This window comes from Myxocyprinus asiaticus, chromosome 1 (genome assembly GCF_019703515.2).
Source record: "Myxocyprinus asiaticus isolate MX2 ecotype Aquarium Trade chromosome 1, UBuf_Myxa_2, whole genome shotgun sequence".
Lineage (NCBI taxonomy): Eukaryota > Metazoa > Chordata > Actinopteri > Cypriniformes > Catostomidae > Myxocyprinus > Myxocyprinus asiaticus.
In genome coordinates this window covers 54,509,135-54,614,944 of record NC_059344.1, presented here as the reverse complement: position 1 = coordinate 54,614,944, position 105,810 = coordinate 54,509,135, and the positions used below count along the sequence as shown (strand labels likewise).

At 37.7% G+C, this 105,810-nt stretch overlaps 6 protein-coding genes and 1 pseudogene across 10 annotated transcripts; 2 read left to right on the top strand and 5 right to left on the bottom strand.

Annotated features, from left to right (window-relative positions):
• Positions 1–2,485: 2,485 nt before the first annotated feature.
• LOC127442967 (uncharacterized) lies at positions 2,486–18,009 on the bottom strand. 2 transcript variants are annotated; one of them, XM_051701438.1, is made up of 10 exons: positions 17,987–18,009; positions 17,774–17,868; positions 15,694–16,593; positions 7,197–7,448; positions 6,705–6,950; positions 6,268–6,567; positions 5,413–5,658; positions 5,012–5,284; positions 4,636–4,733; positions 2,486–4,286 (listed from the first exon to the last, which is right to left on the bottom strand). In XM_051701438.1, exons 2-10 carry the CDS (start codon positions 17,799–17,801, stop codon positions 4,212–4,214), a joined length of 2,418 nt encoding a protein of 805 aa, XP_051557398.1. In that variant the 5' UTR covers positions 17,802–17,868; positions 17,987–18,009; the 3' UTR covers positions 2,486–4,211. The 2 variants fall into 2 exon arrangements, with proteins under 2 accessions (XP_051557398.1, XP_051557389.1); XM_051701429.1 differs by having other exon boundaries at positions 17,774–18,000.
• Positions 18,010–19,384: 1,375 nt separating this feature from the next.
• LOC127440123 (cellular tumor antigen p53-like) lies at positions 19,385–33,642 on the bottom strand (annotated as a pseudogene).
• Positions 33,643–38,255: 4,613 nt separating this feature from the next.
• On the top strand, positions 38,256–55,042 carry LOC127446667 (solute carrier family 2, facilitated glucose transporter member 4-like). Its single transcript, XM_051707795.1, has 11 exons — positions 38,256–38,492; positions 40,794–40,889; positions 41,798–41,958; positions 44,417–44,541; positions 47,172–47,287; positions 47,507–47,669; positions 49,501–49,688; positions 50,173–50,277; positions 50,786–50,887; positions 52,444–52,647; positions 52,805–55,042. The coding sequence occupies exons 1-11, from the start codon at positions 38,460–38,462 to the stop codon at positions 53,027–53,029; spliced, it is 1,518 nt and encodes a 505-aa protein (XP_051563755.1). The 5' UTR covers positions 38,256–38,459; the 3' UTR covers positions 53,030–55,042.
• Positions 55,043–55,205: 163 nt separating this feature from the next.
• LOC127443162 (Y-box-binding protein 2-A-like) lies at positions 55,206–65,078 on the bottom strand. 3 transcript variants are annotated; one of them, XM_051701736.1, is made up of 10 exons: positions 64,980–65,078; positions 61,942–62,005; positions 61,509–61,542; positions 60,509–60,598; positions 60,177–60,413; positions 59,459–59,541; positions 57,936–58,116; positions 57,294–57,401; positions 56,276–56,351; positions 55,206–55,760 (listed from the first exon to the last, which is right to left on the bottom strand). In XM_051701736.1, exons 1-9 carry the CDS (start codon positions 65,044–65,046, stop codon positions 56,316–56,318), a joined length of 900 nt encoding a protein of 299 aa, XP_051557696.1. In that variant the 5' UTR covers positions 65,047–65,078; the 3' UTR covers positions 55,206–55,760; positions 56,276–56,315. The 3 variants fall into 3 exon arrangements, with proteins under 3 accessions (XP_051557696.1, XP_051557705.1, XP_051557686.1); XM_051701745.1 differs by having other exon boundaries at positions 56,283–56,351; XM_051701726.1 differs by having other exon boundaries at positions 55,206–56,351.
• Positions 65,079–67,302: 2,224 nt separating this feature from the next.
• On the top strand, positions 67,303–78,652 carry LOC127443124 (eukaryotic translation initiation factor 5A-1). 2 transcript variants are annotated; one of them, XM_051701653.1, is made up of 6 exons: positions 67,303–67,668; positions 69,774–69,947; positions 73,185–73,289; positions 73,382–73,513; positions 73,591–73,661; positions 77,414–78,652. In XM_051701653.1, the coding sequence occupies exons 2-5, from the start codon at positions 69,780–69,782 to the stop codon at positions 73,651–73,653; spliced, it is 468 nt and encodes a 155-aa protein (XP_051557613.1). In that variant the 5' UTR covers positions 67,303–67,668; positions 69,774–69,779; the 3' UTR covers positions 73,654–73,661; positions 77,414–78,652. The 2 variants fall into 2 exon arrangements, with proteins under 2 accessions (XP_051557613.1, XP_051557622.1); XM_051701662.1 differs by lacking the exon at positions 67,303–67,668 and having other exon boundaries at positions 69,752–69,947.
• Positions 78,536–91,090, bottom strand: LOC127443118 (G protein pathway suppressor 2-like). Its single transcript, XM_051701643.1, has 11 exons — positions 90,914–91,090; positions 90,670–90,787; positions 90,334–90,443; positions 87,702–87,814; positions 86,715–86,794; positions 86,525–86,604; positions 85,988–86,162; positions 83,626–83,709; positions 83,332–83,408; positions 82,838–82,933; positions 78,536–79,557 (listed from the first exon to the last, which is right to left on the bottom strand). The coding sequence occupies exons 2-11, from the start codon at positions 90,761–90,763 to the stop codon at positions 79,471–79,473; spliced, it is 996 nt and encodes a 331-aa protein (XP_051557603.1). The 5' UTR covers positions 90,764–90,787; positions 90,914–91,090; the 3' UTR covers positions 78,536–79,470.
• Positions 91,091–103,768: 12,678 nt separating this feature from the next.
• On the bottom strand, positions 103,769–105,210 carry LOC127436424 (histone H2A.Z). The gene is made up of 5 exons (XM_051690593.1): positions 105,110–105,210; positions 104,739–104,816; positions 104,412–104,525; positions 104,203–104,332; positions 103,769–104,107 (listed from the first exon to the last, which is right to left on the bottom strand). Exons 1-5 carry the CDS (start codon positions 105,110–105,112, stop codon positions 104,046–104,048), a joined length of 387 nt encoding a protein of 128 aa, XP_051546553.1. The 5' UTR covers positions 105,113–105,210; the 3' UTR covers positions 103,769–104,045.
• Between the last annotated feature and the right edge of the window lie 600 nt (positions 105,211–105,810).

The following is a 105,810-nucleotide window of genomic DNA, read 5'->3' as shown; positions in this document are numbered from 1 at the left end:
TTTTTTGTATTTTTTTTTTTTTTGTTTGTTTTTTTTTAGACTGCGTCTATATCCTCACAGCCTCGTTTTCATTCCCGTCAAAATTGTCATGTCTGAAGATATTCTCAGATCATGATGTAAAACTTAAATAAATGTAAAAAAAAAAAAATTTTTTTTTTTTTGCAAACTTTGTTATAAAAATACAAAATGTACACATAAATACAAAAAAATAAAAAAATAAAATAAAAAAAATTAAAAAGTGTTGTTGTTTTTTTTTTTTTAAACTCATAGGGGACAGAAAAGTTCCCCTATAATTGAAGAATCACCCAAAGATAGAATTTACATATATTGTACAACATCAAGCATGAATGAAAATATGAGGCGACACAAAGCTGTGATATTTTTAATTTGTGTGTGTGTGTGTGTGTGCGTGTGCGTGCGCATCCCATTTCGTTTTTGTTTTTCTTATCTCATAGCTCGTCAAAAAAAAAAAAAAAACATATAGGCCCTGTTTGCTTATTTGAATGTCTTGTCACCCAAAAAGGTGGCTTGGGCTATTGCAGGACCTAATAGCCTAGTATAGAGGCGCTATGCCTACTTAGTAGCCTATCAGCAACATTGCAAGGCATTTTGCATGACACATTTAAATTAAAATGAATTAATTTGTCAATTTTTGAGGGAAATTCAACAGACGGTGTAAATATATGTGGCGGGTTAGACAATACAGAAGCTGGAAGTTTGCTTTGGTGATATATTGGTGTGGAAGATGCAACATTGCCCACTTCGATGTCTGCTACAACTTGTCTCTTCCACTTGTTCCTGCAGTTCTGGAACCAAATCTTCACCTGTTTCTCTGTGAGGCTGAGTGAGGCCACCAGACTCGCCCATTCAGGGGTACGTTTCCCATTCAACGACGTAGCTCACTGCTTATCCACAGTAGTACGATGCGTCGTTGGAGAAACTAACAAGCTAGTCATGACTGTTTCCAGCAACAGTGGTACCCATGTCGCAGATCCATCGTTCGAACTACGTTGGTTCAACAATGTAGAGCTGTCGTGAATGACGTTACTCAGGGGGTAGAGTAATAACTTCTGCAGAGATCTAATGGATATAAAATTATAACAGCTCATTCACATGGACAGAAAGCCGTTTCTTGTGAAAAAACTGCTTAAGACTGCAGATTCACCTTGGAGCAGTTTGACGTGGAGCAAATTATTTACGGGCCAGATTTTTAAGAAGGTCGGATTCCGGTGGGGTCTGTGTAGTTCAGCAAGTATTGACACTGACTACCACCCCTGGAGTCGTGAGTTCGAATCCAGGGTATGCTGAGTGACTCCAGCCAGTCTCCTATGCAACCAAATTGGCCCAGTTGCTAGGGAGGGTAGAGTCACATGAGGTAACCTCCTCGCGGTCACGATTAGTGGTTCTCGCTCTCAATGGGGCGCGTGGTAAGTTGTGCCTGGATCGCGGAGAACAGCATGAACCTCCACATGCTGAGAGTCTCCGCTGTCATGCACAGCTAGCCACGAGATAAGATGTGTGGATTGAATCAGAGGCAACTGAGACTTGTCCTACACCACCCAGATTGAGGTGAGTAACTGCGCCACCACGAGGACCTAGTAAGTAGTGGGAATTGGGCATGCCAAATTGGGGAGAAAAGGGGATAAATATATATATATATATATATATATATATATATATATATATATATATAAGAAGGTCGGATTCCACCTCCTAATTGCTTTTTCTGTCCTTGCAGGCTTGCAAACGTAGCAATAATCCATTCACCAACATGCATGTAGGCCTAGGCTATTTAGGAGCAGATAAGGGTTGAGTATTAGAAATATCAGAAATATTTATTCAGAAAAAAAAAAAAAAAATGATGCTCAACTTCATATTAGAGATGAATTAAACTGCTGAAAGATAAATGCAGTGGTTTTGCACTCGACGTGGATCATCTGGGCTCTTTGTTAGCTGTCGTACAAATTCATACGAGTGCAGTCATAGGATATCACACAGAGTGTGTTGATTTAATAGTTCAGCACCTTGCCCTGACCAAGCATTTTAAAGGCTATACCAATATTTTGATCATTTTCAGATAGTGTAGCCTATACAATTGCTTTATATCAAAATGCAATAATGTCATTTATTGATTGTCCAGTTGTCTCTTATAAACTGTTTCTGCTTATCCGCTGAAATAGGATTAATAACCATTAGCCTATAACACCAACAATAAAGATCAAAACTATGCAGGTAGCCAATAAATGGGATAGTAGAATTATAGGCTACACTTAGCCTACTTTTAAAAAACAATCACTATTATTATCGCTTTTATTATATAGCTATAGCCTAATTAAATCCATGAATCAGAAAATGATTACGCTATTGTACAATAGCCAATGGTAATCTGTATAGCCTACTTTTGCAAACTGTCTTATCGTTATAAATTGTGTCTCTTATCCCTTTGTGTGGTATTCATTAAATGAGAGTAATATATGTGGTCAGATAAAGATTTTATTTCAAGAATTCAGTAGTAATTGATAAAGATTTTCCCATGAATTCAAATTAACTTTTTTAAATCAAGCGTAAAATTCACATGAAGCAATACTCAAAGCAAACTAAATTTGAAAACTAACAATAAACCATGGAGCATACCAAACAACAAGCAATATAGGCTAAACAATGCCATTTCATAGAAAACCATAAGAGAACATTAATAATTTCACTAATGCATATACACAATAAATGACAAAGGAAAATTGGAACACAATGGTATGCACTGTAAAAAAAAAAAAAAAAACTGTTAAATTTATGGTAAAATAGCAGAAGCTGTGAAAATACAGTGACTGTGTTTCAGGGATTACAGGATGTCTTTTCTTCCCATTACATGATATAAACTTAATATACCAACCTCCTGTAGCTACAAAAATCTAAACTACAAAGATATCTATCTATCTATCTATCTATCTATCTATATATATATATATATATATATATATATATATATATATATATATATATATATATATATATAATGTGATGGGTCATACAAGGACTTCTGAAAACACTTGATAATTATTTTTTTCAATAGTAAAAGCACATGTATTCTCTTGTTAAACATAATATAATTTTTTCCCCATTAATTTTAAGGTAAAATCATACATCTAAAAACATCATTGTTATTACTGTATTTATATTTTACAGTAAAATTACACGTATTGTCTTGTTGAATATATAATCATCTTTTACCATATACATGTTAACCAATTAACATTATTTTACTGCAGCATTTTTACTTAATGTCATCATCAAAAGACAAAATACCTTAAGAATAAGTGGACATGACAAACGTGATGAAAAATAAGATAGGCCTACAGCAAGGCTATTTGGTCCTTGATGCAAACATAAGCTTACTATGCCATTTATATGCTAACATTTCATTTCAGAATGGGAACACAGCCTTACAGCACTGCAAAAAAGTCTATACCAACAGTAACTAAATCAGTGTTTGCAATTCATATAATTTGAATAGATAAAATATATAATATCAAATATATACAAAAAACAGTCTGATAATATCACTCGGTTTGGTGTGCTTTGCAAGACATCACACATTATAATTGAAATTTGTTGACATTTTTTTTCAATACATTATGCAAAAATCTTTAAACCCAGCTACACTTTAAAATGTGTCAGGGTTATTACAGGGTTGAAAATCAGTGCCAAAATGTCTACTTCCTAAACCAACAAAGATCATGACACCACACCGCATTATTCAAAGTAAATATGTTTGTATTTGTTCTCTAAAACAGAGTGTATATTGAACTTACTGTATGTTTGAACTGTGGTCAAAAAGACAAAATGAAATGGACTCTCTCAAAAGTTACATCTAAAAAGGTTAAACCATTATTTTTAAAGGGTGGAATATGTCTCTGTGTAACAGAGCCGAAAAGAAGTGAGGGACAAAGACAAATTCTGCATTCTCCCAGACAATGCATAAAGCCTTTTCTTTTTTTTTAAATGAAAGAAACAAACTACTTAGTTTTGTATGAGAATGAATGGACCGAATAAATTCAAAACTAAGATTAGAGTCAGAGTTAAATATAACTTGTGATTATTTGCTAGCTTGTTAAGCAATACAAGTAAAAACAACAAGGGAGATTTATGAAGGTTTTTTCATCTGTCAGCTTGTTTTTTACAAACCAAGTTTTGCTGTAGGCATTGTGACATCATCATTTCCTGTCTATCCATGTAAGGTTCCAGTGTATATATTTTTGATCAAATGTGTGGTTAATATATGTTTTCAGCTGAAAGAAATATTAGAGTTAATTATTTAACTTCAGCTATATGCAGTCACGTATTATATTTATTATTTGGGTGAATGAGCCTTCAAGCTAAAACGTTATGATATTGTACTTCATTTTAATAACAATTGTTCATAATCAATATACTGTAATTGTGCAAGAGTATTTCTATAATATCAATATAAATCTAACTTTGTGAGCGGAAATCAAGTTTATCATTCTAATATTTTAATTGTCATCTTTAGAGCTTCACAAATAAACAATTTCCTGATCATGTGCATTTAATTTCATAGAAATGCTGTAGAAGTTGCTTTAAAAAAATGCTTTAAAATTTGATTTGATAATTCCTTACCTCATTTATTGTGTCACTCTGAGCTTGTTCGGTACCACAGTAAAGCGGAGTTTCAGTGGTACACAACACTGTGAATGTCAGTGTCTTCTTTATAGGCTCTGAAAATAAACATGGAGATCAAACATCATCACCAAGCATACCAAACATCTGTCTAAAAAAAAAAAAAGAAAAAAAAAGTACTGTTGGAAAAATATATATACTGGTCACAACAAAGCATTTTAATAACATTTTAGTATACCATATTAATTATAAAAAGCAATTGGTTAAAAAATTAAAACACTGGGCAGATCACAAATGCAAATGTGTCTTTCATAAACAAGCATCATAATTACAGAGATTAAGATATGAGGATAAAGTTAAAATGCACTTCATTTACCTGTCATCTGAAAAGTACTGACAGGTTTACTCCTCAATTGATCAGCCACAACACAGACATTGAAGTCATACCTTGTTCCTGATGTCAGATTAATCATAATGATGTATTCGCTTGTTACATTTATTGTTTTCTTGTTTCCCCAAAAGACAGATGAATATGTCACCTCATACGTAATGTTAGAGGCTCCCACTGACTCCTCTGGAGCTTCCCAAGTTAGATTTATGGCATTACTGCTTAAAGTGAAGGCTCTTGCCAGCCTGGGGCTAGTAGGGACTGTGAATAGATTTAAAGTTTGTGAGATTTTATATAGCTGAAATGACAATCAGTGGGACAGAATGAATGTACAAGGCAGATGAATAGCTAGTCTGATAAACAGTAACGACAACGTCAATGTTACTCACGAGTAAAAATTGATTGAGTAGCAGCAGAACTTTTCAATCCATTCTCTACAAAAGTGACAACTGTGACGGTGTACTTCACTCCTGCCTTTAGCTTAGTGAAAGTGTAACTCAAATCCGTAATGTTTACAGGCTTGGCATCAGGTGGTTCAATCGTCACTTCAAATTTAGCATGATTCCCTTGTAATTTCCAGTTGGCTTCTATGGTTTGGTTAGATGAGCTCAAATAAAGTGTCACAGTACTTGGAACTATATTCAAGGAGATAAATTCAAGGAGTAAAAAAAAAAAAAATATATATATATATATATATATATATATATATATTAAATATACAGTATAAAATATACAGTATAAAATCCAACAGCCAGCCTATGATTTTTCAAAGTTTAAATACTGACATTAAGACAAAAAAGACACTAGGACAAGGTACAAGATTAATAAACATTTGAACTAATTCTGGGCAGTCATTTCTCATTAATAAAAACTCTCCTTCAATGGAGTGGGGCCCTGAGAATGTGTATGTAAATCAGTATGTTAACTCACATTCACATTTATCAAATTCTGTAATTGAATTTCAAGATAACAACTTTATAGTGGAAATTCCTAATTTGCTAATATATAAATGCAATGTTTTATAATTCAATATATTTTGTTCTTATTTACATCATGCATAATCCAAAACATGAAAAATCATTAATTAGGCCTGATATTTTAACCAAATAATATTGTTCCTTTTACATCTGAAACTTTGAAGACAGATTTGCTCAAGACAGTGGCAGGCAGAAAAGCAGGCATTTAATGTCAATATCAGTGTATAAACCAATGAGAGTATTTTAGTGACCAAGTACCAGACTCACATGTATATGCATCGATTTGAACCATTTCTCCTGATATTGTGTTATCGTCTGTTAGTGCCACCACAGAGAGAAAATGTTTGGTGCCAGGTATTTTACCTGTCACTTGTATGAACTTGTCTGTTGTAATGTTGCAGTTAGTGCAATTATTGTTGTTAATAGACTCATTGCAGTTAATATACGTAGTGGCTTCTTTAATACAATAATAATAACCCGAAGCATCACCGACAGGTAGTTTCCAAGATGCTGTAATGACTGTACTGTCATTGTCTTCTGATTTTAGGTCTGAGACACGTGAAGGCTCTGAAAAATAAATACCAACAAGAGCTGTTAGCTTCTTTAAAAAATGCATTTACAGCTCTGGTCACACAAAGATGCTAATTACTTGACATTTATCTCTAAAAATATATTTTTTTAATGATATGGTCAGCTGCACTTACTGGTGTAAGTAGAAATGTTGCTTGGTATACCTTCAGTAGTCTTATTCACTATGGCAGTAACTTTGAAATTGTACTTATTGCCTGGTATAAGACCCGTAATGACATCAGTTTCAGACGTTTTGGTTCCTGATTTGCCTGACACTTGAACTGAGTAGAAGTCATAGCTTCCTTCTGGTTTTGTCCAGTTAAGTTTGACGCTATCATTCGTCACCCACACTACTGTCAGGTTATGAACACCAGAAGGCTCTAAAACAGGGATCATTGCTCTCATTAGTTGATCAGATCACTCAGTGGAAGTTTTCACCGTATTGATTAAAATGATCAACTACATACAGCACTGCATTTAGAAATGAGAAAATTACATTGTTTAATACTAACAGTAAGCATACAGATGTTTATAATGCTTCACAATAACACATCAAGTAATACACTTTGGAAACTTCCAATAAAAGACACAGTGTGTGCAATGATATTAAGTCCAAATCTACTTACTGGTGTAAAAGGAGACATTCTGAGGGTTGAGATCCCTGCCACACTTCACTGGGAATACTTGAACATTGTATCGAGTTCCTGGTGTGAGATTCAGTATTTGTTTGGACAGGCCAGTCTCATTAAATGTCTGGTTGTGGTCCCCTGTGACTTCCACTCTGTAGTGGCTGATGTTCTCACCGGGTCCCTCACTCCAGTATAGATAGCCTTCATGTGTGGTCTCATTGGCAACGTTTATTTCCCCAAAGAAACGCTCTACACACAGATAGGTGTGTTATAAGGTAAATTGGCAAAAAAAAAAAAAAAAAATTAAACTTGCAGCGGGGCAATGTGCGGCTTTGATGACATTATGTAGATAAGAGAGAATGATGTGTTGGTCAATTGTGAAGAAGTAAAATCAGGAGAAGAAATATTAATGGTAAGTGTACTGAGGGACCATGTTAGCTGCTGTAGACTGATGTCACTAGATGTGTCCCAGTTCGCATACTTCTGTACTACTCAACACCATTTTGTATTGTAAGTAGTAGAGGTCGACCGATAGTTGGTGGTCAGTACATGCCGATAACCGATTAATCAACCGATAGTAAATAGTGCTGAACTTTATTACGAAAATAAACAGTACTGAATGAACCATTAAAATGTATTGTACTTTTTTAAATGAAATAAATATATAAATATATATTAACTAATATTCAAATTTTATTAGTCCGCAAGAGGGCACAATAAATACATAAACAGTACAGCACTATTATATTATTGCATAGAGCAGGGATGAGTAACTGGCGGCCCAATACAGCCCATCTTACAAGACTGAGGATTGTTTTTATTTCTTTGAAAAAGAGATTATGTAAAGATTTCATTCAGTTTATGATGTTATTACAACTATTGACCAGAAGAGGTTGCTTGTTCTTAGCAGACCTGCTGATCATTCTAGGATTCTAGCATGCAACATCTTACACTTGCTCATCATTTCTAAGGTAAATTGAGCAAAATTTTACCTCAGCTTGTCAGCGACATAGTGCGCGCTATTGTTAATGTACGCAGGTGAAACCCATGTCTTTTGTTTGCCTGGATCGAAATCTGTCATTAAAGATTTCAATTTGATTCGCAAATACACCATTGATCAAGTGATCAAAGAGGTGTACAGTATGAGAGATACATACACCAGAGCTGCTCTCCTCACATATGTAAAGGGTAAATAAAATACAAGGGTAAAAGACATCAAATGTTTTTTACGAAATCCATGACAGTGCGGGAATCACCAATGACATCTAATGCTGCTTTGCCCATGCTTGTGAAAAACGAAAAAGTTGTTATAAGAGGGAGAAACTTTGAAGAAATGCGCAATTGAGATGCCTGACTGATTGTTGAAAAGTCTTGCGAATAGAGAGAATGTTCTCTGACGCACAGGACTGTTCGGTCAGTGTGTGTATATTGTGGTGCTGAAATGTTTTGTATTAATGCACTGAAATGTTATGTCCTTGTATCCAGTATTGTTATTGATGTTAATATTTAGATTTTAACTAATACCTATAATCTTTTTTTATGCTAGACGAACGTCTTTGTTTCCCTTTACTTTTGTTTATTCAGCATCTCACGCAGGAGCGCTGTTTTTTAGATGATGTGTCTAATTAAAAATAACTAAAAGCATATTGTGACACCAGCTTTCTTTTAAACTGTGCTGTGTCTAGCCTTTTTTAGCACAAGAATGTGATCAATTTGAAGTCATCATATTACAGTGAGGATAAAATAATTAATTGAAATCAGGTGCGTTTCTGATTTGTTTCTCTCGGCTGCATGAAGATATTAATTTGCTTCCTCACATCACTAGCTTTAAATATGCAACTTAGCTGGCTAACGAATGCATAAACGTGACCAGCTGTATATAAACTAATGCAAATAGATGGTGTGGTGGTGGGGGCGTGGTTGAGTGCCAGCTTGTGAATGAAGAGGGAGATCAGGACATGAGAATGGTAAGGATCATCACCTGGCAATGACTGTCTCTAACAGCTGTTTGTCATTGCAGTGAGAGTGGAGACGGGCTTTAAGAGTGAGCCGGATGTCAACGAGGGGGAGAGAGTTACCACACACACCCAGAAACTGTGCTGAAAAGTGTGATTTTTGAGTGTGCTGCTGCAAAGTGCGATTTGAGTTTAAAATAAACAAACCATTTGAGTTGAATTCGCCGTCTCCCGCTTCCTCCTTTTCCCCTAACTGTGAACTTTGTTACTCTGGTGACGAAACCCAGGATTTAAGGGAGGAAGAACGCTGCCATGTATCCCTCACCTCTGGAGGATGTTGTCAAGACCCTCGCCAGCATCCACCAGACACAACATCAGGCCCTCCTAGAGCTGCGCATCGAACAGGAGCAGTGATTTATTGCACTTCTCCAGGCCCAAGCGGAGGACCGGCAGATGTTCCAGTGCTTGCTGCCTCGACCCTGGACCCAGGGACTGCCCCACCCCAGGGTCCGCTAGTCAAGATGGGCCCTCAAGACGATCCGGAGGCCTTCCTGAAGCTCTTTGAGTGGATGGCGAGGGCGTGTGGATGGGGAGGCGGAGTGTCAGGATGATGTAAAGGATGGGGAAGTCTCGGCTTCCCCTGCCCTTAGAGGATTTCCCGCCTGGGATTTCCCACTGGAGCAGATGTGAAACGAGATTCTTAGGCACACCTTCGACCAAGTGAGAGTGATTGATGGTCACTGCCTTCAGCCAGACATTGCACTCGCCTATCTGTACTTTTCTATTATAAATGACCAGTTGTATCAAGTGACGCAGGACATTCAGACAAAGGAAGATACCCAGTTATTGATACTGAAGAGCCGTCAGGAAATGTTATTCCAGACAGCTCATTATAATCCAATGGCAGGTCGCTTAGGGCAGGAAAAGACACTGAACCATCTAATGGCCCATTTCTATTGGCCGAGCATTTGCAGGGATGTTCGCAGATGGTGTGCGGCATGCCGTGAATGTCAGCTGGTGAATCCGCCGGCCACCCCAAGAGCGCCTTTGCGTCCGTTTCCTTTGATCGAGGTCCCCTTCGAAATAATTGATTATGAGGTTAAACGAATGGATAGGGGTTAGAGCACGGCAAATTTTTACCACCTCAACCTCTTAAAACCGTGGAGGGAGGTGGTCCCCAAGGCTTAGCGATGTTGGTACTGAAGAGGGAGGAGCTCGGACCGGAGGTGAACTTAAAAGCCAGTGGTGGTACCCTTGTGGAGACCACCTCTCACCATCGCAAATCACGAATGTGGCCCGGTTGCAGAGAGAATTCTCGGACATGTTCTCGCCCCTTCCCGGTCGTACGAACCTCATAAAACACCATATCGAAACAACCCCAGGGTTAGTGGTGCGCAGTCGTCCCTACAGATTACCCGAGCACAAAAAAAGGGGTTTGAGAAGAATTAAAAGCCATGCTTGATATGGGGTTGACTGGGCCAGCCCAGTGGTGCTGGTTCAGAAGAGCGATGGCTTGGTCCGGTTCTGTGTGGATTATAGAAAGGCTATAGAAATGCTGCTTATCTGGATGACATCATTATATACAGTAATGATTGGCAGTTGTCCAACATGTCGGTGATGTTGATAATGGTTCTTGCTGACTTTGAGGATCTCGCTGTAATACGCCGATCGATTACGGCAATGGAAATAAAATTCTCTGAGTTAGTTACAAGAGTGACTGATATTGAGAGACGAATCGATTGTCTGGGGTCTTCGGAGAGGGAATTAACCGCTAATCCACCCGCGACCAAAGCTGATTTGGAACATCTCCTTGAAAAGCTTGAAGATCTTGAGAATATAAGCCGCAGGAATAACATTCGAATTGTTGGAATTCCTGAGCATGAGGAGGGCAGAGATATGGTGAAATTCCTAGACAAGCTTTTCCCGAGTCTGCTCGACATATCAGGCCATAAACTGGAACTCGAGCGAGCTCACAGAGTCCCAGCTCACAGATTTGTTGAGGGAGATAGGCCCCGATCAATCCTGGCCAGATTTCTGAGATCATCCAATAAAGATCTTGTGTTGCGCCAGGCGAGGAGCAAAGGGAAGCTTTCTTGGAAGAACCATAATATTTTCTTGTTCCCGGACTTTGCGAGTTCGACAAGAGAGAGATGCGATAGGTTCAAGGAATGTAAGAAACTCTTACATCAGCGAAAGATCACTTTTGCTCTGATGTTTCCGGCCAAACTGAGAATAGAAATGAAGGATGGTCGCAAAGTATTTACATGTCCCAATCAGGCAATGTCTTTTATTAAATCAGTGGGTGAGTAAACTATTGGGTGTTTCTCATGTGAGTGGGTCAACTCGCTGTACTTAATCTGGCTTTTGAGGAACCTGGGTGTCATTTTGGTTTCTTTTTGCTTTTTGCGTTGGCTTTGCCGAGCGGCTAGAGTTTGTTTTGTGAATAACACTTTTCCTTAAAGAAACGTTTGCATTGACGAAAGATTACTTTTACATTGAAGTTCCCGGCCAGTTTGAGAGTGGACACTATGGATGACCACAAAATATCTACATGCTCACACAAAGGATGTCTTTTATAAAGTTGACGGATTGTGTAAGTCATGGTATATACTTTTATGCGGCCTCCGAGTGAATTGACAGGATGCCGGTTTTGTTTCTTTTTGTATTGGTTCCTCCTAGCGGCTGGAGCTTGTTCTATTGAATAACACTCCTTTGGAACAGCTGTGGATTAATCTGTTGGTTCTTCATGCTTATTCCTCCTGCTGGCTGGAGATTGTTTTGTTGAGTATTTTTACGGGACATTGGAATGATTACATCATCCGCTGAACTCATAACAGCCGGCTCACTGTTCATTCGTTTGTCTGTCCGAGGAATCTGAACGGTTTTATATCAGCTGGAATTTGTTTTGTGGAAGATCACACCTTTGAGACAGTTCTGTGAATTAATCTACATGTTCTTTGTGTTAATTCTTCCTATTGGCTGGGGTTTATTTTACAAAGCATTTTCTGTTATGTAATTTTGTCTCACAAGTTTGTGAGGCAAAATTGAGCAATCCGATGGCAAAATTGTCGTGGGGGCTCGTGGGCGTTCATGGACCTTTTGAGTTTAAAGGGATTGACGCCGGTAGGCGCTTTCGTGTGCAGGGTTAATGCGCACATTTGTCTTTTTTCTGTTTGTTTTGTTTGGGGGGAAGTTCAGGGTTTGATTGTTTCACTAATGGGGAATGTGGTCTGTATAATTTTGTTTTTGACACACAATTTATTTTTTCTACTATATCAAAATGTCAAATGTTAATAAGAGTGTACTATCTCTCTCCATATGGAATGTAAATGGGTTGGGGCACCCCATAAAAAGGAAGGTTATTACTTTTCTTAAATGTAAGAAATATAATATAGTGTTTCTTCAAGAAACACATCTCTCCCCGCAGGAAGCTGAAAAATTTGGGAAGATATGGGGTGGACATGTTTTTTTTTAGTGCTGGCTCAAGTAAGAGCAAGGGAGTCATTATATTGATTAATAAGCATCTACAATTCAAGCCTCCGTCTGCTGCTTCACCGTCGAGAACTGCTGGGCAAAGTCCTCGTCGGTGTCACCGAATAAGCCCGCCTGGGAAATGGGGGCAGCAAGGAACCGTGTCTTGTCGGCCTCGCCCATCTCGACCAGGTTGAGCCAAAGGTGGCGCTCCTGGACCACTAGTGTGGCCATCGTCCGCCCAAGAGACTGCGCCATGACCTTCGTTGCCCAGAGGGCGAGGTCGGTTGCCAAGCGCAGTTCCTGCAACAAATCTGGGGCGGAACTACCCTTGTGCAGTTCTTTCAACGCCTTGGCTTGGTGGACCTGCAGGAGAGCCATGGCGTGCAGGGCAGAGGCGGCTTGTCCAGCAGCACTGTAGGCTTTAGCCGTCAGGGACGACGTGAGCCTACAGGGCTTGGATGGGAGCTTAGGGCGTCCACGCCAGGTGGTGGCGCTCTGCAGGCATAGGTGCACGCGAGCGCCTTATCCACCAGGGGAATCGCCGTATAGCCCTTGGCTGCCCCGTCATTGAGGGTAGTGAGAGCGGGGGAACTGCGGAGTCGGGGCCGGGCAGTGAAAGGTGCCTCCCACGACTTCGTCAGCTCCTCATGCACTTCCGGGAAGAATGGCACTGGAGCGGGGCACGGCTGCTTTGAGCGGCGCCGCGAACCCAGAAACCAATCATCAAGCTGCGAGGGTTCAGGGGAGAGCGGAGGGTTCCACTCTAACCCGACGCTCACGGCCGCCCGGGAAAGCATGTCCATCATTTCGGCATCGGCCTGTGACTGGGCGATCATCCCCGTAGGGGGAAGCCCAGCTGAGGCTTCTGCGTCTGACTGGACAAGCCCGCTCTCCGATGCTGCGCTCGAGAGCTCATCATCTTTGTGAGCTCCAAACAAGAAGCCAGACTCGCCGTGAGACGAGCCGGCGAACTCATCCAGAAGCCCTATTGGGGCAGACGAGTGTGCTGGGGAATGGGAGGTCCGCGGGGGGATACCCAGCGGAGACGATCCCATTGGGGTCCCCAAATCGCCCCCAGTGCTAGCCACGCTGGCCTCATACCCGTAGGTAGAAGGACCTAGGTGGGAAGCAAGCCGCGACCGCAACGTTGCCATGGTCATGTTCTCGCAGTGAGAACATGAACCATTCACAAACACTGCTTCCGTGTGGGTCACGCCCAGACACGAAAGACAGCGATCATGGCCATCCGAAGCTGAGAGATAACGACCGCAACCAGGAATAACACACAATCGGAAAGGCATCTTTGAAAAGACACGTCTTTAAAAAGACGTTCCGTGTGTGCGCACTTTTAGAGAAATATATACTTTTTTAGAGGGGAAAAATGCTCTTTCAGAAAATATACTCTCTAGTTTTTCTGCTGAAGCGCCCAGGGGCATTCTCTGCAGTGCACCAGTGCAGAGGAAGGAGAAGCCGCTGAAATGCACCGTCAGATCCAGCAGAAGTGAATGAACAGTAATATTCAGCTCAATGAGCATGACCGTTCGGCTCCGAAGAGAAAATCTGAATGAGTGGTTGCATACCAGCTCCTTTTATACCCGTATGTCCGGGGGAGTGGCATGCAAATACCACTCACCAATTTTCACTGGCCTTTTATCAAAGACCAGAGGTGTCTCGGGCTCCAAAGAGTGATCCCTAGTGTCACTACATCGACACAACGTCGAGTGAGAGACAGATAGGGAACATTGATCAAAAATGTATTCAGCACAGCAGCACACTTGCTTGTGAGATATTGTTTAAACATTATTATTATAACAATTATTAGGTGCTTCACATTGAATAAGTGTTTGATGCTCTCAGTGTGGTGATTTTACCATTTGAGCGGTTTCACACATTCACTGTACAGCACGCAACACGCGTAGACAGTATATTTATTGAATTAAATTGCCTCTTTTTCTGTTTAATAGTCACACCAGGACCTATCACAATTTTAATTCGATTCATTGTGCATTTATTCTTTCCCAAATTTGTCAAATTCATGTGAGAATTTGAAAGCAGTCTTGTGTCAGTCAGACAGCACACAGGTATCAAATTAAGTGCTTGTTACAACTAGAACTGCATAAACACTGTTATCGTGACATCTTATTTATTTTAGTATCAACTTGGTACTGAAGTAGGTACTTTTGACATCCCAACAAAAATAAACTTAGTGTTCTATTTGGGACTTTGGGAAAATTCATACATTAGATGGCTGAGTGCATGCTATAAATGTATAGTTCATCATTTGAGACACAGCTACTGTGAATTTGGCAACAGTAGGCCAAAAGTTCTTCAGCTAAAATCAGTTTGTGATTACCAAAATTCAAACCACTGCCCCACAGTGGCTGAAGCGGGAAGTGATTTTAAACATATGGGCACTTGTGAACTCCAGTGAAATGTCCACAGAAAGGTGCCTAAAGCAAGGTGTTTTTAGTTATGAAACATTACTTTTGCAAATAGAAAAGATTAAAATAGAAGAACAGGGCGCTCTGCAAGAGATGGCATTGTCCCCACAAAGGCCCCCACTGAACATCGTGTCAGTCTGAGATTACATAAAGAGACAGAAGCAATTGAGACAGCCTAAATAGATAGAAGAACTATGGCGAATTCTCCAAGAAGCTTGGTACATCCTATCTGCCAACAACCAAGAAAAACTGTGTCCAGGTGTACCTAGGAGAATTGGGGCTGTTTTAAAGGCAAATGTTGATTTATCTTTTTTATGTTTACTGGACTTTGTATGATGTCAACTGATAAATGAAAACTATTTATGGCATTATTTTTGAAGACATCCTCACTATGCAACATTTTTCACAAGTGCCTAAAACTTTTGCACAGTATTGTGTGTGTGTATATATATATATATATATATATATATATATATATATATATATATATATATATATATATTATATTATATTATATTATATTATATTATATTATACATATAACAATTCACATTGTTGAATTGTCGATGTCACAGTGTCGATGAGCCTAATAACGTGATTTTGTGCTATAAAACAAACTCTTACCATCATAACAGATGAAAGGGAGAAATTCGTAGCACTGTTTTTCCTTCCACATACCAAAGCTGAGAAGGGCCACACAAGCATCCTTAATATACTCATCGGGATCTTGATCGGGTTCTGTGCTGCAAGGGCTGCCTGTGGTGCTATATGCTGTGGTGCTATATGCTGTGGTGCTATATGATGTGGTATCAGGGGTGCCGGTAGTGGTCACACTATGTGTGGAACTAGGTGTGGTACTAGTGGTGGAACTAGGGGTGACACTCTGTGGATTAACGGGTGCACTCTGAGGAGGAGTGGGTATATTGTATTGAGCATCCAATTCATCTAATGTCATATTTAAGCAAAAAAGTATTTTTGTCAGTAGAGGACAGTGGTCCTCTGTTTTGTTACTTGTAGTAGCCACTGAAAAGGTTCCTGAAGTCATTGGAGAGGTCTCTGGAAAAGTCATTGTAGAGGTCATTGGTGAAGTCACTGGAGTTGTCCCTGGAGAAGTCACTGGAGTAGTCACTGGAGTTGTATCTGGAGAAGTCATTGGGGTATTCACTGGTGTAGACAGAGGAGTTTGTGTAGTTGAGGAACATTTAGGAATAACTTTCTTTGGCACAGGACGACCAGGGTACCAGTTCTGATATGTAACAGGATCCCCATTGGACCATCTGGACCATGGTATGGAGCCATTGAAACTCTTGCGAAGTCCAATCCAGTAGTCTGAAGAAAGGTTCTGCATGATGAGGTGGACATTTCTACTAGTGATGGTGGCCAGTTCTTTGTAACAGACCTGACAATAGAGCCTTGCATCATTCCATGTGGTGCCACTGGTGCCATTGGTTCCATTGGTGCCAGTGGTGCCATTGGTGCCACTGTACAGAAGAAAATACTGCTCCTCTGCCCGTATAACCAAAACTGAAAGCAATAAATTCATAGGAGAGTAATAATTTTTGCAACTTTGCATATATCTTAATGTATAATGTTTTGTCTACATTCGGTGAGGTCTCTATTAGAGTTGCAACAGGATATATCTGGAACTTCCAAAACTGTTAATGGTTAACTGTTCATGCATGCTACTGTAAAACTGGTTATGCAAACGTTAGGTGAGAAAGTAATGCCAAGTTTTTGAGCATTTCAATGAAAACTGAATGAATGGTTGAATGAAAAACATTTTAAGTCCACAAACAATTGTAATTAAATGAATACATTTACTTGGATCCTTCAAATCTTATGAAATACAATGGGCATCCAGCATATGTTTAATATTCCTCAAATATTGCTAATGTACAGTATATCCTTTAAAATATGTTATGTACTCTCAGCAAACATTTAACGGAACATTCAGGGATCAATACAAGTTAAGCTCAATCAGCAGCATTTGTGGCATAATATTTATCACCACAAAGAAATTATTCCGACTTGTCGGAAATCTGGGTTACAGCGAGGCATTTAAAATGGAAGTGAATGGGGCCAATCTGTAAATGTACAAATACTCACTGTTTTAAAAGTACAGCCACAAGAAGTAAACAATATGTGATAACATGATTTTAGTGTGATGAAACCGCATCCTAACCTTTTCTGTGAAAGTTATATCCAATTTTAAAACATTGCCATAACAACGTCACAACTTATAGGAATATTCCTTTATAATATAAATAATATAAAGGAGGGGCAAGTCAAAATAATTTTTTGTGGTGATCAGTATTATGCCACAAATTCTGTTGATTGAGCTTAACTTGTATTGAACCTGGGATATTCCTTTAAACCCTAAAACGACCATAAAAGTGACAATTTAAACAACTACATCTCAAGTAGTACATGAGTTTTAACAAAAAATTAATGCAAGTGATAAACTTCACATTTCTGCCTTTCAACACTCCATAAATTGGCCCCATTCACTTGCATTCTAAGTGTTTCATGTAACCTCAATTTTTTTTTTTTAAGAAAATAAGGGATGAATCAAACATTATTTTTTGTGGTGATTAACATTATACCACAAATGCTGTTGATTGAGCTTAACTTTTATTGAACCCAGAATATTCCTTTTAAGAGTAAGTTACAAATCCTGTTTGTATAATAAAGTTCGCAAACTCACCCAAAAATGGCAGCCACAGCATATGCATGTTATATCTGCCTGTTGACTGACTTGAAGTGAACTAACCTCAGATCAGGACAGGTAATGTATGAAACCTACAAAAATGTACCACTTCATCAGAACCAGGATAGAATCCAAACAAGACTCTTTTGATGTTTCAATTTTAGTCTTTAGCCTGGTTAACTTAACAAAATTAAACAACACTTGACCTACTGTGTAGACTCTTGTCCTTTGATATTCCTTATTCTGAACACAGTACAGTACTGTGTTCTCTAAATGTACACAGAATTTGCATTTGATTTTGCATGTATCCTTCCCCCAAACACTATAAACACTAAGAAACATTTCAGACAGTGTATTACTATGGAGCAATTGCTTGTTTCCCAAACCTGTATGCACATCGCTTATGACGTAGTAATTACCATCTTTGTTATAGCATACACTGGCTTTGCAATAATCAAAATACATCACTGTCATTTATTTAGTTTCCACTTGACTCTAAACCTGGTAAGAAAGGAGAAAGTTCCATTGCACAAAATAGATTTATACAGGGCCATGAGATTATTTAAGTTGGTGCTGTATTGGGAGGTGCATTTTTGCATGTGCATGGGTTTTTTAGGGCCACACATAGCACTGGCAGACAAATAGACTTTACTTAATGGGATAGTTCACCCAAAAATGAAAATTATCTTATCATTTACTCACCCTCATGTCATCCCAGATGTGTATGACTTACTTACTTCTGCAGAACAGGAATGAAAATCTTTAGAAGAAAATTTCAGCTCTGTAGGTCCATACGATGCAAGTGAATGGTGAACAGAACTCAGAAGGTCCAAAAAGCAGCATAAAAGTAATCCATAAGACTCCAGTGGTTAAATCCTTGAAGAGATATAATAGATGTGGGTGAGAAACAGATCAATAGTTTAGTCCTTTTTTACTATAAATCTCCACCTTTGACCAGCCCCGTTCAGTAGGTGGCGATATGCACAAAGAATGCAAATTCTTAAAAAAAAAGAAGAATGTGGAAGTGCAAGTGAAGATTTATGTTTAAAAAGGACTTAAATATTGATTTGTTTCTCACCACATCTATCATAACACTTCTGAAGACATGGATTTAACCACTGGAGTTGTATGGGTTACTTTTACGCTGCCTTAATGTGCTTATGGAGAATGACATTTCTGGCCACCATTCACTTGCATTGTATGGACCTACAGAGATGAAATATTCTTCTTAAAATATCTGTTTGTGTTCTACAGAAGTCATACATATCTTGGATGGAATACTTTAGTACACTGTGTAGTGGGTGTCCACAAAATCGATTTTTTACGAGTTTTCTGCTACAAACATTCTGCTTAGTGCTTCGGCAAACACGGCCAATGTCTGGTTGTCATGTTTATGGTTTTATATTACAATTTAAAACCCAATAAATTTATTTTTGTGAAAAGTTTTGTCTGAAAAGTGTCTGGCCACTTCAATTTTTAGACTGTGGCAGTGAAATACAAAAAAATGCAGAATCTTACAGGTTCAACACAACTTTGGTAAACCAAATTAGAATACAGTTGGATTTATATGCAACTAAATGTAATAGCATGACATTTTCAAGACATGTTTTACTCAGAATCACTTCTCCCTTTCAAAAGCAGTTTTTTGCCACTCTTCGGTTGAATGCAAGGTTGCTTGTTCTTGGAGGCATTTCTGTTGGATCTACAGGGAAGGAAAAACCCAACTTATTTTGCAAGTAAAAACAAGAGGGAGATATGAGGAAATGTTAATCAGCATTACCACAACGAACACAAACAGTGCCTTTAATGGCAACCTTTGTACATTAGTTCTAATTCAGGTATCCAATACACACATCATGGCTAACTGAGTTGTACTGTTTTTGCCTGTACTTTTCCTGTTCTGTCACAGGCATCACATCCATCAATTCTAAGCTACTATTGATCTTCTTCAACATTTCAAACCTGTCCTTTCCACGGACCTGGAAAAAAATTTAAGGAATGTAAGAGGATAGCGATAATGCATTTGATAAATACTGAATACATATAGTATTTAAGAAATCCTTTTAATAAAAATACAAATCTATTATTGGTTCCATGTTACGCACAGGTAGAATGTTTCGTCATCAGTACTGGAGTCAGCCTTCCTCTTCTTACTCTATTCAGGATCAGGTATAGGATGCGGCTCTTTCAACTGATCCTGAATCTGACATTCTGTTTTGTAGAAAAAGGGTAAAACTGCGATTACAATGTAAATAACGCATAATTACTGTATAATGAGGCCAATAAAATAATTTGTACTGAATAATTATTGTGCATATTATTTAAAATAACAGCCTCAAAATCAATGTCTAACCCATGAATGCCTGCTGAAACAACCAGCTTAAAAGCATCCTAAACTGGTTTGCTTATCTTATTCAGTTTAAGCTGATCTCCTAGTCAGAACAGCTAAAAAGTGCCCAGACCCCTCTAAACCTAGCTTACTGACTGGAGGACCAGCTAACCAGCTTAGGCTAGTTTGTCTTTTTTTTTTTTTTTTTTTTTTTTTTCCAGCAGGGTTCTTATTTCCAGCCACCTCATTTCCTTTCTCTTACTTCTCTTTTTCCCAGTAGACTTCTCCCCAGTAATCTTCTTTAGATTCTCTTCCTCAGTTTTGCAGTCACGGCCTGGGCAGGCACAAACCCGGACCTCAAAACACTGCCGACCAAGAACCCACATTGTAACTACATTACATTTGTGTGTGTGTGTGTGTGTGTGTGTGTGTGTGTATGTATATGTGTGTGTGTGTGTGTATATATATATATATATATATATATATATATATATATATATATATATATATATATATACACACACACACACACACAGTATTATATACACCTGCCTAATATTGTGTAGGTCCCCCTCGTGCCGCCAAAACAGCGCCAACCTGCATCTCAGAATAGCATGAGATGATATTCTCACCACAATTGTACTGAGCAGTTATCGGAGTTACCGTAGACTTTGTCAGTTCGAACCAGTCTGGCCATTCTCTGTTGACCTCTCTCATCAACAAGGCATTTCCGTCTGGATGTTTTTTGTTTTTGGCACCATTCAGAGTAAATTTTAGAGACTGTTGTATGTGACAATCCCAGGAGATCAGCAGTTACAGAAATACTCAAACCAGCCCATCTGGCACCAATCAGTATGGTGGTTCCCACTGAACCCAGCTAGAGAGACAGAGTTAAACAAACACAAACATTTGCAATTACAGAAATCCATTTCACTGTAAGCAGGACGTGACACGCCCAGGGTTCCCACACTTTTTGACCAATATATTTCCATGACTTTTCCAGCTGTTAATAACTATTGAATAATATATATATATATATATATATATATATATATATATATATATATATATATATATATATATATATATATATATATATATATATTTTTTTTTTTTATAGAGATTGCTCTATAGAGATTTCCAATCGTATATACCAGGTAACAATCTTCCTGAATTAATAGATGTAAATCATTAATACATTAATAAATAAACTTTTATAACTAATAAATGTAATCTATATATATGTAATCGAACCTCAATAGATAGATTGATATTTAACGCTGGCTTGCACAAAGGTTTCTCTATACAACCACTCACAAATAGCAATATTCTAGCCAAAGCTAGAAATAAATATATATTTTCTAAAGAAATTTCCAAGACTTTTCCATGTTTTTACAGATTTCACTTATTTCCATGACTTTTTCAGGCCTGGAAATAACTATTTAAAAATTTCCTTATATTTATTAGATTTTTGTGATATTTTTGCTCAATTCTGGTGTACCTGTGGAGACTTATAGGGCAGCGTTACACTATGCCTCCTGGTGTGCAGGTCCACATGATACTGCGCTCTCTGACTGCCCTCCACATGCATGAGATGACTGTGATGAGAAACACCTGAGAAAATAGAAGAGGCCAATCAATATAGACACTACACAGACAAAAGAATCTGAACAGTGACCGAACAGTGAATGTACATCAACCCCAAAACTAAGCTTTTTCCTATTCAACACCTACTTCAACTTGGAATGTAATATATAAAACGTTTACAGACATTATTACATATTGGTGACTATCAAACTTTGTAAATGAACAAATCGAATTATATTTATAACACCTTCTCAGACAAAGTAAGTTCTGGTCTTAAGTTCTGTAGTTCTGGTGTTAAATATGTCAAAACACATTAATTATAAAGCACAAAATCAGTACATAGTCTGAAATCTTGGTTCATTAAGAAATTGCAACAAACAAACTGACATTGAGTGCTAGGCATACCAATGTGCAGAGCCATAAACATGACACTGACAGGCATTAATAGATTTAAATGATCAAGATGATAATTTTTCTCAAACTCTCTAGAAGTATTATTAAACCTAATTGAAATCTAGAAGTATCTGGATAACTATATGTTTACAATGAAGTAAACACAAGTGCTTATCATTTTATTATAACATGCAGTTTCATAGGTCAGTCTATCATCTACCTCATTTGTTTAACTCATTTGCATTACATAATACACATCCCCATTCAATATCCTGTAAAATGACACAGTCTGACATTTCACTTTTATTTTTTTTTAATTATAAGAAAAACTAAGCTACAAACACACACACAAACACACTGTGTGTGTGTGTGTGTGTATATATATATATATATATATATATATATATATATATATATATATATATATACAGGTGCATCTCAATAAATTAGAATGTCGTGGAAAAGTTCATTTATTTCAGTAATTCAACTCAAATTGTGAAACTCGTGTATTAAATAAATTCAATGCACACAGACTGAAGTAGTTTAAGTCGTTGGTTCTTTTAATTGTGATGATTTTGGCTCACATTTAACAAAAACCCACCAATTCACTATCTCAAAAAATTTGAATATGGTGACATGCCAATCAGCTAATCAACTCAAAACAACTGCAAAGGTTTCCTGAGCCTTCAAAATGGTCTATCAGTTTTGTTCACTAGGCTACACAATCATGGGGAAGACTGCTGATCTGACAGTTGTCCAGAAGACAATCATTGACACCCTTCACAAGGAGGGTAAGCCACAAACATTCATTGCCAAAGAAGCTGGCTGTTCACAGAGTGCTGTATCCAAGCATGTTAACAGAAAGTTGAGTGGAAGGAAAAAGTGTGGAAGAAAAAGATGCACAACCAACCGAGAGAACCGCAGCCTTATGAGGATTGTCAAGCAAAATCGATTTAAGAATTTGGGTGAACTTCACAAGGAATGGACTGAGGCTGGGGTCAAGGCATCAAGAGCCACCACACACAGACATGTCAAGGAATTTGGCTACAGTTGTCGTATTCCTCTTGTTAAGCCACTCCTGAACCACAGACAATGTCAGAGGCGTCTTACCTGGGCTAAGGAGAAGAAGAACTGGACTGTTGCCCAGTGGTCCAAAGTCCTCTTTTAAGATAAGAGCAAGTTTTGTATTTCATTTGGAAACCAAGGTCCTAGAGTCTGGAGGAAGGGTGGAGAAGCTCATAGCCCAAGTTGCTTGAAATCCAGTGTTAAGTTTCCACAGTCTGTGATGATTTGGGGTGCAATGTCATCTGCTGGTGTTGGTCCATTGTGTTTTTTGAAAACCAAAGTCACTGCACCCGTTTACCAAGAAATTTTGGAGCACTTCAGGCTTCCTTCTGCTGACCAGCTTTTTAAAGATGCTGATTTCATTTTCCAGCAGGATTTGGCACCTGCCCACACTGCCAAAAGCACCAAAAGTTGGTTAAATGACCATGGTGTTGGTGTGCTTGACTGGCCAGCAAACTCACCAGACCTGAACCCCATAGAGAATCTATGGGGTATTGTCAAGAGGAAAATGAGAAACAAGAGACCAAAAAATGCAGATGAGCTGAAGGCCACTGTCAAAGAAACCTGGCCTTCCATACCACCTCAGCAGTGCCACAAACTGATCACCTCCATGCCACGCCGAATTGAGGCAGTAATTAAAGCAAAAGGAGCCCCTACCAAGTATTGAGTACATATATAGTAAATGAACATACTTTCCAGAAGGCCAACAATTCACTAAAAATTTTTTTTTATTGGTCTTATGATGTATTCTAATTTTTTGAGATAGTGAATTGGTGGGTTTTTGTTAAATGTGAGCCAAAATCATCACAATTAAAAGAACCAAAGACTTAAACTACTTCAGTCTGTGTGTATTGAATTTATTTAATACACGAGTTTCACAATTTGAGTTGAATTACTGAAATAAATGAACTTTTCCACGACATTCTAATTTATTGAGATGCACCTGTATATATATATATATATATACACACACACACACACAGTACTTATATACATACATATATCTACTGTATATTAGGGATGGGCATGAGTACTTGGGTACTCAGACGTGGCAGCAATGATCGCTGTGATTTTGAGGGGTACATTGATTGTCATTGATGTCTCATTGCAACCAAACTGATATACGATGCTGCAATGCTATCGTTATGATCATCAAAAGACTGTAATTAACCGTGTTTTGAACCCCTGTCTCTGCAAAACATTTGCTAAATACATTTTATCTTTCAGATGTAAGAACTTTTGACTCGTTAATGGATATTATTTAATAATATGTTTGTCACGGACTGTAAACCTCCCTGCCCTGGGTGCCAGCATATTTGCGTGACGTAACACACACCTGCATCTTGACGAAATGGAAGTTTGAAGTCCGATAAAGTGTCATTCTGTTGCACTTTCTCCAGTTGAAAGGTGGAAATTCCGACTCTCCGAGTTGAATGGAATGCTTCACGAATTATCACAGCAACAACAATAAGGAGCATCGCGGTTTTCCCCACAGGAGCAAACACTTGGGGAGACACACACACACCAGGCATGTGGCAGTGGACTCAACACGCTGCGAGTGTTTCAAACCAGTGGTGCCTGCAGCTGTACGGCCATATGCACTGTGCGTACCTTGAGAGCTCCGACTGACCTGCAGAAAAATTTTCTCTGAAAATATTTCAGCAAATATGATGTGTGTCCCGTACTAATGTTGTCTGTTTAAAAGAACCAGGGATGCCCAATTTGCAAATTAATCATTCTTTTGAGTTGGTTCCTTTCTGTGAATTGGCTAAACAGGCTTGCAATTGTGATTCATCCAGTTCTCTCTAATGGAATAATTTGGAGCGGTTTCTCACTCATTAAAACAGTATCATGATATTTAAGGACAGAGAGAGCAAACAGCATTGGATAAAGTTAGTATATACCTTCAATCAACTGAAACAAAACACTGCCTATTTGAGAGGTAACTTCGAGAAACTTTAGCTAGTTCAGTGTCCTGTGATTAAGGGGCTGTTCAAGCCAAATGTGTTTTTGTCCCCGCTAGTGCTGCCCTGACCAAAGATTTTCCTAGTCGACTAGTAGTGGTTAGTTTAAGCCATTAGTCAACAAAGATTTTCGTTGTCGACAAGTAGTGGTTAGTTTAAGCCATTTGTCGACTAGTTGTCACATGTTTATGATATTAATTTAATTACTTAAATATATGTATCTGGGGGGGAATCAGAAAATGGTTTGAGTTCCAGGGCTGAGAAAGAATGTTTTAAGTAACATTGCTAACACTGTTCTACATTACAGAGAAATACTAAACCGTAATAATGACGCACCAAGCGAGCCGCAGCGACACCGACAAAAGTGGTAATGATTCTGAATATGTCAGAAAAACAAGCAAGGAGACTGTCTGAACATTCCCGTGTTAATTTATAGAGAGAAATATACATTAGGGTTGTGCTGACAGACGATGATATCGGGGATCGACGATGGTCAGAGTGATCGCCAATAGCTGATGCCTTTGACGATGTCAAGACGACAGTTGGCTCGTTTTCCCATTAATGTATTCAATTATTATTATTATTATTATTATTATTATTATTATTATTAGGCTATTATAATTATCAATTTAATATTACAAATAATTTGCCCGTAGACACACAGACACTCGCTTGAAGAAACACATGACAGAAAAGCCGTTTATGCGCATATATGACACGCTGTTTGTACGGAGGCGTGCAGTCTCGTGGAACATGCACATGTAAAAGGCTCTCACTCTTTCTTTGTTTTTGTCTTCTGAATTTATTTGTTTTTTTGCAAGAACAATATCGTCTATGAGTGCTGCAAATGACCTCAGACATCTCAACTCAGGAGGTGTTTTGAGTTCAGTTCACTTTATTTCCACAGAGCAGTTCATTGTGACCACAACTCTGCAGCCTATACATCTGTGATTAAAACATAAAATAATGGGGGCCTGGGTAGTTTAGCAAGTAAAGACGCTGACTACCACACCTGGAGTTGCAAGTTCAAATCCAGGGCGTGCTGAGTGACTCCAGTGAGGCTTCCTAAGCAACCAGTTGGCCCGGTTGCTAGGGTGGGTAGAGTCATGTTGGGTTAACCTCCTCGTGGTCGCTATAATGTGGTTCTCGCTCTCGGTGGGGCACGTGGTGTGTTGTGCGTGGATGCCACGGAGAATAGCATGGGCCTCCACACCTGCTAGGTCTCCGCGGTAACGCACTCAACAAGCCATGTGATAAGATACGTGGATTGACGGTCTCAGACGCGGAGGCAACTGAGATTCGTCCTCCGCAACCAGGATTAAGGTGAGTCACAACGCCACCAAGAGGACTTAGAGCACATTGGGAATTGGGCATTCCAAATTGGGGAGACAAGGGGAGAAAAAAAAATAAAAATAAACAATGATTTATATTTCAGTGATTATTATCATTATAATTATTACTTTTGTCTCACTTGTTTAAGTAAAAAAAGTAATTTTGTTTAGACGAATACATGCCTGATGGTAAATGGAAAGGTGGTTACTTATATTATATATATTATAATATATAATTTTTTTGATCACTTCGTTATTTTAATTGTCTTTTCATTTCGTTTGGAGTGCAATTTGAATTTAGAAATTTTTTTTTTCTTTTCTTTTTCTTTTTTAAATAAATTAATTTAATTTTCAATGCAAAAATCACTAAAGCAAGAATATTCACCGATCCCTCAGCCTGGGGGTTGCCATGTAATTGGATATTGCAATATATATATATATATATATATATATATATATATATATATATATATATATATATATATATATATATATATATATATACTACCGGTCAAAAGTTTTGAAACACGACTGAAATATTTCTCATGATCTTAAAAATCTTTTGATCTGAAGGTGTATGCTTAAATGTTTGAAATTAGTTCTCTAGACAAAAATATAATTGTGCCACCATATTAATTTATTTCATTATAAAACTAAAATTTAATAAAATAAAAAAAAAAAGTTTTTGAAATTGATGACTTGGACCAAATAATAAAGAAAAGCAGCCAATAAGTACCCAACATAGATGGGAACTCCTTCAATGCTGTTTAAAAAGCATCCCAGGGTGATACCTCAAGAAGTTGGTTGAGAAAATGTCAAGAGTACATGTCTGCAAATTCTAGGCAAAGGGTGACTACTTTGAAGATGCTCAAATATAACACAGTTTTGATTTATTTTGGATTTTGTTTAGTCACAACATAATTCCCATAGTTCCATTTATGTTATTCCATAGTTTTGATGACTTTACTATTATTCTAAAATGTGAAAAAAATTATAATAAAGAACGAGTAAGTGTTTCAAAACTCTTGACCGGTAGTATATATATATATATATATATATATATATATATATATATATATATATATATATATATATATCGTGAAGGAGGGAACAAAACAAATTTATTCACACACATGATGTATTTCCCGGACAACTAAATACCCGACCAGTACAGAATGCACAGATGAAGTAGGTTCTTTGCCAGAGAGATGTTGCCCTTCACAACTGTTGTAAAGCCATCTTTCAAAAGTTGAACGCACATTTTAATTGCACAATTTTTCCAGTTTCATTTTAATTTTAGTTAAAATAAATAAAAAATAAAGTTCAAAGTTTGAAATTAAGGTGTCTTGCTTTATTGTGTAGGCTTAACCCTAACCCTGCTTAATGAAAAGTACCCCATAATACCACCATAGCATCCAACCAGCAGTAATACCGGTGTTCGTCTGTTTTTTTTTTCTGCGACCAACCAACCAAAACTTGGTCGACCAAGACTATTCTCATCGACTAACTTTGGTCGACTATTAGGGGGCAGCCTTAGTGTCCGTTCATGCTTTTTCAATCGTTTACCATATAAACATTCATAGATGTGTGTCTTTTGACAACTGTGTCACATTTCACAGTGTTTTTAGCATCTCTCACAGAAGCGCAGCATTTTTAGATGCCATATTAAAAAGTTAAAAAGAACTTCAAATGTACATGTTTCAAGACACCTGTGTTTTGCTCTATTCATTGTGGTGTTCACAACAAACGAGAACGTGTTTGTTGTGAACGGTTACTGGAAGAAATGCTTTAGCCCAGTGGTTCTCAACTCTGTTCCTGGAGGCCTCCCAACAACTGCACATTTTGTATATCTCCCTTTTCTGACCCACCCAATTCAGGTCTTGGAGTCTCCACTAAAGAGTTGATGAGTTGAATCAGGTGTGTATGATAAGGAAGATATCCAAAATGTGTAGTGTTGGGGGGCCTCCAGGAACAGGGTTGGGAACCACTGCTAGCCAGTAGTTACATGAATGCTACACATACTCGAGAGAAAAAGAAAAAAAAAAAAAAAAATATATATATATATATATATATATATATATATATATATATATATATATATATATATATTCTCTTAAAGTCACCAGAACTTAATGTTTTGGTGTTTTTGCAAAAAAAAAAAAAAAAAAAAAATGTATTTTTAGTATGATCACTACAGTAACCTGAAGGAAGAAGAGACAGACGCACGTTGTGCACATTCTTTCATTGAGTTGGGCAGCGAATCTTCACAAGACAAATTATGATGCATTATATTTTGATTATGCAATCTTTTGTACATTTTGTAACAGATTATTTTATAACAGCCTATAATAATGAATAGACGATACACTGGAACAACAAGACGCAATGCAGCAGCCAGAAATGTTTGTCAGACATGTTATTATATAAACAGTTATGTACATGTCATTGCCCCTAGAGTATTCGAGTAGACATAATGACCAAAATGCCCATCCCTACTGTATATACATACATGTACATACATATACATATTTACAGTATACATATATACATGTATATACAGTATGTGATTTATACATATAATATATACATGTACAGTATATACAGTAGATTAATGAAATCTTGTTTTATTACGTATGGTAGGTCTTGCCTTAAGAACAGGTGGTGCAACCAAATTAAGCACTGACTTAGTTACAAACTAACTAGTAGTTACAAAGCCCTTAGTGTGAAATTTATGTCCCAACTTAAGTGAGACCTTACGCACAGCTGGTGCAACCCTACCCTGGACATCTTGTTCGGATGCATGGCATCACAGGCTTCATTAAATACCAACAGATAAAAAATCAAAACCTGGCTGCCTCTGCCAGAAAGCTTACAATGGGCCCTGGTTGGATCTTTCAGCAGGACAATGATCCAAAACAAACATCAAAATCAACACAAAAATGGTTCACTGACCACAAAATCAAGGTTCTGCCATGGCCATCCCAGTCCTCTGACCTGAACCCCATAGAAAATTTGTGGGGTGAACTGAAGAACAGAGTCCACCAACATGGACCTCTGAATTTGAAGGATCTGTAGAGATTCTGTATGGAGGAATGGTCTCAGATCCCTTGCCAGGTGTTCTCCAACCTCATTAGGCATTATAGGAGAAAATTCAGAGCTGTTATCTTGGTAAAGGGAGGTTGCAAAAAGCATTGAATAAAAGGGTGCCAATAATTATGGCCAATGCGTTTTGGATAAAAATATTTAATGAGATATTTCCCCCGTTTCAATTGTTTTACTTAAATTAAAGGTTAGATTTTTGTAATTTTCAAGATCAAAAGGATAAACACTGCAGATTTTTTTTCACAGCCTTCTTTGCTCATATTTACCAAGGGTACCAACATTTTTGGCCACAACTGTATAAGCTTGTTTGTGTTAAAACTCCTATATTATTTTTCCAGTAAAAATGTTTGTTACTATAGTTTTAAAGAAGTTCAATAGTTATACACACAAACCTTCATTGTTCTCAGCGATGCTCTGGTGGTGCGGGCAGCGGATTACCACCTCAGAAACATGCTCTGATTTTTTATAAATCGCAGATAATCTTAGCACAGCTCCAGGAGGTGGCTCTCTGCCAACCAATACATCCACAGGGCAGGTTTTGGCCAGTTAGCAGTACAGCTTATTCAGCATTGGCGAATACTGTGGGGAAGACATGATGAGGGTCACAGGTCAGTTCACACAATTCTAATCATTTAAGCAAAATAAAACAGCAATGGAAATCACCAAAAACAAACAAACTTTACAGTAAACATTTTACATAATTTCAAACAAGCATCTTACACTGTTTTAGCCAATATACAGAAAATGCTCCACATTGTTCCTGATAGATTTTAGGTTTGTATGGGTAGTGTTGGGGGTGGGGGGGCTGCATCAACCTGTCATTCACAAAACGGAGCACCTTCCTCCAATGGGCTTTGTTAACCCTTTCGTAGCCAATACAAATGCAGCCTCAGAACATGCCCAGTAATGTTACGTTTCTGTTATCTTCAGACCTCAGGGGCTGCAAAGTGCTGACTTCAGAGCTAATCTTCATCATCTCTAAAGTTTTTGCAGAACAAGTTAAGTAAGTTGCTAAGGATGAAATAGACCTTGGTGCAGATACCCAGATCATTTACAAAATTAGGGTTTTTTTCCCCCCTGTGGAACTACAACTCAAGGCACAAGGTAAGAAAAAGAAAGCTCCACTAATATAATGTACAGTAACTTCATGTACTATCTTCTCAAGCATGGATGCCTATTAGACAGATTAAAAATATCCACAGTTTTCCTGAACAATCACTGGGTGGTGCCATGATGATTTTAATTGCCAGATTTATGTTTCTGGTCTCCAGACACAATGTAAAAAAAATTCAAAATGGAGTGATCCAGATGAAGAACACCACCATTTAATAAAAAAAATAAAAATTAAAAATTTCAGGCTGAATTTGTGCAGTTTTTGGCTGTCATTACAACTCATAGTAGTTGTAGTAGTGTATATATATATATATATATATATATATATATATATATATATATATATATATATATATATAAACGTAACAAACCTCTCACCATTGCTTCATGTCGTCTACACATTCAGATGAGGCGCTTTCAATAACAGACTGTCATCTCGACTCTGTGAAGTATCGGCACTATAGAGACACTTGTTTTTTGACAATTTTTACAAATGTAATACCTTAAACATTACCCACTAAGATAAAACGCAGACGCAAGTGAAAACACTGGAGATGAGAAATTAAAAATGGTCGAATCGTGGAACACTTCCGCGTTCAGGAAAAAGGTGGATAGGATGACAATGTACATTTACACACAACAAACCTCATTCAGGAAACACAAGCAGAACGAATGCATGTAAATCATTCTTCCCTTTGAATTGAACGCAACAAAATAGAATGGATTTGCGAATGATACACAAAACATTTGTTCTTCTTGAGTTTCATGAATGAGGCCCAATGAATGCAATTATCATTTTATTTTAAAATGAGTATAACTACATGGATAGGTTTTTAACAGTGGAATACCTAAAATCTCTTTTGCATTAACTTTGGTGTTCAGATCATTCTCACTGATTTTTATTGCTGATTCCTAAAGTTAAAAAAGGCTGAAAAATTGTTTTAAGCAAAACCTAGATCAAGTCAGAAATGTACAATAAAACAAACAGTGATACAATTATTCAAAGTACTGATGTTGTGAGAAAAAGTATTGCGAAATATCGATCAGGGATCAACAGTTAGGATTGCCCGCTGGCCTGGGGCCAGTGTGAAAGGGTTTCAGACCAGTTGACAGAACCACCACTTGCCCTATAGGGGCTGCATTTTCAATTCATTTTACATTTGTTAAAGGAAGAGTTCACCCAAAATTCTCTCATCATTTACTCACTCTCTTTCCATCCCAGATGTGTATGACTTTCTTCTGCTGAACACAAACAAAGATTTTTAGAAGAATATCTCAGCTCTGTAGGTCCATACAATGCAAGTGAATCGTGATCAGACATTTGTAGCTCCAGAAATCACAAAGGAAACATAAAAGTAAGCCATATGACTCCAGTAGTACAATCCATGTCTTCAGAAGCAATATAATAGGTGTGGGTGAGAAACAGAATAATATTTAAGTCCTTTATTACTCTAAATCTCCACTTTCACTTTCAGATGTAAAAGTGAAAGTGGAAATTTAGAGAAATAAAGGACTGATCACCATTCACTTGCATTGTAAGCTAATAAAACAAAAGTATCAATTGGAATGGGTTGAAAATTATAAACAAATTTAAATATAGTAATTTCAATCCATATGCCACTGTTTTTCAGCATTGCAGATTTTCTTGTAAAGAAAACTTAACATTTGATGAAAAAAACAAAAATCAGACAAAAATATGTTGCTAAAAATAGTTATTCATCAAATTTTGGCAGGGCCAGGGGAAATGTAAGCAGAGCATGTAAACATTTGAAATACTGGCCCAATAGGCCCAGCAGAAAAAATACTTATTGTTGAGCAGTGTAGACATATGACTGCATTTGCACAGGCCAGATACCCTATAGGACAGTGTTTCTCATCTCTCACAGTGGATGTAGCAGATTTTGTCATACTGGACTGATTAAAGCATAATTGGAAGTCATATTGGCCTGGATAGTCCGTGGTGGTGGGGACTACAGTGGCAGAAGGGGGTTGGTTTCCCACAACCGATGCCTCCTCAGAAGGTGTAATGTCACCATCATTGTTTATTGGGAGATCCAGATCAAAGCCCTCAGTGAACGGGTGGATTACAGAATCATTTTCACATACATGATACCTGACCAGTGAGTACACTGTATGTAACTAATGCAATATTGTTGTGTCTGTGCTTCTTTATATCTCTTTTTTTCTTTTTTTTTTTATCAGCAGTTAGTTCCAGTCCTCGAATCAAATGTAAATTCCAGGCGCATGCGCATTCTGCACATTCATAGACATTCAAAAAGTTGGTTAAATATCTGATATTTATAATTTTTATGGAAAGTCACATTTTGTTCAGGCCATTTGGTATAACCCTGAGAAAACTTCTCTATATTTTTAATTTAAAATTCATGATTTTCATAAAAATATTTTTTACCTTGAAAAATGTGTTTTAAAACTTTTTAGAAATTAATGATTAAGTTGTTTATACTCTCATGTATTCAAGGTTACATGTGGAGGCTCATGTTACTCTCCACAATCCATGCACAATTTACCACACGCCCCATTGAGAGCAAGAACCCCTAATTGTGACCACAAGGAGGTTACCCCATGTGACTCTACCCTCCCTAGCAACTGGGCCAATCTGGTTGCTAAGGAGACCTGGTAGGAGTCACTCAGCATGCCCTGGATTTGAACTCATGACTCCAGGGGAGGTAGTTGGTGTCTTTACTCGCTGAGCTACCCAGGCCCCCTGATACAGCAATAGTTTTGTTTGATATGCCATTTTATTATGCAATTGTTTTGTAAGTTCTGTTTGCTGTTTTGTGCTGTCACTATCGCTGTGACGTACCTGTTTTTAGATAAACAAAAGAAGTTTTCGCTTGAATGCCCCATCTCGCGAGAGGGTGGATCATAACTGCTGCTCACGTGCTTTTTGTTGTTGTTGTTGTTGTCAGAAAGTAGCTGTCGCAATATTTCTGTCATGGAATCTATGGTTGCTGTGGTCATTTTTTGTAAGTGATGGAGTGTAGTGCCTTAAATAAGTAACAACATTTTTAACCAGTTCACTGAAAGAAAGGAACAATTCCCTTTGTTTTATGTGACATTTAGCAGGCTCTTTTATTCAAATCAGCAATAGTACACTATGCAATGACAGTCACCATTGGAACAGCAACCAAAGATGAATCAATGGGGTAAGATTGACACTAAGAGTGTTGATTACTAAATTTATTAGTATCTGTTCTTCTGTGATTTCCTTATAGGGTATATAAAGCTGATTATTGACAGCTATACACCATAAATCTATTTAATTAATGGCTCATTTCAAAAGACACCTTTATGAATTTGTATACACTAATCAGCCACAACATTAAAACCACTGACAGGTGAAGTAATAACATAGATTATCTCATTACAATGGCACCTGTCAAGTGGTGGGATATATTAGGCAGCAAGTGAACAGTCAGTTCTTGAATTTCATGTGTTGGAAACAGGAAAAATGGGTGAGCATAAGGATCTGTATGACCTTGACCAGGGCCAGATTGTGATGGCTAGACGACTGTATCAGAGCATCTCCAAAACGGCAGGTCTTATTGGGTGTACCTACCAAAAGTGGTCCAAAGTAGGACAACCGGTGAACCGGTGACAGGGTCATGGGCGCCAAAGGCTCAATGATGCACGTGGGGAGCGAAGGTTAGCCCATCTGGTGCGATCCCACAGAAGAGCTACTGTAGCACAAATTGATGAAAAAATGTATGCTGGCCATGTTAAGTAACGCAGCTTGCTGCGTATGGAGCTGTGTAGCTGCAGACCGGTCAGAGTGCCCATGCTGACCCCTGTCCACTGCTGAAAGCGACTACAATGGGCACCTGAGCGTCAGAACTGGACCATGAAGCAATGGAAGAAGGTGGCCTGGTCTGATGAATCATGTTTTCTTTTAGATCACGTGGACGGTCGGGTGTGTGTGCGTCGTTTACCTGGGGAAGAGATGGCAGCAGGATGCACTATGGAAAGAAGGCAGGCTGGTCAGCGGAGGCAGTGAAATGCTCTGGGCTATGTGTTTTTGTGTTCCACAAAAGAAAGAAAATCATACAGGATTGGAAAGACATGAGAGTGAGTAAATGATGACAGAATTTTCATATTTGGCTTAACTATCTCTTTAAGGCTTGTCAAGCTATTTTTTCCATTTGTGCCAACAGAAGCACCATAATTACAATTCTTATATAGAAAAAATTATTCCTGCCACCATTATGCTTTTTCTTCACATTGTGTATGGCTTATATGCTCCTTACAGTTTTAAATTATCTTTATATAATTTTGTTACAAAATCAGTTATCACTATCATCCTTGTGATCATTATCTTAAATGAACATTCTGTACTGTTGGTTTATATATTTGATTGCAATTCTTTTTTGGGATGGTAGGGTCTGATGCTAAAACACCTTGCGGTACTTTAATACATAGTATAGATGTATCACATTTCTATTCTTAAAGGAATTGTTATTATCAAATTTTATATATTTTACCGAGTGATCAATGAAAATTAAGCCATTTCTAAAAAAAAAAGTCTCAGTCACCATTCACTTTCATTGCATCTTCTTTCATACAATAAAAGTTAATGGTTACTTTGGCTGTCTGTGGCTGACATCTCCCAGACTGACAGCGAAACTATAAACATTGCCCACCCCCCCATCAAAAGTGCCCCATCAAAGATCGCATCCTAATACCATTCCTGGATGGTGAGTAAATAATGACAAAATCTTCATATCTGGGTAAACTATCCCTTTAATAATTATTTGTTTAATGCACCCATGCAGAGAACTCATACTCATCTAAAGAGGTATTTGAATACTTTTCTACAGGAACATGTATTGGAACTTAATCAAAATGTCAGATAAATATGCTGTCTACATGGAGCAGTGAATATGCATTATTGGACTCCCTGAACTGCAGCAGACATGGTGTTCGTCTATAAGGGATCTTGTTTCTCCGGGTTTAGTGAGTGAAGCACACATAACTCTGGCTGGGGCCCTTACTTCAGCTGACAGATGTCAGATTCAACCACTCTTTCTAAGCCAGGAACATCAGGAATCAAGGAGGGAGGGAGTAAGATGGAAACGAGACAAGGGAGGGAGAGAAAGTGGTGTGAGTTGGGGGCAACCTATTGGGGGTGTGTGGTGGGTTTGTAAGGGAGGGCTATTAAATTGAGAGAACGACGTCAGACATTTTTCCATTGCATTGCTTACTGTTTCTGTGTCACAGCACAGATGAGACTCTATCCCCTGGCTTCATAAATCTCACCTAAAAAAAGACCCACTCACCTAAAGAAGATATAAATGGTATAGTCCACAATTGAGAAACACCTGTTGCCTGTGTGGGGATACTTTTCATGTGACCTGGAAATGGGTTTGCTGGGGAGGGGGTTATAGGCAGAGTTTATGACCCCTGAGGCATATATTTGAAAATATAAGGGATTTATGAGCAATGAAATGCTGGACAATGGAGACTAGGTCAGCCCAGTTACCCAGTCTTGGCGAGTGCTGCTGAGTTCTAAACATTCAAGGAGGGCACGTTGCTCACTGTGTCTGTGATGATTATGATAAAAGCTGCACTGAAGAAGTGCATCTTTGAAAATAACCATATGCTCAAATAATAGTTTCATCCCTGAGGTAAGAATGCTTAATGTCCCAAAAGTTTATTAATGTTTAACTTCATAGTTATAATTACTCTCAGCTTTTGGATTGTACACTCACTCCTGTGTTGTTATAACCCCATATGACTTTCTTCCTTTTTCTTGGCACAAAGAGAGAAATTGTGAAAAAAAGATTGTGCTCAGTGATGTCATACAATGGCAGTTTATGGTGACCACCTCTTCAAGCTTCAAAATGATGCAGAAGTATAATTCAGAAGTCTAATATATTATTCCATGAGACTCATGATTGATATGAAAGCATACAGTAAGGTTTGATTAGAAACAAACCGAAATCTAATGCATTATTTAGTGAAACTGTTGGCCGACCGTTGCTCTCCTTTGCGCATTCATGACAGGGCACAAGAGCAACAGTTACCCTCAACGTGCTCATGAGGTGGTCAAGCAAAAACTTGTTTTGTTTATCTAAAAACAGGTCTGCCACAACAATACTAACAACAGAACACAACACAGCTGCACACAAACCAGAGAACAGAACTTACTAAGCATGTCTGATGAGTTTGTAGTCTGAGAATAGATGCATTTCTATGCCCAGCCTTCTTTGTTTGAAACGGGGTACTCAGAAATCAAACTTAGAGGGATTGAAGAGGCTGAATGCAGCCACAGTCACACTGTGTCCAGATCAGACGCCAAACAACACACAATAAAAGGTATCTTTTCCATGTTAATTAGAGTTTTTGTCCTAACCAGCTGTGACAAGTGAGGGACATTCTGTCGATTGCTTGTTTTTTGTTTCTGGCATTGCGCCAGGTAAGCCCATCCTCTGTGAACTGGCAATGGTCCAAAATCATTCTCATAACAGTATATTGAAGCCAGCATCTCAAGAGCCGGTTAAAAACGACTTGATTTTGGCCAAGAATATTTTTGCTCAGTCTCTTCAGGCGGAGGTCTGTCACACACACACCGGTTCAGAATGGAGAAGAGGTGACAGACATTTCTGCCTCCTCTATCCCTCTCTGTTTCATTGAGAACTCCGGTTCAAAAAATTAGGTTGGGCATAGAAATGTTCTCTTCGATTACAAACTCTTCAGACATGTTTAATAAGTTCTGTTCACTTGTTTGTATATAGCTGTGTTGTGTTCTGTTGTTAATATCACTGTGGCAAACCTGTTTTTAGATAAACAAAATGACTTTTTGCTTGAACAGACCATCTCGTGAGCAGGTAGAGCATAACTGTTGCTCTTGTGCCTTGTCATAAACACGCAGAGGAGAGCAAAGTCTGTCAAATGTTTTATGAAATATTACATTCGATTTTGGTTTGTTTCTCACCAAACCTTATTGTATTTCTTCAAAACAATGCATGAGTCTAATAGAATAAATTATTAGACTTCTGAATTATACTTTTGCATTCATTTGAAGCTAGAAGAGGTAATCTACATAAACTGCCATTGTATAACATCACTGAGCACAAATTTTTTTCACAATTTCACCCTTTGTGTTAATAAAAAGAAATAAAGTCAAATGGGGTTATAACAACACAGGGGTTGACTGAATGACTGAATTTTCATTTTTGGGTCAACTGCTGTATCTTTTTAAATATGACAATTAGTTACTTAATAAAACACTGGTCCAAAGAAAAAGTTTACCTATAAAATGTGCTTTATGTGATACTACATAAGTAGAAGTTTAATTGTTAATAGGCATTTGCAAAGACATTTAACCTTATAAAACAAAAAAGGCAATAGACTTTGCAAATGTGAATTATACAAGCCTTGCTTTTTTATGCAATGACACATGAGGTCAAGACAATTTGTGCACTGACAAACCGACCTTGGACTGGATCTAATGGAAACAGTCTGTCTAGTGACTCCTTTAGCATAGATCTAAACCCCTCCCTTCTACCTCAGCACAAACTTCAAAAATACCAGCGGGTGCAGGGCGTGCAAGCATGTGTCCCCATGTCCTCCTCTCCTCACCTCCTGTGTCACTGAAGAAATTATAGACAGTGGAGTAACAGAGAAAGTGCAAAGACAGAATGTGCCTAGGTCAATATTCTGGACATTTTTGTTTAGTTTTTGTGTGCTTGTGTTAAAAGTACCAACTATAATCAAAGACTTCTGGAATAATATTTTTGGAGAAGAAGGAGCAAAGACTTGAATCTCGTGCACTCAGCGTCATGCCGGCTGGGTTTCAGCAGTTGGGAGGGGAGGTAATGGCAATATATATTATGTAATGTCTAGAAATAATATTTTAGATAATGTTTAATATAGTCTAAAATAGGTCTGATGATGTTGATTGTTTAAATTGAGTCTTGTCACACATTTGAACCATATATCTTATTGATATAAAAAGTGTAGACATTTAGTAGCCAACATGTAGTGGTTTGCCCTTCTCATAAGTAAAATAATAGTGTGCACTGAAAGGAAAAAGTTTACCTATATAATGTGTTTCATGTGGTATAACATCTACATTAACTGGTTTTGTTCAAGTCAAAAATAATAACATCACTGAATCAACCTGAATATATTAGGTTACACCAACAAAACTATTTTTGAGGTTTAGATTAGGTTGAAAAGGTTCCTTAAGGTTACAATCGCAGGTTACCAGTTTTTACACTGTGTTTATGCTTAGATTAAATGTTATGGTGTTATTATTTAAGTGAAAGCATAAACTAGATTTTGAGAATGGTAAAATAATAAGGTTGTCGTTGGAGATTGCATTTAAGTAAAAGTGTGAGATTGATAGGTTAATAGCAACAACGTTGCAGTTGGAAAAATATAATACATAAATGGTCACATCTTTACCTTTAAATAACCTAGTAACAGCATTGTAGTCACAAAAAGTTTCAAATGACAAGGTGTACGGTAAATATTAATGTATCTCTTGTGTATGTGCTGTATGTTTTTGATAGTGCCATGTGATGTGCATACAGTAATCACAACACTGAAGCTCCACCATTTGCCAACTTTAACAATATACTTACTATGCCAGCATATCTGAAAACAAATTTGATTGAATCGTTGTTCATAGGGGCATAAAATAGGCACAATATAAATAAAATGTCCCTTAATTATGTTATCCTAATCTATTTTCAAAAATATACAGCCTATACGGCAATAATATAGACATTTATATGCCAAGAATTCTCACTGAGACACCTTTCTTTACCTTTTTCTTTCCCAAAGAAACAAATAGATGACACTTATACATCTCACATCAAAACAGTAAAAATAGACATGAGGTGTGAAAAATGTATATATATATTAAAAAAAATAAAAAATAAAAAATAGGACATACTGTTTCCTTCAGTTACTACAGAGAGTAGTTTTCAAAGATTTCTCTTCCTGAAACTGTAAAGATATTGCTGTCAAAGTGTGCAGACTTAGTGTCCTTCTTCACAATGTTTTCATGTATCATTTCAAAACAGAACTTGGCATAGAATCAACACAGCAGGATCATGCCATAGAACAAATGCACAAAACAAGTCAGTAAGGGCAAAAACTATTAATACTGTATATGGATACATGTATTTTGGCCATTCCGGTTTCAGCTTATTAGTTGTGGGTCATACAGTTAAAAATCTAAAATAATAAGCAACAGATATTTTAATTACATATTGTATATGTTGCAAATATCATATATTATTTACCTATGTATGGTTAAAATTTTTAGAACACACAATTAATTATCTGTCTTAAAGCACATTACATTGCTGAAAATTTCTGAAGGCTTTGGTAACACTTGGAGACAATGGAGGTGTAGTAAGTGCCAATATGTATATGACTGCCAGTAACGGTTATATAATGCATATAAGGTTAGAGAAGCCTATTCTGCACTCCGCATGGGTACTGTCGGTGGATATAAACAGGACATGGGTCTTCCCGCGCTCCTGTCAGTCAGTGAGAAGACAGGTGTGGGCTCTGTGCTGCTAATTCAAAAGTTCAAACTGCAAATGCCAAATGAACCACAAAGACAAGGGAACAGAGTGAATTTTACCTCTAACCATATGACAAACTAAACAGAATGAATCAGTATATTCACGGTGTTTATTTTTAAAGCAGCAAACCCTGATTAAATATGAAGGCACTATAGTGGCAATGTTCTGTGGTATACAAGGATAAGTACAATTTTGTCTGGAACAGGCAGAAGTTTTTTCGACTTCAAAACGGTAATTAATTTGTTTTACTGCACTCTAAAAAATACTTTTGGATAGAATCACCATTAATATACATTAGAAAAGCTTCTGTTGGATTACGTCTTGAAAAATAAACACATGGTACAGTACTTTGCTTTTAATGAATCTATCGTTTAAAAATATTTACAGCTTATCTTAACATATAAATATGGAGTTACTATAATATAATATACAGAGCATATCATTAAAATAATGAGCTCTTGCAAAATTAAATATTGTTATATTGTTTATATTTTGTGTTGAATGATACATAATAGCCATGTGATATCGCAACTGTAAACTTTTATATTGTTTGTTTGTGTTGGTGTCCTGCAGAGAATAACTGGAACCCTCGCACTGTCAGTGTTCACAGCTGTACTGGGTTCCTTTCAATTTGGGTACAACATTGGAGTCATCAATGCTCCTCAGAAGGTAATTTGATCCATATTGCTCCTAAAAGTATATTAACAAAATTGGACGATAACAATCTTAAAAATATATGTTTCCTCAACAAAAAAAAACAAAACAAAAAAAAAAAATGCATTTTGATTTTATTTAGATTAGATTTTATTTATTTATTTATTTATTTTTAGTTTTAGATAAGGCATCCATATTAAGGTATAGTTGCACCAGTAAAAAAAAAAATGGTACTGTAAACTATTTTTATATAACATGTAGTCCTTGCAACAAATCTAAGCACCCTGATGTACTTGTGCATAATCAAATATCTCTGCTGATCTGTAACTGTAAAATGCTCCATTATAAGCCGCTGGAGTGTGAAAACAATCGATCTCCCTTTATGAAAGGCTGGATATACAGTAAACCAAGTGCATCTATTTCTAGAGCGTGTTCTGAAGGTGCACGTGAGTGGGAAAAATTAGATGTGACATTTCCACACATGGGCCTGGAATAACACACAGCTAATGCTTGTGTTACTGTTTCATCAACCGAAGGTCAGACTTCGGGAATCACTCTGTTCTTGTGCCAGGACTTTATCATCATCTGAGTATTAAATCTTTACCATATATCTTCATATCATATGTCCATGTTCTTCATTTCAAACCTCTGGAATTCCTTGCAATAGTTCTACTTTGGGATAAGGACATGAGACTCTGTGTTTGATTCAAGCTTTATACCATATATTGTTCATAACAAGGTGCATTAGGCCTAATTTAATGTGGCGTTTCTATTCATTAGACAGAATTTATCATACAAACCTAGTTATACTGTATCTTAACCCAGTGGTCTTTGTTACTCTCTTTTTCTCTGGGAGTAATAATGGCTTATCATTTCTTCTGTTATCTCCCTCTTGACTTTTTAATTCTGTCCATCCTCTTTAGATCATTGAGCAGGACTATAACTCAACATGGACAGAAAGGTACTCAGAACCAATTCCTCCACCAACATTGACGTCTCTTTGGTCACTCTCTGTGGCCATTTTCTCCATTGGTGGCATGCTGTCCTCCTTCTCTGTTGGAATTGTCTCAGAGTTCTTTGGCAGGTAAGAGGCAGGTTTCCCAATTTTCCCTCGTAACTTAAATGCTAATGATCAGTTATCTCATGTGTCTTGATTTGTCAGAATGACTGTAAAATTACTAAACGTTGTAACCTGTCACACACAGATGCAGATCTAGTATAGAAAAAAGTAAATTCAGAACTTTTGATTAATTTTGTCATTATTGCAAAATAAACTCAAAAATGGTGATCAGGACCCTGACACGAAGTGGAGTGCTCTTGTATCATGTTTATTTCGCAAGACTGACCAGTTTGCGATATATTTTCTTGTATATTACATGACTACTTCCTAAATAAATAAAGTAAATGGCATGAAATATTGATTGAAATTATTAAACCTTATTATGTAAACAAGAGGTAGACTGATGTATCAGTTTGACCAATTAATCGGTGCTGATAGTTGCTTTTTGGAACTATCGGTCATCGGCAAAAATCTATGCAGATAGTTGCCGATAGTTTTTCAGCACATACACTGTGTCTCCAACTTCACATCTTATAAACAAATAGTAGACTAAACCTTGTTCCTCATTAAATGTGCACTCAGTAACTTTTTGTTTGTGTCATCTTGGACTTACAGTGACACCTAGTGGTGTGTATGCAGCATCATTCAAAATGAATGTTTTGCAGTTACAGATGTCATTGTAGAAATTCATTATTCACAATCAGTCATGATTAATTTAATCCAAGAGTGAAAGTGTCCAATAACAAAACAGTTACTGAGATTAAGCGAGTAGTATTCAGCTGGTCATGTGATCCCAACATGGCTGCCCCCATGAGGGCACCCCTGCTCCATGTAGAATAAAACCACTTTTATAAGGTTACTGATATGACTAGAGTCCTCATATCATGTGAGTGGTCATGAATTTATACATATGTTTCAAAATTACAATTAATTTCTTTAGGAGTAAAACTTTACTGAGTGCACCTTTAAACCTATATATATATATATATATATATATATATATATATATATATATATATAAACTGCAGCTGGGGTTTTATTCATTTTTGGACTCTTGTAGCCTCTGCCTGTTTCTGTAATTGTAAGGAAAGTATAATATATTTTTTAACCATTCTTTAAATTGATTTTAAAATCTATAGGCCAGAGATAAAAGATAACAGAGATAAAAGAGAGACCAACATACACCATAGTCCAGGAGACTGAAAGAGGATAAGAGATGAGAGAGAAAGAGTGAAGGAAAGCAGGAAATGGAGGTGTAAAGTAAAGGTGTAAAGATAGTACTTGGCTCAAGTTATTCATTTATTTTGCTTAGTGTTTATTAAACAGATTTTTTTAATCCAAAGTGACCTACAGTTCACTTACCACAGGGGCAACCTTGTACAAGGGCATAGTGGTGATAGAGGAATGAGTTACAGGTCACAACAGCTGTGCAGGTATACCTGGCCTTAAAGGAATATTCTGGGTCCAACACAAGCTAAGATCATTAGACAGCATTTGTTGTATAATGCTGATTACCACAAAAATTTAGACTCATTCAACTTTTTCTTTAAAAAAACAATAAATATATATATATATATATATATATATATATATATATATATATATATATATATATATATATAGATAGATAGATAGATAGATAGATAGATATATATATATATATATATATATATATATATATATATATATATATATATATATATATATATATATATATATATATATCACTAAAAGTTACAGTGAGGCACTTACAATGAAAGTAAATGGGGCCAATTTTTGGAGTGATTAAAGGATGAAATGTAAAGCTTATAATTTTATAAAAGAACTTAAATTTGTTTTTATTTGTATTTTTTTAAACTTGTGTATTTGTTTAAATTGTCATTTTAGAGTTTATGTCATTACATCGTCATGGCAACAAAGTAGTAAAATTGTATATAACTTTACACAGGAAAAGTTACTACCCTAAAATCAAATAAATATGCATATTGTTCGGCCCATTTACTTCCATTGTAAGTGACTCAACTGTAACCCAAATGTTTGCTTTTTTAAAAGAAATGTAGGGATGAGTCAAAATTATTATTATTATTATTATTATTATTATTATTATTGTGGTAATCAATATTATGCCACAAGAGCAATCGATTGAGCTTAACTTGTATTGAACCCAGAACATTCCTTTAATGTTTTGTGTTAGTCAGTAAAGGCCACAATCATTTTCTTTATCATTGGTTTTAGCTGGGTTGCATAACACTGGACTGGTACACCTGCTTGACTAAATACATAACATACGCAATATACTGTGTGACAAAATTAAGTCTTTGCAATAGGTGGAAAAATACAATTTATAACTGATTTTATCTTTAAAATTAAAATAAAATAATGATGAGAGGTCAAACCTAAGATGTTTATTATTAATGTTTATTATGCTGCAGTGTTAGCACATTGATAACAATGTGTTGATATTCTCTTTTGAATGTGCTAGGAGGAAAGCAATGCTTATCAACAACCTCCTTGCATTTATTGGTGGAGGTCTGATGGGGATGTCCAAAATCAGCCGATCATTTGAAATGATGATTTTAGGACGCTTTACTATTGGGGCATATTGTGGTAAGCTTTCACTCTTTTCTTAAACATAAAGAGATGAGTGTTTATATGATATATTTACAAAATGTGCACAGTAAATACATTTCTCTCATTAACATTTTACCTGACATACAGTATCCTTACAGCTGAAAATTATTAATTTCATTGAATTACTGTTTATAATTCAGTAAACAATGAATTACAATGAACCCACTCCACTTAAGACTCAAGAAACGTGGGTGCTTCTCAAGATTTTCTCTTTGTATGTATAACTTCAGGACCTGCCACACACAACAGATTTCAGACTTTCGGTCCTTCCAAACTAGTATGTAGATCTAAATATAATATAAGTAAAGTGCAATTTTGACCTCATGAGGTAGATTGGTCATTTAAAGTGTCATTAGTCAGAATGTTAATGTTGGAGGGCTTATACTCACCCTCATGCCATCCTAGATGTGTATGACTTTCTTTCTTCTGTTGAACACAAACAAAGATTTTTAGAAGAACATCTCAGCTCTGTAGGTTCATACAATGCAAGTTAACAGGGTTCAAAACCCTGAAGCTCAAAAAGCACATAAAAGCAGCAAGTCATTTTTATTTGTATAGCGCCTTTCACAACACATCGTTTCAAAGAAGCTTTACAGAAAATCATGCATTTACAAAAAATGAAACTGTAATATCTATAATGTCTTAAAAATCTGTTTAAAAATAAGTAATTAAATAATAATTGTATTTATAACCCCAGTGAGCAAGCTGAAGGCGACTGTGGCAAGGAACACAAAACTCCATAAGATGCTGGTTAATGGAGAAAAATAACCTTGGGAGAAACCAGACTCACTGTTGGGGCCTGTTCCCCTCTGGCTAACATCATGAATATAATGCCAATATTAGTTATGTATAGTGCAAGTCATGGTTTAAAATGAGTAAACTAAGTAAGTGTTAAGGGTCAGTGTTTAAACAAAGATTTTGTATGAATTGTAAGATTAATGACTAATGTCTTTGAAGTTCATCCTGGATTAACTGCAGAAGTTCACATAGATGCATTGTCCTTGTTAGTTGGCTGATGAAGGGTTTTGTTGGAAATTAAAAGTAATCCATACAACCCCAGTGGTTAAATCAATGTCTTCAACCACTCCCCTGACTACTGCAGCCATCCTGTACTTTTTCACATTTTCATTCTATTTATTTGGACATATTTAAATAATAAAATAATTTTTATAAATAAAATAGGTTGCATAGCTTAAGTTTCTGCACTGATGAAACAAAGAATTCTCTAATTTCATCTTCATAGTACCTAACAATAGGGAATTCTTCAGATGCGATATGACAGTTCTGGGTGAGGACTAGATCAACATTTAAGTCCTTTTTTACTATCACTCTCCACTTTTACTTTTACTTATTCTTCTTTTGTTTTTGGTGATTGATCTGTTTCTCACCCACACCTATCATATCGCTCCAGAAGACATGGATTTAACCACTGGAGTCTTATGAATTACTTTTATGCTGCCTTCATGTGCTTTTTGGATCTTAAAAATTGGCACCCATTCACTTGCATTGTACGGACCTACAGAGCTGAGAAATTCTTCTAAAAATCTTCATTTGTGTTCTGCAAAAAAAAAAAAAAGAAAGTCATGCACATCTGGGATGAGGGTGAATTAACGATGAGAGAATTTTCATTTTTGGGTGAACCATCCCTTTAAATGTTGATCTAGTTCTCACCCATACCTATTGCTTCAGAAGAATTCCCTATTGTTAGATGCTATGAAGATGAAATTAGAGATTTTTTTTGTTTGTTTTTTTTTTTTGTTGTTGTTGTTGTTGTTGTTTAATCAGAGCAAAAGCTTAAGCTGTGCAACCTATTTTATTTATAAAATTAATTTTATATATAAATATGCCCAAATAACTAGAATGAAAATGTGAAAAAATACAGGAGGGCTGCAGTTGTCAGGTGACTCAGGAAAATGTCCATGCAACCAGAGGTGCACGACCTGATTTAGTTTCTGTCGTAATCTGACCATGTGCATGCACTTCAAAAGAATGGGTTCATTTTACACGGTGCCAGGATGTGATTTATGCAGCAGTACAAGTGTGCAGTAGATACCAGACACGCCCCATCATGCGGTGTTAGACACACTCATACACTCCATGAGTGTGATCATCTTGCCATGACAATATATATATATATATATATATATATATTATCAAAGGCAACAGCAGTAAGATTTCTTGCAGTTTGAGAATAAGTTATCAAAATAAACTGCTTCATAGACTGCATTTGAAAGATGTATTTAAAAAGTGGGTAACAGTTTGTAATATCTTTCATTAGTAACACTGAAAAACAATACTGCATTATATAATGCTAAAGATTAGTTAATGTACAGTCAAATCATTAGAAATGTTATAAAACTTTGTTTTATATATATTTCAATGTACATAAATTATCTGTTAAGCATTATTTAATGTTTGTTAATTACCTATTACTCTTAAATTTAATAGGTCTTAATATCTATTAAAATTATTAAATCATGTGTAATTAAATCATTAAATGACTATTTAAAGTTAATTATTAATGAATGAATAATTTAATGTTAAAACACTAATGGTTTAATATTAATATATAATACTTCAAGTTATTACTGTATCCTTCACTATAGGGTTAGCATCAGGATTGGTGCCCATGTATGTGGGTGAGATTGCCCCTACCAGTCTGAGAGGAGCTCTGGGCACATTGCACCAGCTAGCCATCGTCACTGGCATTCTAATAGCCCAGGTACAGCGGAAAAGTTCAAGAGTGTTCATTTGCATTGTGTTGTCTTTTCCTTTTTATTTCTCTATTTAGGCCTACTTTTGGTTTCATCGGTAATAGTGTAACTTTGTTTGGATTTGCTCTAGTGTCCTGCTCTCTATAATATTATTATCAATATGATTTCCTTCTTTCACTAACTTCTTGCAACACACCCTCTCATTATCTTCTGTGCACTTTCTGCAGGTTTTAGGACTTGAATCCCTGTTGGGCAGTGAGAATCTGTGGCCAGTGCTGCTGGGTATTACGGTACTCCCCACATTCCTGCAGATGGCGCTATTGCCTTTCTGTCCAGAGAGTCCACGCTTCCTCTATATCATCCGTTGCCAAGAGCACCATGCAAAGAGTGGTAAGGAGTCAAGCTAAACACTGCCTGCCAAATAAATCCTCTGAGGTGTAATATAATATAATATGGGTTAGGGTGGAAAATAACAGGGTGGACATTCAGTGGAAATATAAGCCACTACATCTGTAAATGACATCTAGCAAACATATTTGTAAACTCATATTGATGATTTTATTTCTGTTAAAATAAATATATTGACTTTATTTTTGATCATGTTATGCTTGACCTCTTATGACTAACATTACAAAGTAAAGAAAAACAAAACAAAAAGTTGCGTGCTGCTGTCACCTCCAGTGTGTATGATGTCATTTCAAATCATATTATATATATATATATATATATATATATATATTCAATTAAAGGTCATAGTTTCATGACATAACAGGGTTGACAATCAATCAATTGTCAAAATATATTAAAATGACACATTTACTGCAAATGAACATACGTTAGTTGTGCGTGTATATATATATATATATATATATATATATATATATATATATATATATATATATATATATATATATATATAAGGCATAATCATATACAAAATAAGGCTTAATCATATATATATATATATATATATGATTAAGCCTTATTTTGTCTTATTTATGAGTAAATTACACTAGTACAATATAATTGAACTTACTTAAAATTTGACTTTTAGGGGCATAGCAGTGTAACATTATAAATAATCTTTATTCTTTTTACCAAGCCTATTAAAAATCCGGATTTAATCCAATGTATTGTAATCCAGTGAAATAACCAGTACTGGGGACTTAAATGTCACTAAATTGTAGGAATAACCCATTGGTGACACAACACTAAAAAATTGTATCATACCAAAATAAACAAAAATGCATGACATAGGCTGAATAGGAAAATCTACAATTTTGTCAACAGTGTGTTTGAGCAAAAATACATTTTGAAATGTTTAATTGGGCCTACAGATTGGGTCGCAGCCCACCATTGCATACAATATAATATCAGATCGTACTGTTAAATGACATCATTTCACATCATTACATATAACAGTTATACCTGCAAATACTCTGTTACAGAATATTTGATTCTTAAAGTAATACTTCACCCACTAATTCAAATTCTCTCATCATTTACTCACCCTCATGCCATCCCAGATGTGTATGACTTTCTTTCTTCTGCAGAACACAAACAAAGATTTATAAAGGAATATCTCAGCTCTGGAGGTCCATAAAATGCAACTTCAGAAGCAAAATACATAGTAAAAAAAAGGACTTAAATATTGATCTGTTTCTTTAACCACACCTATCATATCTCTTCAGGAGACATGGATTTAACCACTAGAGTCTTATGGATTACTTTTATGCTGCCTTAATGTGCTTTTTGGATTTTCAAAGTTCTGGCCTCCATTCACTTGTATTGTGAGGACCAACAGAGCTGAGATATACTTCTAAAAATTTTGTTTGTTTTCTGCAGAAGAAAGAAAGTCATACACATCTGGGATGTCATGAGGGTGAGTAAATGATGAGATAATTTTCATTTTCGGGTGAAGTATCCCTTTTAAGGACTAAAGAACCAACCCAAACAACTCCAGCCTTATTAATGGGTTAGAATAAAATCAACACTGCCTTATTTTTGCCAGAACATTTGCAGCTTTTAAAACTCTACATTCAAAATCTACCAAGTGAACATCATATTTTCCACATTATGCCCCACGGTAGACCACAAAGAACTTGTATTAGTAAAATGTACTTTAAGAATTTATAAATGGTGACCCAAAACACACACAGACACACACTCACACATACAAATACCAATAAACACTTTAACATACTTTGTCTCTCTTGCTCAGCTTTACGGCGTCTGACAGGGCGTCTGGAGGTCAGTGATGACCTGGCTGAGATGAAGGAAGAGAAGAGGAGGATGGACATGGAGAGGAAAGTGTCCATTACTGAGCTTTTCCGCTCTCCTCTATACAGGCAGCCCATCATCATCTCCATCATGCTGCAACTATCCCAGCAGCTGTCAGGAGTTAATGCTGTGAGTACTGTAGATAATGCTCAGGCATAAAAGAGAGAAGATGTTTAAATGAGTAGAAACAGGAGATGAACTTAGATTTAGCTTGTAGTTTGACATAGTTTCCCTACGTGACCTATGGAATTTCATTTGCGTCATTGAATTAGTACTCTGAAGTTACTGAACAGAAACTGAATTGACTCTGGTCTATAATGGTGGCACACAAAATAAAGTGTTGGGATTAATGAAAAACATATCTTTAAAAGTAAATTCAGCATGCACATTGTGAACATTTATCACCACGCTGGGAAAAGATGCCTTTTAATAGATTTTTAGTTTATAGCAGCAACGATATTCAGTGAACTGAAATATATGATTTCTGTATTTTAAATGAGTTGGTATAAAATAGCTACATCAGAAGCTAGAGTGCAGTATTTTAAATGCCTCATTACAAAACACATTTCTTCCATATATTCTCACACTTTGTCTTTTACATTCAAATCCTCAGATCTTCTATTATTCTACGGATATCTTCAAGAAGGCTGGGGTGGAGAGTCCAGTATATGCCACCATAGGTGCTGGAGTTGTCAACTGTGCTTTCACTGTGGTCTCGGTATGTAAAACTCTCATGATTCCTTAAAGAAGAACTAACAAGATGAAATTTCTAAGGCAAATTAGCCTTAATTGGGACTGGCTTTTCCCAGTAGCTGTGGGGATTGAAAAAATAGGATAGATTTTGTCAACCGGGTCTGCAGTGTTTACATAAAAACACTCAGCAGACAAACTGGGCCAATTTGTCCTATTCATTTGAAAAAGGGCCAAATATATCCAAATATATTTGAATATAAGAATACACTGAAATCAGATAATACAAGTCAAGTATAATAATAAAGTAAACTTTAATAAAAAAATAAATAAATAAAAACATTTTTAATCTGTTATATGTTTTATAACTTTTCAAAGAATATATTCCTATATATTTTAAACATTTACATAGTTTTTATATATTTTTTTTTATTATTATCCAATAAAAATCAGACATTCTAAACTACGTTTTAAGTAGAAGACAAGCCAACATCATGTGATGACACTGATCTGACTATCACTCACTTCTCTAACAGCTCTTCCTGGTGGAGAGAATGGGCCGCCGGACACTCCACATGCTAGGACTTGCTGGAATGTGTATCTGTGCCATCATTATGACAATTGCCCTCACATTACTGGTCAGTCCAACAATGTTAGTAAAGGAAAGAAAATAATGGATCACTTGCATGACATGAGGTTTTTTTTTTTTTTTCTCATAGATTCACATCTCTGTCGTCTTATTGTTTTGCACAATTATAAAAGGGTGTTTCTTAGACTTCGGGCCATTTCATGTACGAGGGGACAAATTTATTAAAACTAACAGATTTCAACTTTTTTCTTTTTGTTATATAATGGTCACATTAGAATTTAATTGATTTTAAAAAAAATTATTTAATTTTTACAAGGCCTTCATCATCTATTTTTAATACTTTTAAAATGCCTTTTATGTATAAATGTTGCTGTTTTTGCCTCGTCCCATTCCCAAACGTTCAATATTAAATGATGAAAACTCATTATAAAAATACAAAATATGATGATTATTATTTTACTATGATGATCTAAAAATAAATAAATAAATAAATAAAAAATCCTTAAATTATGACAGTCCTACGGTTGTGGTGTCACACCAAACAATTTTGCCCCTACTGTAGTAGTTTATTTTATATAAACAATAAAGTCTGTGTACTTGTTAACAAAAGTAACAGTGAAGAGCATGCTTGAGATGAAATATGAGACAAGTGATGTTTGAATTTTATTCAACACAATTAAAAATATGAGATGTAGTGGAAATGACACTGTGGTGGGAATTTTCAAGACTTTTGGAAAACAAATAAATGACAAAAAATGAAATAAATCTCCTGTGATGCACGTACAGACATTGTTAGTAGACAAATTAAATAAACTAGTGAGAGAGTGAAAATGTTTCAAGAAGACTTTACGTCCTATAAGGCCACAGTGCTAAAAGTGCCCAAAGCTGAAGAAACACCCATATACACAGTTAAAGGTCTGAGGTATATCAAGAAATAGTTGAATATTGAAAAAGTACTGTCTAATGAAAGATCTATTTGATGACTACTCTATTGGACACCACTGACGTGCACAAAACATGCAAGCCACTTCCCCTTTCGTTCACAAATCTAAAGGTGCTCTTTTGGTGAAGGGGAGATTTAAGTGGAGATGCCTTTAAGAACACTCGCTACAGCACAATACCCCGCTGACAGGCTGAAGCGGGCAGAGGTCTGTGCATGTCACTGCTGGACACTACTTAACTTGCAAAAGTATAAGGCAGTTAGTTGTAAAATGCTCAAGTGCACTCGCTGTCCATTTTTGCAGGTCAGACAGTGGGGTTGATGTCACAATTTTGATCACTTACTGAGTTAACGTCTGATTTGACCTGAATCTGCAATATTTCAAAAATGACAGATAGTGTATGAATAGTTGTTTAATTGCATTGCAGGCACAAAAAAGATATAGTTGTGGCGCACTGGGAATTGGGAATTCCAAATTGGGTAAAAAAATAAAAATAAAACAAAAATAAGATATAGTTGTGAATCTTTCAAACATCATAGTTTTTTATTTGTTTTCCAGCTATATTATAAATCCTTTATATTGGCTGACCTGTTGGCCCTCACTTTCTTTCACACTCTCACTATTGACATTTAATTAGTGTTTTGTGTTCTTTGTTCATCAACAGGAGACTGTGCCTTCGATGAGCTACATTAGCATGATGGCCATTTTTGGTTTTGTGGCTTTCTTTGAGGTGGGGCCGGGTCCTATCCCTTGGTTCTTTGTGGCTGAGCTCTTCTCACAGGGACCCAGACCAGCAGCCATGGCAGTAGCTGGCTGCTCCAATTGGACTGCCAACTTCATCATTGGCATGGGGTTCCAGTATGTTGCTGTAAGTGCAGAAAAAAAACAAAAAAACAAAGGATATTGCATGCCTATTCTTTTTGCCAGCAACATTCTACATTCACTGTAATATTCATTTTGCAAGCATAAAATATTTCTCACTATCTGTCAAATCCATTAAACAACTCATTTTCTCATTATTGCAGAACCTCTGTGGTCCATACGTTTTCCTCATATTTGCTGTGCTGCTCCTTTTCTTTCTACTCTTCACATTCTTCCGGGTTCCTGAGACACGAGGGAAGACTTTCGACCAGATTTCAGCCACCTTCCACCGTCACCCACAAAACACGATGGACATGGACCTGGACATGGCTCAAGGGAAGCACAGTACAGAACTAGACTACCTAGGATCTGATGAGATAGATAACTGAAGCCTGAAATTGAGGGAGATGGTGGACAGGGGCCAGAATGACCAGAACTGATCTTTCATAGGGAGTCGGGGAGGATCAGAGAAAACAGAATGCATACCAAAAAGAGAACATGCCAGTTCAGAGGAGAGAACGGCATTTGGTCTTTGTATACTAGTTATTATGGAGATGAAATGGGATGTTGAACTTTGAGGGAAAGTTCAAAGGTGTTTGAAAAGGAGCAAGAGACTTGATATTTGGATTTCTGCACTTGATATGCACAAAGGTTTCCATACTAAGACACAAAGCCATTTATGCTTTTACATACAATTACAACAGACCTTCATTTGTATTATTTTACTTTAGCCAAAGAAAGATAATGAAACACTCATACTGATAAACTCCTGTTGATTTTTTTGTAGGATGCTTTGAAACATTTTCAGCAGTTTTTGCACAAAGCTGAAATTTTAACAGCTTTTTTTAATGCTTTTATCAATCATACACCTCACACACACTAACCGGCCACTTTATTAGGTACACCTGTGCATCTATACATTCATGCAATTATCTAATCAGCCAATCATGTGGCAGCAGTGTAATGTATAAATTATGCAGATATGGGTCAGGAGCTTCAGTTAATGTTTGCATCAACCATCAGAATGGGTAAAAATGAGATCTCAGTGAATGAGACAGTGCCATTATTGTCGATGCCAGACGAGCTGGTTTGAGTATTTCTGTAACTGCTGAGCTCCTGGGATTTTCACGCACAACAGACTCTAGAGTGCATAGAGAATGGTGCGAAAAACAAAAAACAACCAGTGAGCGGTAGTTCTGTGGACGAAAACACCTGGTTGATGAGAGAGGTCAACGGAGAATGGTCAGAATGGTTTAAGCTGACAGAGGCTATGGTAACTACGATAACACCTCTGTGCAATTGTAGTGAGCAGAATAGCATCTCAGAATGCACAACACATCAAACCTTGAGGTGGATGGGCTACAACAGCAGAAGACCACGTGGGGTTCCACTTCTGTCAGCCAAGAACAGAAAATTGAGGCTGCAGTGGGCTTACCATTTGTGTACCTCAGCAGAAATCCAGATTTGTCAGACCAGGCAATGTTTTTCCAGTCTTCAACTGTCCAGTTTTGGTGAGCCTGTGCACACTGCAACCTCAGTTTCCTGTTCAAAGTTGACAGTAGTGGTACACGGAGGGGTCTTCTGCTGCTGTAGCACATCCACCTCAATGTTTGACATGTTGTAAGTTCAGAAATGCTTTTCTGCATAGCACTGTTGTAACGCGTGTTTACGTGGGTTATGGTCACCTTCCTGTCAGCTTGGACCAGTCTGGCCATTCTCCACTGATCTCTCATTAACATGCCGTTTTCACCCACAGAACTGCCGCTCGCTGGATGTTTTTTGCAGCAATCTCTGTACACTCTGGATAGACTATTGTGCGCGAAAACCCCAGGAGATCAGCAGTTACAGAAATACTCAAACCAGCCCATCTGGCACCAACAATCATGCCACGGTCTAAACCACTGAATCACATTTTCCCCCATTCTGATGGTTGATGTGAACATTAACTGAAGCTCCTGACCCATATCTGCTGATTTTGTACATTACACTGCTGCCACATGATATGCTTATTTGATAATTGCATGAATAACTAGATGTACAGGTGTACCTAATAAAGTGGCCGGTGAGTGTATAGAACCGCTCAACTCTCAAACCACTATTTAAAGACAGAATTAAACATGCCTCCAAAACATGCACACAGTTTAACTTCAGATGTTTAGAACTTCTTAGGAATTGTACTAGTAAGGAGTCCTGCTGATGAAATAAGTGTATGCTGCTTGATGAGTGAAAAAAATGACAAAAACAGACTGGCCTTTATTCCTTAGATCTTGATTTGTATTGCGTGTCGCTTGATGCCATATTGAGGTGTGTTGTATCTAAAGCGTATCTTTTTAACATGGACTTATTTATATTGAATTAAATGCATTGTCCTCCAACACTATAATATTGTATAAAATCTTTTGACAACCATTTTAGTTATTTGTACACATAAGTTTGATTTAATGACCAGTGTTTTTCCAAAGTTCGGTTCCATTACGGTATGTGGATTCAAACCAAATGACAACACAGTGAATCACTCCAAATGATTAAGAGTTAAATGGGTTTGCAAATGCTTTATTTACTCACTTTACTGGCATTGCACATAATCCCCACCAAAAGAAAAAAGTACATACATAACAGGAAAAAAAAAAAAAAAAAAAGAATTTTAAACCAGTTTGTTTTTCGATTGGATGTATATTTCCACTTTTATCTAGTTATAAGCAAGAGAAGAGCCTGTGCACCACTCACTACACTGAATGGAATTTCCTCTCTCAACAATGAACTTAAAGTAGCCAAACTGGTCATGTTTTCTCTACTGCTCACTGCCCATAGTACAGAACAAAACCATAAAGGGGAAACATTGCAAATTTAATGGGCTTCTGGAGCAGGTGTCTCTCATTATTTTGCGTCTTTGTCATTTTAAATGTCTAAACATGCATCAACCCAACCCTCCCTTCCCCTCCATCCCTCTCTCTCTCTCACTTTCTCTCCCTCCGACAGACGAAGGGTCCAGACCATAAGGGATGGATCAGGTTGGGGGAGGGACAGGATGTAGAGGCGAGGGGCAAGTTGTGTGCACATTGGTTGAATGTTTGACGAGACAGGCAAGGTCCTACCCCCCAAACTAACCTACCCGGGAACCTATGCAGCAATAAAAGCAACAGAAAAAGTGTGAAAGGAAGAGACAGAAAGGTAAGAGCAATAGAAAAGGTAAGATAGTGAGAGAGGACAAGAATTCAATAGTTACATAAAAACATTCAGCAGAAAAACTTGGCCAATTTTTCATATTCATTATGGCATAATTTAGCCAAATTTACATCTACAACAGTACGATCTAAGAACACACTGAAATCAGCTTTTATTTGTGCATTATTTCCGTACCTGTTTGGCATCACCGTTTGATCACATGGAAACTGAACTGAACGAATACTTGGGATGCCATTTAAAAAAAAATAAGCTTTCTAGAATTTCACTTTAACAACATAACTTAAAACCAGAGTTGGATGAAGATTTTCCAAATACAGAGTGGCTGCTGCTTAATTTGGCTCAGGGTCAGCTGACAACATGTGATGCATTTTAGCAGCAGTTGTAGTTTGATGGCCAAAACTCTATACCACCTTCACAACACAGTACCAGTTTAGCTCAGGAAGTCCCACCTCTTACCAGGGTCACATGATTCCTTCCAGGTCACAGAAATCATTCTGCGGACTTGGCAGCTGTGGGGTCAGGGGTCTACAGAGAGGAACAGTTCTTAGTACAGGCGGGGTCACTCATCACAGGAAAGACACCACTGCCCGTCATATGGTCACTATGACACCATATACATAACTGTTGGCAAGCGTTAAAGTGCTGAAGAGGGCTCAAGCTTTGCTCATGAAAATATTGCAAGAAACTATATATGGCCAATATTATGACTAGGGGTGGGCGATATGACCAATCTTATAAAGTTACATTTTTATGGAAAACAATTCATATAAAAATGAGTTTCTATTTTCAATATTTTCTCAGTTCTCTACTCAAGTTTCTAATTGTTCATGCGGGGGGGTCAACTGTTTTAAATCAACCTTACCAAAAATGCTAAATTTCACATTATGCCACATTTCAATCTCATATGCTGTTCAAGATCTTAAAGCAATGCAAAGACGACACAAGTAAAAAAAAAAATATCCAATGAAAATAAACACTTCCTGCAGGAAATAAATACTTCTTGCCATAACTGTTTTGACCAAATTCATGTGTAGCACATCTTTTGGCTTTCATAATATTCTTTTGTGTGCTTCATTTTAGCTGATAAAACAGATTGCTTGTAATACCACCATGAGTGATTACCGTCGCACAACAGTTCGAGTTTACATTTTTCTGCTTTTGTGAACCACAGATGTTGCACCTGTTTTAATAACAAGCTCCTCTTCAATTTTTGACTCGTTTGGGAGTATTCATGTTCTGTGGAGATGTCTTTCTCCATGTTTCTTCACTTCTCTCAGTCTAATGTGAAGCCCTGCCCATGGATATTTACACAACGCAATATACACTATATAGCAAAATCTCTATCGAATGACACTATATCGTCGCCAAGAGATATATATATATATCTCTCTCTCTCTCTCTCTCTCTCTCTATCCATTTTTTTTTTTTTTTAGCCCAGCCCTAATAACAAAAATGTATTATTCTCACCTCAGATTTTTTAGGGGACTGTTTTGGGGAAGTTTCAGAAGAGGATTTGACGTTAGCAGGTTTAGAGGTCTGAGCCCGGGACTCCACTTTTTCAGGTTCATCTCCATCCTAATTAATGAGGCAGAAATATTTAGAATAATTTTCCATTAATTTCATAGGCAATTTGATTATTATTATTTTTTTCACAAATTAAGCAAAATGACTGATATTAAGAGAAATTTCTTTGAAAACAAGACTAACAAAACCTATCAACATTTAGTGAGGTTTATGCTTAAAAGAGAAGCATTTGTTTTTCCTACCCCAATGTCAAATATTCTTAAACATACAGTATAAACCTCATTAAATGTTGAGAGATTTCTCTAAAAACAAGACAAAATCTTATTTTGCTTCAAGAAACTTCATCTCATTTTTAAAATGTTTTTTCTGAAAGACAAAAAAAAAAAAAAAAAAAAAACTGATTAGGAAAATAATTTTTGCCATTTAAGAAACGTAACTTGATTAGCTTCATGTCCCACTACAGAAAACAGAAACTGTGACAACTAATGTTAATATCAATTTTAAAAGTCAGGCAGTGAGGAGAAAGCTATAGGTGTCAAGATCAACAACTTCACTTCGGTATATTCAATTCTGAATATGGCTTACTTTAGAGGCACCAGATTCAGATTTCCTCTGTCTGCGACGACTGAACTGCCTTCGGGGTTTCCTCGGCTGACCTTCAGCCTGCTCACCATTGGTCTGGCCCTCTTTAGGGGGTGACTCTTGCTCTTCAGCAGGGGTAATGGTCTGTTGAGCCTCTCCAGGAGGCGGGCGAGGACGGAATGGCCTGGACATCACAAGGGAGACTTACTATTATGAAACACCGACTCGCACAGTGCCGTAACCACAATATACATTAGTGGGGACATGCCCCCGCCCCCCCCTTTAATAATCAAATATGGCCAAATCTCCCCCTCACCAATGGTCATTAGGTTGTTGTCGGGATTACATAATTGTTTAAAATAACATTTTACACCCACAGTTTTATGATAAAAATATTGTACAGACCAACAGAAATGTACAATAATGCAAACTACTCACTTTGACAAAATTCGCTGTTTTGAATCGAAAATGTCAAGTAGGCTACAGTACATAATCCATGTGTCATTAACAGAGCATATTAGCCATACGACAGTCAATGTGTGCATATTGTGAATGAATTGAATGAAGGTTATCTGGCTAGCTTTTAGACAATTCACTTGACATTGTCTTAGAAAATGATCTATAAAACTCAAAGTAGGAGTTATCAACCTCAGATTTGTACCAAAACATGACCTGTAACTTTGATGTCACTGTGTTTTTAGGTAGTGGGAAGTAGTCATATTTTTATTGAAAATAATATACAATAAACTGAGTTTCTATTTTCTTTATGACTTTAATCTGATGTTTGGACAACAATCTCTTAAGTGTCTTCTTTCAAAAGAGACCAGCACACATGAACTGTCTGCAACCATTTTTATTTTGAGTACTGTATGTCCTTGTCAGGTCTGTGTTCAAAAAGGGAGCCACCAGTTGAGAGTGTACACACCTTATGTTATCCCAAACCATGCTGGGGTATTTGTTCTTCAATATTAGTTTCTGTAGCTACACAAGACAAAATTCCTCCCTGTGAAGTGAGAGTGAGTAAATCTGAAAAGGCTTATAGAATTTGCTAAAGTTTTTCGAAACCACCAAGCAAGGGTGTAATATATAAATAACACTGAAATAATAATCTAATTAATTTCTCTAAGACAACACATACATTTCTCTGTTCTTGACATATTGTACATTTCATTGGGCGAGTTTCTTTTAGGGCACTGCACAAATCTATTTTGTGGCAAATATGTGAGGTGTGGACACTGCCTGTTATTTATATAAATACATATCCACTTCAAAAGAAGTGTATATTTTAAAACCAAAAATTATTACATTTTGGGCCTTTATCACATCGAGCCTTTATTCCAAGCACCTTCACTAATTACGACCAAATAGTTTGGTCCCCCCAGTGTTTGAGACATGGTTACGGCCTTGGACTCTCAACACCACAACACACAAAAAAAAAAATAAAAAATAAAAAAAAAAAACAAAAAAAAAAACTTCAGGGTGACAGACACAGGACTACAGTCAGGTCTATAGGTGGTGACACTAACCTTCGATATCGAGGTCTGAACCTGCGTGGTGGCGGCCTCTGCGGGGCACCATTTACTGCCTCGTTCTTGTCTCCTGCATCTCCCTAGAGTGAAGACATACACTTTAGTCAGTCAATGGATTTTGCAGCCTTGAGCAGTCACTTTCCATCTATAGAGTACAAAATAATGCCTTAAACTTGCGAAAATTAAGTTGTTTTTTTTTTTTTTTATTATTATTTTTATTTTTTACAAATGCTCACTGAAGAGAGATCTCCAACTTTCAGTCAGTGTTGACTGTCAACATCAGGAGGTCATCCGAAATATTATACGCAGTTTTGTTTTCTATTCATTTTATGTAAAGCTGGTTAACAGGATTGCAAATTTAAAAGAAAAAAAAAATCCAAATAATGTTACTTCCATCAGATTAATCCACCAAATTGTGTCAATTATAACGTTGTTTATAACGCTGTTGGATACAGTCAAGAAAGGCCTCTGAGTTGGGACAGGCCAAAAAAATTGAGAGATACAGAAATTGAGGAGTTTAAACCAAGCTATGTTTCAAGCTAGGCCTATTTTAATTTTCTTAATTATTCATTATATATTTAACATATCTAATAGTTCAGGGGATTCGGGATTTAAAAAAAAAAAAAAAAAAAAAAAAAAAAAAAAAAAAAAAGAATAGTCAAATTCAAATTTATGAAGCCATGGGAATCTATAAAAACATTCAACATGACCTCACCTCGCCTTGTGGTGCTGTAGGTCTTCTGCGTGGACGCTGACGCAGAGGGCGTGGTGGAGGGGCTCCCTTCTCTTCGCTGCCCTCTCCCTCAGATGCGGGACCAACTTTTGCCTCTCCCTGATCAGGGCGTTCATTCTGGGGATTAAAGCGCCTACGGAATCTGCGTTTATTAGGGGCATATCTGCTGCCTTTGACAGGTACTCCACCCGGACCGGACACATTGGCTGCCTCTGAGCCCTGGAGGAAAGGCAAAGTTTCAAAAGAAAATGGAAAAAGTCAAACAACACACATTATTCCTCACTACTTCTTCGATTGATCCAGATACTGCTTACTTTAGCTGCTTCCACAACGTCAAACTCCACAACCTCGCCGTCCCCCACACTTCTGAGGAACTTTCTTGGGTTATTCTTTTTTATTGCAGTCTGCAAAAAACAAAAAAAAGGAGGTGGGGCATCCTTTAACATAATGTGTATTTAACAAAGTATTTAAGTTCTCCAAATCTACTAATTAATGCTGATACTTTCTAGGAGCTTGTATTTTAAAGTAATAAAAGACCACGACTCTGTATCTTTTTTTAATATTGTTTTGTAATTTCGGCTTACTCAGCAAGAATGTAATAAGGTGCATTTAAAGGGATAGTTCACTCAATAATGATCATTCTCTCATCAGTTACTCACCCTTATACTGTTTTAAACTTCCATGATTGACTTTATTTCTGCAGAACACAAATAAAGATATTTATACGAAGGTATGATGCGTTCACATCCATACAATGCAAGTCAATAGGTCCAAAACTTTCAAGCTCCAAAAAGGACATAAAGGCAGCATAAAGGTTATCCATACGACTCCAGTAAAGCATGTACGGAGTAGTAATCAAGCTTCTCTTATGATCGTGCCAAGGAGACTGAAAAAGATTTATAGTGAAAAAGTAGACACAGTTTGGTCTATTTCTCACCAAAGTTATACAGATGACGTTTATGTCTTTTTTGGAGCTTGAAAGATTGGAACCCCATTGGCTTGCAGTGTATTGATCTAATCGCATCATATTTCCATCAAAATATCATTGTGTCCGCAGAAGTCAGTCAGTCATAAGAGCTGGAAACTGCATTAGGGTGAGTCAATGCAGAGTTATTCTGAGGTATCCATTGGCACTATTCCACCATTCAGTGTGAAAATTATTTGAAATTGTTCAATGCACTTATCAATGTGTATATTAAAAGTTAAATAAATATAGCTGGTCAGGTATTATTTGCATGACTCTCAAAGCAACAAATTACCCAGTCCCATATCTATATTTCTGCACAAATCTGGTTTTCCAGAGAAATGGATTACCTGATGAACAAACACATCTTCTTTGGTGTCATTTCTGTGGAATAATTAAGAGTAAGGGTTACAATGAAATGTTTTACAATCAAAAAAGCTTAAACCACTTTGCTGTTGTCAGGGCATTAAAACTGTCTATTCAAATACAACCTAAATTATACAATACGCAATTAGTTATTTAGATATGTAGGCTATTTGCCATTTTTAGTTTAATAGCTGACTTTTTTTCAGCTTTTAATTTCCTCATACCATTTATTTTCCTATAATATGTGGACACAAAAAGAAAGTTTGTACAGTGTAAAGTAAACTGTTACCCAGTGCACATGACAGTAAATAACTTGAAATATATAGAGAGAGAGAGAGAGAGAGAGAGAGAGAGCGACATATGCATCAAACAGTGTCCACACATTCTAGTTTGGTTGGTAGTCAAGAATGAACATACCTATTGATAAAGCCATATCCGTTGCGTACATTGAACCATTTCACAGTTCCTTGCACCCCTGTCGCTGCAACAAGATCACCATAATTCAACAATGCATCACAATGCCATGAGAAGAGAAGATCAGTCGGATTCACATCTCAAGCCATAATTAACAGCAACAACAACCCCAATTCAGCAAATATGAATCAGAAATTCATAGATTTCATTTTAAATATGTAGGTTTTACGAGTGCAGAAATAAATGACACATGCACACATTCGGGCACACGTTTACTGTAATTCCAAAAGCTTTTTGTGATATTTGTCATCGTATTTTGGACAGTTAATAATGTAGGAGTAGCAGGCGTTTAGAAACGTTTAGGACAACATCTATTGATATTTCTCACTTCGCGCTGACAGTTTTGCATGAATGCAACACTCGGTCGGGCAGTCGAGTTGAAATGTTTTAACGCAGCAGAGGCTCAAATCGGATCCGAAAATGTCGCATCCGGAGACGGTCGTAACCTCACGCAGCCCCCGTGCGACTCTCCATTGGAAATGAATGACTTCTGGTCTATCGTCTGTTGGATGCAGTGAAAAGGCGGCTTAACAAACAGGCTCTGCATTTTATTTGAACACTGTGAGCCCTGTGTGTGAATTATTAACTTTAAAGTCGGCATGAAATGAAAATTCACCCCATCTATTTTCTAAATGCATGTTATTGATCTTATTGTAAACGATTCATCCATGCATACATTTTCTTTATTTTTTACCTCGTAATCTTTAATCAAAATGCAATAACTCGATCTTCCGGTGAAACGACAGACTTCTCTCTGGTGACGTATGCAGGACTTCTCTAATCATTTAGTCCACTTAAACCCCGCCCCTTTCTTATAAATACCACAACCTTGCATAGAGTTGAATATTGATGGGAAGATCAGATCATTTTACTGATTTGAACCCTTGAGTCTCATTCAGCAAAATCAACGAATCTTCAAGTCATTTCATTCGTTTCGTTCATTTGAGCAGAATTAAAATATGTTACATTTTCAATAGCCAAATCCCCCCCAACATGTCTACTTACGCAAACTTTGATTATAGTACCAATAAGGAAAAACTGATAATGCAGCCAAGGACAAATTATGAGAAACAGAAATGATTAGTTCACCTCTGGAATCTTCTTGTCTGTGTCGTTCATTCTTTTGTCACATGACAGCCGTGTGTGCATAGTGTATACGGCTGTCACGTGACAAAATGAATGAACGACTCGGACCAGATGACTCGAGAGGTGAACTAATAATTTCTGTTTCCTGTGTTAGCAATGCATACCGCATACGGCTGTCACGTGACAAGAGAACGAACGACTCGGACCAAAAGATTTGAAAGGTGAACTAATCATTTCGGTTTCCTGTACAGCGCCTATGCGGTTTTCACGTAACAAACAAACGAACGGAGGCTGCGCAATGCACATGCGCGGCCAACACAAAATGAACGACTCACTCTCGGAGACTACTCGTTCTTCCGAGTCACAAAAAAGATTTGTTCAAAATGAACAAATCGTTCATGAACAACCCATCACTAGTGTTGAACAAAGAGTCAATCGCATGTTGGCGAAGATGATGTCAAGGTGTATTTTCGTCCGTTTTCCTTCAAAACTATCGTTCCTTAACCCAAAATTCCTTGGTTACGGGTCAGCTGGCTTGAATTCACATTTTGAATGAGGAGGAATAACGGCGAATTCGTGCTTGTGTTCAAGACATTTCATGCCTGAATTGCTGAGGTGATCACTAATGAATACAACGCTTCGGATGCCTCTCGAGTTTATTTATATTTTTGAATGCAGTTATCTTGGGATGCACAGCACGAGTTAGCGTTTTTGTTCCTTAAATATTTAGTGTATTGGGATTCAAAACGTTAAAATATGGTTCTCTTTTACTCCCTCATTTTTCAACTTCTACAGACTCTTCGTATAAGCAAAGTGCGTTTATGTTGTCAGTTTGATCATAAATGTGTTGAGTTCACTGCTCAATTTCACCGATAACCGACTCTAATTCGAGCGGCACAGTTGTAGAGGTGTGTGTCTGTTCCGCTATGAAATAATGGATAAACTCAAATCCCCGCCCTACATTTATTTTTCTTGTTTGGATAAGCGGTTTCACTCGGAAATACATCACAATACGGAAGTCGGTCTCAACTTCCGTTTCATGCTGACTTTAAACTTTGAAACCGCTCTCCCACCGAGGTCAAGCAGGACACTTCTGCAAATATTACAGATTCATCGAATAAATCAATGGCGACGAAAATGGACGCGTTTTGCCAGATGTAATGGCAGGTTTTCCAATTCTGCAATCAAAATGGGGATGACTAAATTACAAATGGTTGATCATGTATAGCGTTTACCTAACGACATGCAGCACACCTGCAGTGAAAGCCCTCTCACCTAAAGCACATGGTCACAGAGCGAAGAAATGTGGGTCATGTTTAGCGCACTTTAACGGTGTAAACAGCCAAAAGTTGGCCTTGCTTGAATATGAACACTCAATACGAAGCTTCAGATCCTACCAGCGGAAGACACAGTTTTCTCTTTAAAAGTTGCACTTACAGAAAGAGATTAATAAATCAATAAGCAATTGACTGACAGAGTAGCCTTAAGTGTTGCACGCCGAATTAAAAAAAAAAAAGAAGAAAAAAAGTGCAACTAAATCACGCAATGAACTGGAATGTAACAAATGTGGTTTCTAAAAACGCTTTACGGCTAAGGTTATCGATGGCATTCACTAAGAGACGCAAACATGTGGAGGTAGGCTAGATACTGAACTGAGCTGAAAATGTACCCATTGAGTGAAAAAGATAGTTAAGAAAAAAAGAAAGAAAAAAAAACAGTCCATATATAAAGACGCTCGTGGCACGAGGACCTGTGAATGAGACGCCGTCATTTAACAGTTTATTTGTCAGTATTCCTATATCATCTTATTGCATTTGCATGACGCGTTTGTCATTATAATTAGTAATGTGTCCAAAATAAATATCCTACAGTCGCTCAAGCCAATGAATCCCTACCGATGACTTTTCTCTCGGGCTGTGGTTGATCAGACGGTGCTGCGCTCTGCGCCTCTATGTCGCTCATCTTCTCTTTCTGGATTTAACCCCCTCCCACCGAATCGCCAAACTTTTGCTTGAGTGGCCACCTCAAACTTTTTATCCCAATTCCCTGTCTAGAAGGATCGACTCAGCCTCGATTTAATTGGTGTTCGAGCGACCAATCCGTGAGTCGTATCTTCGCCATCGCGTAATCAATTGGGAGTCAGTGTGAATACGTCTCGCGCGAAAACCAAACAGTCCTTCAAAGTTCATTAACGACCTTTGGAATAACGAGAAATTATTATTATTTTTTTTTTTTTTAAAGAATAATCATTTTATATTACGTCGTGCTGAGCGCGGGGAAACTAAGCTATTATTCATGCAAAACATGTAGTTTGATTGATGACAAGTTACTGAGACAGTGAATGTTTTGTGTATTATAATGACATTAATTGAGGTATTTCCATATTTTTTTTAACCCAATATGTAACTTCACCCACCTTAAATGCATATGTGGGTAAAAAAAATAAAAAAAATAAAAAAAAAAACCTAGGTGAAATCAAGTTGCTTATTCTTTAAAAAAAAAAAAAAAAATACAATTGTCTCTGTTGAAAATGTTATTATTAATTTACATTTGTAAATAGTTGATATATCGTTTATTCAATTCTGAAGAGTTTCAGACACATTCAAAATGAAGTAGGAGTTTTAGGTGACAGTGTAAAAAAAAGCCTGTATAACAAAAATATGGGCACTTTCCATGTTTGGTGGTAAAATATGAAATGTCTCAACAACTCTACCCCTGCACATATAAATAAGTTCAATGGACTAGGATAAAGTGTGTTTTTGTTTTTTGTTTTTTACAAAAAACTTTTCTGATCTTTATTGCCGTATGACACTATACTTCGATATTATTCTATGAAGCTTTGTTTGGAGTGGTGAGGCGTACTGTAAAAAGAGAAGTGGTCCAGACGCTATAACCATTATGCGCTTGATGTTAACAAGGCATCTCCTGAGCTGCTCCATGAGGACTGTCCCGGTAATAGGTATAATGACAAGCACTTTGGATTTAAGCATCGGCTTAATGACAATTTTCTATAGGCTACTTTCATACTAGCCTACACTGAAATATGAAAGTGAACGTGGTATTTAACATATATTTAATTAAATTACAAATGGAAACTAAAACCAATCAATGTATTAAAAAATAATATTAGCTTTAAATGCATTGAATACCCATGGAAGGAAACACATGTGGGTTATATCAGACCCCAGGGGGTGTGATTCAAATTCTTTTTAATTATTATTATTATTTTTTTTTAAAACATATTCAACTATAAATACAAAGTGATTACACATGATAGAAGACATCTTCATTGAAGAACGCCTGGAGTGGCAGATAAAAAGAAAAACAATTATGTCTCAAAAACTAGACGCTAGGTAATTTTTGACCCACATATGCGTTCTGTCAGTGGTACTATGTAGCCTGTTTCGTAATGGTGACATGCAATGCAAAAGAGATGAGTGCATCAAAACACATGTGTCTTTACAGAGGACATGTCAACTCAAGCAGCCATTCTAGCCAACAATGAAAACGCACAGAGATGGTTAGACAAATTATCTAGTTAGCCGCGTTGGTTTGAACAGATATGAAAGTTTAATATGGTTGTAGTCCCCTTTTTATCCCCATTGGCTCTTGTGAGCACTAATACACGTGGGTCACCAGATTCAAGTTTCACTCAGCTATATTTATCCAAACGACTACACAAGTTGGCAAGATTGTGGAAGCCGTGCATTTGGTCATATTCTTCCCTCACCTTATCATTTCTTTGGCCAGTTGTGCATTATTATGATGATGATTATTATTATTAATTTGTCAATAAATACGATACATTTTTGAAAACTGTGAAACCCCAAAGTGTGAACGCAATGCGTTAAAACATTTAGTGTAGAGCTCCATACGCTTCTCATAGTAACCCCTCTAAGAGGCATGTTGCATATGCTGTGGTGGTGGTAGCTGAGTGTGCGTTACGCTATGAAGAATCCCACTATGCCTATCTTTACGCATGTGAGCCAACAAGAGCTGAATGCAGAATGAACGAGAACAATCACAGCAAAAGTCACACGCAGAGATGTGACATTTGAACTATTTAGTAAACAAAAGACATGTAAATATAAATCACTTCTGTGTTTGATAATTTTTGGGGGGAGAAACGTCACAAAAGAAATTCGCACTGACACGAGGAAAACTATGCAAGCGCCCCCGCCCGCCCAAGAATTTAAAGAGCGAGGGTGACTGCGCATGCGCAGTGAGGAAAAACGGCCGAGGTTCGTTTCATGGTATGTGTGGTTCGTACGGATCAGGGAGAGAGAGAGCGAGCAATAAAAAGAGGGTTTAGGATTCATGCGTTGGGCCCCGGCCTCGGAACAGTCCTCATTAAAGAGCTGAACGTGCTGCTGCTGAAACTAATAGAGGAAGGGGTTATCCGCTTGTAATGACAGCAGCGTCAAGATAGCCGAATTAAGTGAATAAGCACAACAGAAGCATCGCGCAGCCGATATCAAACTAGACAACAGACAGATAGGAGCTGAGAAAGAGAAAATAAGGATATCCAGTCGGACTAACTAGTGGTTGGGTTGCCCCGAAAGCGTGTAGCGTGGAAAAAGGCTGGTAAGTAGCTGATTATATCTTTCAAATAACGGGCGTGATCCCGCGTGCGAACTCCCTCCTCCCTCCAGGTTAATCTGTATTTATTTCATATTTCTATCAATCACATAAAATAACGACGGGACACTTGTACAAGCAAGCAATAAGCCTTCTATAAAGCATTTTGCGAAAGATCCGCAAGGCTTTGCACTCATTCGTCGCGCGAGTAATTCAGAATGACGACAACATTTTCCCTGGGCGTTGGGTGCACTAAACATAATTTGATGGGGAAAATCCCTGTTTCTCTCGCCCTGGCAAAGTTAAATTGGGGTACAAAGACAAAGATCACAAAACTTGACCATAACTCAGGAGGCAAGAGCACCTTGCGACGTGGACAACATAGTAAACCTCGTGTTAGGTGCACATGCTTTTGTTTCTGCATGCAAGCTAGTCTGTGCGTCTAGTTCACGCGCTGTCATGTGGAGCTCTTGCGGGCACCTGCTCGGCCGTGATTATCGCGCTGCTCTGCACGGCGGCGGGCCTTTAGTTTGACGATGAGCGCGCAGCAGGCCACACGGGTGTCAGGCAACTCACTGCGGCTGCTGGAGGACACGCGTGTCCTAATGAAAGGGGCCCAAAACTCGTGCATTGATCAAACACGTACGTCTTTCATTCGTTTTAAGACATTTACATGTAAAATGTGGCACGAGCAAGTGTGTGTGTGATGATGGGAAGGAGCAGTGCTGCATGTGCAGTTGCCTGGACCTAACAAGACCACCGTAATTATTCAAATTATTCCACCTTTCTAAGAAGTGAATAAGGAAACTACAAAAAACAGAATGTGTTTAGCGTTTTGTATGTGGGCTACGGGATACATATCTTGCAGCATGACTTGACATTTGGGCCCTTCTATGTGAATACTTGCAGACCACCATTGCACAGTTGGCTAAATGTAAAGTTACTCAAATGATGCATTTTCTAACTGATTAATGAAGATAATTTGAGTGTTGCCTATTATTATTATTTACGGCAAATTACACATTTACACCAGTTGGGCATGTCAGAAGTGCAGTTAACAGGTGCCATGTTCTTGTTGCCTAATATAGCTTGCTTCTGCAAACCCATTGAGCCATGAAACTAAAATCAATAAGTGTTGCACAGTTTGTTGTCACTTTTTTTTAATATTTTGAAACAATGCTACACCAGAAAATGCATTATCCAGTTAAATATGAGTAGTCCAAATGGCTTCCTGGGTTTTCGGAAGCCTGATCTAATTCGGGAATACTGTTGCATGACGGGTCTTTCTCTATTGTACCCTGCCATCTTTCATTGGCACCTTCTTCAAAGTCATATATCGCCATTCCTTGTGTTGGCATATGCTGACTAATATTAAAGGGATAGTTCAGCCAAAAATGAAAATTCTCATTTACTCACCCTCATGTCATTCTGAATGTGTATGATGTACTTTCTTCTACAGAACACAAAGATTTTTAGAAGGATATCTCCGCTCTGTAGGTCCGTTCAATGCAAGCGGATGGTGGCCAGAACTCTGGAGGTCCAAAAAGCACACAAAGGCAGCATAAAATTTATCCATACGACTCCAGTGGATACATCCAAATCTTCAGAAGTGATATTATAGGTGTGGGTGAGAAACAGATCAATATTGAAGTCCTTTTTTACTTTAAATCTTCATTTTCACTTTCACTTCCATATTCTTTTGTTTTTGGCGATTCGCATTCTTTGTGCATATCGCCACCCTACGGGTTGGGTCCGGTCAAAAAAGATTTATCGTAAAAAAGGACTTAAATATTGATCTGTTTCTCATCATGCCTATCAAATCACTTCTGAAGATATAGATTTAACCGCTGGAGTCGTATGGATTAGTCTTATGCTGCCTTTATGTGCTTTTTGGACCTTCAGAGTTCTGGCCACCATTCACTTGCATTGAACGGACCTACAGAGTGGAGATATTCTTCTAAATATATTTGTGTTCTGTAGAAGAAAGTAAGTCATACACATTCGGAATGACATGAGGGTGAGTAAATGATTAATTTAAAAATTAATTTTAAATGAGAATTTCATTTTTGGGTGAACAGTTCCTTCAGCCACTGTACTCCTCTTTTCTGAAGATTGATATGGCGGATGCTGACTTAGACTTCACAACAGGCGATGCTGGTGCCTCTGCTACCTACCCCATGCAGTGTTCTGCCCTGCGCAAGAATGGTTTTGTGGTACTAAAGGGTCGACCATGCAAGATTGTGGAGATGTCCACTTCTAAGACCGGCAAACACGGACATGCCAAGGTTAGTGATGTGTGTTATGTGACTGTTTAAGGTGCACTCAGTAATATTTTGCTAATCAAAAAAGTTTTACACACAATGAAATTAATAGTATTTTAGAAAAATATATGTAAAATTTACATTGACATGAAATGAAAACTCCAGTCAAATCAGTTTTGTAGATGAAGCTGTTTCATTCTACATGGAGCTGGGTGCACCCACATGGGTGCCATCATGTTGAGATTACATAACCAACTGAATACTATACTCTTTATCACCCTGTTATAAGAGACTTTTGATTGATTGCATCCACTCTGACAGTTATCATTGAAAATCTCCTTTTTTTAGGCCAGCAAGCCATAAAACCAAAAAGAAAAAATACTGAATGCACCTTTAAATATATTATAACAGAAATGGACAGCTTTGCCAGGTGGCAATTGACATCTGCATGGGTTTTCAAACAGACCCCCAGAGGACCACAAGGAGGTCTGTGGAAATTTTACAAGAAAAAGGGTGTTAATAAAAAGGAGACGTTTACCAAACTTGATATTATTAATTTTTTATTCTGCTTTAAAAAGACTGCAAATACATTTCGATTGACTTGAAAATGTTTCTCTTCAGGTTTATACATATATGTAATATTATTCTTATAGGGGGTAGAAAATTAGATAAACTGTCAACTAAATACAAAGTTAATATTTTCTGTATAATATTTCAAAATTTCTTTTGGCTTTAGTAAAATAACCATATAAAAGCCAATGATTTGCACCTTGTTGTCTTTATAATATCATGCTTGCTATTTTTCTCACACAGTATAAATGGGTTTGCATAAATAATGTATTAAAATATATAGCTGCCTTGATATTTTAAGAAAGGGGGTCGAGTTAACCAAACCAATCCAATCAGGACTAATTGGTACCATGATTCTGCGCACCAACTTTCTGTCAACTCAGGCTTTGATCCTGAGTTTAAGATTAGTTCACACGCACATTCACATGAATGAGTGACGTTTATAGCAAACAGCTAATCACGTGAGAGAGAGAGAGAGAGAGAGATTCACTTCTCGCGAGTGTCGCTGGGATTTGCCTCTCCATTGAAGGCTGAGCATTTTGAAAATGATGAATTTAAATACATTTAAACAGCACAACAAGAGATTGTTATAAAACATTAAAAAATTAAACATATTTACACTGCACAAGAGATCACCATTAAGTCATGAAGATTAAAATGCATGATTTTCACAGCAAAAGGGATCACTGTTCAATTATGAAGAAATCAAAGACATTTACACAGCAAGAAGAAATACTGCTGGAAACTAATTCTGAATGTGATGAGTATAAAACAGCTGATATATCAATGCGTAAGTGAATTCATATAGATCCACAACAAGAACACACAGGCTTATTAATTTTAAAAACTTTTTATTTTAAAAGACCTTCGGGACATTTTTGTCTTTTTTATTTTAGTTTATTCGATCGTTTTGGTTGTGTTGATGCCAACGGCATAAATTTTGCCAAAAGTGTGTATTTTTGGGGGAATTTTGATATTTCAACCTCAGTTCCTAAAATACATCTATAATACACTGTGTACACAAAATAGTTACACTAAGGGCTTTAAGGACAAAAATGTCCCCATTGAAACCCATTAAAACTGCAATATTTGATCCCAGTGCCATTTAAAGCATAAAATCATGAATTCTATGATATTATGCTTGCATTCCGGAGCTCTGGCTTGAAAATTTAAATTTGTAATATTTTCCAACAGATGGTGCCATTTTTCTCATGTTTAGCCTATGGAGCAAATACATGCTTTTTTCCTATTTTCTGTTTGCTGTATTATAGAGCACTGCAGGCCAATTGAATAAATGATGCAGCTAAAATTGTGTGGGTGTGTTTTGTATGTGTGTGTGTAAAAAAACAACAGTGGCATTATGTAAACAAACTGGCATTTAAAGGGTTAAAATCCTGAAAATGAATTAATATTTGGTAGTTATGATCAGGACTGATGTTGGTGAAAGTGGAAAATAATATTAATATATAATATTTTTATGGCAGCTTTTTTGACACAGACATTTTTGTCCTCTAAGGTCCTGAGGGTGTTTTTTTTTTTTTATCTTGACACTGCACAAAAAATAATGCATCAAAATCAATGTTTATGCTAATCATTGACATATCCCAGACTGTGATAATTATATAAACAAACTGGCATTTAAAGGGTTAAAATCCTGAAAATTAATGAATGGTTGGTAGTTATGATCAGGACTGATGTTGGTTAAAAAAATTAACTTATTGAAAGTGGAAAATAATATTAATATATAATATTATTATGGCAGTTTTTTGACATGGATATTTTTGTCCTCTAAGGACCTCCTGAGTAACTTTTTTTTTTTTTGGATGCACAAGGGTTCAAATATAAAAGCTTTTATATTCATGTTAACTGAAAGTTTAATATTTAATGCTATTACTAATTAATATAGGCTACAATTGAATGATTAAAAAGAGTGCACTTGGAGTACTGTATTCAATAATAAAAAAAAAAATCTCAATTTGTGTACCGCTTGCTGTATGTTCATCTCTAGTTCATGAAAGAAGGGGTTTGGGAGGCATGGTAATGTGTGCTTTAAGAGAGACAGGGGACTGACTTCATTGCATCAGAGATGTCACTTTACTCACAGACTGATTGGTTCAATAATCTATTAGCGATCTGTTACCCAGAACAAAACCTGCTACAGAGAAGATTAGCCATGCAGCGTAAGTTAATATGGCGATGAACACTGGTAAAGGCCGACCCATTTTCATGGGACCTAAAACGAAACAAAAACGTACCTGGCTAGCCACCTAAACCTGTTTCATGGTACAGGCCCCTGGACTAATGAACAAAATTTACCTTTAAGAGGGGTGCACGTTTGTCAAATGAATGCTTTTATTTTGAAGCCAATTAAATGTATTTTGTAGTGAGCTCTGTAAGAACATCTTTCTAAACCAAATTACGTTTTAGTGATGATTTTAGCAATTGTAGCGTTTGTGCTGCTCACTCCCCAACTACATTGGTATGTGTGGATGAATACTTTCTTGTTTTGCACAATAAAGAACTTCCAGAAGTCCCTCTAAACGAGTCTTTATGAATGAGGTATAGGTTAAAGGAAAGCCATTCAGTTGAACACAATGCTAGTAATGATGCGTTCAACATGTTGTAAACTGATTTTGAATAGACAGTGGTGCAGTAAAAGTGCTCCACTTTGTTTTTGTTTCTTTTCCAAAGGTTCACATGGTGGGCATTGACATCTTCTCCGGCAAAAAGTATGAGGATATCTGTCCCTCAACCCACAATATGGATGTCCCTAACATCAAAAGAATGGACTACCAGGTATGTGGTATGAAATATAGGAAGCTTTGTGTATGTCAATCATTATGTTTAATTAATGTTTAAAATACTGTTTTCTCTTTCCTACTTGCCAGCTTATTGGCATACAGGATGGCTACTTGTCTCTGCTCCAGGACAGCGGTGAGGTTAGAGAAGACCTAAAAATGCCAGAGGGAGACCTGGGCAAAGAGATAGAGGGCAAGTTCGACGCTGGTGAGGAAATCCTGGTAAGTGAAATGAATCAGTCAGAATATCCTTTATATTTGACTTTTTTTATTTGTGTCTCTGTGCTTGTGTTTTACAGATCACTGTCCTGTCTGCTATGAATGAAGAGGCTGCAGTAGCCATTAAAGCCATGGCTAAATAAAACCGCAGGTATATTGAGCTCTCACTGCTGCGTGTGCATGCTCACCTGCTAACTATGCCCGGAGTGACTGTGCCTCACCAGTGTGCTTACAGCAAAGCACTAATTTAAATGTTGACCTTGGCTGTAAACGATGTAACAAATGAACCCTAATTATTTGATTCCACCATCAAAACTCCACACAAACGAAAAGGGAAACAATGTTTTTCACAGTATCTCAGCAACAAAACTACACCAGGGGGAAAAATGCTGGACATTTAATTGAAATGAAGCTTGAAACTATTGTACATTTCATATCTCTACCATAGGCCATGGATGAAAGTATTTATTATTCTATTGTAGTTAGACTTAGGCCTGGACTGAAATTGTGTTTGTTTTTGTCCAAACGTGATCCGTGTCCAGAAATCAACCCATCAACTTGTTTAAAAATGTATATAAAGAAGTTTTAAAGTTACAAAGTGAGCTCCTTTTACATATAATACTTTGCTGTTTGCATACTGGCAAATGCACTTTTGACTAACACCAAGGTGTAGTACTTCTGCAGTGTTCAGTATATGTCGATCTGTGTCTGATATGTAAAAGCAGTGACTGATATGTAAATAGAATTTCATGTTCAATTACATTTTGTATTTTACACTACCAGCCTAGTATTTTGTCCTCTTTATAACCAAACATGTTGTATTGTAAAATAGCATTTTAAGAAGCATTACCAACCCTAAACAACAATTATGTAATTCGAAATGTTAATATTACCTATAATATATCTGCTGTTACTTGAGATATGGAGAATCTTAAAGTGACAGTGTACTGGCTTGTTGTGTGTATTTGGACTTCTGAGTCTGGGTTGGACTTTCAAATGAAAGGATAGATACAGTTATGCTCAAACGTTTGCATACCCTGGCAGAAGTTGTGAAATTTTGGCATTGATTTTGAAAATATGACTGATCATGCAAAAAATTTAAGTCTTTTATTTAAGGATAGTGATCATATGAATCCATTTATCATCACATAGTTGTTTGGCTCCTTTTTTAATCATAATGATAACAGAAATCACCCAAATGGCCCTGATCAAAAGTTTACATACCCTTGAATGTTTGGCTTGTTACAGACACACAGGGTGACACACACAGGTTTAAATGGCAATGAAAGGTTAATTTCCCACACCTGTGGCTTTTTAAATTGCAATTAGTGTCTGTGTATAAATAGTCAATGAGTTTGTTAGCTCTCACGTGGATGCAGTTAGTACTGTTAAATCACTTATTAAGAAGTGGAAAATTCAGGGATCTCTTGATACCAATCCAAGGTCAGGTAGATCAAGAAAGATTTCAGCCACAACTGCCAGAAGAATTGTTCGGGATACAAAGAAAAACCCACAGGTAACCTCAGGAGAAATACAGGCTGCTCTGGAAAAAGACAGTGTGGTTGTTTCAAGGAGCACAATATGACGATACATGAACAAAAATGAGCTGCATGGTCGAGTTGCCAGAAAGAAGCCTTTACTGCGCCAATGCCACAAAAAAGCCTGGTTACAATATGCCCAACAACACCTTGACATGCCTCACAGCTTCTGGCACACTGTAATTTGGAGTGATGAGACCAAAATAGAGATTTATGGTCACAACCATAAGCGCTATGTTTGGAGAGGGGTCAACAAGACCTATAGTGAAAAGAATACCATCCCCACTGTGAAGCATGGTGGTGGCTCACTGATGGGTTTCCAAAACTGAACTCTCCATGCCCCTGTACCCATTTTGGTTTTAATTCGATTTGAAAAGGAATATTTTTCGGCTTTTTTTTTTCCATTTCTATCTCAGACGTCTGAAGTTTCCTGACTCAGCGGACACAACCAAGGGCAAGGGGGTGTGTGAGCTATAAAGACACGGGGAATCTTGTGAAAATTGATGGCAAGATGAATGCAGCATGTTATCAGAAAATACTGGCAGATAATTTGCATTCTTCTGTACGAAAGCTGCGCATGGGACACTCCTGGACTTTCCAGCATGACAGTGACCCTAAGCACAAGGCCAAGTTGACCCTCAAGTGGTTACAGCAGAAAAAGGTGAAGGTTCTGGAGTGGCCATCACAGTCTCGTGACCTTAATATCATCGAGCCACTCTGGGGAGATCTCAAACGTGCGGTTCATGCAAGAGGACCAAAGACTTTGCATGACGTAGAGGCATTTTGCCAAGACGAATGGGCAGCTATACCACCTGCAAGAATTTGGGGCCTCATAGACAACTATTACAAAAGACTGCACGCTGTCATTGATGCTAAAGGAGGCAATACACAGTATTAAGAACTAAGGGTATGCAGACTATTGAACAGGGGTCATTTCATTTTTTCTTTGTTGCCATGTTTTATGATTGTGCCATTCTGTTATAACCTACAGTTGAATATGAATCCCATAAGAAATAAAAGAAATGTGTTTTGCCTGCTCACTCATGTTTTCTTTACAAATGGTACATATATTACCAATTCTCCAAGGGTATGCAAACTTTTGATCACAACTGTATTTCAGACTCTGTTCAGTAAAGGCTAGCACGTTCAGTTGTCACTTAATCACTTTTGTAGACATTCCATCTGAATTTAAATTAAACTTGTTTTGGACAGTCAAAAATCTTTTCAACAGCTTACTTGTACCGTACATGTTTCCCTGCCCCTCTTTTTGTGTGTTGTGTATACACTCACCTGCCATTTTGTTCGGTACACCTGTACATCTGCTTATTAATGTGATTATCTAATCAGCCAATCATGGGTCAGGAGCTTCAGTTGATGTTCACATCAACCATCAGAATGTTTAAAAAATGTGATCTCGGTGATTTCGACCATGGCATGATTGTTTGTGCCAGACGGGCTGGTTTGAGTATTTCTGTAACTGCTGATCTCCTGGGATTTTCACACACAACAGTAGAGTGTATAGAGAATGGTGCAAAAAACATCCAGCGAACAGCAGTTCTGTGGATAAAAACAGCTTTTTAATGACTGAGGTCAGAGGAGAATGGCCTGACCGGTTCGAGCTGACTGGAAGGTGACAGTGACCCAAAAAAACATACGTTACAACAGTGCTATGCAGAAAAGCATTTCTGAACATACAACACATCGAACATTAGGCGGATGGGCTACAGCAGCAGAAGACCCCTCCGTGTACCACTACTGTCAACTTAGAACAGGAACCAGTCTGGCCATTCTCCTCTGACCTCTATTCTGCTCATTACAATTGTACAGAGGGGTTGTTTGAGTTACCGTAGCCTTTCTGTCACCTCGAACCAGTCTGGCCATTCTCCGTTGAACTCTCATCAACAAGGCATTTTCGTCCACAGAACTGCCGCTTATTGGTTGTTTTTTGCACCATTCTCTATACACTCTACTGTTGTGTGTGAAAATCCCAGGAGATCTGCTGTTACAGAAATACTCAAACAAGCCCGTCTGGCACCAAAAATCATGTCATTGTCGAAATCACTGAGATCACATTTTTTTTCCCCCATTCTGATGGTTAATGTGAACATTAACTGATGCTCCTGACCCATATCTGCATGATTTTATATATTACAATGCTGCCACACGATTGGCTGATCAGATAATCGCATGAATAAGTTGATGTACAGGTGTACCTAATAAAGTGACCGATGAGTGTATATTGACAAAAATCTTTCCCTCTCTTATTGTGTCCGTTCATCTTTTTCTACTTCCATGTCTCATTGTATTGAATCACTCTCATTCTTTCTCTTACTCCTATCTGTCCTTCTCTCTTCCTTTCTCTCAGGGGTTGACAAGATGCACTGGACCTGGCTATGAGAGAATTAGACCTCAGCAATGCTATCCTCCCTCTTTTTTTAATTCTTTTATCTCTCCCTTTCTTTCTGTACTTTATAGCCCCTCTTTGGGTTAAAAACTAGGAAATAAATGTAAAAATTGTTCCATACGAAAGAAAATTGTCTAGAAATAAAAGGTACATAAATCAACACCAAGTGAAATGAAAAGAAAAAAGAAAGAAAATAAGAGGACAGAATATAGTGGGCAAAAGTGCTGTAGTGGCAGATGACTGGGGTGGGGAAATGTTTTTTATTTTTTATTTATTTTTTTTAAAAGAAAAGGCACCTCATTGCTATTATGAGTGTCGCTTTTTATTTGCAGAGGGTACCCTTTTTGTTTCAATTTTTTAAAGATCAGGATAACTGCCCCTTTTTCATTCTACACTATCCTAAATCACAACAGTATATAGCTGTAAGAGGTCTGTTGTGGTTAATTTCATTTATGAGCAACCTTAGTGTGAAGGGGAGGAAACATACTTCAGTGCAGATTCTCCTGTGAAGGAAATACAAAGGCCATGACATGAATAAGATGCAGTTTTGTGTCTTCACTACAGGACCAAGTGCTCTGCTTACCTTCCCTTTTATCTTTCAGTAGTTTAAAGCAAAGTAAACCTTAGACAGGGGTGACAATATCACACAAGCAGGTGTGTATGTATGGATACAGGAAGACTTGGCTTTTTATCAACCCTCTCTCCCACCACAAAAAGATGAGTAGAAACGGATTGATCACAGAGAAGCCAGCATCATTGTTTTATCAAAATTTCACAAGTATGCTGTGAGATGGAAGGAGGTGCCATAAGCTTTAGATCTCTTGATGAAATAAGAACACAAACGTTTGCCTGCAGTGTACTCAAGTCTTGGCCTGAAATGACCTATAGTGGTTTGTATAATGCTTACTGTTCACACTTGAAGGAAACAAGGGAATGTGCGTATTCCTTTGGGAAAGTTGGGTGAGATTTTGAAAAATTAAAATAAAAAGGTTATCATCCCCTTATAAAATCAATTGTGTCTAATGCAGGCCATCATTACATGTTTGTTAAAGACTGTCATGCACATTACTCTTGACTATAAAATGAGTCATGATACATTTTTATTTGTTGCAAGACTGTAAATGAGAAAAAAACAACAACAGACATTTGTATTCTAGCAAGACAACCCAACCCAATATTAAAAAGAGCACATATAAATTATGTCTGTTTCAGTTTGTGATGAGTTTTGGCTCTTTGTAGTCACTGGTGATGTAATATATGTAACCACAATGGCATGGTTGCTGGCAAGAGAAACTGCATTAAAAACAACTAGCAATTATTTGAGAGTATTCTTACTGAAAAAAAGAAAAAAACAGCTGGGATACAGACTGGTAATGCAGGACAAGTCTAACTGATCTAGCAGTTGCTCAACTGCATTACAACACTTTAAACTACAAAATAGTCTGTACTTGTTAATGGGATAGTTCACCCAAAAATTCAGATTCTGTTATTTTTTCACCCAATTTGTTTTTTGTTTTACTTTTCAGGAGCTTCATATATGTATAAAGATATGAATAACAGCCTCAGTCACCATTCATTTTCATTGTATGAAAAAAAGTGCAATGCAATCAAAATAAAAGTAAATGGTGACTGAGGCTTACAATCTGCTGAACGTTTTTTTAAGCTTAAGGATCTTGCTGAGAAATTCCAATTGATTCCACTATTTATTCTATAACTGCAATCCACAATTTCTTTTATATGTTTTTTGCTCATTTTTCCTCTTTTGAAATAAAGGAGCATCTTGTTCATAATTACGAAACAAACATCAGCAACCTGTGTGCAACAGCATTTTTATGTAGTGGCTCAGTAGCATAAAATACATCATTTTAAAATGTTTTTGAGACAGCATTTGAGAGGCACTTGATAATATTTTCTATAGATTGAACTGTGTAAAAATCTTTTTAATGTTAATGAATCACAGACATTTGTTACATGGGACATTTATTACTGGCACCTTGTAATAATCATAATGTTTGTTGTTAATGTGGTTTGCCATGGTGATAGAATCTCTGTCCAGCCTGAGCGTGAGAGAGGAAGGCGTGTTGAGATGCTGGCTGAGGTGAACTCTGGAATGGAGCCAAAGACAGAATAAAATAAAAAAATCATCATATATTGTACAAAACTAATGCATTGAGACTACTAAATCTACATTTGAAGTCGCAAGTTTACATACACCTTAGTCAAATACGTTTAAACTCAGCTTTTCACAATTCCTAACATTTAATCATAGAAAACATTCCCTGTCTTAGGTCAGTTAGGATCACTACTTTATTTTAAGAATGTGAAATGTCAGAATAATAGTAGAAAGAATGATTTATTTCAGCTTTTATTTTTTTCATCACATTCTCAGTGGGTCAGAAATTTACATACTATTTGTTAGTATCTGGTAGCATTGCCTTTAAATTGTTTAACTTGGGTCAAACATTTTGGGTAGCCTTCCACAAGCTTCTCATAAGTTGCTGGAATTTTGGCCCATTCCTCCAGACAGAACTGCTTTTTCAGTTCTGCCCATATATTAATTATAATATCGGATTGAGGTCAGGGCTTTGTGATAGCCACTCCAGTACCTTGACTTTGTTGTCCTTAAGCCATTTTGCCACAACACTGGAGGTATGCTTGGGGTCATTGTCTATTTGGAAGACCCATTTGCAACTGAGCTTCAACTTCCTGGCTGATGCCTTAAGATGTTGCTGCAATATATCCACATCATTTTCCTTCCTCATGATGCCATCTATTTTCTGAAGTGCACCAGTCCCTCCTGCAACAATGCACCCCCACAACATGATGCTGCCACCCCCATGCATCACAGTTGGAATGGTGTTTTTCGACTTGCAAGCCTCACCCTTTTTCCTCCAAACATAACGATGGTCATTATGGCCAAACAGTTCAATTTTTGTTCCATCAGACCAGAGGACATTTCTCCAAAAAGTAAGATCTTTGTCCCCATGTTCACTTGCAAACTGTAGTCATGGTGGTTTTGGAGCAATGGTTTCTTCCTTGCTGTGCAGCCTTTCAGGTTATGTCAATATAGGACTCGTTTTACTGTGGATATAGATACTTGTCTACCTGTTTCCTCCAGCATCTTCACAAGGTCCTTTGCTGTTGTTCTGGGATTGATTTGCACTTTTCGCACCAAACTACGTTTATCTCTAGGAGACAGAATGCGTCTCCTTCCTGAGCAGTATGATTGCTGCGTGGTACCATGTTGTTTATACTTGCGTACTATTGTTTGTACAGATGAACGTGGTACCTCCAGGCGTTTGGAAATTGCTACCAAGGATGAACTAGACTTGTGGAGGTCCACAATTTTGTTTCTGAGGTCTTGGCTTATTTATTTTTTATTTTCCCATGATGTCAAGCAAAGAGGCACTGAGTTTGAAGGCAGGCCTTAAAATACATCCACAGGTATACCTCCAATTCAGTACACCTCCTATCAGAAGCTAATTGGCTAACTGTCTAAAGGCTTGACATCATTTTCTGGAATTTTCCAAGCTGCTTAAAAGGCACAGTTAACTTAGTGTATGTAAATGTCTGACCCACTGGAATTGTGATAAAGTCAATTAAAAGTGAAACAACCTGTCTGTAATTACTCGTGTCATGCACAATGTAGACCTAAGTGTATGTAAACTTCTGACTTCAACTGTACCATCAATAAAAAATTATCCTCTCAAAATCTACCCATGCATGTGAATTATCCAGCCTGATCTCATGAGCATTACGCGAACAGTGCCAACATTTTTTGGGGGGTTTTGGGGGGGCTAACAGCGAGTGAAATGGTGTCATGATCAAACAAGGTTTTAAATTTAACATAAGATTGAGGTTTTAATGAGTAAAGTGTACCTGCCTAACCTAAAACTTTAACCTAAAGCTAACCAATAGTGTTGTAAAAGCAAATGAGGTAAACAAACAGACATCCTTAACCATCAACTAAACCTAACCAATAGTGTCCTAAACACAAATGAAAGGTAAACAAACAGACATCCTTACCCTAAACCCACGTTTTTCAAACTGGGAGGCGCCAGAGCATGTCAGGGTAGGCATAGAGATTGATGATAATTTCACCAAGCAAAATCAAAAGATACATAACGGCATTTATCTTCACGATACATTATTGTATTTATTTAAAGCAATAAAAATTTATCGTGAAGATAAATTATTGTATTTATTAAAATAAAAATGTATCGTGAAGATAAATGCCGTTATAATACTGTTAATGTCGAGAGCACATCATGCAGATCATGCGAGAGCATGTTTTATAGTAAAAGTGTTTCGATATCATAACATAGCAGTGGGTGAGAAACAGAAATAAAAAGTGTTTATAAAGTCATAATCAGCCTTTGTAGTCGGGATATGTGTGAAAATGAATATAATGCACAGTAGTTGTAGTGCCTCAAGTGTTAATTTTACCAGGAAATATAGAATTTAGCATTTAAAACTCAGTTTTGCAGAAATGTATTTATAGCAACATTCATTCTATAAGACTAGGTTTGCCAACTATCCCAACAATTATGTTTATTATTGAGAGAGCAAAAAAGATGATTAAGGATCAAATGGTGTAGTAGTTATAATTATGTTCTAGAAGAGTGTTGAAATTAATGGTTTAAAAATGACAATGGAGTAGGAATAATGGGATTTCAGATGGATAAAGAATAAAACAATGACATAAAATGGTGTGCTTCATTTTCATATATATAAGACAGCAGGCACATTTTGGCCACTTATTTGAAGTTTTATCAGGTAAAATCCTCTAGTGTAATATCCAAATGCATCATATTTCAGGTGTTGGAGCAATTCACCAATGATGATCAATTCGGTCTGACAGACTCATTTGGCCAATGCATTCAACACTGATGTGTGATTAACAGCTATAAATGTTTCTATTAATAATATGAAACTGTATTTTGATTAAGAATGAACAGAGGTAGAGCTTTATAATAGATTTGCAAATACATGTTTTGAGCATGCACAGAAGGGAGCAGGATAGTTTATTTGAGAGCGCGCATGCAGTTTTGAGCGAGAGCCTAGGACTTCCGCGTACGAGCAGAGAGATCCTCACTTGCCACTATCATTAAAACCTGTGCTGTTTCCCCCAGCATCTGCATTTATGTAATGTAATATGGGCTGACTGTTTGTCTTTTCACATAATATGTCTACATCTACTGTGGCACATATCTGAACAGAGCATGGTTGCTTGCAACTGAAATGTTAGAACAAATGACAGTTATTTATAAAAGTATTCTTAAAACAGCTGGGATCAAGAGAGAGTCAATTCAAACCCATCCATGTTAAAGATCTTTAAAATAATGACAGGTTTCCAGAAAGCTCAGTGCAGGTTAGTGAGCTCACCTTTGCTGTAGGGATCTGGACAGCCATGGACGGGTTGGGCAGCAGTCCAGCTGCACTTACATGTAAAGCCTGAGGATGCATGGATCTAAGAGCAGCCTAACAAAGACATCGCAAAAACAAGGATTACCCATTCAGACCCATCTACAGCAATTTAGAACTGCATAACTAAAATGCATTACAACAGTAGGTTTGGGGGGGTCTTTGATACTAGGCTTATACCCACTTATTCTACTTCTTCTGATGGGACAGAGCAGAAATATTCAGTACAGCTTTTATGCAGAATCTTAACAATGAGATATCAGTCTATCAGACAAGAAGCGGGAGACTTTGAGTGTATCGCACTGAAAAATTTATCATTTTGTAATTGGATCAAGACTCCCTGCATTAAAATCGAATCGTGGTTTGCCTTAAAATATTTTTTTTCAGAAAGTAGAAGAATGGCTTGCGATGGCAACTGCCCACTGTTTACCAAATGAGTCCTTCTGAGTACTTACGGAGTCAGTGAAGCCAGACTGCTGATTAGCATGTTCAAGCTGCTTCTGAAGGGAGAGACTTGCACTAGGTATGAATCCTATAAAGATTAAATGAGTAATGAATCAGCAAGACCAATACAGTGTTAATTTATGCTTTGGGTACATTTGCTATGGACACATTAATGAGCGGAACATGATCTATGCACCAAGATGGCAGAGGTAAAGCAAAGCAAATATGTTCCTGTAAGAGCCACATCAAGATCAATACACTGAATGTTATGAAAATCACATAAGGTGGCTGAGAGGACGTCTCACCTGGCTGGGAGGAGAAATGGCTCTGGACAGCATAACCCTGAGGCTGGTGGGGCAAGAACGACATGCTTTGGAATGGTGATGTCCCTACATAGAGAGAGACAAGAAAACATCAATTATTATTGTTACCTTAGAAGGCAACTCACTAGGTCAAATTCCATTTTAGTGTAAATTTAACTTAATTCTGATGAGAAAGCCCAAAATGGGTTATTTACTGTTAAGACATATTTTTAAATGTTTGTATACAGTACATATACACCGATCAGCCATAACATTAAAACCACCAGCCTAATATTGTGTAGGTGCCCCTTGTGCTGCCAAAACAGCACCAACCCACATCTCAGAATAGCATTATGAGATGATATTCTTCTCACCATAATTGTACAGAGTGGTTATCTGAGTTCCCATAGACTTTGTCAGTTCGAACCAGTCTGGCCTCTCTCATCAACAAGATGTTTACGTCCACAGAACTGCTGCTCACTGGATGTTTTTTGTTTTTGGCACCATTCGGAGTAAATTCTAGAGACTGTTGTGCATGAAAATCCCAGGAGATCAGCAGTTACAGAAATACTCAAACCAGCCCATCTGGCATCAACAATCATGTCACGGTCCAAATCACTGAGATCAAATTTTTTCCCCATTCTGATGGTTGATGTGAACATTAACTGAAGCTCCTGAACCATATCTGCATGATTTTATGCACTGCACTGCTGCCACACGATTGGCTGATTAGATAATTGCATGGATGATTGTTGGTGCCAGACAGAATGGTTCGAGTATTTCTGTAACTGCTGATCTCCTGGGATTTTGAATTTTGGTGCCAAAAACAAAAAACTTCCAGTGAGCTGCAGTTCTGCAGATGGAAATGCCTTGTTGATGAGAGAGATCAACAGAGAATGGCCAGACTGGTTCGAACTGACAAAGCCTACAGTAACTCAGATAACCACTCTGTACAATTGTGGTGAGAAGAAAATCATCTCAGAATGCTATTCTGAGATGTGGGTTGCCGCTGTTTTGGCAGCACGAGGGGGACCTACACAATATTAGGCAGGTGGTTTTAATGTGGCTGATATAAAAAGATATATATAGAAGACAGCTTCTCCTACCGTATGTAGAACAGTATTTAGATCTAAATAAGCTATTAATACTGGAGAGTCTGAGGGCTCCAGGGTAAAAGTGGCAAATTCATTTACCGGTATATATTTCATCGTTTGATAAATCACACATGAACTGACATTATGCTAAGCCCCGCCTAAAAAGCGCTTCTGACCAATCCATTCTTAGCAACTGTTGCGGTCCGCCTTTTCTCTGACGAGCGCTTGCTTTTTTCCAATGAGAGTCTACGAGAGTGTTTGAGTAGTTTTAAGCAGTTTCATAGATGTGAAAAAAAAAAAATAATAATAATAATTTTGTTGCTGGGTCACTTGTAATAGTGACACAATGTACCCAGAGAGGATACAAGGAGTGATTTTTAATTCTTTTTAAAATCTTTGTTTACATTTTGAGAAGAGCATTTTATGGATTAAACCAGTGTCATTCCTCATTCCCAAATAAACATGAGTAGCATCAGCAAGGACACCAACATTTTCTCCAAGGTAAATTAAAGCTAATAACTTAACGTTATTTCATTTATGTATTTATTCAGGTCTTAGTAAAGGCGATAGTAAATAAACAGCTCACAGCATCATAGTGAGTGTGTTATGAGACATTATGAGCAGTTCTCTTCACTTACTCTAATGTTATCAAGTGTTTAAATCACCATCAAATGACACTTCTCTTTTCAGTTGACAGTAATAATTGTTTGCCTCAATTCTGATTCAGATTCTCCATAGTTTTCAATCAAATTACTGTATATTATCAATTTGTTTCACAAAAAAATATCAGATAAACATGCTCTAAAATGTCATTCTGAACTCCAGCCCACGTAAGAATATTTTTAATTGCAATCTCCCATTCATTCCAATGGGAAGTCCTGCAAAGCTTGTCAGAGCAAGCAACGGTAACCAAGGGGGCAGAGCTCAGCGAAGGATCATTCTGCATGTTTTGCAGCTTTCTGTTTTGTTTTTTCCCCCCAGACTGGCCGAAAACCTAATGGGAAAATAGTTTCATAGAGCATAAGTTGGGAAGAACTGTCTTCGAATAATAAATCCACATTATGTTCAATCAGAAATGAAGATAGTAGCAGAAACTGACTCCGTTTGCATTAAAAAAATAATAATAACCATGTGTTTTTTGTTTTGTTTTTTTAAATGTAAAAAATAAAATAAAATAAAACAACTGTTTCCAGAGGGACTCCACAGATCAGAGATTATCATAACAAAACATCAAAATTAAGAAACCAAGTGCATTTAGGTTTTTATGATACCTCTGATCTGAGTGGTGCCTGCAAAGCTGATGGGGACAGTAACAGCAGGTCCGTAAGAGGAGTGGTGCTGGGCCTGGGTGACTGCATATGGCTCATGGACCGCAGAACTTCCTGAGAACTGGCCATACTCAGACGAGCCAGGAGGAAAACCTGGCTGGCTGGAGAAGTGATGGCCCTACAAGACAACACTTTGTCAATAAATGCAAAAAGTATAACCTTTAACATAGTTAGTCAAAAACTGCGTTTCTTTTTTATTCATTATTTTATAGGTTTTCATTCATTCTTATTGACAAATTCAATGTTAGATGGGGCACTATACCAAATACGCAAACAAAGAACTTCCAAAGACAACCTGTCAACATTTCTTTCATAATCTGTAGGGTCCATTATAAAAATAAGGGGAAAGTTAAGTCTATCTTTGTAAAATGTAATTCAGCTATATACTTTGTCATTTATTTGGTATCACTGCTTCTACAATACACTGTTTAGCATGTATTCTTATTTGCACAAGATTCATCAGAGCATAAATTTACTTACAGGAATCAAAGGTGTCTGGAACAACTGTTTACTGCGCTCCCCTAAAAGAGCACTAGCTCTACTGTGACTCACTGGACTGCCTTCAAAACATAAAACATGAACATGAAAAGTAATTACTAAAAAGTAATTAATTTATGGAATCTACTATTATCTGGAATCAATACGGTTTTGCAACCTTTCAAAGTTTCACCTTGTATGCTGAGCAGACGCTGTCCTGAATGCAGAGGTAAGGTGGACTGGTAACTTGAAGATGGCAGTGCCGTAATGTCACTTTAAACAATTTAATAATTAAGGGATAGTTAGAGAATATGCAACAAGTCAAAAGAGATTACTTTGCATGAACATTCGACTATTATTAAAAAATCTTGTGTAATGATGTAGACAATATCGAATAAATAGTAATTATATTTGGGTCAATGACGTGGTGCAAATGTTTTGTCCGTATCTATTATGTTATTCAAAAATAGATAAAAAATGAAATTAAAAAAAAAAAAAAAAAATGGCATGAGTGCAAAATAATAATCTTTTACTATTTATAAAAAAAATTGCTGAAACAATTTTGTTTTAAAATATTATTAATATTTGAAAAACTTTTGTCCACTAAATAAAAGTTAGGTGGTGTAATCGCCATGTAGGTTGCCATTTTAATTGTACTGTTATGTGACAGTAAAAAAAAGAAAACAGAGGACCCCTTAGACCCTCAAGACTGTGTATTGACATTTTTATGAAAAGGCATATTTTGTTCATATTGAATAACCTAGAGAAAAATATGTATATATTCTAAACTAAAAAATTCATGATATTTTGTAAAAAAAAAAAATTTTTTTTTTTTAGAAATTAATGATTAAGTTGTGCACAGATGTATTGAAGGTGCAAAGAATTTTTTTAACACCTTTTACTAGATGGTTATGATACATAAAATTGCAATAAATATTTTTCGAAAATTTATCAAAACCAACATGGACACAAAGATGATATTTCTATGAACTTGACAAGTGTATTTTAACTAGATATTTAAAAAGACTTTTTATTTTTATCACCTCGGACATCCTATTTTGTCAATGACCGATCTACAAAGCAAAAATGCTATGTCAAATGAAAAGTGCATAATTGAGATCTCAGCCAGCAACACAGCAAATCAATTTCTTTTTTACAGTTTGCCCCTCATGTCACTTACCTTTGCTCTTTCCTTCGTCGCCTTTCCTCCTCATGAAGGACTTTTTTAAGCTGTAAGAAGAGCTGATGTTTCTCCTCTTGCAAAACTTGCAATTTCCCCCCCATTTTTTTAACCTTACAAACAATAGAAAGAGGAATAAATATTATGAAATAAACAAGTGCATGGGAACACATCGTGTTGTCAACATCAGACACTTTCCTGGTTCTGGTGGTTATTCATTTAAAATGCTTTAAATTGTATTCTTTAACTTAATGAATAAATTATAGGGGTCATGACATGAGGAATAAAATTTTCCTTGATCTTTTAACATATCATTGTACTATAAAAACATACTGCAAGTTTCAGAACTCAAAACTTCCTCCTCACTGCAAAAAGAGCATTTGTTGTAACCAAGCTGCCTAAACAACTCGTTCTCTACTTCCTTCACATTGTGATGTCACACTGTGGAAGACATTTGCATATGACCGCCTCCACAACGACACAACGCCTACTTTACCTTTTCACTTCCATAGCCCGCGCAGTAGTGGTGAGCAGTGAGATGGAAAGCAGACAGCAGGTCTGTCAAGACCAGAGAGCCAATCATAAAAGTGGCCGTTTAAGGCCGATTTAAACTTATGAGTCGAACCTACGGCGTAGGCAACGTGTAGCTACATCGGTTACGGCGTACTGTACAACGTTGCCAGATGTGCACCTCTTCAAAAATGTGACTGTGCATCGCGTCAACGCAGACCACGACAGCTGTGATTGATCTACTTTAACCAGACACCGCCCTCCAGGATGATATCAAGGATGTCTGAGGTAGCGTTGCATTTTATCCAAGATTATTTTAATATCTTTGCATTATATCACATTGTATTTGGACTCGTGACCATTAAAGAAATTGTTTCAATTGAGAGCATCTGCTGTTTTTTTTTAATTCTGTTTGTGTTTCATGAAGTTACAAGGGAAAAGCAAAAAAAAATATTTGTTTACAGCTTATAAACTCTAAATGCTTTTTTCTCCGGGCTTCGAATTTGTCAGCAAATTAAAAAGCACCTGGTAAGAGTTGGTTATACTACATGTGTGCATTGTAAAGTCTTTAAAACGACACCCATTTTGTGTTATTCAGGTGAGTAGATATTAATTAAATTAATTTCTTTCTCAGCACGGAACATCAAATGTATGACAAAATATTTTGTATTAATATTTAAGTGACTCTAGAGCAACATGTATAATTTATAATATGTACCTACATTTCACATACTCTGAACTCATTTTTGATGCTACAATAATTTAACAAATGCTTGAATCCAGAAATGACATTACTTTCATTGCTTTTGTTTATTTATGAAACATATTGTTAGCATTTTGGCTGTAAAACGACGCAGACACACCAACGCAGAACTATACACCGATCAGCCACAACATTAAAACCACCTGCCTAATATCATGTAGGTCCCCCCTTGTGCTGCCAAAACAGCTCTGACCTCTTGGGTCATGGACTCCACAAGACCTCTGAAGGTGTCCTGTTGTATCTGGCACCAAGATGTTAGCAGCAGATCCTTTAAGTACTGTAAGGTGGGGCCTCCATGGATCAGACTTGTTGGTCCAGCACATCCTATATAGATGCTCAATCAGATTGAGATCTGGGTAATTTGGAGACCAAGTCAACACCTTGAACTCTTTGTCAAGTTCCTCAAACCATCCTTGAACAATTTTTGCAGCGTGGCAGTGTGCATTATCCTGCTGAAAGAGGCCACGCTCACGTGCCCATTGTAGGCGCTTTCGGCAGTGGACAGGAGTCAGCATGGGCACTCTGACCAATCTGCAGCTACACAGCTCCATACGCAGCAAGCTGCGTTACTCTGTGTGTTCAGACACCTTTCTATCATGGCTAGCATTAAGTTTTTCAGCAATTTGTGCTACAGTAGCTCTTCTTTGGAATCAGACCAGACGGGCTAGCCTTCACTCCCCACACGCATCAATGAGCCTTGTGCGCCCATGACCCTGTTGCTGGTTCACCGGTTGTCCTTCCTTGGACCAATTTTCATAGGTACTAACCACTGCATACTGGGAACACACCACAAGACCTGCCGTTTTGGAGATGCTCTGACCCAGTTGTCGAGCCATCACAATTTGGCCCTTGTCAAAGTCGCTCAGATCCTTACTCTTGCCCATTTTTCCAACATATGAAATTCAAGAACTGACTGTACACTTGCTGGCTAATATATCCCACCCCTTGACAGGTGCCACTGTAACAAGGTAATCGATGTTATTCACTTCACCTGCCAGTGGTTTTAATGTTGTGGCTGATCAGTGTAAATGCAAACCAATGCGTTGTCCACTAAACAGAGCCTACGCCGTAGGTTCGACGCAGAAGTATAAATCAGCCTTTACTGTCAAGTCTTAAAGGAGAAGCAGCACTAAAACAAAGCATTTCTGAGAGAGGGTCAGAATGAGGATGGGAAATTATCATGTAATGTTTTTGGTTTTTTTGCACAAAAAACAGTCAACTAATATTATAAGTGAACCTCAAAGAATACATATATATATATATATATATATATAAAATATAAGGCATGTCATGACCCCTTTAAATCATTCTGAATTGACTGTCCACTGCATGGTAGTGCAGATCTACCACACCACTGACCTGCTCTTTGGTCTCTTCCAAAGACATTCTTTCCTCCATTTCTTTAGTTCGTTTCCTCTCCTCTTCTTCTTTCATTTTCTGTTCCATCATTTTATCCACTTCTTCCTCTTCTAAAATATGACAGAGAGAATATACAAACAAGCAATCTTTCATCTTATTATTATTACTGAATTGAGCCTGTTACTGTGTGGGTAATTGTGATTAGTCCTCCGGTGTGCCATTCAGATCAGTTCAAAGAGAACATAAAAGCTTGTTTTCTTTTATTAACTGGCACAAAAGGAGTTGTTTGCTGATTGTTTCGCTCTGGATTGCGCGCGCGCACACACACACACGTACCTTGTCTTTTCCTCTCTCTCTCCTTCATGATGTGTTTATGCAGGGCTCTGGCCATCGCATTGGACAGCTTTGGTCTCTCCAGCAGAGCAGGCATCGTTACGGGCAGTGGAGGAGCCAGCTGAGGACACACGCACACACCTTACTACACACATATTTTCTTTCTTTTATGTAAACACACCGAACGCTTCAGCTAAAACTGTGATATAAACATCCAGTGTCTTCCTGTACAGATAAATTAGCTTACGTTCGCTTTGCTGTATGGTCTTCACAGTGCGTTCCTCTTTATATCGAAGAAATCTCTCTCCACTTATAACCACTATATAAAAATTCACCAATGATGTTGATAAGCGTTGATATTTGTGACGAGCTTCTGGAGAGTTTTGTGATTCACATCCGGTTTGAAAAGCAATATGAAAAGTTTCTGTTCCGGTTCAAATGTTAAAAATCAGAAGTCACGTGCAACAGGCATTAAGATGAATGAAGCTTTAAATCCGTCAAATCTTATCATACACACAAAAAATAATAGATAATGCATAAAGAACCGTTTTATGGCCCAACGTTTTGATAAATCAAACATAACTGATCTGTGACGTTGAGGTCTGCGTGTGGATAATATACTGCCCTCTAGTGTTTATTCTCTGGTACATGAACACACTTAGCATATTTTATGAAGGTACCTCAGTCATATTATACAGTATATACCAGGGCTCTTCAACTACTTTCTTGCGGGGGCCAGATTATCTAGATGAAAACTTGGCAGGGGCCAAATTTTTTTCCGTATAGCTAACATTTTCATCGCATGTTAGTAACATGTTAGTAACATTAGTTAAGTAACATATTACTTAAAAAAAATAAATAAATAAATAATAATAATAATAAAAAAAACACCCTTAATACTGTGCATATATTCATATTAAAATAGTCACAGGGTATACTGTATATTGAATTATAATTTTTTAAGGTTTGGCCATAAATTCCTTCATAAGATCTGGCTGAAGAAAAAACATGACTTATACTCTTAACAAATAATTTTTGATCAACGTTACTTTCATTTTCTTATCATTTTAGGGCTATTGTTTACAATAATGGTCATATAAAAATGTAATGTTTACTTAAGAATGCATTTTGGGGGGGGGGGGGGGGTATAATTTTTCAATTTTCTCTATAAAGTGTCATCCTGTTCAGTGAGAAAAAACAATTAGTCCTGCAAATATTGTGAATTTGCACACAATAGTCAGTGCAGGAGCCATTTTTTTGTGGAGATAATCATTGGCAAAAGTAGAACAAGCTGAGTTGATGCTGTTCGTGAGTGAGATGGCTGACTCACAGCTGTACAATCAGGATATTTGCAGGTTCAGTTTCACGTTATAATTTTTTCCAAGCCCTACAGACCCTGAACAGATTAGACACGATCGTTTGACAGTTCAAGTATAGTGAATAACAGCAAACTTTTCAGCGTATTTTCTTTGAAGGTTCAGTTTTCATAATCGATTGCTTTTATTGCCTGAGATGTGCATATGTACTGACAACATTTCTGTCACAACTGCAGTGATAATTTTTTTACGTCTGAAGATTTGACCGCACTCCACACAACTAAGCAATTTTATATAAATAGGCCTACATTTGATTGAAAAAGACGCTATCAAATGCTCACCTAAACGGTGTGATCCATGTTTAGCAAACAGTGTAACGTCGGTTACGTACATACCCTCGGTTCCCTGAGACGAAGGGAACGAGGCATTGCATTTGCTAACGCATGGGGGAGTGTCTTTCCACACGACCTAGTTAAAATCTCTCTACAATAAGGCCAATATTCTAATACTGGCTATGGTGTTTGAGCCCCGCCCTTTTAGGCGCCAAACTGTCCGTTATAAAAAAGTAGGCACGCAAACACCATTCCTCAGAATTTTCTGACTGAGGGACAAGGAGCGCATCGCTCGCACCTCAAAAGAACTCTGAGTCGTGTAGTGCGGCCAGCGTTCGCAGTGTCTCGTTCCCTTCATCTCAGGAAACTGACGTTACATATGTAACCGAGATGTTCCTTGAGGACTCAGTACACTTGACATTGCGTTGCTAACGCATATGGGGAACAGAATCCCATCACGCCGCATTACACTACATAACCTTCCAGAGGAAACATGATGCCGCAGACCTGCGGGACGGCAACAGACATGAGTATGCTGCGAGTGACCTTCATGTTGGGCTAGGAGGGGAGCACTCAGAATGAATATATGAACTATAGTCATAGAGTATGAATTAACCCCTTCACGAACCCAGTCGGGAAGGGAGTATATTTATAATGAAAGTGCTTGTGACTTTATAGTGAATTACATTGGCCTGAATGCAGGCGGCTGTGTAAAATGATGGGGAGCTTGTACTTAAATGGAGGGGCATAAGTATATGTTTGGCAAACTAAATTGCAAGCACTCTAAACAGAGAGGACTCGTGAAGAGAGAGAGACGTTACGTCTAGGTTGTAAAACCTTGCGAATGTGTTTTGAGAAGACCATCCTGCTGCAAACATGTCTTGTAAAGACACACCGTTCGTCCATGCCTCTAGTTGAGTGTGCTTTAACACCAATTGTGCAAATCTTACCCTGCGACTCGTAAGCCAGGGTAATCGCATCAACGATCCAGTGAGGATGTCTTTGCTTGGAGACGGACATTCCTTTTGTGCTTCCTTCATAACACACAAAGAGCTGATCAGACAGTCTGAACTGGCAGGTGCGCTCAACGTATGCGTGTAGCGCCCGCACAGGGCATAACAAATGCAAGGATTGTTCCTCATCTGAATTAAATGGAGGAAAGTAGGCTTGAAGGTGAATCAGCTGCACTCTGAAGGGCATGGTTAGAACCTGAGCCAGCAGTAGTGTGGTCTTAATGGAGAGCATGCGCAAATCACCCGAGTCCAAAGGCTCGAAGGGGGGCCCTGCGACCGCTTTTAGGACCAAAGTTAGATCCCAAGTCGGGACTGTAACCGGGCAAGGTGGATTTAATCACCTTTCTCCTCTAAGAAACTTTATGATTAAATCATGTTTGCCTATAGTGGCGCCATCTTCAGGTGCATGATACGCAGATATAGTCGCCACATAAACTTTGAGTGCTAACGGAGTGAGTCCTGCGTCTAATCGCTCTTGAAGAAATATCAGAATTTCATGTATGAGGCAGTTTACTGGGCCTTTACCATGTAAAAGACACTAATCAGTGAACACATTCCATTTTAGCACATAGAGGCGTCTCATGGATGGCGCTCTGGCTTGTAAAATGGTGTTCATGACTGAATATGTCAGTTCTGGCACGTTTAGCATGCTCCTTTCATGGGCCACACATGCAGGTTCCATAGCTTGGGCTGGGGATGCCAGATTGTGCCTTGTGCCTGAGAGAGGAGATCTCTCCTCAGCAGTATTTCCCATGGCGAGCTGTATAACATCTCTATCATTTCTGGAATGAAAATGGGCCATTTTGGCGCCACCAATAGAATCGTTTCCTTGTCCTCTTGGACTTTGCATATGATAGAGTGAATTAGGCACACCGGCGGAAACGCATATTTGCGTTTCGCCAGCTATTTGTGGGCCATTGCATCCGCTCACAGCGGGGCTTGGGACTTCGAGTACCAGAGGGGACAGTGGGCGAGGTAGTTAAAAATGCACATGCCGCTTAGTTTCAGAGGGGCAAGTACTGCATCGATGCACTTTGTGAACGTGCGAGGAGCCAGAGACAGCCCGAAGGGCAGGACTTTGAACTGATGCGCCTTTCCTTCGAACGCAAATCTCAAAAACATCCTGTGATGTTGACAGTGTCTGGACTGCAGGGACCATTCTTCAAGGCGAGATTGTGTAGGTTCCTCTGGAGGAGACCACACAAAATCGAGCTCTTCGACCGCCCTTGAAAGGACGCGAAGCATCTCCTTGTCAGTGGTGCGTACACGCTCCTCGCCCTCGATGGGGGAAGGGGCGGTAGCATCATCCACTGACCACTTGCCTGATCCAGTGAGAGACATGACATCATAATCATCCCCAGCATCAGAACCGCGGAATGAGACGACATCTTTAAAAAGACATGAACACGTAAGCGACTCTTTTATATATGTATAATATATATACACAATATAACAATATACAATGCTTATAAGGATACACAACTCCTGCCAAAGCGCTGTGGGGAATCAGGTTGCTGAAACGGCCCATTCACCAGTTAAGCGGCGAGGCGGAGTGATGTTCACCGGAGCACTGCAGGGGAGTAGAGAGTCTTCTCGTTACCATAAAGATCCCGCCCACTGACTTGTGTAGTCGATGGCGAAGCAGTAGATGGCTTCTAGACGAGAGATGAATTGCTGTCTTGAAGGAAAAAAATTCTGAGGAATGGTGTTTGCACGCCTGCTTTTAAAAGGTTTGTGTCTAAAAGGGCAGGGCTCAAACATCATTGCCAATATTGGAATATTGGCATTATTGCAGAGAGGTTTCAACTAGGTCGCTGCTAAAGCTCCTTTACGGAGCCACATGTACATGTTACTTTTCTCAGTGCTGGTGAGGCTAAACCAGTCACCATCATTTGAGTAGGTCAGTTTCTTGAGTGCTTCAGATTTTCATATATATATATATATATATATATATATATATATATATATATATATATATATATATATATATGTTTTGAACCTTCTTAATAGATTAAAAAATATGCTTTTAATGTGATAGTAATGTGTCCAGGGAGAAGAGTTGTGGAGAGAGTACGCATCCCTGGGGTGCGCCAGTAAATGTGACCAGTGTTACTGAATATTACTGTTCATGAAGTGTATATATAAGAAAATGAAGTGTGCATTATAATAAAGTATAGAAAGAGTTGATGCCCGATTTCATCATAATTTACTTTCTCTGAACACTTGGGTAAGTTTATTAATATTGTAAACAAATTAATATATAAAATGTGGCAACTTTAAAGGTACCACATTTACACATTTACTCTTGCACAGCAAATTTTTTTGCAAGCAAAGAAGACGGAACTGGATGTAAAGCTTACCAGCTAGCTAACAAATCAATCCTAAACAAACTTATATATATACTTAATTTTTTTGGCCTATAAACCATTAGCATACCATCTGATCCTGTCTCATGACTGCTTTCCAAGCAGCCTCTCTTTTTTTAATGCAAAACATATTTTTGAAGGGTGCAGTTATAAAGAATTGGCTGAACAATGCTAGACACTCATCCATTGTGACCATGTTCGGTGTAGCTATGTACGTAGCACCATCCACACAGAGGTCACTGCCTGTTGAGTGATAGTTCAATAAAATAAGAACCTGATGCAAAGGAAACCTGCGCAAGAAATTGCTCTGCCACTGGAAGTCCATCAGGCAAAATTCCTGATCACACAGGATCCGATTGAGGTGACTATTTTTGGAATTTTGCCGGTCAAGGGTAAATGTGAGTTTAATGTTGTAAAGCAGATTTTGAAATGTTCTCCTTTATTCTGGCATCAACCCTCCTACAAACCTCGGGTGCACCAGCTGTGGAAAAAGTACAGGCAAATCCTTGGGTGAGGACCTCACCTCCACTTCCACCACCAAACTTCTTCTGGCTTGTAGACAAGGTAATGAATTGTTTAGCAGACTATTAGCTGAATGACTGGTTGATTTAATTAGGGCTGCAGCTAAAGTTTATTTAAGATCTGTTATGTAGGACTTGATGTTATTATCTCTTAATTGCACACGTGAGACAAGCTGCCTAAGCTTGGTCAAGTGAGTGATGGCATCTTCTGGGTTATCAAGTGGGCGCCCTCTTTCCTTGATGTTTCACTGATAGGCCCATGACACCTCCAGAGGGTTCAGCAGTGAATCCCAACGTCCCGGGCTCACTCACTCGATGCCATCTACTCACTTGAGGGCCCAGGTGGAGTCCTTTCTCTTCATCCAAAGCCACTGACTACCCTTTTCTGCAATTCTGGAGAGTTCTTTGACTGCTTGCCGGTGGGTCTTCCCTCATACTCCCAACTCTCGGAGTAGCCTTGACATTGATGTGGCCACAAACTCTCTACAGCCTAATTCAACCAGCCGGACCTTTACTTTCCAGCTGCAATGTTGTGCGTACCTCAGTTTCTTGCGCTCGTATGCTTCATCCACTGCATCCTCCCAGGGCACTGTAAGCTCGATGATGTACACCAGATGGAGTGAGGCCGACCATAGCACAAGGTCTGGTCTGAGGTTGGCTGACGCGATCTCAGTTGGGAAGCAGAGCCTCTGGCCTAAGTCTGCCACCATCTTCCAATCGCGTGCCCCGCCTAGCCACCCGGTGTCTGAAATTGATGATGCAGGTCTGGCTTGACCCTCACCTTCCCAGACAAATGCTATTACCGGCCGGTGGGATGAAGGGGGAGGAAGGGCATTGATGCTCATCCGCCGACAGTCCAGCACTGCTGCAAGACATCGTAGCACCTGGTTGTGCCGCCAGGTGTATCGGCCTTGAGTGAGGCTGGTCTTGCAGCCCACCAGGATGTGCCTTAGTGTTGCTGGACTCGAACAGTAGGAGCATATGGGGTCTTCTCCGTACCACTGGCTGAGATTCTTGGGAGATGGCAGGACATCATAGGCAGCCTTGATGATGAAGCTCATTCTGAATGTCTCCATTTCCCACAGCTCTTTCCAGGAGATCTTTCTCTTCTCTACTCCCTCCCATCTCGTCCATTGCCCTTGCCTTGCCTGAGCGATGGCCTTTACGCACCTTGCTGCCTCCTCCTGCTGACGTATCTCCGTACAACTGGCTGAGATTCTTGGGAGATGGCAGGACATCATAGGCAGCCTTGATGATGAAGCTCGTTCTGAATGTCTCCATTTCCCACAGCTCTTTCCAGGAGATCTTTCTCTTCTCCACTCCCTCGCATCTCATCCATTGCCCTTGCCTTGCCTGAGCGATGGCCTTTACGCACCTTGCTGCCTCCTCATGCTGACGTATCTTCTGCAACACGAGCCTACGTCTCTGAGACCGAGTTGCCTTGTTCCAGGTTGGTGTGCTGGTCCCAATGCCAAGACCATCCCTCCCTTGCTGCACTCGGCCCACGATGTCTCTGTGCTTGAACGCTGCCTTTGCCTGCTCGGATGCTTCTGCTGGGGTCCATTTCCTCCCAGTAGCCAGGATGGGGGCAGCTTTGGCTACAAACAGATCACTTGACTCTGTTAGCATCATCTCCAGTCTTACTTTGGTGCATTTGTACTCCTCTGAGAGACTGGAAATGGGTAGCTCTTAGACACCTTTGCCATAGAGCCCTAAGCTGCTGAGACACCTAGGAAGACCAAGCCACTTCCTTATGTATGAACTGATCAGTCTCTCCAGCTTTTCCACTTTCAAGACTTGAGCTTCATATGGGGTTAGTGGCCACATGAGCCATGGAAGGAGCCCAAATTGCATACACCAGAGCTTCAGCTTGCCAGGGAGTGTGGTTCTGTCGATGCTCTTCAGGCCACTGACGACATCCTTCCTGAGCTGATCTACTTGCTCTGTGTCTTTGAGGGATGCGCTGTACCACTGGCCTAGGCTTTTCACAGGCTTCTCAGAGACCATTGGAATCATTTCATCGCCAATGTAAAAGTGTTGGTCTGATAGCTTCCCCTTGACGATGGAGATGCTTCTGGACTTGCTCGGCTTGATCTTCATCCGAGCCAGCTCAGTGTTCTCGTGAAGCTTTCTCAACAGCCGTATTGTACAAGCTTTGGTTGTGGTGAGTGTTGTGAGGTCGTCCATGTATGCTCTGACAGGTGGCAGCCTCAGGCCAGGTCTCAAGCTCTGTCCTCCCACCACCCATCGAGATGCTCTAATGATCACTTCCATAGCCATGTTTAAATAAGTAATCTGTCGATTATTTTTTCGATTAATTGGATAAAAAAGTCACATTTTATTTTCTGTATATATCTGGAAAACTTCATGCCCAATTTTCACCTCCAAACAACATGCAAATTGAAGGCTATGAGAACAAATAGAAATGTATGGATGTAGGCGATGCTATAAATTGTGCACAAAAAGGTTTAAAATATAAATACTACATTATAAAACCAACAACTGTTAATAAACAAAATATTTCAAGGGCTTGCAATAACCAAATGATTTTAATACTTCAAAAAGTGCATTGAACTTTTTCTTAAATCTGATTTTTTAGATAGACTGTTCAAACTGCAAGTTATATGTGGACAGATCTGATTTATTTTTATTTTTTTCAGACTGCAGTCACTTTTTCTGGCATGTACACATTAAGTACGTTTACATGCACTTTAAAAGTTCGGTTTCAGTTGAGATGAAGCAATAATTTGCCTTTTTAAAATGTAATGTAAATGCTTAAGTACGAGTGAAATCGTACTACTCAGATAATGCAATTGTAGCATCCAGCATGTATACAGATTAATCAGACTACAATTGGACTTGGAGTTGTGCACATGCTCCGGAGGTAGAGGTCACACGTGATGAACGAATCACAAGCAAGGTATCGTACCAGTCTGTATCAATAATTCACTTACACATGGTGTCATGTATACTCGGACAGACAGATTAAGACTGAAGCTTGACTTGGCAAAAACCTGCAGTAGCTCAGTTGTAGCTCGATTATGACTGCCCATGTAAACATTGTCATTGTAGCGAAACATACTTGCATAGATTCACCATGCATGAGACTTTAGCAATGAATATTTAGCCAATAATTGATGTTTCGATTTTCATTAGGGCAGTATCCAAATCTTAACACATTCGTTGCTGTCAACGAGTTAAGTGCAGTTAACAGTTACAACACTGAAGGGAGGGATACGGACCTGTGAAAGGAGTGGTGGCTTTTGAAGAGTATATTCGGCTTGCTGACTTCAGGATGTGAAGGGAAACATTCAACATGCTTTGTGGTCTTTTACACCCTAAGCTTGCCCATCAAGACACATTTAATCCCTGTTGAGAAGCGCATTCGTTGTTGTTTTTTATTGTCACAATGACTATTCATGATCACATTAAAACTAAATCCATATAAAACTAATATAAAAAGATATTTACACAGACAATCAGTAGGCCTAATTGCATCATATTAATTTAAGCGACACAAGCAAACATATGCCTGATTTTTTATTTTTCTTTTACATCTGCATGACAACCAGCATGAATAGTAAATAATAACCCATTTCTTACCTCATGCAGCAAAATCCAGCGCTTGAACCAGCTTCATATGCAGTCATCACAGACAATGTTAGATCTTGAAAGTTGACAAAATCCAGTGGGAAGTGCCTTTTTCACAAGTGGAAACCATTTTATACCTTCATCCACACCTTAGGATGCCCCAGCCTTTGGTTCACTATCACCTGTCATGCCCAGATCCACCTCTGGCCCATCATCATCCCTACACATGGTATCCTATCTGCAATCAGAGTCTCATTCAATGCTATCCTTAAACAGTGTCTGTCATACACGGTCTGCACCTCGCCTATTGCAATTCACGTGGATTGCTTTTCTATTACAGGTCATTATAATCTTTGTTTGAGATTTTTATTGTGTAGAGGTGGTGATATATTGTGAATGAAGTCACAGCTGGAGGGGTTGCCCTTTATTTGTGACTATATTGTCAATGTAGCATGGCGTTATACCATATTGCTTTCTAATGTTACTACACTAATATTTTTTTATTATTTAAAGATTACTTTATCAAGATGATCAAACCATCTTAAATCATCAAAACACATTAAGAGTCTTTCTTTCACTAGAAGATATAGTGTCTAACATGTAAATTGTCATAATCAGCTCTGAGATTTGTACAGTTATATGATGAGCAGGTGATCAATGTCATAGCTGTGCTGTTTGGGATAAGCTATATTGACAAAATAAATACATTGTATTTTGTATTTATATGTTCTCATTTATTTCAAGTAAGATTATGGTAAAGTCAGGCAAATCATTCCACCTTTTGGCAAATCATTTAGAGCATTATTAAAATATCTTTACAAATTGTTTTCTCTGAGTACCCTCTGTGTTTAATCAGATGTCTTCTATTATTCTGTGCGTAAACTAATTAAAGCTATTTAGTGTTTGTTTCCCCCTCATCAATACCACTGTAATAAGATAAAACGAGCCAGTGGAACTGGACAACAACAACAAAACATCATAATAGATATTGGATCAGATGCTCTACATCTCTTTGGTTGAATAATTGCTCATTTTTACTCTTAACGCCCACAAAATCAACCCATTCTCTCACACGTCTGTGTGACAGAGAGAGAGATTGGTGGAGTAAAAATAATTAGCAATATCTCTAAAATAAAGGTATGGCTTTTTAATAAAGCGGCATTAAAATGCAGTATCACATACTTAAACTCATTCAGCCATTTTGACCTTTCTGTGTGAATGTGCTTATGAGACAGAAAGGTGTATTATTCTTAAAAGCAATTTTATTTTGTATTTTCCCAACAGTTCAGAAGGTTACAACTTATGCAATATCTTGATTTGATTAGAGGGGTTATTTGTAGGGAAAATAAGGTTTATTTAGAAATTACTGTTTTTGTTTTACACATACATGGGGTTAAAAAAGAAAGAAAGAAGAAGCAGCCAAACTCACAGGAATATGATGGTTTTTATTCAATGCTTTCCAAATTGGTAAAATAATAATAGTAAAAAAAAAAAAAAAAAAAGGCAAGCATGTGGCAAATATGCACAGCCAATGAACTGTGAACAATGATCCATGCTTTTTTAATCATGTATGTAGTTGATATATGTTTTTATGCATTTTTGCAACTTCTCCACAGCAACATAGGAAGGAAGGATTGGTGCAATTTGGCCACTGCACTTGTATGCCAGCGTTAGAAGTGTGTTCGCATGTACCTACATGCCATACTCTTTGCTTTACTAGCAGCTGTGAACAAACTGAGTGCCACTGCATGCACTGATGAGGCCTGTATCTAGAACGAGCCTAGTATGGCAGCCATAAGGACAGTAGGGTATGCAGAAGGGAGCCAAATAGCTTTCACAAAGGCCCAGAGAAAGAGATTTGCTGATGGGTGTGGTGACCTCCCCCTGGCAAGATTCCACCTCCAACAGCAGATGAATGCACAGCATTACAATATGCTACATATATCAGAAAGCACTGAAAAGGAACCTGTCAAAAGCTCCATTTTGGCCATGCAAAGAGGTACATACTTCGGGCAGTGCAACTGGACATTCCTGCATCCCTGAGCAACAGTAGGAAATATCAGACGACGACGTAGAATTTGGAGAAGTAGCTTCTGGATCTGGGATTATCCAATTTTAGAAGAAATTGATTGGAATACTTGGAACAAATACAACAGAACTGGTAGCATTAGTGAGCCTGTAATCCTGTATTAAACTCCTGAATTAAAAATATGGACAATCCGTTCACATTGTGTGATTTTTTTTTTTGTCCCCTGCAGAAAATATGTGAAACGCGGAGCTGCGGTGTCCAAACAACACATACAAACTTCATCACTCCTCTTCACTTTGCTCAAATCACAAAATTTCGTGCTTGTGTTTTTCTAATTTTTCTAAATAATAAATAAACACGCTCCTTTTTCTTTTACATGTGTAAATAAACACTTGAAAGCATGAAATGCTTGAGAAACATTAGTGCATGCATTTTTTTCAAAGAGATGTTGGAATTTGCATTCATTTGCATCAAAACTTGGAATGCGTGAACGAATTTCATTGTCTTTATATAGCTGTTTTGTATTTATCTATATCCGTATCCTTGCTATGATTAAGGTAACTACTCCCTTCATATTCCATTTCTCTTATGTATATTTTTATCTGTATATTAGCCTAATTATTTTGGCACTTTTTTGCTGAATTTTATTTCTCTTTTTGTTTTTGTTCTGAAAACTCGTGTCTGTTATTGCAATACAATAAATAAAAAGTGCGTCTTCTCGTTGGCCGACATTCACGTCAGACAGTCGGAGAACTTAAATAAGGCTTACAGGCTGGACAGTGCAGATTCACATGATTTTTATTTTATTTTTTTTACCAGCATGTTCTCAGTCGCACTTGATTAAAATAAATGTTTTTTTTACCGGGCGTTTTGGTAAAACACGCAGTAATATTTAACGGCACGGGAACGCGCAGTCTATAAAAAGTCTGGAAAAGCTTCCATCAATAATAACGGTAATGTGTATTTTAAAGAAATTGAGGAAAACTCGAGTATTCCTCTCCGTTATGCTGTTTGTTGTAAGGGCAAATGTGATGTAAATTCTGTCATGTGACACTACATTTATGCGTTAGTGCCATTTTCTCGACAATACCAGTTTTTCACAATTGATGTGTCAACATATAGGAAAAACATAATGTAGACACTTTTTATTGATAATTTGCGTTTCCATCAGCTTTATTTTGATGCGCCAAAACATTTTCGCAAAAAAAACCTTGGATGAAAACGTAGACTCAAGAAAGTTTTGTTCTGCAATGGAAAAGTTCAACTAAAAACTCAAAATTCCCTCATGTATTCACCATCATGCCATACCAGATGTTTATTATTTTCTTCTGCTAAACACCAAGAGATTTTTAGAAAAAAAATCTGGGCTGTTGGTCCAATCAATGCGTGTGAATGTGACCAGAACTTTGAAGCTTTTTAGGCAATTCAAATTCTTTGTGCATATCACCACCTACTCATTTCACTTCTGAAAATATGGATTCAACCACTGGAGTCCTATGAATTACTTTTAAGCTGCATTTGTGCTTTTTGAAGCTTCAAATTTTTGGCAGCCATTCACTTGCATCCTATGGACCAACAGAAATGAGATATTTAAAAAAAAATAAAAGTCAGACACATCTGTGTGTGATGCATGAGGGTGAGTAAATGAGAACATTTTATTTTTGTGGTAAACATTCCTTTAAAAAGAGCAATATGTAACCTAAACAAATTTTTTTAAAAAGCAGAACCAACCAGGTTCGGCTTTTCCGTGACAAAATGCTGGTATTTTCAGGTTCTCCTGAAGAACCCTTGATGCAAGTCATTTAAAACATTTGTCTGTACTACACTGTATTGCACACCAAAGGAAATAATTTTTTATATTCTTAAGCTCACATTATTCACATTTAAAAGACTGTTGCAATACCATGAAATTAAGCAGAGTCCACCAAACCACCCAGCATGGCACTTTTAGCTTTATTGAAATAAAATCCTGAAACTTCACAAGTTTAAAAGCCAAATGCCACGTTACAAATTAAAAGGGTACACAAAGACTAAGCCAAACATCATAAAACAAAACGGCTTCTCTGAAGCCATGTTTGAAAGAAATACCCCAGAAATGAGTAAACGCAAAGCTGGACAATATAAAGTGTTAAAATTCTAGTAATCTACAGGGCAAACAAAACGCATCCGTACAGTTCCATGTCCTAAGACAGCTAACATACAAATTTCAGTTTACACAGTCTTCTGTTGTCCCTTCTTCCCAATAAGAGACTTGTGAATGTGGGGTATAACACCTAAAAGACAGAAAAAAAGAGGGATTACTTAATATCATAAATGAGACAAACACCAAAACCTCAAGTTTTTCAAATTGAAGTCGAAGCAAACTTACCACCACCAGCAATAGTCGCCTTAATGAGGGAGTCCAGCTCTTCATCACCTCTGATGGCAAGCTGCAAGTGACGTGGGGTGATTCTCTTCACCTTCAAATCTTTAGATGCGTTACCTGCCAGCTCAAGTACCTTCATGTAAAAGCAGACGAGTTAGTCACACGTGGTAGATCTTTCTGCCTAGCGCAGTCTCTCGGAAGAATATACTCACCTCAGCAGTCAAATACTCCAGAATAGCAGCGCTGTACACTGCGGCAGTGGCTCCGACGCGCCCGTGACTTGTAGTCCTGGATTTCAAGTGTCTGTGAATACGACCCACTGGAAACTGAAGTTACAACCAGATACAGTTAACAAAACGAAATAACTAGCAAAGCTAAACATATTCGCCAAGACGGTGTCATAATAAAGTCAAATAACGCACTCATAAAACACTGACGCTGAAGTTAAGTTTCCAACAGAGATATACTAGTTTATTTGAAGACAGTTTAAACTACAGAAATCAGGATCAAGAGTCTTTGTTGACTGCCTCTGATCTGACCTGCAGTCCAGCCCTCTGTGAGCGCGAAACAGCCTTCGCTTTCGCCTTCCCGGAGTCTTTTCCTGCTTTTCCTCCAGCCTGAAACCAAAAGAACCACATTCATACATCGTGCTTTAAGTGGAAGGTGTTTAACCATTGCAGATGATCTTACAAACATAACTACGTTTACGCAAGTCAGTTTAATTTAAGGATTCGCTTGGCTCTCATGTTTACACGACGCCAGTTAGCAGAAGCGCTACTGCTAACTAGCCGAACAATATTATGCAACAAAGACCACCAAAATGATTTCAAATACAGTTTTGAGGTGTTAGAAACATATCCCAAAACTACATATGTTATAAAGGAGGCGCGAAACAAAGACATTTCCTCACCATTTCGTGTGTGACGGACGGTATTACCAGCTACAAACGCCGTTTCTGACCAAATACAAACTGAGTTACGCGCCTTCAGTGTATTAAATATAACCCGCTCCACATCCGGGACATTGCGCTCGTAGCAGACCAATCAGCTCGCGTACCTTGTTTCTTGGCGTATGTATCAACCAATGAGATTAAGAATCTTGCAACTCTCCCATGAAATGGGCGTGGCTTTGGACGGCCGCTTTTGCCGGGTACTGTAGTTTTCAAAACAACACGGGGCGTTTCATTCGGCTTCATTTCTTTCTATAATTTTATTTATTTTTTAGTTCAAGATAGTTGTTCATTAATGCCTCTAATCAAAATACCACCTAGAAATTGTGTACGTTTTTCTATGCTGGACAGTCAAATTTTTTAGATAGACAGATAGATAGATAGATAGATAGATATTTTATAGTTTAGTCTTAAACATTGTAAAAGAATTACATTTATGTGAACATTTTATTGCACTATTTTTGTGTTTTTCTCTGCACACTTCTAACTGCCTTTCCAGTAATAAATAGCCTACATATGCAGGAATATCCTGTCATGCCTTGTAATGTTTTTGTCCTGTCCTCCCATTTAATTATACAGTCATAAGCACTGTATTATATATTCAAGTGTGAATTTATCAGCATGAAGCATTTCTGTTCCAATGACAAGCTGACCAAATCTTG

Excerpts from the sequence above, each read along its gene's own strand:
- LOC127446667 (XM_051707795.1), top strand. The coding sequence starts at position 38,460 with ATGCCGGCTGGGTTTCAGCAGTTGGGAGGGGAG. Across the intron at positions 47,670-49,500 it reads AGAGCACCATGCAAAGAGTG|CTTTACGGCGTCTGACAGGG; the intron begins GTAAGGAGTCAA and ends TCTCTTGCTCAG. Across the intron at positions 50,278-50,785 it reads GTGCTTTCACTGTGGTCTCG|CTCTTCCTGGTGGAGAGAAT; the intron begins GTATGTAAAACT and ends CTTCTCTAACAG.
- LOC127443118 (XM_051701643.1), bottom strand. The coding sequence starts at position 90,763 with ATGCCTGCTCTGCTGGAGAGACCAAAGCTGTCCAATGCGATGGCCAGA. Across the intron at positions 86,795-87,701 it reads CGACGAAGGAAAGAGCAAAG|TGACATTACGGCACTGCCAT; the intron begins GTAAGTGACATG and ends AATTGTTTAAAG. Across the intron at positions 86,605-86,714 it reads GCGTCTGCTCAGCATACAAG|GCAGTCCAGTGAGTCACAGT; the intron begins GTGAAACTTTGA and ends TATGTTTTGAAG.
- LOC127443162 (XM_051701726.1), bottom strand. The coding sequence starts at position 65,046 with ATGAGCGACATAGAGGCGCAGAGCGCAGCACCGTCTGATCAACCACAG. Across the intron at positions 61,543-61,941 it reads GGATATGGCTTTATCAATAG|AAATGACACCAAAGAAGATG; the intron begins GTATGTTCATTC and ends ATTATTCCACAG. Across the intron at positions 57,402-57,935 it reads CTGAATCTGGTGCCTCTAAA|GATGGAGATGAACCTGAAAA; the intron begins GTAAGCCATATT and ends CTCATTAATTAG.
- LOC127443124 (XM_051701653.1), top strand. The coding sequence starts at position 69,780 with ATGGCGGATGCTGACTTAGACTTCACAACAGGCGATGCTGGTGCCTCT. Across the intron at positions 69,948-73,184 it reads GCAAACACGGACATGCCAAG|GTTCACATGGTGGGCATTGA; the intron begins GTTAGTGATGTG and ends TCTTTTCCAAAG. Across the intron at positions 73,290-73,381 it reads TCAAAAGAATGGACTACCAG|CTTATTGGCATACAGGATGG; the intron begins GTATGTGGTATG and ends CCTACTTGCCAG.
- LOC127436424 (XM_051690593.1), bottom strand. Across the intron at positions 104,333-104,411 it reads TGGAGTATTTGACTGCTGAG|GTACTTGAGCTGGCAGGTAA; the intron begins GTGAGTATATTC and ends TTTTACATGAAG. Across the intron at positions 104,108-104,202 it reads GGCGACTATTGCTGGTGGTG|GTGTTATACCCCACATTCAC; the intron begins GTAAGTTTGCTT and ends TCTGTCTTTTAG.
- LOC127442967 (XM_051701438.1), bottom strand. The coding sequence starts at position 17,801 with ATGCATATGCTGTGGCTGCCATTTTTGG. Across the intron at positions 16,594-17,773 it reads GCTGTGGCTGCCATTTTTGG|TTTTGGTTATACGGGCAGAG; the intron begins GTGAGTTTGCGA and ends TATTGCTTTCAG. Across the intron at positions 6,568-6,704 it reads CAACATTTCTACTTACACCA|AGCCTTCACGTGTCTCAGAC; the intron begins GTAAGTGCAGCT and ends TTTATTTTTCAG.